Source organism: Nuphar pumila, chromosome 7, assembly GCF_984573655.1.
Source record: "Nuphar pumila chromosome 7, dmNupPumi1.hap1.1, whole genome shotgun sequence".
Classification (NCBI taxonomy): Eukaryota; Viridiplantae; Streptophyta; class Magnoliopsida; order Nymphaeales; family Nymphaeaceae; genus Nuphar; species Nuphar pumila.
The window spans coordinates 6747625-6869520 of NC_143255.1; the positions used below are offsets into that span (position 1 = coordinate 6747625).

Genomic DNA, 121896 nt, shown 5'->3' on the forward strand with positions numbered 1-121896 from the left:
ACCAAATGGGTAGGTGAGAAAGCAAAAGTGATAGAACCTTGGGGATATAAGATTTGGTATACAGGAATAAATAGGAATAGGAATGGAGTAGGGATTGTTATGAGTCGTCAGTTTATAGATAATGTAGTTGAGGTCCGTAGAAAGGGTGATAGAATTTTACTTATTAAATTAGTATTAGGTACAAATATTATTAATATTATTAGTGTTTATGCACCTCAAGTAGGTTTAGATGATTCCATTAAGCATCAATTTTGGGAAGATTTAGATGGAGTAGTACAAGGGATATCTTATGGAGAAAAGCTTTTCATCGGCGGTGACCTTAATGGACATGTAGGCATTAGTAGGGATGGATTTGAGAGTATCCATGGAGGCTATGGTATAGGAGAAAGAAATGAAAGTGGAGAAAGGATTTTAGATTTTTGTTTGTCCTATGATATGATCTTAGCAAACACTTGGTTTAGGAAGAGGGAGTCTCACCTAGTAACATTTAAAAGTGGGGTTAATACGAGTCAGATAGATTTTTTTCTACTTAGAAAGAGAGATAGGGGTTGTTGCATCGATTATAAGGTTATACCGGGAGAAAGTGTAGCTACACAACATAGAGTCTTAATTTTAGATCTTAGAATTAGACAATGCCGCAAAAGGGATAGACATAGGATAGATCCTAGAATTAAGTGGTGGGCACTAAAAGGAGCTAAACAAGGAATGTTTGTAGAGCAGGTAGTTAAGGAAGCTGATTGGTGTCTCGAGGAGGATTCAGAATCAATGTGGAATAAGATAGCGGGTGGCATGAGAAAAGTGGCTAAGGAGGTATTGGGTGAGTCTAAAGGCTGTGCACCACTAGGTAAGGATACATCATGGTGGAACGAGGATGTCAAATTAGCTATTAAGGTTAAAAAAGAGTGTTATAGAAATCTAAGTAAGAGTCGTGATAATGAGAATTTGGAGAAGTATATGATAGCAAAGAAGGAAGCTAAAAAAGTAGTTCGAAACGCGATGGCTAAGGTATATAAGGAGGTTTATGACAAGTTGGATACCAAAGAAAGCGAGAAGGATATTTATAGGCTTGCAAAGATGAGAGATAGGAAATCGAGAGATTTGGGTATGATTAGATGTATCAAAGATGAAACGCAAAGGGTTTTAGTCAAAGATGAGGAGATTAAGGAGAGATGTAAAGATTATTTTGATAAGCTATTTAATGATAGTCATGCTCAAGATCTTGGAGACTTCTCCATTCCTTTTCATGAGATAAATCGTGACTTCATGCGCAAGATTCAAAAGAAAGAAATTGCAGAGGCTTTGAAGAAAATGAAATCAAGAAGGGTAGTTGGCCCAGATGGTATACCTATCGAGGCTTGAAAATGCTTGGGAGAGAAAGGTTTAGAATGGTTGACAAATCTTTTTAACTTGATTTGGCGAACAAATAAGATGCCTAATGAGTGGAGGAAGAGTACTTTGGTGCCTTTATATAAGAATAAGGGTGATATACAAGATTGCATAAACTATCATGGTATAAAACTCATGAGTCATACTATGAAACTTTGGGAGAGGGTGATTGAGTCTAGATTGAGGAAGGTTGTCATGATATCGAAGAATCAATTTGGTTTTATGCCTGGAAGATCAACTATGGAAGCTATACATCTTCTTAGATAACTTATTGAAAGATATAGAGAGAGGAACAAAGATTTGCATATGGTTTTTATTGATTTAGAGAAGGCATACGATAGAGTACCTAGGAACGTTCTCTGGTGGACAATGATGAAGAAAGGTGTTTCTCTCAAGTACATTTGTATAATTAAAGATATGTATGAAGGAGTAGTAACCAATGTCCGCACTTGTGGAGGGGTGACAACCAATTTTTCGATAACGGTTGGGTTACATCAAGGATCTGCTTTAAGCCCTTTCCTATTTGCGATAGTGATGGATGAGCTTACGAGATCAATTCAAGAAAATGTACTGTGGTGTATGTTGTTTGTTGATGATATTGTTTTGATTGATGAGTCTAGAGCTGGGGTTAATGCTAAGTTAGAACTATGGAGACAGACATTGGAAGCTAGAGGTTTTAAGTTGAGTAAGAGTAAGACTAAATATATGGAATGTCGGTTTAGTAAGCAACGAAGTAGTGATGGGAGTGTAATGAAGCTTGGTGAGCAAGAAATATCGGTGAATGATTATTTCAAATATTTGGGATCCATCATTCAAAAGTATGAAGAAATTGATGGAGATGTAAATCATAGGATAAAGGTTGGGTGGATGAAATGGAAAAGTGCAACTGGAGTGTTGTGCGATCGTAGAATGCCATTGCGGTTGAAGGGAAAGTTTTATAGGACGACTATTAGACCCGCTTTACTATATGGTACAAAATGTTGGGCTGCCAAGAGACATCATATTCAAAAAATGAGTGTAGCTGAGATGCGGATGCTTAGATGGATGTGTGGAAATACAATAAAAGATAAGATTCGGAACAAGGAGATACGTAAGAAGGTAGGTGTTGCACCCATTGAAAATAAGATGCGAGAGAATCGTTTACGGTGGTTTGGACATATTCGGCGAAGGCCTAATGATGCTCCAATTAGAAGGTTGGAGAAATGGAAAATATATTAGTTAAAAGAGGTCGGGGTAGGCCTAGGAAGACTTGGATGGAGATGATAGGAAAGGATATGAATGCTTTGAACCTCACCGAGGACATGGCATTGGATAGAAATGATTGGAGGAAAAGGATTCATGTGGAAGACCCAAAATGAATTTCTTTTTGGTTCATATCGCTGACCCCAATTGTTTTGGGATGAAGGCGTAGTTGTTGTTGTTGTTGTTGTACTTAGAGATGCTGATGAGCCACTTTAGAATGGTTGCGAGAGTCACTCTATCTTATTTGCAGTTCTTCAACTACTGAATTTGAAGTCCAAGTATAATTACTATTTCTTTTAGAACATTGTGCGCATCAGAAGTCGTAGTATCCGAGGTAAAGAATCTCGAGTATTCTGTCGTCACTACTATTTGTCAGCTAGAGAAGATATTTCTGCCAGCATTTTTTGATGTTATGGAACATTTGATCATACATTTTTCATATGAACTAAGGGTTGGTGGTCCTATGTAATATCGATGGATGTACCCATTTAAAAGGTATATTTTTTCTTATATTTTTCTCTTCAATGACAAATATTTCAAATTTGAGATGTATATTTTTTGACAGATGCATGTTTGACCTCAAAAAAAAAGTTTGGAGTAAAGCAAGAGTAGAAGGCTCTATTTGTGAGGCATACACTTTAGAAGAGATTTCAATTTTCTCATCTATGTACTTTGAACCTCGTATTCCAACATGTTACACATGCCCACCTCGTAACTATGATGGAGAACAATTTACTGTAGTTGACAAACTGTCGATATTTCAACCACTTGGTCATGCATTTGGTAGTTGCCGATCAAGACTCTTGGCAGATCGAGAGCAAGACGCAGCACAAATCTATATTCTTTTTAATTGCTCAGCGATCGACCTATACATCGAGTAAGTACATGTAGACGCAACATAAATCTAAATCCTTTCATGTTCTATATGTGCATACATGGTTCGGTAATATAAGTATTTGTTAAGTGCAGACGATTTGATCTGAAGTTGCGAAGAGAAGTTTTACATCTCACTGATGTAGAAGTGAAAAAAGAACGTAAAATTAAGTTTGTGGAGTGGTTGAAAGAGTTGGTAAGGATGATGACATAAATTGTCTACGTTTAAACAACACTAAGTTACTTAATTGGTTGTGATCAAAATCATTGTTTATGTTTGTAGGTTCGTCGTAGTGATGTTAAAGATCAAGGAATATGTGATTTACAAAATGGTCCGACCAAAGTTGTGTAATGTTACAACGGGTACATTGTAAATGGTTATCGATTCCATACAAAAGACTAAGGTATAAATAAATCAACTATGAATTGTGGCATGTGTGTCAAGGGTAGCAGCTACGGTGAAAATGAACATGATTACTACGGTATTATAGAGAAAATAATGGAGTTAACTTACTTAGGCATAAATAATAGGGTAACTTTATTCAAGTGCCATTGGTTTGATCTAACTGCAACAAGAGTTGACAAAGCCTCAGACATTGTGGAGGTGAATCATAAATCAAGGTTTGGAACATATGAACCATTCATATTAGCCTCGCAAGCTCAACAAGTTTACTATACTTCATATTCGAGTATAAAGAAGTTAGGTAGAAATGAATGGTGGGCAATTTGCAAGGTGAAGTTCAAACTATGCTTTGAGTATGATCAGTTACAGGAAGACAAGGTAACTGAGGAGAGTGAGTACTATCAATCAGATAATATTTATGACTTCTCTTATGGTCACGATGTCGTGCATGATATGCATGTCATATCTCTATTGGTCGATGGAACATTCATGGAAGAATGTGATCCAAATGATATACCAAGTGGATGGAAAAATATTGAAGAAAAAGAAAATGAAGAAGAGGAGGAGGAAGAAAAGTATGAAAGTCAAACAAGTGATGAGGAAGAATTCTTGAGCTAGTGAGCAAAATCTTGTAATACAAACCTCTATTGAATGTATTGTAATGTGTTTGAATGATTTGAATGTATTACAATACTTGATGTGAATGATTTGAATTATTTGAATGTATTGAAATGTATTACAATGATGTGAATGATTTGAAGGTATTTCAATGTTTGAATGTTATACAAAATCATTTTTTATTCTTTGATTATGTATCTTTGATATGTATCGAGTTATGATTTGAATGTATTGTAACGTGTTTGAATGATTTGAATGTATCGTAATACTTGATGTGAATGATTTCAAATTATTTGAATGTATTGCATGACATTTTTTATTTGTTAGAATATGGTTCGTGGAGATTACAGTGGTCGTTCATCCAGTGTTAGCCAGTCTGAGCCTTCATCTTCATGGGCTGCTTTGATAGGTATATTATTTAACTAATCGTATACTTGATTAGTTTAAATGCGTATTCTGAGAATTTCTAACGCATTTTTCTACAAATGATGTTTCACCCATACATAACCCACCTACACCAGTTGTTCATACAAGTCACAAGCCAACGCAAGATATAGGGTCTTCTTAGTTTGATACAAGAAGACTCATTCAAATAGTGTATATCGATAATCGACCGTAAGTAGTTCATTTTCACTTATTACTTATCTTATAAATAATGTATATTGATAGTTAATGTGTACCAATTCATGTGCAGCACGAGGTTCGAGCCACAAGAAGTAATACAAGATATTAGGAATTCACTACTTCAACATCTACCAGGACCAGTTGCTCAATGAAAAGAGTACCCAAAGGAGGTGTTGGACAGATTGTAGTCCTCATTCATGGTATACAATTGTTTCTTATAGTTAATGTGTTTCATATTTAATTTTTTGTTATAGTCATGTCTACTAACTTTATGAAAATATTTATAGGCTTTTAATCGCTTCGCGACTACGATGGAGAAACATGATACAAGAAAGGTGTGGCAGAAGGTAGTTGTCAATCGATTTGCAGACATGCTGCACAATATGAAGACTGCAACAAGAAAAATACCTGGCGGGATAAATGATCCACTGCAATGGAAGGGCCATGAACCTCCTACTATCAGGTCAGATGTTTGGGATGCAATGTGCGACAAGTGGGCGGGGCATAAATTTTAAAACCGCTCAACGAAGGCTGCACAAAACCGCCCAAAAATGCCTAATGCCCATCTACACACAAGTGGATCTAGGACTTTTCGAAGCCACCTGAAGAAAATGGTAACTCATCAATATATATATATATTGTCAGTTTCTTAAGTATTATTGCAAACTTGTTAAATAATTATTTTATCATTTAACTTCGCAGAAAGCAGAAAAAGGAAGCATTGTGCCATATAAGGATGTGTTTGTTGAAACACATAAATGTAAGACCACGGGAGAGTTTATATCAGAGAAGGCGAGAACGACAACGGTATGCATTTATTGTATTAATAATTATTGCAATATACAAGTTATCATAAACATCATAATTCTTAATTATTATGTCATACTGTGATCATTACTTTGTATGAGTCATATGAGCAACAGATGGTAGAGCGATATGGCGATGACTTCACTCAGCATCTACCTTTTTATCCTGCAGCATGGGTGACTGCAATAGGTGAACCCAAAAAGGGTCATGTGTTCGGGTTTGGGAGTAATATGAACACCTCACCAGTCGTTGCTTTCTCGAGTCATGGCTCATAGAGTTCTCTCGTTAGCATCAGTTCCAAGCATCCGACTAACCCGCTTAATTTTTGGGATGGTGTACGCCAGCTCGTTAAGGACACAATGAGTGACTACTTACATAAAGCAATTTCCGACGTTGTCCGTAATGAGTTGAGCAGTTTTTTTCAGAACAGGGGAACTTCATCTGCAGGTGAATTTCAGTATGAAAGTTTCATGTTATGTATTGTATGTCGTTAGATTTCATGTTACTTTGATTGCCTTAACTTAGGTGCATTGCATATAATTTATTTCAGTATATTTTGTTTATCAATACTAACCTTTCTTTTCTCGTGTAGGTTTCTGGCGCTAATCAGCGTAGTGGAGCTGAAGACGCAGATCGAGACAATGAAGAAGAGGATGCACAGAATCTTGACGATGATTAGATTCATGTGTTGCATTTGTTGTACCTTCTTTTTGTTTAAAAAATTTAAATGTTCAATTGCAAATAATTAGAACTTGCAAATTTTATAGTGGATCGATTAATTGTTTTAGTTTCCTTTTATATGTGTTTTGATGTGTACTTTGTATTTTATTTACAGGAAATATAAATTGTACAGGAATTACAAATTGTATTGCGAGAATTTTTTTCTCAATATTTATGTTTTAAACATTTTTTTTCTTTTTTGCGACGGATTAGCTATAAAAAATCTATCGCTATTTGGTACTGCCATGCAATTTAGCGCTGGATTAGGGACGGATTTAATTCCTCGCTATTTACTAGCTGATCAATGTTTTTGCGATGGATCTTAGTTTGTCACTGAGTTCATCGCTATATTAGCGATGGCATTAGCGACATATATTAATCTGTCGCAAAACAAAAATCTTAGTATAGTAACAACAACTTTGCGATGGATCTTGTCATTCGCTAAGTCATCGCAAATTAGCGATGGAACGGGCAACAAATAGTTTTCGTCGCTACTTAGCGACTATAATTTTGCGATAAAAGCTATCTATCGTTACTTCGATGCTAATCCATCGCTAAACATTTTAGCGACAGATTAACATTGGATTAGCGACGGAGTAGGGTCGTCGCTAATTCACTAATTTCTTGTAGTGTTAATAATTCTAGAAGACTTTTAGAAACTTGTACATACTCAGTAATTCTAGAAGAGTCTTAGAAACTTGTACGTACTTAATAATTCTAGAAGACTCTTAGAAACTTGTACATACTCAATAATTCTAGAAACATTTGTTCAAGTTTAATTTATTCCCAACAATGTCTCTTCTAAATTAAACTTGCTCCTTACGCCCAGATTTTCTGCGTTTCTCTTGAAAACTTGTCCACTTAGTGGCTTTGTGAAAATATCTATCATCTGATCTTTCGTTCTGCAGTACTCTACATGAACATCACCTTAATTCACAAGTTCCCTCAAAAAATGATACTGAATCCGAATGTGTTTCGTCCTTCTATGAAGAATTGGATCTTTCGTAACTGAGATAGTTGAGTTGTTGGCTTATTTTGTTTCTGCTTCAAACTCTCCAAAATTCCACGCAACCAGATTAACTGACAACCTACAAAAGATGCAATAATATATTCTACTTCCGTAGTAGAAAGTGCAATAATTGGTTGTTTCTTTGAGCTCCACAAAATTGCTCCACTTTTAAGATTAAATACATAACTTGAAGTACTTCTGCTATCATCAACACTCCCTACTAAGTCACTATCAGTATAACCAATAAGGTTGACTGCAACATTAGTTTCATAATGAATTCCATAATCGATAGTTCCTTTCACATATCTTAGAATTCTTTTTGCAGCTTCCCAATGATTTGAGGCTTCTCCATGAATCTACTCACCAAACTGACAACATACATAATGTCAAGCCTTGTGGATGTGAGATACATTTGATTTCCAACCAAACTTCTGAACATAGTGAAATTGACAAGTTTTCCTTCATCTTCTTTAGATAGCTTCAAACCAAAAATGCATGGAGTCGAAACTGAATTAGCATTCTCCATCTTGAACTTCTTCAAGATCACTTTTGCATAGCTCTCCTGCGAAATAAAAATTCCTTTCTTGGTTTGATAAACTTCAATACCAAGAAAATGATGCAATTCACCCAAATCTATCATCTCAAACTCTGCCATCATTGAGTTCTTGAACTCATTCAACATCTGCATATCATTCCTTGTGAAAATTAGATCATCAACATAAAGACTTACGACAATGAGTCTTCCTTCCGAATTGCCTTTGATGTAGAGAGTATGCTCATACGGACATTTCTGAAATCCACACTTTTCAAAATATGAATTGATGTGGTTGTACCATGCTCTGGGTGATTGCTTCATCCCGTACAAAGCTTTCTTCAACTTATATACTTTCTTCTCTTCTCCTTTCTTAACAAACCCAGGTGGTTGGTCAATATAGACTTCTTCATTAAGAACACCATTCAAGAACGCAGATTTCACGTTCATTTGAAAAAACTTCCAATTATTTTGAGCAGCAAGAGAAATAATTAAACGAACAATCTCAAATCTTGAAACAGTAGCAAATACCTATGTAAAATCTTCTCCTTCTTTTTGCTTGTACCCTTTTGCTACCAACCTTGCCTTGTGCTTGTTGATAGAGCCATCTGAATTCATTTTTGTCTTGTACACCCACTTTACTCAAATAGAACTTTTATGTTGTGGTAAATTTGTAAGCTCCCATGTATCATTGTTTTCAATTGAACCAATTTCTTCTTTCATGGCTCTCCTTCATTTTTCTTCTCGACATGCATCATCAAAAGAAATTAGATCTTCACCTGCAAAGAAGGCAAAAAAATATGGCATCATTCTGGACTAACTTCTTCTGTGACGTCATATAATTCTTGGACGCTTCTCATTTTTCTTATAGGGCTGCTCGATGAAGAACTTAGGGAAGCAGGAGAATTTCCTGCTTGGGCACCATTTTCATTATTTTCAAATGCTGGACCATTCTCTTCTTCTTCAATCTCAAAAGGAAAGATAGGCAAATTTTCCTTTTCTGCCTCCAAGTCTTCGAATATAGAATTTTCATCAAATCTAACATCTCGACTGATCACAATCTTCTTTGTCACCGGGTTGTACAACTTGTAAGTCTTGCTTCTTTCGTTATAGCCTATGAAAATACACTTCTTTGATTTATCATCCAAATTGTTTCTCATAGCATCTGGAACATGAGCATAAACCACGCTCTCGAATACCTTAAGATGGTGAACACTAGGATTTGAACAATACCATGCTTCATGTGGTGTGCAATTTTTCAAGCTTCTTGTTGGTGATCTGTTAATAAGATAAACTGCACAAGAAATAACTTTTGCCCAAAATATTCTTGACAAGTTTTTCTTCTTAAGAATGCATCTAGCCATTTCCATAATTGTTTGATTCTTTCTTTCACACACACCATTTTGTTGTGGTGTATGTCGGACCGTCATTTCATGTTGAATACCATTGTCCTTGCAATATTTTTCAAACTCATTTGAAAAATATTCATCTTAGCGGTCAGTCTGCAAAGTATTGATTTTCAGCCTAGTAAATGTTTCAACTTCCGCCCTGAAGTCTTTGAATTTCTGAAAAGCTTCAGATTTTTCTTTGACATAATACACCCAAACTTTTCGTGAGTAATCATCTATGAAAGAGATAAAGTAACGATTACCTCCCAAAGATATCACCGTCATCAGACCATGAAGATTTGAATAAATAAGCTCCAAAGGTCTTGTTACACGCCATGATGATTGAGGAGGAAATGAATTTTTGTGTTGCTTTCCGAGTTGGCATTCTTCACAAACTTCATCAAGATGATTAATTTGAGGCAAGCCTTTGACCATCATCTTCTTTGAGAGAAGATTCAAATTTTCATAATTCAAGTGTCCATATCTATCATGCCATAGCTTAGAAACTTTATTATCAGTACTAGTAAAACACGACATATTTTTATTTTGAAGAGTGAGTGAAAAAAGATTATTTGAAGTAACTTCAACCCTTGCAACAACTTGCTTTTTCTTTGACAAGTAGCAAGCCATGTCATGGAAATGAATGTCGTATCCCTTCTTTAAAAGATGTCCCACACTGAGCAAATTATTTTTCAAACAAGATATAAAATAAATTTCAGACATTTTCTCCATTTTTCTTGATTTTGTTTTGAACTCTATTTCACCAACACCACTAATGTTGTAAGCCTTTACATCTCCTACTTTAACTTCACCATAATTAGTTTCAAACAACTTAGAAAATAAATTTTTGTTACCTGTCATATGCTTGCTAGCAACACTGTCTATGTACCAGACCTCATCAAGATCTCCACCATGAGACACAAGCAACAAAGTTTCATGATTTTGCTCTTGGTTTTTGTTTTCATACACCAAACGAACATCATGCCTTTTTTTCCTCCTTGTACTAGCATTCACTTGCCATATGACCAGGTTTATGGCAATTATAGCATTCAAAATAGCTACAGCCTCTCTCTCTTTGATTTTCACGACCTCTTCCTCTTTACGAGCTTTTAAAATTTTGATTTTGATTCAAGTCATTCTCCTTGCTTGAATAATTGCCTCTTCCATGAACATATGAGCATCTTCCTCTAAAGCTTTTACTTCGTTCACGACCACGTCCTCGACCTCTTTGATTTTTAAAATTCTCTTTCTCATTTAGAGACAATTTCAACTGGAGTGCTTGATCCAAAACTAATTCTTTCTTTCTTTTGATTAGCCTTTCTTCATGAGCTTGCAAAGAGCCCGTAAGTTCATCGATGGTCATGATATTCAAGTCTTTTGATTCTTCAATGGCTACCACAATGTAGTCAAATTTTGAATCCAAAGAACGAAGAATTTTCTCAATGACACGAACATCATCCATAGTTTCACCATTTCTTTTTAATTGGTTAACTATAGACAATACTCATGAACAATAATCAGAAACTGATTCCGACTCTGTTTTATGCAAACCTTTAAACTCACTTCAAAGAGTTTGCAAACAGACCTTTTTTACCTTTTCGTCTCCTTTAAATGAACTTTTCAAAATCTTCCATGCTTGCTTTGAGGAAGTAGCACACGCAATCTTCTCAAAAGTGACTTCATTTGAGGTTACTCCTTGGTAGATTACCATAAGAGCTCTCTTATCTTTCTTTCTCGACCCTTTTAGACTCTCTCTTTGAGCCTGTGATATTTCTTCTTCATTTTCAACTTTAATATAGCCTTTTTTTACTATCTCCCACAATTCTTGAGATCCAATAATAGTTTTTATTTAGATACTCCAATTGCCGTAATTTTCTTTAGCTAATTGAGGGACAAAAGAAAGGGGAATAGAGTTGTTCATTTTAATCGAACAAAGCTCTGATACCAATTTGAAGAGAATAAAGAGAAAAGTGGAGAACGATGATGGAGAATGACTGCTAATACTTTTACTAAAAAAGGCTCTTCACACCTTGATACATACAATGACTCTTAGACTAGGCTTTTATAGCATTAGTAAGACCTTTCTAGATGCATTAAGACTCCAAAAGACTCTTAGAAACTTGTACATACTCAATAACTCTAGAAGAATCTTAGAAAATTGTACCTACTTAATAATTCTAGAAGACTCTTATAAACTTGTACATACTCAATAATTCTAGAAGACTCTTAGAAACTTGTACATACTCAATAATTCTAGAAAACTCTTAGAAACTTGTACATACTCAATAATTCTAGAAACATTTGTTCAAGTTTAATTTATTCCTAACATTATTTTTATTCTTGCCATGAAATGACGGTTCGAGAAAATGACAAAAATGTCCTCCATTCAAAAAAAGGGAAACAATGGTTTAAAAAAAAGACAAAAATATCCTCCATCCAAAAAGTCAAGGATGATGTTGACACTTAAAAGTCTAAACAACGAAACGAACCTGAAGCGCTCTCTCTTTCTTTTCTGTTTGAACTTTTTGTTGTCATCTTCTTCTTCTTTCTTTTCCACGAAACACTGTAAAACCCTCTCGCTCTCTCTCTCTAGAGAAGAAATTAAGGGAGGCAAAGAGTCGACAATCTGATGGTGATCGTCATCCTCTTTCTGCTAGTAGTGGTCGGAATGTTGCCCACGTCCAGCAGGCAACCGACTGCGGTGGCCTCTCTGCTGCCTTCGAGGGACACCTACAACAGAATCTTCCTCCAGTACACCTATAACGAAGTCTTTCAAAGTACAATCCATCTACCCCCAACGTCGACAATTCTTATGATCAGGGCTATGCCATCCAGGCCACCCAGACGTTACACAACACAGGCGTTGGGAATGGCACGTTCCTCTCTGGCTTCCCCATCATAGACCTCAAGACTGCCATCAGAATGGCTGGCAACTACAACTTGATCACGACAAAGATCGTGCTCAAAGGGGTGGTGCTCGACATTACAATTTCTAAAAATCGCGTAGCGCAAAAAAATGGCAAATCGCAAAATCGAGTAGCGATTTATGAAAATTGCATAGCGAAAAAAATAAATAAATAGCAAATCGCTATATTGAGTAGCGATTTACGAAAATTGCGTAGCGAAAAAAATGGAAAATCGCTAAATCGAGTAGCAATTTATGAAAATCACGTAGCAAAAAAAATTTAGAAAATTGCTAAATTGAGTAGCGATTTACGAAAATCGCGTAGCGAAAAAAAATAGAAATCATGGGAAAGGGTGTTATGAAAACCTTGAGCAAGAAACAACCGAAGAAAACATATGAGCGCCATGATCAAACAAAACACTTTATTGCTCTTTTTTTACAGTTATAAGAGGGAAAGAAAAGAAAGAATTTATACAGCGGGACCTGCGTCGGGGGGGGGGGGGGGGGAGGAGAGCTCCCTGACCCCCCCTCCTATAAGGGCAAAAACTCTGAATCAGGCTCCACAACTCATCAAGCTGAACTATGCTACAATCAGTGTGCAGGTCAGTTGGTGCTTGATGGAGCAATGTAGGATCGTCTGCTGGATGTGCACAGCGGCAGAAAAAGAAGGGAGAGAGAGATGGTTGATGTTCATGGCCTTCTTCAGGGGGGATTTCTTTCTCGGATAATCCTGCAGTGCAGGGGCTGGGTCTTAAATAACCATCTTCGGGGTAATTAAGTCTTTGCAATCGCTCCTTTTCTAGAATTGTCATTTTTATGGCACCCATGAAGAAAAGGGTACTTAAGTCTTTGCAACCACACCAGACTCTGATGCTAACTGATGCTGACAAACATGGGGATAGGAGTTGCATGTGCTTACATACATGGCGCACATTGGGACCCCCAAACATGAGATGTAGCTAACGACCGTCTTCAGAGCGGGGGGGCATATAACCTGCTTCACTTTATTAGGCATAGGGGTTGTTTAGTGATTCTCTTTTGCATAACTCACCATAACCCAGAGTTACTCTTACGAGGGGTGTTAGTGGATGACTGGATCCCGACTAGTGTGGATCTTGTTTAGTCAAGATTTGGTTACAAAGAAGGAAGTCCAATTAACGATCTGGATCCATGAGACCCGATTATTAAATGGGTTGGGTATGGTTTATGAAATTTTATACCAATCTTGGGTCCAACCCAAGTTATATTAAGATCCACAAATTTTCAAGGTAAAAAGTTAAAACATATTATTTTACCAGGTGTAGACCAGGTTTTGGTTTATGTAATTCTTATTGGATCCAGGAAATTCGGTCAGACCCAAATCTAGATTCAATACCCACATCACTTGCACAAAAAGAAAAATGCTAATTAGCGACAAAAAATTGCAACAGATTTTTTTCGTCGCGAATTTGTGACAGATTAGCTAGAGAAAACTATTTGTCGCTAACATTTGAATGATTTGTGGAATTAGCGACGAAAAAAATTCTGTCATGAATCCATCGCTAATTAGCAACAGATTAGTGATGAAAAAACTTTCATCGCTAATTTGTCGATACTTAGCGACGAATTAGCGACAATAATTTTTCATCTCTAATTCTCAATACAAGAAAAACATTTTAGTGATGAAATTAACGAGGGAATTTTTTTGTCGCTAATCCATTGCTCATTAGTGACAGATTAAGGATGGAAAAATCCCTCGTTAATTTTGTCGCTAATTTTTGATTTAAACTGACTCATCTAGAGCGCAAAATTTTCCCTCTCTCCCTTTGCAAAATTTAAACCGACCACTCCGTTGCTCGATTTAAACCGACTTCTTCGTAGAGGGCGATGAAGTTCGAACGACTTCTTCGTGGAGGGCGCAAAGCAGTTCGTTGCGGTCGGGTTGACGCCATTGCCGACGAGGTCATTGACGCTGTAGAGGTTTCCTCAACTGTCGTTGGTGAAGCATATCAAGGCATCCCTGGCCAAGTGCCAGGGGAAAGGAAAGCAGAAGTGGAAGGGCTGATACCGGAGGACGGTGACGAGGCAAAGCGGTCGCTGGACAAAAGTTTCACGGTGAAGTACGATCCGGACAAGCGGGGAACCAGGTCGGGAGAGCACGCCGGAGAGTGCACCGGTTCTGTGCAGAAGACCCCGCAGTGGTGAGCCGGGCCGCTCGGGTCTAAGACCCTGTGCAATGCCTATGGGTGCGGTACAAGTCCGGCCTATTGCTGCCAGAATACTGCCAGACAGGAGCAATTTTTTTTTTAAATTTAAAGACAGATTAGAGACAGATAATGTCTATCGCAAAATTAAATTTAGCAACGGACTAGCGACAGATCATGTCCATCGCTAATCTGTTGCAAATTAGAGACGAAAGTAGCGATAGAGAAGTTTTGTCGCTAATTAGCGACCAAAATTTGTGATGGACACTATCCATCGCTAATCCGTCGTCAATCCGTCGCTAAACAATTTAGCGATGGATATCGTCAGACACTAATCCACGGTTTTCTTGTAGTGTTGGTTGGATCCCGTCTTGGATCAACCCATTTTAGCAGGAGTCTGACCCGTTGACACCCGTTACTCTAAATAACTAACTAAGAGACTACATCTGAAATTGAAGACCTGAAACGTGCCATACCTTCTAAAGGCGCAAAACTGGCCCAATTGGCTTGCCCAAGGGTTGACACCAGAAGCATTTCAATAATTATTTAACAGATTTAGAAAAGGATGAGACCTAAGCCCTCTTTTCAAAATAGTTGTGACCCCAATTAAATATGAACTAAAGAGTAGGAGAAATTTTTCATTTTTTTTACCCAAAATGCCACGTTAGCATGCAATACGAGCTCTTTGAGTACAAGTACTTTACACAAAAATACTCAAGGCACACAACACAAAAATTGCAATTCATGCAGTAATTTTTTGTGTAAAACACAAACACAAAATCATTATACGCACAACAATTTTTTGTGTTTTGTGTGGCCCGAGTACTTTGTAATTCTGTGTAAAACACAGTAGGGTTATTTGCTGTCAAAACCATGTGTCACGGTAGATATAATAGGGCATTATTTTCTACATAGCAACCTGATAATAATTGTTCTCTGAGAGGTTTTTATGTTCCTGACTATGCATAATACATTCAAATACTATATCTGCAAACAATCGTTTATTATGCTCAAATTGATAACAGTTGTATATTGTAGATAAAAGCTTTAAATATATTTTATTCATGAAAAATTAAAATGCGGTTTACATTGACGACAAATTACATAATTATACAAACAATGTTCCAGTCTTGCATCCTCGATGTTGAGATTCTGATCTTCTAGCTTTGTTTAGTGGCTGCAACCTTCATCAGCAACACAACCTAAAAGCTAAGCAAATTATCAATTCAACCAACTTCAACCAATTTTTGGAGATGCCTGCACCACGACCTTTGGATTCACATCCTGCAAATCACAACAATGCACAACAGCTGCAACAGGATCATCAATTCCCAAAGCATGTTTTTTTTTTTTTAAGAAATAAGATTCCATTCATTACATATTGGATGGAAAACATTACAGCAGCAAGTGATGAGATATCACTTGCTGTTACAGAGAAATACAGAACAAAACCAGACACAGGCCTAATTCTTTCAATCCAGTTGCTGCAGGAATACGGAAAAACTGCAGCAGAAAACTAAAGGCACAAACACAGTCCCCTCTGATCAAAGCAAATGTTGATGACATTCCAACTGCATTAAGAAAAAGGAATAACCAATTACTGTTCAGGACAGACTGGAGCCTCTCATAAATTTGCCCCCTAAGAATAGAAAAACGGAAGATTCTGCAACTCGTTGGTACAGCAAACACAGGTTTGCATGATGAACCCTGTGCCAGCATGCCGAACTGCAGTAGCCATGGAACTCTGAAAATGCGATCATACAGCTTCGTTGTCCTTGAAGGTTGCAACGTGTTGTTTTCTGTAATTTGAAGAAGACAAAGCAACAACACAGAATCTTTTACAGGAAAGGAAGTAGCCGAGCTGTGAGCATGGAAGAATGGTACATGAACACTATAGTCACGAACGCACCTAGATACACACTCGATATCCATCCCTAGTGCTACACACCCCATCACGCACACCAAGACACACCCAACACAAGGTGACGTGCATTAACTGCTCCTGCCAGACAAGCGGAGCCCCTGTTGGTACCAGTCTGCTTGTTATTTGGGTGGATTCAGGTGCAAGCGGATGGGTCTGATATCAAACCACAGTCATACCGATATTGTTCTATTTTTATTTTCTTCCATGAGGAATGAGCAAACCACCCCAGGATCAGAGACGTAGTAGCGTTCTCTATGCCTGACATACATACGGTTGCTGTCCAGATGGATCAAAGTCATCTTAGATCCTGGACGCGCATCTTGGTGCCTGGTATTCTAACAGGTTATTCTAATCTGGACCAGGTTAGATGGAATGTAATGCAACTAAGTGCAATCCAATCCAATGAATGCCTGAGTTGGCCTTGGCCAAAACTATGTTATTTCCCAGTCAATTGCTTGTTGGTTGAATTGGCCCTAGCTGGTCAAAGAGTTGGCAGCAGCGAACGCAACTTGACTAGACTATACACGCTTCCCAGCTTTGTTAATTCAACTTCCAATACGTTTCCATATAATTGTAAAGCCCATTGAGTTTGAAGATAAAAAGTCTGGCAACCAACCAACTCAAAGATGCTTGATGAAACAATGTGAGAGGCCACATTTATCTCAATCTTGAACATTGATTCTGACGAGAGAGAGAAATCCCAGCAAGTTGTTACCTAACCTCTATTAGTTTTACACACTTTGACTGCTGTGGATAAGGCTACACGTTTAGTATTGCTATAGGACTCACTCTTTCAGGCCAACCTGCTTTTCTTATGAAAAAAGCTTAGTTGGTGAGAATAATTCATAGTCAACTCAAAAACTGGTGGTCTTGGTTCATCCCAGCATGCAGTTTTACGTATACATGTACATTCGGTCCACAGTCGATCGATCCCTTTGCCTATAAATATCGACTGGAGCAATGCATGCCAATCATTCATCTACCTATTGCATCATAAGAGTTTTTACCCTCTAATTCCTTTAGCTTTCTTATTCACAAGAGCTTGTTGCGACCATGACACGCTTCTTTTCTTTCCTTTTTGTCATAGCAGCAGCAACAACCCTTGTAGCTGCTGCTTATCCTTCTTCTCACACCGGTTGGGTTCACATCCCAAATGTTGAGAAGGATCACCACGTTCAAGAAGTGGGTGCGTTCGCCGTGAAAAGGTACAACGAACAGAACCATGGTTACCTCCAGTTCTTACATGTGGTGGACGGACAAGTACTGGATCGCGGAACTCAACACTACACCTACCATTTGATCATCAAGGCTCTTGTTTCCCATCAGGTGAAATTCTACAAGAGCGAAGTCCTGCAAGATCTGTCAGCACCTGGCCAGCCTTCTGTCCTCAACTTTGGTTACTTTGTGCCCCTCTAGGCATAAAGATTGGCATCTAAGATCTTACATAAGTTCTTTGAACAAATAATGCGTTGTACCATCGCATGCCAGATTGAAGTGGTTATCTAATAAGGCAGTTGTCAGACCTAGAAAGAATGTTCATGCACTATGTCCCATAAAAGAGACTATTATTTATGGTTTGTTATGATTCTGCAATAAAAGTTTTATTTTCTGAATAGATGAGCCTCTCTGAATTAAGCACAATCTCATTCCAAGTTTGTTAATGTATTGTCAGTAATCTATATACGGACACCTATTTCACCACCGCGTAGCAATTTCTGAAAAAATATGAGACCCTTCTAGAAGGCGTGGAATTGCATGGATGAACTGCATGAAAGCAAGCAGACCTGATACGCACACAATTTTCATTAAGAGACCCACCTTTTTTTGCATACCATCTTCACAAAGAATTATGTTTTGAAAAGACATAAGGGATGTTTAGTGATTCTCTTCTGCATAACTCACCATAACCCAGAGTTACTCTAACCAGGGGTGTCAGTGGACGACTGGATCCCAGTGTTACTGGTCTGAATCTTGTTGGGTCAGGAGTTGGTCACAAAGAAGGGAGTCCAATTAACTATCCAGATCTGGCCATGAGACCCGCTTATTAAATGGATTGGGTATGGTATATGAAATTTTATACCAATCTTGGGTCCAACCCAAGTTATATTAAGATCCACAAATTTTCAAGGTAAAAAGTTAAAACATATTATTTTACCGGGTGTGGACCAGGTTTTGGTTTATGTAATTCTTATTGGATCCAGGAAATTCAGTCAGACCCAAATCCAGATTCAATTCACACATCACTTGGTTGGATCCCGTCTTGGATCTACCCATTTTAGCAAGAGTCCGACCCGTTGACACCCATAACTCTAAATAACTAACTAAGAGACTACATCTGAAATTGAAGACCTGAAATGTGTCATACCTTATAAAGGCGCAAAACTGGCCCAATTATTTAACAGATTTAGAAAAGGATGAGACCTAAGCCCTCTTTTCAAAATAGTTGTGACCCCAATTAAATATGAACTAAAAAGTAGGAGAAATTTTTCATTTTTTTTACCCAAAATGCCACGTTAGCATGCAATACGAGCTCTTTGAGTACAATTACTTTACACAAAAATACTCAAGGCACACAACACAAAAATTGCAATTCATGCAGTGATTTTTTGTGTAAAACACAAACACAAAATCATTATACGCACAACAATTTTTTGTGTTTTGTGTGGCCCGAGTACTTTGCAATTCTGTGTAAAACACAGTAGGGTCACGGTAGATATAATAGGCATTATTTTCTACATAGCAGCCTGTTAATAATTGTTTCGCAGAGGTTTTTAGGTTCCTGACTATGCATAATACATTCAAATACTATATCTGCAAATAATCGTTTATTATGCTCAAATTGATAACAGTTGTATATTGTAGATAAAAGCTTTAAATATATTTTATTCATGAAAAATTAAAATGTGGTTTACATTGACGACAAAATACATAATTATACAAACAGTGTTCCAGTCTTGCATCCTCGATGTTGAGATTCTGGTCTTCTAGCTTTGTTTAGTGGTTGTAACCTTGATCAGCAACACAACCCAAAAGCTAAGCAAATTATCATTTCAACCAATTTTTGGAGATTTCTGCACCAAAACCTTTGGATTCACATCCTGCAAATCACAACAATGCACAACAGCTGCAACAGGATCATCAATTCCCAAAGCAAGTTTTTTTTTTTTAAGAAATAAGATTTCATTCATAACATATTGGATAGAAAACATTACAGCAACAAGTGATGGGATATCACTTGCTGTTACAGAGGAATACAGAACAAAACCAGACACAGGCCTAATTCTTTCAATCCAGCTGCTGCAGGAATACGGAAAAACTGCAGCAGAAAACTAGAGGCACAAACACAGTCCCCTCTGATCAAAGCAAATGTTGATGACATTCCAACTGCATTAAGAAAAAGAAACAACCAATTACTGTTCCGGACAGAGTGGAGCCTCTCATAAATTTGCCCCCCTAAGAATAGAAAAACGGAAGATTCTGCAACTCGTTGCTACAGCAAACACAGGTTTGCAAGAAGAACCCTGTGCCAGCATGCCGAACTGCAGTATCCATGGAACTCTGAAAATGCGATCATACTGCATCGCTATCCTTGAAGGTTGCAACGTGTTGTTTTCTGTAATTTGAAGAAGACAAAGCAACAACAACACACAGAAGCTTTTACAGGAGAGGAAGTAGCCGAGCTGTGAGCATGGAAGAATGGTACATGCACACTATAGTCACGAACACACCTAGATACACACTCGATATCCATCCCTAGTGCCGCACACCCCATCACGCACACCCACGCACACACACACACACACACACAATGAAATAAGATAGTCATTCCTCAAGAGCTCCCATCATTGCTCAAAGAAACCGACGAACTCCAGCTAGAGGCAACCCAGACTAGTAGAACTCACTGACAACAGAAATCAGCAATAGAAGAAAATCAGCTTCTGCGCTGCACTACAGATGGTTGTGCATAAATTACAAAGGAACAGAAGAGCCACATCAAGTCTCAAATCACTGCCCTGCAATTGCCAATCCAATCCAAAGATTGGCCTTTTCATTTGCTGCGAGAAGAGAAAGAAGAACAAAGGACAAAACAGTAGTTACTCGAACAGCCAACTGGAGCAAGATATAGAAAAAAATAAAAAGCTTAAAAAGGACATGCTAAATATAGAGGCTTAGCTCACACCGAACTCCCCATCCTATATCTCTCTATGCTTTTAGTATGCCTCATTTTCTCATCATCTCCCTTTATATATATATATATATATATATATATATATATATATATATATATATATATATATATATATATATATATATATATATATATATATATATATATATATATATATATATATAAAAGAAAGGGAACCTTTAAAGCAAATGATGGGATTAATTGATTGATTGATTGATTAACATATATATATATATTTACCATTATGTTAATCTTCTTGTCTTCTCAAAAAATAATTAAGTGTGAAATAATATTACCTAATTCGAAAATAGAACTGGTTATTGAAATACTCTTATTTACTTATTTAATTTTTGTGGCATTGTTGTGTAGCTGGTAAATGAGCCACATTTCTCTCAGTGCATGTTCAACTTCGACTACAAGGTATACCTCTACCAAGTGCTTTTGTTGCTATATCTTAACTTTTTATTAATATACAAGTGGATAATATTTTGCTGTATTTTTACATTTACTTGAGTATTTATGATTTTGAGCATCATGTTTTTAATAGTTGTCATATGTACTAACATGTTGTTTTATTTTTTTATGACAGAAAAGCTTAGAGAAATAGGATTAATTGATTGATTGATTGATTAATTCATTATGTAGTTATTTCATTGGGTAAGCGATGAGAGAGATTCCAGCCAATCCTATCAATGTTTAGGCAACTTGAGCTTCTATTTATGTTAAGGAATGTTAAAAGCAATCATATACTTTTATTTGACAGTTTAATTATAATTGTTTGAATTCTTATTGTTTAAGTGATTCCATTTGCATTATTGTTGTTTGAATTTTGTTGAATATAATGTTTGAGTATTTCTATTTGCATTATTATTGTTTACATTTTGTTGAATGTAATGTTTGAATATACATGCGCGTGCACACACACACATTGAAATAAGATAGTCATTCCTCACGAGCTCCCATCATTGCTCAAAAAACCGACAAAGTCCAGCTAGAGGCAACCAAAACTAGTGGAATTTACTGACAACAGAAATCCGCAATATAAGAAAATCAACTTTTGTGGTGCACTACAGATGGCTGTGCAAAAATTACAAAGGAACAAAAGAGCCACATCAAGTCTCAAATCACTGTCCTGCAATTGCCAATCCAATCCAAAGATTGGTCTTGCCATTTGCTGCGAGAAGAGAAAGAAGAACAAAGGACAAAACAGTTGCGACTAGAACAGCCAACTGGAGCAAGATATAGAAAAAAATAAAAAGCTTAGAAAGGACATGCTAAATATAGAGGCGTAGCTCACACCGAACCCCCATCCTATATGTCTCTATGGTTTTAGTATGCCCCATTTTCTCATCGTCGCTCTTTATATGTATATATATATATATATATATATATATATATATATATATATACATATATATAAGAAAGGGGAACCTTTAAAGCAAACGAAGGTAAAAAAAATCTACAACTATATATATATATATATATATATATATATATATATATATATATATATATATATATATATATATATATATATATATAGGTAAGGGAAACCTTTCAAGCAAAAGAAGGTCCAAAATCTACAACTATATATATATATATATATATATATATATATATATATATATATATATATATATATATATATAGTAATGGGCCTGTGCTAAATGAAATATGCTAAATCAAATGTGCTTTTATATTTATATTTACCATTATATATATTAAACTGCTTGTCTTTTCAAAAAATAATTAAGTGTGAAATAATATTACCTAATTTGAAAATAGAACTGGTTTTTTGAAATACTCTTATTTAATTTTTGTGGCATTGTTGTGTAACTGGTAAATGAGCCACATTTCTCTCAGTGCATGTTCAACTTCGACTACAAGGTATGCCTCTACCAAGTGCTTTTGTTGCCATATCTTAATTTTTTATTAATATACAAGTGAATAATATTTTGGTGTATTTTTACATTTACTTGAGTGTTTATGATTTTGAGCATCATGTTTTTAATAGTTGTCATATGTACTAACATGTGAAGTAGGATTAATTGATTGATTGATTAATTCACTATTGAGTTATTTCATTGGGTCAGTGATGAGAGAGATTCCAACCAATCATATCAATGATTAGGCAACTTGAACTTCTATTTCTGTTAAGTTAAAGGCTATCATATACTTTTATTTGACTGTGTAATTATAATTGTTTGAATTCTTATTGTTTAAGTGATTCCATTTGCATTGTTATTGTTTGAATTTTGTTGAATATAATGTTTATTTGCATTGTTATTGTTTGAATTTTGTTGAATTTAATGTTTGAGTGATTGTTATTGTTTGAGTGATTGTTTTTGCATTGTTATTGTTGAATTTTGTTGCATTATTATTATTTCAATTGAAAATTTTGTAAATAAAAAATAATTTAAAACTAATATAAAAATTTATTTTTGTAGGTTTAAGGCCTATAACAACGATATTCCTATGTCATTATTATAAATCTTAAACTAGTCATAACCTATAACGGCAACTATGAGCTCGCCATTATGTGTTATCACGATGACATTCTTGTGTCGTCATTATAGATCTTAAACCCGTCATAACCTATAACGACGACTATGAGGTCCCCATTATATCATATAATGCCGATTTCATGCTTGTCGTTATAGGGTATAACAAAATTTAATTCTCGTTGTTATCTCTTATAATGGCGACTATGAAGTCGTTGTTAAGGGCTAGTCCCCATTATAGGGTCATCACTCTTATAGGCTAAGTCACAACTATTGGGATGTATCCTTTAATGATTGCCTATAATTATGATGGTTTTTACTCAATAGAGGCCAAAACTAGATGGCCACTTTTTGTCACCGTTATAAGCCTATAATGACGACAAAGAGAGCAATAGCCGCACCTTTCATCGCCCCTATTGACCCTCATCCTTGTAGTGTATGGTCATTGTGATGGCAACATAAAACTCCGAGGCTAAAACCCCTCTCTGGAGGCCTAAGCATAATACAACAGATCCGGTGACGGAGACTGAGTACAATTTATGTACTTAGAAAAGAATGAGACCTAAGCCCTCTTTTCAAAATAGTTGTGACCCCTATTAAACATGAACGAAAAAGTAGGTGAAATTTTTCATTTTTTGACCCAAAATGCCACTTTATCATGCAGAACCTAGATCCGATAACGTCTACCGATTTAGAAATAATATCCTTTTTGTATTATGTCTACCGATGGAGAATATCCAATAACGTTATTTTTTTGAAACACTGGGTATATTTTTCTGGATATAAAGCTACGTTTAGGCAATTCCTACCCATATATACCAATATAAGTAAGATTACAAGTGTGATGATGAAGGAAACCAGCAAAGAGGTTTCTCCTTCAAAAACCACATTTCGACATAGGTTTGGGACCCCTGCGTCACTCTTCGGATATCAAGCTTAGGCCCATCCGACACTTTAAGAAAGTAAGCATGTGGGCCCCAACAGAGAAAGGCTCATAATTTGTTATTGTTTTTTTATTTACCACAAAAGATGCCCAACAGAAAGGCTCATAATGCCTGAGTTGGCCTTGGGCAAAACTATGATTTTTACAGTTGTATTTGAATTGGTCCTGCTATGAATAGTATGAACCCAAGATGGGTCTTGGTTTTGAAAAATTAGTCAATATCATAGGGTTGGCCGTGGGCACATCTTGACTAGGGGTGTCAAACCTGCTAAAACGGGTGGTTCCAAACCTGGATTTGACAAAGTGATGTAAGTACCAGATCCAGATTCGGGTCAGACCAGATTTTTTGTGAGAAAAATGATACTCTGATCCGATAAGAACTACATAACCAGACCTAGTTCCATACCTAGTAAAATAATAGTTTTTTAATTTTTTTACACTGAACAATTGCTGATCTAAATCAAAACTCAGGTCAGACCCTGGTTTGGTATAAAATTGCATAAACCATACCCGACCTATTTAATAATCGGACCTCATGACTAGGGCTCGTAAAAGAGTAAAATGAACCAAACACGATGTGTTTGGGCTTGGCTTGTTTACCAGTGGATTGACCTCGTGGCCTGGCTCGTGTTCATGTTTAGCAAGGCCAAGCTCGAGATCAGCTTGTCCTTAAATGAGATGAGTCGAACACAAGCTGGCTCATGTAAAAATATTTTATATTATTTATACATGAAATATACTTTGTTTATGTGTTACACTTTAAATACATATAACTTTTTTATATATTCCCCTTAATAGTTCATATTTCTTTATACATACTTTCATCCATTTTATTTATATATATTTTGTGCATTCTTCTTTATATATATATATATATATATATATATATATATATATATATATATATATATATATATATATATATATATATATATACACATACGAGCTCTCCCGAGCTGAGCTGAGCCGAACCCCTTGTGTTCAGGCTTGACTCATTTATGCTAAATGAGCTTTTTGTGACCTGCAGAGCGGCTCAAGAGAACTTGAGGCCCTAGGCATATTTCATTGGAGGCCCATATTTTTTTTTCATTGAAATATAAACGTTATATTTTTTTTTTCATTTGAGGCGCTAAGCGGTGGCCTCAAATCTCAAAGAGGCCAGCCGGTCCTGGTGGCTCCAACTACACGAACGAGTTCATAATGACTTATGAGCTGCTCGGTTCGTTTCCCAACCCTACTCATGACTCCAACCCGGATAGTTGATTGGACTCTCCTCTTTGTATCCAAATCCTGACTGATCTAAAGGATCCGGAATGGTCATACCCAATCCATTGGCACCCCTAATCTTGACTGGCCCATACACGCTTCCCAGCTAATTTGTTAATTCAACTTCTAGATCTCTCCATCAGTTCTACACACTCTGACGCGTGCGGATAAGTCTACAGAATGAAAAGTTGGAGCATGGTGGCTCCTTTTTAATATGGTTATAGGACTCATTCCGGCAGGCCAGCCTCGTTTTTTCTTTTGAAAAAAGCATATATAGTTGGTGAAAATTATGCATAGTCAACTCAATAACTTGTAGCCTGGAGCCATCGATCCCAGCACTCAGTTTTATGTATACATGTCCACAATCCCTTTGCCTATAAATATCATGATTGCATGCAAGCCAATCAACCATTCGCCCTCTGCTTCTCAAGAGCATTTCCCTCTCTTTCCAGTACCTTGCTTTTTCACAAGAGCTTCTAATTACAACCATGGCACGCTTCCTTTCTTTTCTTTTTGTCATAGCAGCAGCAACAACCCTTGTAGCTGCTGCTTATCCTTCTTCCCACCACGGTTGGGTTCACATCCCAAATATTGAGAAGGACCACCACGTTCAAGAAGTGGGTGCGTTCGCGGTGAAAAGGTATAACGAACAGAACCACGGTTACCTCGAGTTCTTACAAGTGGTGGACGGACAAGTACTGGACCGCGGAACTCAACACTACACCTACCATTTGATCATCAAGGTTCTTGTTTCCCATCAGGTGAAATTCTACAAGAGCGAAGTCCTGCAAGATCTGTCGGCACCTGGCCAGCCTCCTGTCCTCAACTTTGGTTACTTTGTGCCCCTCTAGACATAAAGATTGGCGTCTAAGATCTTACATAAGTTCTTCGAACAAATAATGTGATGTAGTAACGCATACCAGATAGAAGTGGTTATCTAATAAGGTAGTAGCCAGACCTATAAAAAATGCCATGTGCTTCAATTCTCTGTACCATGAAGGAGATATTATGTTCCGTCGTTGTTGTTATGATTCTGCAATAAAGGATTTATATTTTCTATTAACTAAGCATCTTTTCACTAAGCACAATCTCTTTCCAACTTTGTTAATGTATGGTCAGCCGACCACTCTTTCCAACTTTGTTATGTTCTGAAAAGGCATCTGCAATTTTATTAGGCAATAGTGACAGTTTAGTAATTTTATTTTGCAAAACTCACGGTTAACCCGAGTTAATCTAACAAACTAAGGTTAGTTTTTATTTGACAGATTTGGCAAAAGGTCCGGCCCTAGAAGGTCTTAAAAAAATATGAGACCCTTTTCAAAATTTGAAGCAAAGAATATATAGTATTCTTGATGGAATTTTTTCTAAACCCAAAATGCCGTGTTAGCATTTGTTTGATGACGCGTTCAAGATTGGATGGAACGGCTTGACAAAACACAAGTTCTGTCTGTTTTGTAACCATTGTAAGCCATCCAAAGTTTGGTGGCTTGTTCGAGAAAGTTGTGTTCGTTATCCAACAATTGGTGGCCCAGCTACGCATACACTATGAACACATAGATAACTCCAACACACCGGAGAGGGTTACACAGCCAGATGCGACCGAGAGAGATAGAGAGAGAGAGAGAAAGAACGAGTGAAAAGGGTTGGGACTGACCCAGTTTTTTTTAAATGTGTCTTTTTTTCTGACGCACATTTTATTTGCTCAAGAAAAAACCATTTTTTTCTGGCGTACATTTTATGTGTGCCAGAAAAAAACAATTTCTTATTGAGTTAGAAAAAATTACTTTTACTAGTGCAGCTTTTGGATGCTTCAAAAAAAGTTTATTATATTGGCACAGTACATATAGCGCCAGTATAACAAACATTTTCCCTGGTACTACGTAAAATAGCGCCGGTGAGAATGCTCTTTTACTGGCGTGCAAAGGGAGACATGCCTGTAAAAGAGATTTTTCTTGCAGTGGAATGTACATTTGGACCTGATTCCTAGAACAATTTGGCAGATTCAGACAAAAATCTGACCCAAGGAACAGATAAAAACACGAGCTCATATTACAAAACATGAAATGGATCTGTTTGATCCAGATTCAAATATAGATCGAATGGAAAATGCTGATGTCATTCTGAAAAGTCCAATCCAAATTTACATCTGTATCTTATTTTCTGGATCCAACTTTGATCCATTTACACCCTCATGTTTAATGCTGTCAATGGGTTGGTTTGTGAAATGTACAAACTCATCTTGAACTATAATATCAGGATCCAGGCATAAAAACACTGACCCAAATATTCTTTGGGTGAATCCAAACCCGGCCCAATAACATGTGGATTCGGTGTGACACAAGGTTGTTAAATGCGATGAGGCGAAGCGAGGCGTTGAGCATGTTATGAAGCAAGGCGTAAGCCTCGAGGCGTTGAAGAGTAAGCTTCATGATCAAAATAATAAAATATATAATATTAATAAAATAGCACTGGTAAATGGTTTTTTAATATAAATATACATATATGAGTTTGTTATATACATATATGAGTTTGTTTGATGGTTGATTTAGTAAATATGAGGTTTTTGAAGGACTTGAAAAATAAATAGCTCCCAATTTTTTTAAATTATAACCTTGAATTTGTTTCCATCAAAAACAGCCTAAACAAAAAAAAAAACTTAGTGATGCATATAAATATTTTTTTCTTGGACATATCAAATGCATACATGCAATAGAACTATCGTGAAACTATAGTTTTTCAGCAATGCACTTTTGCGCACATCTCTTACTTATATACAGGTGTATGTAAATTTAAGTTAGTTATACTAATGCAAGATTTTTAGTGGTTTACCACCACGCAATTAATCGGGAGCTATTAATGCTATTGAAACTTGCATCAAACATTTAGCTGAAATCATCCAAACAGTGTTATATTTGAAATTATTTTAGATAATTATGTATTCAAAGCAATTCCAGAACGCTTCAGGTACTGAGGGTGCGCCTCGCCTGTGAGGCGCACGCTTCAAGTACTGAGGCGTACGCCTCTCACAACACTGGTGTGACATATGAGATGGCAGCTGCACACTCAACTTGACTAGACTATACAAACATCCCACCTCTGTTAATTCAACTTCTAATACGTTTCCATATAATTGTAAAGCCGAGTTTGACGATGAAAAAGTGTGGCAGCCAACCCACTCAAAGATGCTTCGTGAAACAATGTGAGAGGGCACATTTATCCCAATTTTTAACATTGATTCTGACGAGAGAGAGAGAGAGAGAGAGATTACCTAATCTCTATTAATTTTACACAATTTGACTGTCGTGGATAAGGCTACACATTTAGTATTGCTATAGGACTCACTCTGGCACGCCAACCTGCATTTTTTATGAAAAAACGTAGTAGGTGAGAATTATGCATGGTCAAACTCAAAAACTAGTGGCCTCGGTCCATCCCAGCATGCAGTTTTACGTATACATGTACATTCGGTCCACAATCGATCGATCCCTTCGCCTATAAATATTCACTGGAGCAATTCCTGCCAATCATCCATCTACCTACTGCATCATAAGAGTTTTTACCCTCTCATTCCTTTTGCTTTCTTCTTCACAAGAGCTTGTTGTGACCATAGCACACACCTTTTCTTTCCTTTTCGTCATAGCGGCAGCAACAGCCCTTGTAGCCGCTGCTTATCCTTCTTCCCACCACGGTTGGGTTCACATCCCAAAAGTTGAGAAGGACCACCACGTTCAAGAAGTGGGTGCGTTCGCCGTGAAAAGGTATAACGAACAGAACCATGGCTACCTCGAGTTCTTACAAGTGGTGGATGGACAAGTACTGGATCGCGGAACTCAACACTACACCTACCATTTGATCATCGAGGCTCTTGTTTCCCATCAAGTGAAATTCTACAAGAGCCAAGTCCTGCAAGATCTGTCAGCACCTGGCCAGCCTCCTGTCCTCAACTTTGGTTACTTTGTGCCCCTTTAGACATCAAGATTGGCGTCTAAGATCTTACATAAGTTCTTTGAATAAATAATGTGATGTAGTAACGCATACCAGATAGAAGTGGTTATCTAATAAGGTAGTAGCCAGACCTATAAAGAATGCCATGTGCTTCAATTCTCTGTACCATGAAGGAAATATTATGTTTCGTCGCTGTTGTTATGATTCTGCAATAAAGGATTTATTTTTTCTATTAACTAAGCATCTTTTCACTAAGCACAATCTCTTTCCAACTTTGTTAATGTATGGTCAGCCGACCACTCTTTCCAACTTTGTTATGTTCTGAAAAGACATTTCCAATTTTATTAGGCAATAGTGATAGTTTAGTAATTTTATTTTGCATAACTCACGGCTAACCTGAGTTAATCTAATAAACTAAGGTTAGTTTCTATTTGACAGATTTGGCAAAAATCGGGCCCTAGAAGGTCTAAAAAAAATATGAGGCCCTTTTCAAAATATGAAGCAAAAAATATAGAGGATTCTTGATGGAATTTTTTCTGAACCTAAATTGCCATGTTAGCATTTGGAGACGAGAACCAAAGGGCTTGTTTGATGACGCATCCAAAATTGGATGGAATGAAGTAACAAAACAGACAAAACACAGGTTATGTCTCTATTATAATAATTATACTTCATCCAAAGTTTGGTGCTTGTTCATTAAAGTTGTGTTCCTTAAGTCAAACGCTTGGTGACCCGGCTTTGCAGACATCATGGACACACATAGATAATGGGTGGGATAACTTCGTTTTGGATCATACAACTCGATCCACCCAGCCATACATAGTGTTTTAACATGTTTATTATAGATTTTAGCCACGATATAGATCTTAGAAGATTTAAAAACTAAAAAATGTTTAAAATTTGAATAATTTGAGAAAAATAAGAATTGATATTTTTTTAGATATAAATGCTTTAATCAATGTCATATTACATCTAATTATGAAAGATTGTCATACAAATATCAAACCCTAAAATTTATAAAAATCAAATTATCATGACCAATTAAATCATAAAAACCTTAAAATACATGAAAATAAATCATAAATATACCAAAAAAACCATGAACTATAAGAAAAATAAACCATAATATTAAATAAAAAATTCTAATAAAAAAATAAAAAATAGCCCTAATCAAATACAAGAAAAACCTTAAACAAATTAATTTTAAAAGGCCTTAATTAAAAAAGTTTGATTCAAAGCCCTAATCAAAGAAAAAATGTGTAATCAAATCAAAGAAAACTCTAATCAAATTAACTATAAAAAACCATAATTTAACAAAAAAAATGATTAAAAGTCCTAATAAAAAAAATGATAGATAAATTTGTACAAAAAACACTAAATCTGATTTTCAAAAAACACTAAAACCTAATTTTTGTGCTCAATATTCGAGACCTATTGAAAGAGATGATCAAGCATAGTGATTTGTCAGACTAAAACAGAATATAATCAACCAAACCCCCCAAAAAATAACATAAAAGAGCAAAAATTAACTAAAATGGGATCAATAAAGCAAAAGAAACAACTGAATAAAAAAAAATTAATTGATGGTGTGGATGGATTAGAGAGACATGCCGACATGAATCTCCCCATGGATATCTCCACGAAGAACGAAGAGAGAGAGAGAGAGAGAGAGAGCTTACCACTAGCCTTATCACGGGACGTCGGTGTCCTCGTTGGCCGCTGATGTACTCTCTGCCGGAGGGAGGATCGTTGGGGTCGGGTGAGAGAAACAACGAGAGAGTGTCGGGGGTGAGAGAGGCAGTGAGAGAGTGTCGGGGGTGAGGTAGAGTGTCAGGGTTAACATATTTTTTATTTTTTTATTTTTGCTTTTTTTTTGTTCTCCCGTCCCTATTCTTTTCGTAAAAGGGAGTGACGATGTTTAGCCCTCACAAAGGACGCAACGTGAGGCATTCTGTGCATCTTTCAAATTGATTTAATGTCAAAATGTAAATATTTTATCATCAAATTTTAGTTAAATATCAACCTTAGATTTGTTCACCTCTTTAAAATACACATTTGAGCATAAAAATATCTTACTTAAATACATGTTTTTATTGATTAAACAATTATAAGCACACCTAACAGTACAAATAGAATAAAAGTATAATTGAAAGTATGCTTTTTGGAAGGTCCTAAAGAGACCTAATGAAAAGGAACCAGACCATCCAAACTATATATAAATATAAATAATATAAAAATATTATAAAAAAAATTGTTACATTAATATTAGGATGGAAATGTGATAATAAGTGGTATTTCATAAATATAGTTGTTTTTTTTATAGCCAAGCTGAGGAATAGCCCCAGTGGAATTAGACGGCTGGTCAGCCTTGATTTTTTTTAAAAAAAGGTTGTGTTTGTGATAATTAACAATAGTCAACTAAAAAACTTGCAGCCTTGAGACATCGCGGCAAGCAGTTTTACGTGTACACATTGATCGACTCCACAATCCCCTTTTGCCTATAAATATCATCTTTTGCAATGCATGTCAATCATCCATTCACCTTTTGCTCCACAATAGTTTTTCCCCCTCTTTCCATTAACTTGATTCTTCAAAAGAGCTCCTTACTACCATGGCACACTTCATTCCTTTCCTTTCCTTTTGGTTATAGCGGCAGCATCAGCCCTTGTAGTCGTTGCTTATCCTTCCTACTTTGGTTAGATTATGATGCAAATCAAAAAAAAAAAATCTATTCGCAAATAAATATTATGTTATCAACTACTCTTATAAATTTAGGTTACGAAAGCAAACCTAATGAAAAATCAAGAAAATAATACATAAATTAAATATAATAATAATCAATCATCCAACTCATCAACTCCCTGTCTCATTTATAAATAGCTGAGACTTCCTAATTCTAATTCAAGTAAATTACCTACCCTGATAATCCTCTTAAGAGATGTTAGACTCTCCAAAATTTTTGAAGAAGGTGGCTTGGATGAAAGCGCGGAAGGTAGATCCGGATTTTCAATGGATGGGAATTACAATTTGAGCCTGAAGGATTCAACAGGATCAAACCTAAGATTCTTGGATCGTGAAACCTATGGTACATGTGTCAGGAATGCCGAACCCTGCTGGACATGGTAGAGAAAAGGTCTGAGGTTTTTTGTGGTTGCGGATTGGGAAAAACAAGAGAAACAAAGTTAAACTGCTGAATCGAGTAGGTGCGGTTTGGCCCTAATAAGTGTTTCAAGTGCAGTTTTGGTTAAGAACTAAAAGGACCTGGTCCAGGGGTTCTAAGGTCACCTAAAAATGTTTGTAAGGGTCTACGATACGTTTTAAACACTGAAAAAGGCTACTGACAATCTTGGGTTATCGGATTATGATATTCAAGTATTTTGGGTACCTGACAAGATATAGTTTTGGGTTTCAAGATCTAGGAACCCAACAAAAGCTATTCTAAAGCCAAGAAAGGGTTTGTTTCCCTGATATATTGAGTGGGAGGGCCTCAATGCAACTTACGGGGTTTGCAATCGACCACTCTATACACTTCAAGTGGTTGCCTTGCTCTATGCTTGCATGCCGTTGTCGAACAAGTTTGGCTTGTGTCTATTTAGTAATCTTTTGAGTTTGTTTTGCATGCTTACAAATTTCTTTCAGATTATCAATATTAAAGGGTGGATTCTTCATGTTGACAAGTTTGCTCTATGAGGTTTCTCGTGGTTGCAGATTGAGCAAAATAGGAGAAACATGGTTAAACCGCTAAATCATGCATATAGGTGCCGTTTGACCCTAGTAAGTATTTCAGGTGCAGTTTTGATCCAGAATTAAAAGGACCTGGTATAGGAGTTCTAGGGTCACCTACAAACGTGTGTAAGGGTCTGGACATGTTCTAAACACTGAGAAAGGCTGCTAATGGTCAAGGGTTATTGAATAAGAGAATTCAAATATTTTGGTTACCCGACAAGATGCGGTTTTTTGTTTTAAGATCTAGGAAGTCAACGAAAACTATTCTAACGCTAAGAAAGGATTTTAGAGGTACCTTGGAGATCTGTAGTAGACTAAGATGAAGTTTACCACAATATGAAACTCGAACACATAATTTGCAACATGGAGACACCACTCAGCTCATCAAAATAGCAAAAATGCACGGTCAAGAACACTAGGAGAGCTCAAGCTCATTAAGAGGGGTGATCGTTCAACCCTTCGAGGTTTGGTTTGCTGATAACTAGAGAAGTAGAGATATAAATGATAAATAGAGAAGAGAGAGAAGGAGACTGCTAGAGAGGAAGAGAGAGGGAGACAGCTAGAAAGAGAGGTTCTGAGAACTTTAATTCAATTAATCAATAATTAATAAAGCTCCCTTAAACTACCTTAAGTAGAGAGAGTTGAGATTGAGAACTAATTACACTAATCTTCATTTAATTAGAAAAGCTAAGAAACCAACTAAGCTAGGACTCCTACTTAACTAAGGATCTCACACTATTTATCCAAATCAATTAAAGACACTTAAAAGAAATTAACTAATTAACTTCTAGAATGGGGGTCATCCCCAAGGACTCTCTTGTATTCACTTCCTGCTCATGTGGGCCCCTCTGCTAATTGGCGTACCTCCTGATAATGCATGTGATCAGCTCCTTCTCTTCCTTCTAGGACTTTGAACAATTAACTTTTTCTTAATTAGAGAAGCTATATCAACTGACATGTCATCAACCTGTGACCCACACAATGTTGGTCGACCCTCATATGGCTCTAGAGGTGGCGTTTTGGTCCTGGAGCTTGGATATGCACCTTCTTCTAAATTTTGGGTCATAACAAAAGATAAACTTTTCATAATCTAATAAAATCTTGATATTGAATCTAATACATAAATTTAATATGCATTACAACTGACCCAAAATGCAAAATGATTCAAACACAAAAAACTCAAATAATAAAAATCCAAAATATGAATCGGATCCAAATGGATCCTTATGAACCTAAGGATTTTGCTCTGCTCTTGCATCATTCTTCTCGGGTTAGAGAAGACTTGCCCTCAAGTTTGGTTCTCGTTTATGTCTCTTCTAATTCTGCTCTACCTATGGGCCCACAATATGAAAATGGATATCATTGTTGGTCCTCAAACTAAGTAGCCTGAATTGTTTTGGTATGTGCTGGAAGCCCAAAATATTCTTCCTGAACCATCTTTAGTCACATAGATCTAATACTGATATGGATTGGATGGCTCTAGGGATGATTTGATCCAATATAAAGAAGTCTATGAACAAATGATTTGGACCTATTGCTTTATCTCATGCTCCACATGTTGTTGTTGATGCGATCTAAAAAGGTTTAGGGCGTGGGACAAGTTTTTTTATTCCAGAACTAGATGACCCAAGTTTTGGATCAAAAAATAAGGTGATGGCAAGGTCCAAACGGGGAGAGAACTGGGCTCTGGATCCAAAAAATAAAAAAAACTTGGTCCATTAAAGAATAAACTAGCCACCGACCTACTCAAACCATTTCCTTGAGGGCAATCTTCACTCAGTAGAAGCTTTGTCTTTTGGGCACACTTCTAACTGATGACTTGCATCAAATGGGCTTGCAAGAAATTTAACTCTTCCCATTACCAATTTTATGTTGAATGACACCTTAGAGTGCCAAGGAAGCTTGTGGTTTTGTCCTTGTAACATTCATCGGTTGTTGTCCAGTTGGCTGATAAAATGTATATATGTCCTTTCCATTTCTTCTATATTAGCTTGTTGTCTTTTTTACTTTTTATATTATATTTTTGGTGGTGTTTATATATAATGAGTCATATTGTTGCTTTGTGTGAAGCGATGTTCAATTGCTTGAGTGTCCGCTATGAATTTGCAGTAGTGAAAGTCTTGGAATTAACAACTACCACCTTTAGTAGGTTGTAGTTTCCAAATCTAGTTTTGAGAACAAATACAAAAGAGAGGTTGTCTCACCTCATTTCTTATTTCTATAAAGTACCTTCTCAACACCACCCTCCCAAGTAATCACCATTGTAGTAGTTTGACCAAATTCAAACCCAAATCATTGACTCCCATCTCAAGAACCAGCTCCCAAACAGAGCCATAGGCTTGTCATGTTGGTGGACACTGCAGACAATGTTGCTTGATCTGCACCAATGTGGATGTTGCATGTTGCTTGGTTTGTAGATTGTATGTCTTTGTTTTCTTTTTAGTTTTCAAGGTAACAATTGGAATTCTTCATTCTCTAATTCATACATTTGCTCGGCTTAGGAGTTGTATTTGTTTTATGAGAACTACTGAAGTCATTTTAGATCTACATCTGTAATGCCTTGCCAAAAATTAAGGGTTTTTTTTTAAATACAATGAGAAACTTTTTTTAAGCAATTCAAAACTATTCCCAAACTCGAGCACATCACAAAATTATAATCAAACCATTACAATTCAAACAGCATAAACTAATTTCATTTATTTCATAAATAAAATTTCAGAGTTTGTAGACAAAAACCAAAAAGAATAGAAGAGTACAGTCCAGTTCATCCCAGCAGCCCCCATGTGCATCGGCATCTGACCACCTATTCCCATGGAGTTGAAAAGTATAAAGAAATGGAGCATAAGATACATCATGTCTCAGTATAATTTTGCAAACCTTTACTAAGTCTCAAAAAATGAAAAACAACAAAAGAGATAGTAGTTACAGTTTAACCTTCGTAACCTTTAAATCATCATATGATGATGTAAGCATACAATATGCACACACCTTTATGCGTACATAAGAAAATCATTTATGCATGCCTTCATGCATATTTCAAACATACAATACATGCATAACTTTATGCATATATAAGCATACAATTTATGCACAATTTTGCATAAATAAACATAAAGCTTACGCATACCTTTATGCGTAAATACTCATACAACATATGCACACCTTTACGCATAAATAAATATATAATTCATGCATACTTTTATGCGCATATGTAATTCAAACATATAACTATATGTACCTGTACTTGCGCATCCAATATGTGCATAGGTCATTTGAGCATATACTTACGCTCACATACAAATCATGCATACAATTATAAAGTTATTTCACTCAAGCCTACCATGAGGCTCACAAGCAATTCATGCATACAATTATTCATATATTTCATTCAAATATACAATCAGCTCGCAAGCAGTTTATGCATATAATTCGTTTAGGCATATAATCATGCTCAACAGCTCATGCATATACTTATGCACATATGCCATGACTTACTTCATGCATGAATATTTTCCTATTATTCATTTTTTTTTTTTGCATCATGTGTCATGCTTGAAATCATCTCACATTAATTTCATTTTATTAGCCTGAGGCACCACTCTTGGTCTACTATGGGTAGTCAGGCCTCTTAGGGGTGTTCATTCAGACTTTTTTTTTTTGACATTTTAACCCCTAGAGAACAATAGACATGCACTAGGGTATGGGACATGTCACCACGTCATCCCACAAATTGGTACATTGTAGTGCACTACTAAGGCATGTCGTGGTAGCTCTATCTTAGCCACATGTATCAGAGTATAAAATCCCTTAGACTGTTGTGATAGAGGAAAAGGGTTCACATTTGACCCTGACAAGGTTGCGTCAGTCCACGCTCACAAATTCTTACGAGGTCGATGCAGCACAGGTTCACATTTGACCCACTTGGTTGACCTCAATAGTATAAGTCAATATCACTCTGAATCTTTTAGGCGTGACAATTAAGTGCAACTTTTCTTATCTTTCAAGAACTTTTTTTCAATGCATGTTATTTCGCAAAGTAAACATAAATGCTATGCATTATATCAAATCAGATGTACTCGGGTCAATACCCATAAATTTCATGTCATTTTATCATGCATTACATTTGCCAAAATTACAAATTAAATCATGATTAATAAAATTTATCATAGCAAGCAATAACTTGGGTCAATACCCATAAATTTATGTCATTCATTGTGCAGCATGCATCATATCACACTTTCCATAAATACATAATTTATAACATAAATGATAGAATTTCAACATACAAATGAACACTTAGGTTTATACACATCAAATCATGCTTATGCAACATGTACCTTATGCATAACACATATTTGCATACTTGTAAGATTTTAAAACATGATTAACAAAGTTTCAATACACAAAACAAATATTTGGGTCAATACCCAAGACAAATCATATCTTTCAAACATGCAAAACATTTATAACCCCATCATTTTTCACATTCGCAAATGTCACACAAATCATAAAGTTTCACATACAAAACCATTGTAATGGTCAATACCCATTACGTTCATGCAATTCCAACACATATCACATGTGTCACAATGTATTTGTCATTCTGACAAATATCCAACATGAATAGCAAGACTTTGCCTTCGAAGAAATTATTTAGGGTCAAGACCCTTCAATTTCACAACAAGCAATCACACAAAACTTTCACAGATATAACATTCACCCATTTTTGCACAACTTTCTCTAATCATATATCTTTTAATATGTGCAACATACTATATGCAGTTAATTTATAATGCATGTGTTTATACATTTTATTTCATTTCATACATCATCTCACACATTATATATAATTATTCAATATCATTCCACTCATATCTCTTTTCCCATATAAGCTCCAAGATAAATCGAGAGCTATAAGTTACTTAATGATGCAACCCTGACCATTGACACATACACTAAACTAGTGTACATACATCATACTGTCGACATACGTTAATAATGAGTACGACATATCCACATACCTGCATTTCATGTTTTCCAATCATTCATTCAACAACCATAAACATATATCACATCCGTTCATATGCATGCCAGTTGCATACACACACATCGCATCACACAAGCATTCACATGTATGCCTCAGTTGTATACGGACCCATTATATCACACAAGAATTTGTACGATAGCATAATTTCATATGCATGTATCACATATTAACATTCATTTATTTATAAACCAACCTAATTGCATGTACTTCGTGAATATCATCATTCACTTAATTCATTTCAATAATATGAAGCCTTATCAATGGTGACACTTCAACCGAACTAAGTACTAGAGAACCCACCTGAGGGCAAGCATGAGGGTATATTAGTCTACTAGGACCTAGTTCATAAAAGAAACAAACCATAGACAAGAACTCGACTCCAGAAAATAAGTGAAACGAAAATATACACCCCGGGCACACACACACACACAAACATATTTCTTATATGTATGTCGTAATTGTATATGTATGCATCATATCAAACACAATCATGCATATGCCTCAATTTTATACGCTCACTTAAGACCTATTTAAGAGTTGCACCTTTCCCTGCAGCTGATGAACAATTAAATATAGGTTTTATCTTTTATTGTTTAAAGTTCAACCTGTGAAACACGCATTTCTAATGGTCAATTCTCCAATTTTAAAGTATTGTCCGCCAATCTCAACTCTTATTAGTTTAATAAAATATTTAAGTATTCTTACGAACCCAAAAAGGATATTTTTCAGGTTCTAAAAATATCGCCAGACATTAAGGTAGGGCATGTGTAATTAGAAATTTGGTAAGGATTTGAGAATTATACTTCTATAGACACATACTCTATTCGGAGATTTCATGAACTTTCTCAATCTCAGCACGCTCACTAGTAGAGGATCGTCAAAGCAAGGGGGCGTGATAGTGAAAATGGGACGGCTACGGCGTGGGTCACGCGACAATGGTAACAGAGGTGACTGCATTATGGGTGATGCGATAGTCATGCAGGTCACACGATAGCGACAATGGCTCACATTTTATTGTTCAACTTCATTCATGTTGTGCAACCATTTTTCCTTTTTGGTGAGTTCTATCGCATGGACAATCACATCCATGTCATCATTTTCATTTTTTTTGTAAGAGTACCATGTTACCTATATAATAAAGTTTTATTCATTAATAAGTATATTGCATTATTTATAAAATTAAGAACCCCTTGTTTTACGTATACTCACATGAGCTTCAGTTAGCATTCACAACTTCACACACCAAAGTGCCCTTCCTAGAGTACGACCCTTCCTTCTTTCATCATTTTTCTCCTCCTCTTTCTCTTTGTTTTTGTTTTCTCTCTTACGTGACTTGCTCTACATTTCCTTACATAGAAACCCATGCATTGGGTCATGTCTAAGGGTCCTTTCAATGGATATGTAGTCTCATATACAAACCTACAAAGTGAACAAGTTGGGCTACACAAATTACATCATGGATCATAAATTCATGCTTTTATATAAATCAAATCAAAACCTCCAATATAACTAGTATGACAACTACATATTTTCTAACATGCTTCACCAAAGTCAAACTTGCATATAGGTGTACAAATAAAGTTGCCCTCATGCAAAGTCATCAACACAATCCAAGTGTTGCATAAGTTGCACATAAGATGCATTGACCATTTTTTCACCAATGTCGATGTACTCATATATGCCAAATAAATATAGTAGGAATGCCCTCAACTCCCAATCTAATTGATGACTACTCTTCCCACCCACACAAGGCAAATTCCCCTTTATTCTTTTTTATTTGCTACTTTTATATGTCCTTTTCAACCATGATAGCTTTAGCCCATCACATTAAATGCATCAATGCTTGCTACCAATAAAACTTCACATTAATACTTAAAGTTTTCAAACTCTCACCATGGAAATTTAATCTTGTGATGTGTGTGACGTCTTTCAAGGTGATGGTCGCTCAAATCTGAAGAACTAAAAATTGTTTATGGAAGTATTCCAAAATTAGATCATGAAATCTATAAGACTATGACCAATAATCCATGTCACAACCTTCAAGAATCATCGGGAGTGCATTTGTTCTAGTCGGTCCTTTTGCTCTTCCAATAGTGTTATAAACCACTGGTGTGTTTGAAACTAATAGAATCAATATGTCAAACATTATGGATCTTCTACTATTTTTGGTTGCGGATTTTGCAATGATAATAGAATTTGCCTAAAATCAGTCACATGACATAATTTAATCATTAAATATAACATTAAAATTGATTCATTTTAATTTTACTAGTTACAACTGCACACATCAACAAATAATTGTTTCACTACTGCATACATATTAATCATTGAATACATGATCATGGTTCTCTTACAAACATGCTTCACACACACTTACATATCACAATTTAATCATTGAATATAATATTAAATTTATTTATTTTAGCTTATTAGTTACAACTATACACAACAACAAATAATTCATCTATTATTGCATACAAATCAATCATTGAATACATGATAATGAATTATAATATATAACTGACTTTCTTACAAATATGTTTCACACTCACATATCATAATTTAATAATTGAATATCATAAAACTTTATTTATTTTAATTTATTAGTTATATCTGCATACAATAACAAATAAATGATTCACTATTTCATACACATCTACAAATTTAGAAAATATCTACCTACGAGCACAAGACCTAGCATGCACTTCTTCCTCCATGGGATGCTCTTTTCCCTCCCCCCTTCTCCACCCTCTTATCATTGTCATCATTCACCTCAATTTGGCCATCCTCCCTCTCCACCCTCTCCTCCACCTCAGCCTCCTCCCTTTGTTGATGTTCCTACTCTGCCTTCTCACCACCTACACTATCACTTTCTACCTCAGCATTGGCCTTCTCTATTCTACACCCTCTTCCATCTCATCCTTGGCCTCCTCCCTTTGATGGGGTTCTTCTTCCACCTTATTAACCCTCACAGTATCCACTCTCTCCCTCTCCATCTCATCATTTTCACTGCAAGTGATTATGTCTCCTGCTTCCTCTAGTTAGGTTTGTGTTAGCAATGATTGAAAAATCTAAATTTATGGGCTCCTTGCATTTCTTACCCACTTACTGCTCACTAACATCCCCCTCTTTAGAAGCTTCTTAGATGAGAGACATGATATGGACAAAAACACATCAACCTTTTATTTTGCAAGATTTTTTGTTATATAAGTCTTTTTTAGTGTGGTCTAAGACTTCTTATCTGCTCAAAAAAATCTTAACCTCATCTTACTAATGCTGCATTTCTTGTGAATTATATTGAAAACCCATGCTCTTGGCCACAGACCAGGTTCCCTATCTATCCACTTATCAAGTTTTTTCTGTATATCATAGTATGAACCATCAAACAATGGGTATTGTTTATGAAAAACAATATTCTAAAGAGAAAAACTTTAGTATATTACACAAGGTTTATGGTAGATAGAGTGATTTCAATCAGCCTATTTGTAGCATATTTTCATGATGAACCATTAGGTGTTTGTGCCTCCATGACACTTTATTCACTCGACATCTTTATAATACAAGATGAATAATTTTCTATACAACCAAATTCGAAAATAGAGGTAAACAGGTGGGCAAAGGTCAAGACTCACATAAAAATGAATTACAAAAAAAATGAAATAGCCTATTAAAATGCAAAAATAACTTGAGAATCATGTCATCTCTCGTCATCTTTATAATATAAGATAAACAACCAAATTCAATGAGAGAGGCATACCAAATTAAGAAAAAAAGTGGGCAAAAGTGACTATTCAATATGCAAAAATAACTTGAGAACCATACCAATGTTCCATGAAATAATTGATTCATGCTACTATTTCAAAAAATAACTCATTCAATTGTTATAGGGAGTGAAACTTATGCTTACCAGAAAATCTTTTTGTTGATGATGTGACGAACGCTAAAAAATTTATCAATGTGCTGCCACACGACAAAAATTAGGAAAGATTAGCAACAGCTTGCCAAAGAAGCAAGTTGGGGACCACAAAACCCTCGCTAAGAAACCCTAATGTTATGCGAAAATGGTCCTCAAATGTGAAGCAAAGCTTTTATACATACAAATAGTCGCATTTAATGTGTGTACAAAAGTTTGCAAATATTTTGCACAAAGGTCAATAAATTCGCAGAAACTTCATGAAAATATTCATGAATTGCATGTTAAATATATGAATATTCGATATGTTCACAACTGAGGTCAGAAGTTTCATACGTAAGGAGGATCTCATGAGTCATGTGTGTGAACATTAGGAGGACATTCACAAATGTATGGTGAAATCAGAAGTAGAAAACATGTGAAGGTAAGAATATTTGTGAATATAAGACTTTTGAAAATGTCTAACTTTTACAAATATCTGACTTTTGAAGTCGTACATCCAGACTTTATGTGATTTTAGTTAAAGGATGTTTGCATGGTATTTGTGCCAAGGTTGTGACTTTCACAAATGCGTGATGTGAACCTACAATCAGAAAACATACAAAGATAAAGGCATTCATAACACATATTTGCGAATGTCAGACATACATTTATAGGCATACGTCCATACTTTATGCGAGTTTTTAGCTAAAGGAGGTTCACATGCTATTCACACGAGGTTGTGACATTCGCAAATGTGTGATGCAAACCTGTAATAAGAAAACCTGCTAAGGCAAGGATATTCATAATACATATTGGTGAATGTCAGTCACGCATTTGTGGATGTACGTCTACACTTTGTGTGAATTTTTAGTTAAAAGGCATGGTATCTATGCGATGGTCATGACGTTCGCAAATGTGTGACGCAAACCTGCTAAGCTCGGATAAAAAAATATGTGAAGGTAAGAACATTCACAATTGACATTTGTGAAGGTCGATCATACATTTGTAGATGTACATCCTAACTTTAAGCGAGTTTTTAGTTAAAAGAGGTTCACATGATGTCTATACAAATATCAAGACTACCGCAAATATATGGAGTGAACATGCTCAACTCAAACTTTTAAATTTTAGAAGGTTCGCATCGGGTTTGCAAATCTCAAAAGATATGAGTATTTCATATGCAAATCTCCCGTATTGGAATTCAAGTTAGCATGTTCTCAAATACTTTATGCAAATTTCATTAAGTCAAGTAAATGTCCATGCAAATCTCTTTTTTTATTGAGATGTTGCAATCTTCTCCTTTTTATTGAGATGTTGCAATCTTCTCCTTTTTATTGAGATGTTACAACCTTCGAATGACGTACATATCTATCTCGCAAACATCAACATATTCACTTGTGTGAAGGGCAAAACTTTCTTAAAAAAGTTGAGCATCAGAACTTTGAGCATGGGAGGATTTCGGCAAATTGTGAGGCATTTCCGAAATCACATCATTTTACAAGAACAAGATGATCATTTTTTGTACAATTTAATATATAGGCAACTTATTGTTTACCACACATCATATATTGGCTATATATAGCATATATAGTTAATTTATCTAAAATTTAATTATTATTAAAATATACATAAAAATTAGTAAATTTGAAGCACTAAATTATTTTCATTAGCTGAACCATCAGTTAATCTTTACAATAATGTAAACAACGAACGTGCATATACAAACCCATGTAAATTTAGATGAAGGCCAAAAACTGCAAAAGTATGCTTGTTAGAAGTCAATTTTCACTGTAGCAAATTGTCAAGTGAAACAGAATGAAAAAATAAAACTACCAAATTATTGGAATACAAAAAAAAACTCAGATTATACCATGAATAAAGGAATTTTAGACTTTAACATAATGGAATGGCATGAGAAAAATTGAACAAAAAATAAGAAGATAAATAGAGTGCAACATGCAATGATTTGCACATAATTAGGTAGATTAGAACTTCGACCTTGGCAAACCCACAAAGTGAAAGGAAAAACAAGAAAGAAAGATAACAGAGCAAAAAAAAATACCTTTTATAAAAATGGGTGACAAAATATCAATAAATTGAGGAACCATGAACTCTCTCAAATGAATACCTTAAAAATCAGCTTCTTCCTAAACCCACATCATTTTGGAAGATAAAATCTGGGAAAAGAACAAAAGAAAGGAAAATATCGTGGTTTCGTGATACCTATAATTTTGGCTGTGTTTTTTGAGAAATGTATAGGTTTTGAAGCAAACGGAGATATGTGGCTATATACAGCCTATAATGTTACCATGGTGGTGAGTATCCTGGTTCTATTCTGACCTAATTTGACTCGTATAATCCTCTGTAAGTTTGTCTGTTTCATTCCCATAGAAGGAAAGGCTCTTTCATGGGAAAGGGTGTGAGTTTATAATGCTTCTGTCTGCATGACTTTCTTATGAAAATCCTTTCTCATGAGGGAGGTATGAATCGATTTAATTCATTCGAGAAAAGGGAAAAGCTAGGGCCAACACTTGCCAGAATGCAGTTTTCCCGTTCTATTGTTGTGGTGTTTGTTTGGTCAATGGTGAGAAAAGTTCAGGCTTTCCTACTAACATGACATTTCCCATGAAAAGGCTCTGAAGTAAACGGGCTCTATACCTTTTGCCAGCTTACGTCAGCCCTTTAAAACCAGTTTTTAACCGCTCTTAGGGCTGTTTGCTACAAGGGGCCTTCCTACATGGACACTAAGACACGTGATGTGGGTACGATCTGCGAGTTGGAGAAGTTTTCAAAAATAAGACACAACAATATGGAATTTTTATTTTTTAATAAAAACTATTTTTTGATATTTTAATAGTAAAAATTCATTTTTATTAAAAATATTAAAATGCTATTGAAATAATAGTTGTACATTGTCCACACCATCTTGTCCAAGCGTGATAGTTCATGTCACCAGGGACTTGCACCCAAAATGGCGGTCTCCCACTGACATGGTCTGCAGGAAAACATTTCCCAAAGAGGGCGATGAAAGGATTTTCCCATGAAAAACCTGTAGGGCAGGGGAAAATGTGAGTCGCATGTAGCCCTTATGCGTGCACAGCCCTTAACAGGTATTTAGTTCAAGTATGGCCTCCAACATCATTTTCCTTGTTTCTTATCCAATTGTACAGTGACACTATAATGACAACTATTGATGATATTTTGGTCATCATTTTAAATGGCCCAAATATTGCAACATGATACAATAATTTATACCAAGGTATGATGGTTTTATTGCTACGTTCGTCATTATATCAGTTATTTAACTAAAAATTGATGCTTCTTATTTTTTATTTTAGCTTTATTTTTTCTTGTAATATATTTTTTAATTTTTTACTTCATTTATTTTTGCCTGATAAGAACAGGAGAAAAATGAACATTTTTATTTTCCTATGAGAATTTGAATTGTTCTTACTTCACTGTTAAAGTTTAGGAAGAAAAGATTATGAAGGAGGAGTTATCTATAGAGTTGTTAAACACATTGTATAGTTTTGATAGGGTTAACATTAACTATAGTTACTGTTAAAACCCTAGCATAGCTAGGGGTGGCAAAACCTGACACGACCCGCCAACCCGCCTCTTAGGCGGGTTCGGGTTGGGCTTAAGCCAACCCGTTTAATAAACGGGTCGACCCGCCTAACCCGTTTATTAAATGGGTCGGGTTCGGATTGGGGGTATGCCAACCCGGCTGACCCGTTTAATAAACGGGTTAGGTGGGCGGGTCAACCCGACCCGCCAACCCTCCAACCCGTCTGCCAACCCGCCAACCTGACAACCTGACCCGCCAACCTGACACGCGAACCTGAGAACCCGTTTACCCGAACCAACCCATTTATTAAATGAGTTGGCGGGTCGTGTCGGGTTACCCGTTTATTAAACGGTCGGGGTTCGTGTTTGCCACAACCGACCCGTTTAATAAACGGTTTAATAAACGGGTCGGGTTCGGGTTGAGGTATGCTGACCCGCCAACCCAGGGTTCGGGTTGAGGTATGCTGACCCGCCAACCCATCGGGTCGACCCGCCAACCCGACACTATTGCCACCCCTAAGCATAGCTATCGAGAGGAAGAATGACCAATACTTTTCACCCCTGGTATCCATTGATAGAAGGGTCACTTTTTATTTTTTGAAGATAGAAGGGGGGGAGGGGGTGAATTTTTGTATAGAGGTCTGCCTAACCCCAACTTGCCTATAAAAAAAAAACTTTCATGACAATAAGGATCTCTTGACACATCCCATTAATGACAAGCGAAACTACTGCAAACAAAATGATGTTAGAATGGTATAGCTAGATGGTTAGGTTGCATTATCATAACCAATCCTTCAACTTACTTATAATAATTAAAATAAAGGTCAAACAAAATATTAATCTTTTTTTGACCTTTGATTGGAAACGCGTAGGATGGGTCCCACAAACCCTGAACAAAAGGGAAGAGGACTTCATGAATCGACATGTTGCTATACACAAATGATATGTTGACACTTAGGTTGGTGATAGAAGCTGCTTTGAGAAAAAGCTTGCCATGAAAGAAAGTTGCTCTATTATTTGCCTTTCCCCTAAAGCCTCCAAAATAATGCAAATATAAAAAGTGTAGCACAAATAAAAAAGCACAAAAGCATTGTGATTGATAATTGAACTGCTGAAACCCAATGGCCATCACCCACAAGTCATTCCAAAGAATCCCCTAAATAAAGGTAATTTAATATGGATGGGTGACACATGCATTGTTAATAACTATTCAATCTTTGAAGTTGCTGCTAGTTTTAAGTCAAATCATGAAAATATAGCAGTTTAATTTGAATTTTGAAAATGATGTTGAAGAAAAGGGTAACCAAAGTTTAGCACATTCGATTCATTCGTGGGCCTATATTTTGTAGGAAATTACATTTGGGAACTAACCTTATGCTTCTAAACACAAAAATGGAGTTCAAGTTTCTGAATTTCATGATAGAACCTCTGTTTTTTTAGAAACTGCCAAACAAGGACCTATGTTAACCATTAATCCATTATCCATTAACTCATGGAGATAGGGGTGGGCAACGCCCTGCAGCCTGATGGGCCAAGCCGACCTGGCCCGCCATGGGGTCCGATTTGGGCCATGATTTTAGGCTCGAGCCCGTTAGGTACTTGGCCGAAACCCAGACCGTTATATATGTGGGCCGAACTCGGGCCAGCCTGCTGGCTACCGGGCCGACCTGATGGGCTTGAATTATTTATTAAATTTTTTTAATAATATAAAAAATTAAAAAATTAACTATTACATAGTAACTTGGATAACTATTATTATTTACCTAATTAATTGCATGAAAACGTGTTATTTATTAATTATTACTATTTACCTAATTAGTTGCACTAATTAGGAATTAGTGGCATGAGAACTTGTTAATTAACCTATAATTTCAATCAATCATTTATGCATTTTAAGATTGGACCAGGTCGGGCCAGACTCGGCCCGCTTCACATTGGCGGCTGGGCTAGACCCGACCCACTTTACATTGCCTGCCAGGCCGTGGACTGGGCCAGCCCGTCCCAATGCCCACCCCTGCATGGGATAAATTGAATCAAATCTAAAATAGTACCCTTCTCTTACCTATGAAAATAAAAATATTTCAACTCTAAAGGGCAACATGAAAAACTAAAAAAAGTTACATTCTCCAAGATGAGGGAGTTAGCATGAGGTCTACTAAGGTGATATTCCATGTGGTAAGCAGGGTCATATGCCAAGCTGAAGTCCTAGGTTCTAATCCCTCAGCCACATGGGGCTTAAGAGATATCTGGTAGAGGTCTGCCTAACCCCAGCTTGCCTTTAAAAAAAAAAACAAAAATTAACGTGAGGTCTTTATTTAGTAGTTTATAGGAAACTTGCAGCCCACATTAGGGGTGGGCAACGGGCCAGGCGGCCCGATGGGCCAAGCCAATCCGGCCCACCATGGGCCAGGATTTTAGGCCCGGGCCCGTTACGAACTGGGCTGAAACCCGGCGCAGTCCATTAGCGGAATGGCCTGATGAGCCTGAGTTATAAAAAATAAAAACTAAAATTAATTTTTTTATTTAAACTAGAAATCACATAGTAACTTCGGTACATGGAAACTTAATTACTTTTAATAAACTAATTAATTATACTAATTTTAGGAAAAAAGATAATTAATTGCACCAAATCACATTAATTGTACACAGTTGGCTAGAATTGTTTTGTATAAGAATCATCTTATTTTAGCCTGCCCAGACCGGCCTGGACCCGGCCCGCTTCACATTGGCTCATTGGGCCAATGGGCCGGGCTGTGGGCCTCTCTTCAAACCCGAGCCTGGCCCGATAGTAAATGGGCCGGGCCGATGCCCACCCCTAGCCCACATTAGAAAAAAAAAAAAGGAGGTCATTTTTTGAAATTAGTGTTCAAAGGTTGGACCCTGAATTGAAACTTCCTTGTTTTTTTCTCCAATAGCTTTTTCACATAATACTGGTTGATGGGATTTTATATTCACCTTAACATAGAGAACTGACAACCAGCGAATCTTTTGGATCGATGGTGCTAGCCGAAGACCCGGAATTATTGGATTGACTAATGATACTAACTAAGGACATCATCAGCTGGTCAGATTTGGTTCGGATATAAGAATTTACTTTAATTCGACGTAATTGGATTTGAATTCTAGTCAATTTGGATAAAGTCGCTACATTTTTACTTGTTTGGATTCGGATGTTAGTCAGATTCAACTTCAGATTTGGATCTAGAACACTAAAGCTGAATCTGACCCGTTTAGCTAATCAAGCCTGGAATACTCTATTGAATCCAACTAAATGGTAATCGTATATATGAACCTAACACAATCCGACGACCTCCCTAATGGTGATATAATAGTCAATTGCATCTCATGCTGACAATTATGCAAAGATTAGGGCATTCTGAGGATTAATCAAAATGTGAAGATATTTATGAAAAGACTAAAGTTTTGGTTACATAGCTTGGGGCACCAAGTAGGGGTGGCAATTTCTGACACGACCCGCCAACCCGACCCCCGCCAACCCGCCTCTTAGGCGGGTTCGGGTTGGGCTTAAGCCAACCCGTTTAATAAACGGGTCGACCCGTGTAACCTGTTTATTAAACAGGTCGGGTTCGGGTTGGGGGTATGCCAACCCGCCAACCCGGCTGACCCGTTTAATAAACGGGTTAGGCGGGTGGGTCAACCCGCCAACCCGACCCGTCAACCCGACCCGCCAACCTGCCTACCTGCCAACCCGATCCGTCAACCCGCCAACCCGACCCGCCAACCTGAAAACCCGCGAACCCGACCCAACCCATTTATTAAATGGGTTGGCGGGTCGTGTCGGGTTACCCGTTTATTAAACGGGTCGGGTTCGTGTTTTCCACAGCCTACCCATTTAATAAACGGGTCGTATTCGGGTTGAGGTATGCTGACCCGCCAACCCGACCCGATTGCCACCCTTGGCACCAAGTATTCTTTCAAGTCTTAAATTTTGCAATAAGTTAATGAATCAAGACATCATTATATTATCTGGTTTGTCCATAAATTAAGGCTCTACTTGGGAGCTGAGTGTTTGAAGGAGTTTATGCATTTTGGAAAGTGAAAGTTATCCACCCGGCTCGGCCAAGAGTTGGGGGGGAAGGTGCTGATCCCTTCGTCTCAGGTTCAACTCCCATTGGATGTGCAGGTGCCTTTCACTGTTGGGCTCAGTCAGGGTTTGGGTGTCTGTGACTCCACCTGAAGATTACCTGCTTCGGCAGAGAACTTCATCATAAAAATAAAAAAAGAAAGAGGTGAAAGCTATCAATTCCCGAAATTTACAACTGTCCGTCTAGATTGTGGCAGTTACCAAATCCAGTTTTGAGTGCAAATACTAGGGGTGTCAACCGGTCGGGTTTACCTAGACCCAACCAGGACCAAACCCTATAAGGTCTGGGTATGGTGATAAATAAGAAGACTCGATTGTGATACAGGTCCGGACTTGAAGGTCCCATTAATACATGGATATGGGTATAGTTTGTGAAATTTTATGCCAGATCTGGGCCTGACCCGAGTTCTGATTAAGACCCACAAATTTTAATGTAAAAATAATAAAAAATATTATTTAACCGGGTATGGCCCAAGTCTCGTTCATGTAGTTCTTATCAGGTCTGGGTATGGTTTCTTTTATAGTAGACCCATGTCCGGACTTGATACCATACCTGAAAATCTGGTCCAAGTTTGGTTTCACCTGCATCCAAACCAAACCAAACCCGACCGGTTGACACCCCTACAAATGAGAGATCGGCTCACCAGCTTTCTCCTCCCAAATAACCATCACCTCAGTATTTTGATTAAATTTAAACCCAAATCCTCAACCCCAAATTTTGTTCGCCTAACCAAATAAACTATCAGTTTACTTTTATCTAAAAAAAATCAATTAGTTTTTTCATTTATTAAAATTTTCTAATTACCTAAAATTTGCTAAAAGCATTCTCTTACTAGCGACAATTTTCCCAAAAATGAATGAAGCTTTCATTACCATGATCACCTACAAAGCAATCCTCTTTGTGTGTGTTACTACTTTAATGATATTAGGGAGTCCAGTTTTTTATACTTTCATTAAAAACATGAGTTCTGAAATATTCTTTTCAGAATAATTGAGACTGTATATATCCAATAAAAGATGGATCTCTAAGTGATGTTTTTCTTAAATTTTATTCATGCAATAAAAGGTTGCACAGAAAAAATGCAGAGGGACATCAAAATCTTCACAATCAAGGAAGTGATTTTGGGTGCTCTTCAATTCAAAAATTGCTTTCAATGTCCCATTGTTCTTTGGCTTGTTCCTTTGACCTACACTTTTTAATGGAACAGCCTAACTATATAGGAACCCTAACATAACTTTGAAAATGCATCTCACTAAAAGGGTGCAAGGGAACCTTTGTCCTCATTATAGTATTTAAACGGGTCTGAGTCGGGTCCAATCTTGTCAGATATATGTAACATAATCTGATTCAAACTTACATTCAGACTCGGATCAATTAAGCCTGTACCAAACCCAGCCTGGATTAGAGAATATACCTAATAGATCTGACATGTGCATATAATGAGAGTTTAGATCTTGTGGGACTTTAAGTCAAACCTAGATTCAGATTCAGACTCACATATCAGAATACTATAAGTGAATCCAAGTTCAATTGGCATTGGGATCTAGTTTTGCTTATGGAATTTGATTAAATTGACTTAGTTTCAAATAGATATCCAACCCGAACCCAAGCAGCTTACATCCCTAGTTCTCAAGCTGCACCCAACCTAAATCCTGGACCAATAAGAAAATAGATCATGGACCCGTAGAAGAAAATATATGGTGTACCACCATAGAAGCATCCCTTATAAGAAATTAAATGGTGGTTATGTACAATAGATGTAACCCACAAATGGTAGATGTAACCATATAGATGTTTGTAGCATGGTTTATTTAATACGATAAAGGGTTTCATCAGGTTTGACAGGTCACAAGATTTCATTTCCTGTGAAAAATCAACGGCTCACAATTCATGACAATAAAGGAGGTGTAGAAATGATATAAAACATCATATTTCAGTCAACTTTAAAGCATGAACATAGTAAAAAAGAGCATGTTAAACATTTGAAGCTTAGATTTATGAAAATCAAGCGTGTACCACCGTAGAAGCACCCTTTAAAAAAATGACCGAATAGAATTTGAAGTCACGTGACAGTCTGCCCAAGTCATGTGACGATTTTCCCTAATGACATAGCCAAGTACATGATTCTGCTCCTGCAACGACAGAGAAAAGATTTATAAAACCATTCACATTTCCCAAAGAAGTTACTTTTGCAGTAGCTAGAAAATACTGATTTTTGTCCTGGAGGTCAATCATTATAAACAGCTCATTTGTGACTGTAAATGAGAACTTTTACCTCCTGACCAGAAAGGAAAATGAAGTCTTGATTTCTTTGGACCTGGGGACAACCTTGAGTAAACAAGTCCTGCCAGCTGCTTGCAGTTACCTGTAAATGGAGAAAACTTCTATTCAAATCTGCACTTTTTATTTCTTTAATTTAAAAAAAAAACTATCTTTTGTGCAACTTGAAACCAACTTGACTTTTGGATCTTCTTGCAGGCCATATGTGTCTCCTCATTGTCAAAAAACTAGAGCTGTGTTATTTTTATAAGAAGTTGGACACCACAACATGTACTTTTCAATAAAAAATTTTATACCCAGAGAAAACAGCATCTCTTTCTTTCTTCTCTTTTTTTTTCTTTTCTAATTAGGGCTTTGAATTGAGCACCAGAGATTTGATTAGGGCTTTGAATAAAAAAAAATTTGATTAGCGCTTTGAATCAAATTGTTTTAATTATGAGTTTTTATATTTAGTTTGATTAGAGTTTCTTATTGATTTGATTAAAAAAAATCCTTTGATTAGGGCTTTTTTTCTTTGATGTTTATTAATTAGGGATTTGAATCAAATATCTTTAATTAGCTCTTTTGATATCTAATTTGATTAGGGTTTTTTTCATTTTAATTATGATTTTTTCTTTGAATTTTTATTAAGGCTTTTGATATTTAATTTGATTAGGATTATTTTTCTTTGATTTTTTATATGAATCAAATTTTTTTAATTATGGATTACAACAACAACAACAACTACGCCTTCATCCCAAAACAATTGGGTTTGGCGATATTTGATTAGGGTTGTTTTCTTTGACTAAGGTTTGAATTAAGGTTTTTTATATTTAATTTTATAGTTTATTTATGGTTTCTTTGATTTTATAGTTTTTTTTCTTGTAGTTTAGGATTTTTTGGTTTATTTATGATTTATTTTATTGTTTTTTAGGGTTTTATGATTTATTTATGGTTTGTTATTTGTATATAAAAATATGAATTCTTTTTTTTCTCAATTTGTCTAAAATTTAAATAATTTTTGGCACTTGAATCCATTTTGAGATCCATATTATGGGTTAAATTTCATAATTTTTTATAAAACTTCCATAATTACATCCAAAGCCACCCAACTTATCTTCTATTTTAAAAAGCACCTTAGTATTTGGTTTATTGCAGTCAACTGCCCACTTTGTTTGAATGACAAGAAAATTTTCATTTAAGGGCCAACCTTTCCCTAATTTCAAATATAACCACACGATTTTGAAATTTCAAATGTGGCCGAAACTTTTCTTGAAAACTGTCAGATGAGGGCCTGCTTTTATTGTTGTCCTTTAACTCAGGTTAAATGATAAGTCAAATTACAATAGTGGCCTTCACCATTAAGAGTTCAAACGGTTTACTTTTGTTTTTATGCACTTTTCATTTTTTTCAAGGATAGTACAAGAAACGAAAAAAGATTTACGTTTTCCAATACATGGATGTTGACATTAGGTCCCTGTTTTGACTGTCTACAAGAAAAGTTCGGTCCATATTTAAATTTTCAAAAATGTGTTGCGGATATTTGGAATTAAGGATAAAACTTTGACCCTTAAATAAATTTTTCCCAAAATGATATCGTGGTCCCTTTTGTTCAGAACAATTCATCTTGGTCTGTCGTTAAACAAGTTGACAAGTAGTGGCGTTTCACTCACATTGTTTAACTAAACAAAAGTCGATTGAATATTTTTAAGATCAAGTATGTGTTTGAAACATAAATTATAAAAGCAGAAGGCTAATACATTTATAAAAAATGTTAGGAAGGTTTTGTAAATATTTGATATATATCAATGGCTGTTCATAAATCTCTCTTTTTTTTTTCATCCAATGCCTTTCCTTTCATTTCACCCTTTGGACGTGAAGGGATCATTGCATGATTGCAATGTGCCGCTGAACCTGATCACCATCCATCTGCTGTTGGGCCTTACTCTGACATGTACAACAGAAGAAGATGGAGGATCATCAGGTGCAGCGACACATTGCATTTGTGCAATGTGATTGCACCTCATCCTGGCTTTTAAATGATCCTCTTTGGCCCACCTTCCCGTCAGGGCCCTTCTCTCTAGGCACAGTCGCTGGCAATGTTAATTAAGATATCATATTTTTATGCTCTCCTGAGTCATTCTTCTTCCTTCTCCATGTGCTCTCTCTCTCTCTCTCTCAGCCACTACACTACGATAGAAAAAATATGGAAGGAACAACACCATCTGCCCATCTTTCTTCAGTCATTTTGTTGTTTAAAACAGCCCTGGCTCACATGCTTCCTCTCCCCATCTGGACTTAAAAGTAACAAAAAAAAAGACCACTGTTACCGCACCTTTCCTTTAATGTGAGAATTAAACTGCCACATCTCTCTCTTAAAAAGTTAAAAGTAACAAAACAAAAAAGAAAGACCACCTATTACCACACCATCCCTTTGTTTAATGTGAGAATTAAACTGCCCCCTCTCTCTATCTATCTATCTCTCAAGTTAGAAAATAAAAACACAGACGAGATAAGGAAACAAACCACATCTTTAATTCCATCACCCCATACACGTCCCACCTCACATGCTCCCTTCAAACAATCAGAAAAGACACTCTCATCTTGTATGAAGTCTCTCTCTCTCTCTCTTGAGCTAGCTGTTTCTTGGATCCAGATACCGTGGGTCTAAAATATATAATGAGAACATGGGTTTCCCCGCCTGGTTCTTCTCAACCTCATCCACCATCTAATGCCCGTAAATCCATGGAAGAGAAGCATGCCCCCCCATCACCTCTGTTCCTTCTCTTCTTTTTTCTTTCAGTAACAGAATTCATGGTCATCCAGGCACTGAACCCAGAGGGACAGACACTTCTAGCATGGAAGCGCAGTCTAAATGGATCAACTGAAAGCCTCAGTGATTGGAATCCTGATGATGTCAACCCCTGCAAATGGTATGGCATCCTCTGCAATGCCAATGGAGATGTGGTCGAGGTGAGTCTGAGGTCTCTCCCTCTTGATGGTCCTTTGCCTTCTGGTTTCTCAGCCTTGACATCTCTCCAAATTTTGGTTCTTTCTGGCACCAACCTCACTGGTTCAATCCCAAGAGAGTTTGGTGACTACTCTCAGTTGATATTTCTTGACCTCAGCAACAATGGTATCAATGGTGCAATCCCACCTGAGATTTGTAGGCTCACAAGGCTAGAAAAACTCTACCTGAATTCAAATTTCTTAGAAGGACCCATCCCTGCAGATATTGGTAACCTCACTAGCCTTTCATGGTTGGTTCTCTATGACAACCAACTGAATGGTGAGCTGCCTTCTAGCATAGGAAACTTGAAGAATTTGATGGTATTCAGAGGAGGTGGGAATGCAAATCTCCAAGGCCCATTGCCTGAAGAGATTGGAAATTGTACCAAGCTCACCATTTTGGGATTGGCTGAGACCAGCATCACTGGTCCCCTGCCTACAACACTTGGCCAACTCAAGAAGCTTCAAAGTCTTGCCATATATACAGCGATGTTGTCAGGTCCAATACCCAAAGAGTTGGCGTCCTGTAGTGAATTGGAGAGCATATATCTCTATGGAAATTCACTGTCTGGTTCAATTCCTAAGGAGTTGGGGAGGCTCCCCAACCTTCAAAACCTCCTTTTGTGGCAGAATAGCTTTGTGGGTACCATCCCCCCTGAAATTGGCAACTGCTCTTCATTGGTTGTTATTGATTTTTCAATGAATGCTCTAACAGGAAGCATCCCTCAAAGTTTTGGAAATTTGAGGAATCTAGAAGAGCTACTTTTGAGTGTCAATCAGATCTCTGGTACTATCCCCTCAAACCTGGTTAATTGCATCGTTCTGACCCATATTGAGATTGATAACAATCAGATTACAGGTCAGATACCTCCAGAGTTAGGAACGTTGAAGAATCTAACTTTGCTTTATTTATGGAAAAACAAACTTGAGGGTAGTATTCCTTCAACACTTGCTGATTGTGAAAGTTTAGAGGCACTTGATCTATCTCAGAATAGCATTGTTGGGTCCATCCCAAAGCAGATATTTGCATTGACAAACCTGACAAAGTTGCTTCTCCTGTCCAATGATCTCTCTGGTCCGATCCCGCCAGAAATTGGTAATTGTACATCACTTGTTCGATTCAGAGCAAGCGGCAACAGGCTCTCTGGACCCATCCCGGCTGAGATGGGAAACTTGACGAAATTGAATTTTCTTGATTTGGGTCAGAACCAATTAATTGGATCGATTCCTCCAGAAATCTCTTCCTGCACAAGCCTTCAATTCCTCGACCTTCATTCGAACAGCCTCACTGGAAACATACCTGAAAGTATAGGCCAATTGGTCGGTCTGCAAGTTATAGATATATCAGGGAACTGTCTCACTGGAGATCTGAATTCGGTACTCGGTTCACTGACCTCTTTGAGCAAACTCATGCTTGGAAACAACAATTTCTCAAGCATGATCCCTGCCAAACTAGGCCAATGTACTAAATTGCAGCTCTTGGATCTTAGTAGCAACAGATTCAGTGGAGAGATTCCACCTGAACTGGGAACACTCCCATCTCTAGAGATCTCATTGAATCTAAGCAAGAACTTTCTCAGAGGCCGAATCCCACGAGAATTCTCTGGCCTTGTCAAGCTTGGAACTCTGGATCTATCATACAACATGCTCACTGGAGATCTCTCTGTGCTCTCAACTCTTCAAAATCTCGTTACACTTAACATGAGCTTCAACAACTTTTCCGGTTCCTTACCAGACACACCTTTCTTCAAGAAGCTCCCGTTAAGTGACCTGACTGGAAATTCAGCACTGTGTGTATCTGGTGACTCATGCACCCACATCTCTTCAGCAGCAAGACCGGGTAAACTAAAATTGGCAATGAGTCTCTTGCTCGGCGCAGCTGCCATGTTACTACTACTAGCAGCATACATACTGATAAAGGTCCGTGCAGGTGTACCCCATGACACCGAGGACCCTGAGATCGCTCCGCCATGGAGCATAACACTTTTTCAGAAGCTGGATGTGTCAATGGACGAAATACTACAGAGTCTCACACCTGCAAACATCATTGGAAGAGGGTGTTCTGGAGTGGTTTACAGAGCATCAGTTGGTGGCAACAGCATAGCAGTAAAGAGGCTATGGCCCAGCAAGAGATGCAGTGAATTGGCCTTTGCCTCTGAGACAAATACATTGGGTTCCATAAGACACAAGAACATAGTGAGACTCCTGGGCTACTGTAGTAACAGAAGTTCAAAGCTTCTGTTGTATGACTACATGCCCAATGGCAGTTTGGCTTCACTGCTGCACAATGAGAATGGCAAAGGTGTGGTGGTAGAATGGGAGATGAGGTACAACATCTTGTTGGGTGCAGCACAAGGGCTGGCCTATTTGCAACATGACTGCATACCAGCCATACTCCATAGAGATGTGAAGTCTAACAATATTCTTTTAGGTCCCAGATATGAGCCTTATTTGGCTGACTTTGGGCTTGCCAAGTTACTGAATGATGATGATATGGGCTACTCTAGATCATCTCCACATCTTGCTGGCTCATATGGGTACATTGCTCCTGGTAAGACAATGAACCTCTCTTCAATTGTGTAATTATTTTGCAGACATTTTTGATAGATTCGAGTGTATAGGTGAGCCTATATGCTAACAGTTTACAGCATTGTTCATGTCCGAAACCAGTGGAATTGGCACCATCTTGAAGGGTGCCATTTCCTTTATCAATATCCAGCATTGCCTTGGCAGGAAAGTATCATGTTTTTATTTTTATGCGATGCCCTTTGTAGCAGCAATGGGGTCAATTTTAGACCTTGTTTGATCCAGAAAATCCATTCTTTTGATTGTGTATCATTCCAGCTCCATTGTCTGGAAACGAGTATGGACACACTGGCCGTGATGGCTGGCTCCTCAACCAGTTTCTAGCCAATGCAACACCGGAATGATGCCAGAAATACTCAAGTGTATCACAGGGCTATGGTACTCGGTGTATGAAAACATTTTCTGATCATTTTCTCATTGAAATATGCATGTGGATTTAGTGATACAAACCCATCCACTTGAAAATTTTCTGGTTGGAGTTATAATTCAATTTAAGTTGTGGAGGCTTATTCACTACATTACTACATCCATTCTTTTAGATTTTTTTTAGGTGATTAATCAGTAAAATTTACACCTCTCTCTCTCCTTTGAGCTAGCTGTGTTTTGCTGCTTAAGCTTAATTTATTAAGTTATTTGGCCAGTGGTTGATGCAAATTGAAGTTTCTTAAATGACCTGGTCTTTTGCAATCATATCGCAGAGTATGCATCCATGTTACGCATTACAGAGAAGAGTGATGTCTACAGCTTTGGAGTAGTCATACTAGAGGTCCTGACGGGGAAACACCCACTTGACCCAGCCTTCCCAGAGGGCCAACATTTGGTTCAGTGGGTGAAGGACCACCTGAGAAACAAGCGTGATGCCATTGAGATATTGGATCCTAAGCTCCGAGGCAGGCCGGACTCGCAGATCCAAGAGATGTTGCAAGCACTTGGCATATCGTTGCTATGCGTTAATAACAATGCTGATGACCGGCCTACCATGAAAGATGCAGCGGCACTGCTCAAGGAGATCCACCATGACTTCCCAGCCGATGCCCGTAAACTTGACGCATATGAGCAATCTCATAATCTTACACCAAAGTACACTGAATCAAGTTGGCTTCATCTACCTCCAGGATCCTCACATTGTCAATTCACATACTCTTCCTCTGCTTCTACTAAGATAAACCTCCACTAAGCAGGGAGAAGATAGAGATTTTCAGCATTATCACCATTCAAGCGATCAACGACAGCCAGCTGGGGCTGTTGATGTCTTGATGATGATGTCATGCAGACAGTCAATGTGTTCCCCACAGTTTGCACAATGAACAGTGGCCAAAGATCACGGTGTTAAGGAAAGGACATGTAAATAAAGGATGAGAAGCCCACATCCATGTGAAGGGGAGGGATTGTTGGGATAGTCATGGATGCATTATTGGGGACGTTTGAAGGCGATGATGGTCTCTGCACCACATGAGTGCACGTGATACATCAGGATGGCAACTGTGGGAAGTGATGGAAGCCGTCAGGTTGCATGAATCCACCTCACTAGGATGGGTCAGACTAGTCTTCATCAACTAAAAAGTTGTAAGACAGGATTTCTCATGATTTCTTTTGGTGGTGCCCATCAAAAGGGGTTCAATTATATAGCCCAGATGCGTTTGGTGCCTCTCTCTCTCTCTCTCTCTCTCTCTCTCTCTCTCTCTCTCTCTCTCTCTCTCTCTATATATATATATATATATATATATATATATATATATATATATATGTTGGTAATTTGTGTAATGAAGAAAGCAAAAAAGAAAAATGTAAACTTGGTGGTGCTCTGTGTGAGAGTGATCAAGGAGTATCGATCCAGTCCTTGACGTAGGATGGGTTCCATCCTACACTCAATCCTTAACAGTCCAATCAACAGCTAGGATCGGTCCACATGTTCACTTGGATGTAGACTAATCGTAGCCTTCCAGATGCTTCAGCTGGATGGCTATGATCGAGATAGGATGAAACCAATCTTATGTCAAAGGACTGGATCCTTTTTGGTGATGGAGCCGAAAGGTATGGTTTCTGGCTTTTATGAATAGTGACCACAAATAATTACTAATTTTTCTATGGCCTATTTAAGTCCAATAGGAACCAGTGATTCGTGACAGAGTAAACCTATCAGAGAGGTTGTGCCAATGTTACTTCGGTTGAATGAGTTGTAAACCAAGAGACTGGAAATCAATTTCTCTGCTGTTAAAACACTCTCATTAGCAGCATTGAAAATGTTGGCAAATGAAGTAGACTGTAATGCAATTAACGTCAGGGAAATGGTAGAAAGATAGTCTGATTGAACCTTTTCCAATAACCCTATCCCTCATCCTGGCCAACCTATACATTATAATTTGCAATTTTTTCAGAGATCCAGACCAAGGCAACGATGCAGGCGAGCTATGCCATATAAACATCGTTAAAAGGACAACTAGCATGCCTTCTTGCACAACTATACAAGGGGACACGACATGGGAGTAAGTTGGAGTGTCCTTGTGGCATAATTGGTGTTTTTCCTTGTTGACAACACTCATTTCTATCAATAAGTTGGTACTATTGTCTCAATAACATCGTTTACGCATTTAGTGGATCATTCAATGCAACCATGTATACTGAAATTACAGATAAATCGGGATGTCATATTGTACTCTTAATGCAATATCCCTATTTGACGCTGTACAAATGGGTGCATCCAAAAAAACCTCCAATACAAAAAGTTCAGAAAAGTTAAAATCTATAAATTTTCATAGTTAACTTTGTGCAGTGCCTTGTATACATCTTAGGTGGGAGAATAGTTCTGTTATGGAAAGAAAGTACCTCTAATTTGAAAAAGTTGCCGAAAATAATAGTACTATATGGCTAATTTGATGTACAACATATTGGTTCATTTTCATAGGATATGACAAAGTTTTTATGCTGGCTGTCACAGGCCTACCGCAACCCTCCTCCTTTATCCGGGCTTGGGACCGGCAGTGTATAACTACACAGGCGGAGTTTATGGCTAATTTGATGTGATTCCCTAAAAATCCTATTGTTTTCGATATTCTTCCGATGTTCAAAATCGCAAATATTTGTCAGTGTTAGGACATTTTTATCCCTCGCAACTGCGAATTTAAGCATTTTTACAATAAAATTATATTGCCCAACGAATATGTCCAACACCCACTTAAATCTGGAATCATAGGTTTTTTATGTGAATTTAGACATCACGAACGAACTCGCATAAATTTATTTTCAAAATCTTGGTGAAACTGAAACCACCAAAATCACAAATATCACACTCTTTTGCATATAATAAACATTTTTGCATAAAAATATTTGCAAAATCTTGTAGAAACTGAAACCACCAAAATCATAAATATCATACAATTTTGCATATAATAAATATTTTTGCATAAAAATATTTGCGAAACATCTCTCATAAATAACATACTTTCGCATATGTCTTGAAAATTCATAAATTTATGTGTGAAACTTTACTTAAAGGGAACTTACAAAATCACAAATATGCTACTTACACATTTGCGAAATTTTTATTATATACGATTTTTCTTAATAGTTGCAATTTTGTCGAATCATATATATATATATATATTCATTTTTGTTTTAAGGTTTTTTCTTCTCGTTTGTGTCTGCAAAGAAGTTCTTTGTAGAACCCTTGTGGCGATTACGACATTTCGAGAAGGTTGTGGTATCATCCTTGTGATCGACTTCCCTATTTTAGGAGGTTGTGGTATCATTCTTGGGATCGACTCTCGTTTAGGGTTTACTATGTTTACAATGTTTTCATAGAAATATATATTATTGTAGATGATTTATGATTGTTTGTTTATCCTTTAATTAATATTTGTTGTTCTTGTGTTGGTGTAATGATGTTAGGGTTCACTTGGCTCAAGCATTAAAAAGGCTAAAGTACACTATTGTGGTTGCTGTAGTCAGTCAATGATAGTATCTTAAAAGGCTAAGGTACACTACCGTAAGTCTGATTACATTAACTAAAAATCTATAGTAGTCTCCAAAAATATTACCTTTAAGAAATGTGTGGCTTTGATATCTTGTAAAACCGGCTATACAACTTTGACCATCTGATATAATTATTCTCCAAATAACCAAGAAATATGGATAGATGTTGAGGATGATGATGTAGAATCGATCTTATTTAGTAGTGATGTTTACTTGAAAGTATGCAAAGTTACTAAATCAATAGTTAATTAGTGGAATGATGTGAATTTCGTGAAAAATGTGCATCTATCTCAGACACCATCTATCAATTTGAGTTCTTCGCCAATTATCCAAGTATCCCAAACAATGAACAATATTAATGTTTTACATGATGAACGGATCACTGCAAAGGATCTAGAACCACATAGACAAACTAGTGCCAGTAATCTTTATTGAAGTAATCTGAATGATATGCAGCCTTCTCGAGCATATGAACAATATTTAGTAGCGATCATGTTGACAATGCAGAATCAGATGATATCGATGATGATGAGTAAAACATGTCGATAAAAAAGGGTGAAAGTGATGAAAGTGATGCACCAATGACATTGGTGAATATGAATCCTTGGTCCTTGTTTAATGGGTTCTCATACAATGAAAAGTAATTGAAAATTATTGAAGCGACGACATCTGATTTGTATGAGCAATTGTGTAATGAAAGACTTAATGATTGTGAACAATTCCAATAGTTATCAATACACGCAAACGATCGAGAAATTGTTTTGAGTAAAAGGTTTAATGATCTCTAGTATTATCAAGAGTTTTTGAAAGATCATGTGATCAGGAATAACTATAAAGCAAAATTCTTAAAGAGCTGCAATAACAAAGTCATTATTGTATGCATGAGGAAGAACACGCATATAACAGTTGATTGTTACTGAAAGATTCACTGAACAAAAGTATATGAAACAAGTTTTTTTCAAGTGAAGAAGTATGATAGCAAGCATACATGTGGTGGATCACTGGGCAACCTTGTAGTGGAGAACGTGTCTTCCAAGTGGATTTCAAGTATTATTTACAAACGCATGCACGATAACTCAAAAATAACTCTAAGAAAATCATGAATGACATCAGTCGCGAGGAAGGTGTAGAGGTTACTTACAAACAAACATGCCATAGACGAGAACACACTAAGGCTGAATTATATGGTTCATTCAAACAGTCCTTCAAGATGCTTCCCCCTTATTTGGATCATCTGATGAATGCTAACCGAGGATCGCTAGGGTATATTAAGATCGATCAAAAAGATCAATTTAAGTACATATTCTTATTTTTTAGCCAAGCATTGATGGATTTTTGAAAGGATATCTCTCGTTCTTATGGTAGATGACATATTCCTAAAAGAAAGATATGTAGATATATTGTTGTCAGTTCATAGTATTAATCCTTATAGTGAGATATTTTTGGTAATATTTGCACTCGTTGATAAGGAGTCCAAAGATTCATGGTTATGGTTTTTAGAAGTATTAATGCATAAATTCATACACTTCGATGAGTTTAGAAAGAGGGGAGTATTAACAGTTATCTCAAATAGACATTCATGTTTAAATAATAGTGTCCCTCAAACATGGCCTACATGTTATGTTGGATTTTGCATGAAGTATTTGATGAAGAACTTTTCAAATAAATTTGGTTCACCACTCAATGCACTTTGGTGAAGTGCAACTCGAGTAGCCATAAAACAACAATATAATTATTTTCTTGACAAAGTTAAGGAACAAAGTACATACGCATACAATTATATTGCCACTGACGTGCATCCAAAATATTGGTCTAACAGTCACTTTCAAGCAAAAATATATATTGCTTAACATCTAATATAGCAGAGAGATTCGATTTATAGATGCTCACCATACATGATAAGCTCTTAATTCCACTTATTGAAAAACTTCATCTCTTGCTGATGAAACTTTTTAAGAAAAGAATGATTGCGGGGCAGCATATGATAGGCGTTGTGGTGTTGAAGGTCAAAGAAAAGCTAAAGAAACTGAAAAAAAGGTACAACAAATATGTGTGCATGTAGTACATTGCCTCCAACAACAGTACAAAGCCCGCAATCGATCTCACGATTACAATGTTGATATTCAGAGGCACTTATGCTCTCGAGAAGAGTGGCAGGTGTGAACACCCTAAAATTTTCAAAATCTTTTAAAAATCCCTTTTTCGCCCCTGACTCCAGTTGTTTGGGTAATTGAGTCAATTTTAAATGTAAATTCCATTTTATTTTTAAAGTTTTACTGAAATTAAATCCATTTCATATATCTGACTTAATTTCGTATCCGGATCCAGATAAAAGATCCAAATTTGAGCTTCGTTATCCAATTTTAAATCAAATTATCCAATTTTACCAAAATAACTTTCGTAAAGCTCAGACAGTTTGTCTGGTATCCGTTTGGATCCATCGCGTTATAATCCTCAATTCGGGGTTTAAAACTCGAATATTTTCTCAAAACCTGGGTCCAAACCCATTTTCTGAAGAAATTTTCCTAAAATAGCCTTGAATTCTCAGAAAAACACTCCTTTGTAAATATTTCTCAAAAACACAAAAAAATTAGTTTAAAATCTTTGTTTTTTCATAAATTTTAGGGCTTTATTTCAAAAAAACCAAAAAAAATATAAAAAAGGAAGAAAAGAACAAAAAAATAAAAAAATAGAAAAGATAAAAATAGTTTTGAGAATATACTTTTTCCAAAAAACCCCTTTTGAAAATTGTTTTTATAGAGAACCACTTTTTTAGAAAATTCGTGAAAGGAGCCCTTTTTTTACAAAATCTTGAAAGTAAAAGGGGGGCCCATCGAAAAATCCTTTTTAGGGTTTTCTCGATAGAAAACCCTACGCAAGAGAAGAGATGGCGAGGACAGCGCCTCTCTCCCTCTCCTTCTCTCGCATCTCGGCCTTCCGGAAACTCCCTCCTTCACGAAGCTTCCACCAAACCACCCATCGCGCAACCAACCCTCAGATCACCTTCCATCACGCCTTCTCTTTCCTCCTTCATCCATCCCCCAACCGAATCCCTCTCGAACTCTCCTCTTCCTCTTTAAAAGGGGATCACGCAGGAGAAGCACCCCATCCATCTTCTACCCTTTCACGCTTCTTCTCCTTTCTCTCGATCACCCGTTCTCACCCCTCATGTGCTCTTCACATCTTCCTCAGATCTTCTTTTTCCTTTCCTGTTAATTTCTCCTGAAGCCTCTCATCTGATAGACCGGAAGATTTCTCAGTTCCAATAAAAACAGTCAGAGGTAAGTAGCCCATCTTTTCCTTTTCTTTCACATTGATTATTTTTGTTATTAATTTGTCGTATTTCAGTTTTTCTTCCCCTTTAATCTTGATTTTGTTTATAGAAACTTTTACATTACCATTCAGATTTTTTGTTGTTTTTCAAAATTTTTTTTATTACCAAAATGCATTGAAGGTGGGATCGACCTGCATATAGCAGGATCGACCCACCCTATGCGACATCAATGGAATGATCATTCCAACAAATTTTTTTTTAAGTTTCTTTGATCCTTTGATCGAACATTTGTTTATACTTCATCTTCCCATTTTGTTCTCATTATCTGTTGACATATAATTTCCCATTCATATTTCTTTTCTTTCCTTTTTTTTCCTTTGATTTTCGGTTTGCATTTCTTTCTTTTTTCTTTTTTTTTTCTTTCTCTGTTGTTTTTTATTTTAGTGTGATTTTCCTTTTCTTACTTCAATCGTTATGTAGCTGATCCTCAATTCCTTTTTGCTAATCCATTATTGCTTTGGTTTGCATTCTTTATTACGACATGCTTGCATCGGTTCATTAGATTGCTTTTCTTTTATTTCTTTACTATGATTTATGTCTTTCTTGTCTTGTAATTTCATTTGATATAACTTACCACTTTGTCAAGCTTATCTCATTGGTGTAATGATCTCCCATTGACCCTACATATTACCCTTGTTCATTAGGTATGTTTGCATCATGAAGTCCCCATGCTTCAGTATCACGCAAGTTTGTTTGTTTTTTTTTTTTTAGAGCTCACCGTATCTCCCTCTCCCCTTCTTGGTGGTGATCTCTGCACTACTCAAGACTGGTAGCACTGTGGCTGGGGTCAAGCTTCAATAGGTGTCTCGGTTTTTGCTTAATTAGCAATGTCTTTTGGGTTCTTCACTCAATCCTCACACCCTCTTCATTAACACTACGTTAGTGGTTCATTTACTTCCTTTGCACAATATTCACAAATGCCATTACATTCCATAGCAACGAGCCGTATCCATTAGGTTCCTCTTCCATTATCAGTTAGATGGATTTCTGATCCTCATTGTATTTTGATTTTCATATTTGATATTTCTTCCTTTCATTTTTGTTTTGTTCCATTATCCATTCTCCATAAGCTACTAAATTCTATCGTCTGCAGTCATATTTCTCTTACTTTATGTCTGTTTCATCAACTAACTTTGGTTATTAGTCTTGTTGTTATATTTCTTCTCATTTAGATATGATTCTTTCATTCTTGCTTTGTCCATCTCCTCATTTTTGTTGATTACAGGTCATAAGAGCATTCGGAATCTGTTTAATTTTGCTTGTGTTTTCATAAAACGTAGCCCCTTTTGCCTCTTACACCCTCAATACTGTCAAAATTTTGAGTACCTAAGCCCAATATAGGCCTCTTGTGATACACCTGTAACCTATCGGTTGATATGCTAGCAGCATATCACCCAAACTCCATTAGCAACACAAGGTTCAATGGTCGTGTGTCACCAAGTGCTAAGGACAACCAATTTCGCAGTTCTCCTTTTCACATAATAAGTGTGTGGTGACCTATCTCAGCGCAATAAAAAGAAAAGAAAAGAAGAAGGGGAAAATTTTATCAGTATATCGTGTGCATGGGACAGTAGGTGAATCTTTTATTCACGAATCAAGATATAAACCCGAAGTCTCATTATTGGGGGACGTCCAGAAGCCCTCAACCACTTTGATCGTGATGCAGTTATAACAATTGTCCTGAAAGTTCTTATTTGCAGGTATATTTTGGATTCCTCAAAAAAAAAGGGGGGGTTATTGGTCTGTTCTGATGAGGAAAATCTTTCTTGTGTTAATATTTTATGCATCCCTGGGCCCAATAGTTGGGAAAGTATTTGTTGTTCAGCCTTCAGCATAATATTTACTGGTTTGAAAAGAGGCTCAGCTCTCTGAAAAGTTCTGAAGAGGTAAGAAGAACCTTGCTATCTTTTTATTTCATATGCATTGAATGACCATTAAAATAATTGCATTCCACATTTTTTTTTAGTATCTTCATATACATCCACCTCTTGCATTTCACCTGCTGGTTACCCGCACAATCATTGTAGTAGCATTACTCACCTCTACTCATCCCTACTACGTCAGGACCCCTTTTTGCAGATTTTTTTTTTATTGATTATGTTGATTCTCTTTATTTTCTAAGATTATAATTGTTTTGTTGACTTACTTCATGATTTGAATTCTTACACATGTGCCTATAGTCATCTCTGTAGTTATAATAAATTTTCTGTTTATATCTGCCTTCGTTGCTTTCTATTTTTCCTGCTATTAATTGCCCCCTTTGCTTTATCATATATATATCAGTTGCCAAGGATGTGTCTGTTAACTAAATTCTGGATGTCTACGTTGGTGTTGCATTGCAAAACCCCCATTAACACCAGCTCCGCTCCTATAAATATTGTTGTTACCATCTTTGATCACTATTTCTTTGTACATCTATATTGTTGCATCTACCGCAGCTCCTATGTGTCACTGTCTAACCCCATGCACAAACCCATTGTATTGGCCCACTTGTTGTAGCTTCATCCTATACCCTCACTTATGCACTTGCATTCCTGCAAAACGCATTGTTCACAATGCTCTTCACGCACCAAATGCTGTCATAAGTGCAGAATACATCATCTCACTGCTGCCACCTTCACTCATCCACCTGTTATACCATTGTCATTCCCAGCTGTACTTTTTCTCCAATACCATCAATTCACCTCTTCATCATAACAAATAATTTCTCTTTCACAATCAATCTCATGTAATTAAGCCTAAGGATAACATTAAAATAGCATCTAAAATACACAGGCTTACAACAATGCTTGTTGTGGCCTTCACCTTAGCATTTATAGTCGTAACAAGCATTGCTATGGCCCTCGGTTGCCTGTAGCAGTGCCTAGACTCGTTGTGGTTATTCTTTTAGGGTATCTACAACATCGCTCAGCATTGTTGTGATTCTCATATATACACAGCCGCGCCAATACTGACATGGCTTCCATTTTGGCGCCTTTAGTAGTGTTTAAATCTGTTGTGACCCTCCTGTGTATGCAATAGTGTCAAAACACTAAAACCAATGGTCACCACTTACTGCACTGATATCCCACCACTACCCACGGTTGATTTTTGGCACGCCTTCATATTTGATATCTTCACCATACATATCCATCATTGTGCCATGGCATTTAGAAATTTTCTGTGCATTTCCTCACTAGGCTAAAGCATCATATAGCTGCATTTTTTTTTTACTAAATTCGTGCATTTGGACCTCTCATATCTATTTCTAATTTGGCATGAGAATGGTGATTTGCATATGCATTTCTCTAATGGAGTAGGTAGACTTATGCAATGGTATTTTGGTATGACATCTTCCATTTACCTTGTGCTAACTTTTTTTTTCTTTAGAAAGTTGATGGAAAATGTTATTTCTCTTGATTAGATTAAGAAAATTTGTAAAAAATCCAAGTTGTAATAGTCGGATGCTAATGAGAAGATTACATTCCTATCTTAGATAGAATGAATGAGCATTGTAAATATCATGAATTGCTTGTTTTCATGCATTTTTTTTGCCTTTATCTCTTAAATTTTCACAAATGGGAATACGAATGGCACGTGCACCATTTCGCAAGAGGTAAATTAATTCTAAGTTGATGATTTACATCAATGGCCATAGTCAAGATGTAAACAAAACTTAGGATTTTTATCTTTTATGAAATAACACCGGATCCACACTGGATCCGTTTTCAAAATTCATCATATTTTTCTTAAATATTTTCTTTTTTTATCAAAATTTAACTTAAAATTAACTCAAAATATATACCAATGGCCATAGTCAAGGTATACTGAGAGTTAATTTTATTTTAAATTCTATAAAAGCACCAAATATAATTTATTCTTCTCTTTGAATTTAAATATAGATTATTATATAATACATTCAATGACCATAGTCAGGGATGTATTATATCTTCAATCTTGTTTTAATTCATTTAAAGAATGGAATTGTTTTTCAAAATCCAATTTCAAGGTTCTTTAACTTCATTCATCATTTAGGATAGAACAACATCACATTTTCAAAATTCTTTTTCATAAAAAAATCCAAGTGATTTCCTTCAGATATCTTCTTCACTTCCCAAATCAATTTTCAACTCTTGTAAATTCAAATATCATTTTCAAATTCTAAATTCGAAGTCCAACTTGACTTTGAAATTTGTTTGTACATCCAAAATTCAAATTCAAATTCATTTTTTATTTAAAACTCCAATCAAATTCAAAGTTCAATTTTATTCTGAGATTCTTGATTCATCTTCTAAATTCCAAAATTCAAGTTTTCAAATTTAAAGTCCAATTTGACTTTGAAATTCATTTATATGTTCAGAGTTCAAAATCTCAAATCAAAATTCCAAGTCCAAAGATAGATCCTAATCTCAACTTGGATCCAGATTTCCAAGTATAAATCTTCATTCTTTGGATCTCAGATCATAGATCCAAAATTCATTCTAGGATCTCGAACCTGATTCTATTCTAGATCTCATACTTCAGATCCAGAATCCAATTCTCACTTTTGGATCTCAGACTTTAGATTCGATTCTATTTTAGGATCCAGAATTCAACTCCCATCATTAGATCTCAGGCTTCAAATCCACAATCCATTTAGGATCAAGAATTCAACTTTCATTTTGGATCTCAGACTTCAGATCCAAATCCATTTTTAGGATCCAGAATCCAATTCCACTTTGGATCTCAGACTTCAAAATCCAATTCCATTTTCAGATCTTATCTGAACTTCTTAAATTCATTTCTATTTGGATTTCTCAAAATTCATCCTGATTTCAAATCTTAAATTCAATTCCATTTTCAAATTTTATCTCTTCTCCTAAATCTAAGTTCAAAGTCCATCTTCTAAACTTTGAAAATCTCCTTTCTTTCCCTTTTATCTCAGTTTTAAATCATTCTCTTTCCAAAATCAAGATTTATTTTTCCAAGCTCTGATTATTCCAAAAACTTAGAACTCCTTTGATCTATCTCAATTTCTAAGTTAGAATTTATCATTCGAAAACCATTTCTTCACTCCATTATCAAAATCATCTCAGAAATACTTGGAAATTTTCAAAAACATCTTTCAAAAGAGCATACATCCTTGCATTGCACAAGCATGATTCTTTGTGCATTTAGAGTTAGAATAATTTCTTAGATAATATTTAGGCAAAGCAAAAAGCATAAATTTGATCCTTGGTTCAATTACCCCTGTAAAGGCGCCAGGAACGGTCGAACCTCGTACCGACGAGCGAATCCCATTTCTCTAATTTTTCCCGCAATATTTTCAAAACGGAGGCGAGTAATTTTCAAAATATTTTCAAATCAAGGTCAAGTGAGACCCCGCAAAAGAGTTCCTCTTCTCTTCTTTCTTTTCTTTTCTCTTCTCTCTTCTTTTCTGTCTTTTATTTTTCTCCCCTCAAAAAGGAGGAAAATAGAGGTTAGAAAGGAAAAAGAGAAGGAAGAGAGAGAAACCACAAGAGAGGAAAAATTTTGCGATGATCACAGCAGGTTAGTGGGATTTCTTATGAACATGTGATCACATGCATTTTATATGAGAGCAACCTACTAGAGGATTACTACAATAAGTAGTTCAAAGTTAAATTGTATCGAGCTGCATATAATCAATATTCATTCTTCCTAATAGCGGATAATATGGCACACAATGCTCTACCTACTTGTATAGTTGTTTATCTACCAAATGTGGTTTACAAAGCAGGGCGACCTAAGGTTAATAGACAAAGAACAAAACACAATAATGTTGTGACATACAAGTGCAGTATATGTGGTAAGGTTGGCCACAACAGGCGACACCATGAATAACAGTATGTATATATATCCAGTGTTTAATGAATTGCTTCTTTGTGTGCATATCTAGTGTTTTTTAATTAATTGCTTCTTTGTGTGCATATTCAGTGTTTTTAATTAATTGCTTCTTTATGTGCATATCTAGTGTTTTTTAATTAATTGCTTTTTATGTGTATATCTAGTAGTTTTTAATTAGTTGTTTCTTTATGTATATATTTAGATAGTTCAAGATATATGGCCATATATGTTCTTATAAAAGAAAGTAATTCAAAGAGCCTCGAGTTTCAAAGAGCAAAGAACAACCGGTCGTACATAAGGTATAAGCAATATCATGAATCATGTGTGTATATTTGATATTAATCATATATAATTTATTTTATTGTTAAGAACAGGTTAATGAGAAAGAAAAAAACTATAGAAGAGAGCACCCTAGAGCCGAAAGAGTATGTGTTTGGCAAAGAAACTCTCTTGGCAAGTGGCGTAAGTGTTAGTCTTGCATGTTAATTTGTTTGCTTTTTTGTTACATTTGCACATAATTTTGTTTGTTTGTTACCACACTTGATTTATTATATAGCATCTAGCAAGATTTGTAGAAAGAATCCAAGTGGCTCACAACGAGGATAGAAAAAGAGACAACTTGCCGAAGACCCTTTACCTTATCCCGTATTTCTCTATGATTATAAAAATGATGGTTATATTGTTTTACTACCAATTAATATAAACTAATTGGTAAACCTTTTGCATTCATAGTAAATGGTTGCAACTAAAGGGCAAAAAGGTGGGGCAACTGACTGCTTGGAGAGAAACGACTTGCCGTATCATTTTTTTATATTAAAAAGGTATGTTTTTATATAACTTTGCATACTTACAAATAATTTTTTATGTACACAATGACGTTACACTAGATTTATGTTGTAGTTTTTAATTTCTTTCAATTGGGGCAACGAGTAGTGGGGTCTTTGGAAAATGAACATGAAGGAAAAGGACTTCAAGCATTACAATTTCACGCTAAACACATATTTAGTAGATAAAAACCTCAAACAAATAGTATAATAACATAACTTACTCAATAATGTACTCATTTTTTTATATATGTTTGTTATCTTTTTTTTTGTATATTTGTTATCTCTTTTTTGTGCATATGTATTGCACGGTTTTTTTTAGCACAATTTGGGTTTGACTGTTATAAAGATTGGACGACACATATGATCGAGGGTATTCCTCAACAAGAAAATGAGTAATTACTTTATATTTGTTTTTTAATTTATTTCGTACATGTGCATATTTTTCACTTAGTATTTTCTTATTTTATAGGTATGATTGTGGTATATTTGTCATACAGTATATGCAATACTTGGGCAAAAACTAGATATTGAACTTCATGCATATATGTATTTATATGACAGTTGTTTACCACTTTAAGATTTTTGTTGTAGTTAGTTGTTTACTAATAAAAGGTTATTTTCAGCAAGATGTCACAGATATAAAGAATTGTATGATAAAGTGGGGACATCGGTTAGAAAGGTGTCAGAAGAGTTTGTCTGGCTAACTGAGTTGTGGACAATTATGCACCTTTGTAATAGATCAAGTTAAACTTATATTTGTAATTGGATGGATCAAGTTAAACTTTATAATTGAATAAATCAAGTTAAACTTTGACTACAACTTTGTAATGAAGCCCATGTATTTAATGTAACTTTGTAATTGTTAAAATTTAAGTTATCTAATTTTGTGCAAACCAACATTATTTAGTTTTATGTTAATCATATTGTCCGTTTTTTGCAATTGTTAATGGATAAACAGTTTTACAAAACCGTCTAATTTTTGCCGATCAGTAGAATTTTCACAAATATATTTCATGAGATTTCAGAACATATATGCAAACAAGTATGATATGCGCAAATAAGTTGAAAATAGTTATTGAAAGTAATAGCCGAAAGAGAAGTATGTTATGGGCCACTTGTAATATCGCGTATTTTCGCACTTAGTCATTTTATGATCTTTCAAAAATTTGGCTAAGTATAGAAGAAAATTCATTTGGACCTCGTTATTAGATCGATGTTTTTTAGTCTGAGCCTAGCCCAAGTCTCATCGACAAGGTCGAGACGAGCCAATTGAATTGTAAGAAAGAGTTTTATTTTCGACCTTTAAATTTGAGCAAAATTTGGGCTATTTTTTAAAAAAAATCAGAATTTGATATTTGTGTAATATGTCGTTGGATGTGTCTCGAAATGTCGAGCACAACTGTATGTTACTTTTTCGAATTTGAGTTCCGATTAGCCCAAAAATCGCATTTTTAAAGAAAAGGAGTAATTTATCAAACTAGATCCGGAGTTGGATCGAATTGGATTCAATGCTTATGATCCAAATTAATATAGATTTGGACCTTATCCAAGACCCATATTAATTTGGATTTGATCCAGATCATAATTCAATTTTGTTTTGGATTTGGATTTGGATTTTGGATCTGAATCCAGATTCAAATATGTGTCCAATGAAAATCTAGCTTTAAATTCAGTTTAAAGCTTTAAACTAAAGTTAGATGGAGTTAAGAAGACCCCTAAAGTAATTAAACTATTTTTGAAATTTTAAAACTATTTAATTAATTGTTAAATTATTAATAATTAAATAGTTTTTATCAATTTCAAATTTTTATTATATGAGTGATTTTGGACTTCTTAAAAGAGTCATTGTACATGCCTAGAAGGCTAAAGAAAATTTTAGAAAGACTTTTAAAGAAATTGGAAACTTCGAAAAAAATAAAAAATAAGAGAGTTTTAAGAATTTTGGAAAAGAGAATGTGAGAGTCCTCAAAAGAGAAAACTCTCCTTCTCCAGCCCATCTAGAGAGGGTTGGAGATGGGGGGGGGCATCACCCCCCCCCCCCTCCTCTTGGTTATTTAAGTTCAAAAAAAAATAAAGGAAAGAAAAAGAGAAAGAAAGAAAGAAGGAAATGAAAAAGGAGAAAAAGAGAGGGAGAAGGAGGAAGAAGAGGAGGTGGAGGTCTACTTCAGCCCTCCACCCATGTTTTTCAACCTCCACCTTTATTTTTTCTTCATTGTTTATTCAAAGTATGGGTTTCCTCTCTTGAATCAACTGAGAAATTGATATATATGGATTTTCATGCAATAATTTGATGGAAATCCATGGAAAAAGTGTTTATATTTATGTTTTCGCAAAAATACATGGAGAATGCATGAATCTTTCTCCGTGGTTGTATTCTTGATTATTTTCGTTCTTTTATGAAATAAAATTATGTACATACTAAAACAGATTTTTTATTGGTAGTAGATGTGCTTATTTAGAGGTCTCTTTTGGTGGATATTGATTTCCATGGATGTAATTTTTGTTCTTTTCATTGTTTCAAAAATAAAAATTTTGTACATGTTTGTTCTATGTTAAAACATAATTATATTCATGGTAGCGATAGCTTGAGATATGTTTCTTTCACACTAATGAATGGTACATGATATGTAACGTTTGATGTAAGCATGCTAAGAATGAATACATTTCATGAAAGCATGCTAAGTTTGAATGCAGATGGTTATACATCATGCTCATGTGTATGTATATCTACATAGGAATGCATATTGGATACATAGTGCTGCATGTTTAAGTCATAATCTGTCCAAGTCTGTCGTGACTCCATACATGTTTTTATCTTCTAACTGTGATGTTCATTTAAGGGAAAGCGAAGAGCACAAGAGGCTCAAGCTTGACTTGATAAATGCTTAGCTTGAGCTTTGCTCATATCAACTGAGCCTGAGCACATGAGGTTTGTTATATTAAAGCGGTTGATCTCAAGCTTGAGCTTAGGTTCATTTAGAGATCGATAGGCATATTGTTCATTTTATTTTTGTCGTTGAACATGCTTGATCTGAGTGGAGTTAGGGCTAAATACCGAGCATGTAATTTCAATCCCTGTTGAGAGACCATAAGCCATATCTAATTTCTTAGGGCAATGACCTATAAAGAAAATAAATTTTTGGTTAGTCTGCAGTCTGGCCAACTCAAGCCAGACTGAGACTCAAGATCGCAGGATTTGCCAGACTGAATGGGCAGCAGGCTATCCACACAAAAAAATATGCATGCTTGTTATATGTTTGATTTATGTGATATCATATTTGAGAAACCTGTGTATACATGATTATTAATTCATGTTATTGTAAGGTGTATCATTAATGTTGTGTACATCGATTTGTCCTAATATGATCTAAAATTGTGTGTATAAATATGACTATCATTTCGTGTTGCTGTGAGATATTTTGGTATATCGTTGTCTCAGTTATGTGAGATGTGAATCTAATGTTTCAACATACATTTATGTGCAATGAGTTGTGACTGCATTCATTCGAAAAAAGTATATGTATATTTCCTTAATTAGGAACACGATAGTGGCAAGCTGCAGGCCCGACAACATTGCAATTTCATTTTTTACTGGCCCATCATAACTTGGCAAGCTTGCACAGGTGCAGCCTATGTAGGGTTGCTGCTAATATGTTCTGTAAAAAAATACATTTTTATTTCCATGGTGCTGGCCTAGTTTACAAAAATAGATGGATATAGTTTATGTTCATGTTGTGGCTTGCTTGGGGTTTCGAAACATACTATGAATGAAAGAGTTTCATGTGCCTAAATTGATGTGTCATTATTGAGCATTATGCCATATGCAGCTTGTTTTAAGTACATGTGCGTACAAAAAATGATATATATTCTGCAAATGTATAAATGTTCACATTTTTAAATTGGGCTCTCATGAAGAAATCATATATGTGAATGGTTACATATAAGCACATGCACATGAATATTGTGAACATATGCATATAAATGTTTTAACTCGTGCGCATTGTTATTCGACATATATGAGTGTACATCTTAAAAGTATGTCGATATCATTGCACTTATATCATGATTGTTATGGTTTTTGCATATGATGCATCGATGATCAATGGATCGTCAAGGGCCGGTGAGCCCTGAGCTTGGATTGCTCCTTTACTTATTTTTATGCAACGCAAAAATCATATTTTGATATTTTTTCCTCTATATTGCATTGTTCTGCATTTTCCACTGACCGGGATCCCATGATGAGCCTCACATTTGAAAAAAAAAATTGTGATATTAATTTGGCATGCTGAATTGCAAATTAATGAAACAACTATTAATAATAACTTAAAGAAATAGAACAATGTAATGTATATTCTGAGATGTCTCATCAGGAGTATGAGACTCTTGGAGTTGTGGTTTTAGAAAAAACTGAAAAGATACAAAAACTTTGTGCATTGTTGTTGCCCCTGAACTTGATATTGAGGTTCTTCCTCCTGGCCACGATTTTAGAGAGTTTCTATTACTTTGCATGGGGGTAGTGTGCAGACGCAGTTGTTGTTTTGGTATACCAAAAAAAGTGGCACTTGTAGATGGGTGGCCCCTGGTGTCCTGACATTAGATGGTGGTTTAATGTTCCAAAGGTTGTTTTGGTTGATGACTAAGTTTGGAATCCAGTAATAAAATATAATTTATGTGCTAAGTTACCCTAAAAACCTTACTTAACCTCAAAAATTTTTACATGTCTTGAGTATCCACGGGTAATGATAATAATAAAAAGTGAAACTTAAATGTGTGTGCATCCTAATAGAAACATGCATATGAAAGAAGACTTGATTAAAAATAATAAATTATTCATGTACATTGAATTCATGCATTTTTCTGTTATGCATTAGATCATGCATATTTACTTGCTTTTTTACTATCCTAAATGGTTAATTGCAGGATATTGCATCTTGTCACATGATGAATATTCGTATTACTTACTTGATATTGTGCAAATATTCTAGTCGTATCTCTTTAAATTATTGTATGAATCTCATTTGTACTCATTATGCTTATTTGCTTCATTAGAGGTACTTGTGCTCAGAATCTTGGTTCTAACACCCATAATTTTCCTATATCTTGTAGCCCCTGGCGCCCAGTGATGAGACCCGTCTCTGGGAGAGCTATAAGTGCATCACAACTACTGGACATATCATTTGGGGACAACGCGCCCCTACTCCTGCACTACTCTTTTGCTTACTCTGATTTCTTTTACTTTGCACTTGTCTCAGACTATTTGATTTTGAATTAATAAAGTTGATTCAATTTGAGTTTGGTTTAAAAGATGGTGTGTAAGATCTCCTATGGTTTTGTAGATGTGAAATAGAATTGTAAAAGTCGTGGTTTCTAAGAAACTTTTTGCAATTGATTTTAAAAAAAAGATTTCTGCACTTTTTCAAGGGTATGAGTTAGGGTCGTTACACCACTGGTTGGGAAGAAAAGACAAAAAGTCCTATATTATGCAAAAATAAGTAGGTTTGAGACCACAACAGGTTTTCATATGATTAAAAAAATTTATAAAAAATAAGAAATATTACATATTTGTCATAGTTTCGCAAATATTTAAGTATGATATTTGCAATATCTTAAGATTCACAAATAACTTCATATGAGAGTGTGCAATATATGCAAAAACATAAAATATTTGCGAAATTAGTGGTAAGTGTTTCGCATATAAATTTATGTGATTTCAAGAATTATAGGACAAAAATAATCTACCTACAAAATTAGTGGTAAGTGAAGTTTCACAAATATATTTATGTGAAATATGAAACATATGCAAAAGAGTAATATTTGTGATTTTGGTGGTTTCAATTTTACCAAGATTTCACAAATAAATATATACGAGTTTGTGAGGTCTAAATTCGCATAAAAAAAACTTGTGATTCTAGATTTGAGTATTGAACATATTCAATGGGTGGTACAATTTTATCGCAAAAATGCCTAAATTCGCAATTGTGAAAGGTAAAAGTGTCCTACCAATGTCTGATATTTGCGATTTTGGACATAGAGAGAATATCAAAAATTATAGATTTTTTAGAAAATCGCATCAAATTACCCATACAGAAGGATCATTTTTCAAAAAAGTTGTGCACATTACTTTAAGAATTGAGCAACTACAAAATAAAATAAAATAAAAGACTGGTTAGCATGAAATTGTTAAGTATGAGAATTTGGGACAACCATGGCCTAAATCACAGAGGTAATGTAATTTCATTTTCTTCCAAAAAAAATCAGAGAAGTAATGTTGCAAGTTTCGCATTAGGGGGAGATTTCACCTTTTTTTCTTAAGGTAATTAATATAATTTAATGAATTGATAGCTTGTTGTCATAACAAAGCAAATTGACTGAAGAAATACATCAATATTTTATCTAAATGATTAAGACTAACTAATATCATTTGATGTATTGTGCCAGTAACATTATTGAACAGGAGATCCCAGTAAATATGTTCTCACGGATCATATGTACAACTGAGCCTTACTGTGGCTTCCATACACTGGCCGAGTAGAAGCACTACATCTTAGTGGCCAGAAACTTCAACCAAAATGCACTTTCCTCCCATAAGTCAACCCTTGTCAGATACATTTACACTGCAAAACTGGTGCAACCACGGCACCACCGGCCCACAAATCTTCTGCATTGCAAAATGTTCTTGCCACTTGTAACCACCGTTCCAAGGATAGCTGCTTAACGTAGAGACCTTTTCAATTGATTAACGTACCGTGGGGACTATCTCATTGACATGTACAAACCATACCTATAAATAAACAAAATTTCATGAAACCCATGAATGAGATCATGGTATTTCAACAACTAAGAAAAAGAAAGTACAAAAGAACAACACTCAAGGCCACACAATTTATGATGCCGCAGATCCATGCATTACATAAAGCCACATGCAAGAAAAGAGAGAGAGAGAGAGAGATGAAACTCGATACCACTGTCCTACACCAACAAGCAAAAAGAGAAAGGTAGAGATGAGATACTAGGTGCCAAAGTAAAGCAACTTTCCGTTTCATGTTAGCAAAGGATGAGTGTGCAATGAAAAATTTCAATGGATTGGTTGAGAAAAATCAGGGCTCTCAAATACGAGAGGATTCCTGAGAGCAACCTCGGAGGAAGAAGAAAATAGGTAAACAATAAAGACTATTAGGTAAGTTTTTGTTTCAACTATAGTGCATGGGCTTTACTACATTTTGAGTTAGTTGTACAAATTAAATCCATAGTAGGATAATGTTTTTTTAAAGTTTTCTACCAATTATAAATATGTAAGAGTATGTTCGTCTCTTGAGCTTTCCTCAGAGAATCTCAACAATGTTTCACAAGTTGGATCTAGATGTTCATATATAAACATTAAGGTCTGTTAGCAAAGGCATACAATGCATGCATGTATTAATATAATAAACTAAATCAAATCACAAGCACACACAATTAAGGGCTGTTAGAAACGTAATTATTGAATATAGAAGCAGATCCTTCTTTCGAAATTATAGAGAAATATAGAAAATGTGGTTAGAAATCCATAATAAAGTCAACCATAATGACTGAATTAACTATATCTATCCATGGTAGAAAAAGATTAGTGAGTAGGCTATGTTTGAAAAACATTTATTAAACTCTCTTTTTCCAATTGCAACTTATTGACTTTTGCCAGAAGAATTATTATGACAAGAAGAAACTGTTGAACACGTACATTCTTTGTTGTTCAAAAATGTTATATACAAGAATGAACCATACATTTGTTTGTTACATTTTACATTCCTATGCAATTTAGGATTGAACAAGACCACTTTCAATGATATAAAGGGAAGCCACCTTCTCAATGGAACAAATACGTCAAAATAGTTTCAGAGAACTCACAACTGGCTGATCTAAGAGAGCAGTTGAGATCCACTATCTGCATGAACAGCAGCCCTCGTCATTTGCACATCACGGACATAGTGAGTTCTGGCTTTTGCATATGGAGCTTCCTTTGCTGTAAAAGTCGCCATACGTGAGACTTATTTACCAAAAGATTCCATGCACAAGAAAAAGATGAACTTCTTCCTCGAAATCCCACCTCATGTTTTCTATGAGGCTGTTCTTTCTTTAATATTAGAAACTTAAAAATCCTTTTAACATTATTTTGTGAAAAAAATGAAGGAAAAATAAAGCCAATGCATGTATCAAGAAAACAAGAATTTGGTTTACCTGCAAGCTTTTTTGCTCTAAGAATGTTTTGCCGTCTCTTCCACATGCACAGGGAACAGAGAAGAATGAGAAGAAATGAAAATATGGCCCCGATCGTGATGCCTATTTTTGCAGAGGTAGAAAGATGAGGCCCACATGCAGGCAGTCCAGGTATACCACAGAGGCCTGCATTGTCCGTAAAACTGCACATGGACACAGTTTCTTAAAAACCCTGACTTAATGTTGAAATGATGACAGGAAAGAATCTATACAGAACGTGACAAGTAGCTGGATCCAGAAAGGTTGAAAGGGATGAATTGGACATTGATGCAATGCATTGTAGAAGGCAGAGAATAAATTTGATTGTAGTAAAGAACTAACATATGACAGAAGCATGAATACATTAAAAGAAAATTCTTCTGAAACATTAGACGTAAATAACAACTTACTTGAAGCTAGCTCTGTGGAGAGGCCTCCCACCAAGTGCTGATGGGACTTTTCCAGATAATAAGTTGCCATTAAGATTCCTACAAATTAAGGTGCCCATCTCAAACATACAATTTCACTCTGTGACACAAAATGAAAAAATATCTAGTTTACACTGATCAATACTCACAGTGTTTGTAATGAAGTTAATTGTCCAAGGCTTTCTGGAATGGTGCCATTAAGCATGTTATATGATAGGTCTCTGTTCATATCCACATTTACACACAGAAAACATTTCGGTCACCACAGTTTCATTGATGCATTACTGAAAAGATAAAAATACTGAAGACTACATATGCAGCAAGAGACATTCAGTCGTTTCAGCAGAAAAGGGAAGCTTCAGAATCACACAGATTTACATTATTTGAAAGGCTGGAATTGTCAAATCATTTGTACATTATGTACATCGAGGTTAAAATGTATAAAAGTCAATCAGAGTTGGAAATCTGTAGCCTGAACTGGACTTGCTCTTTTTGATAGGTAAGCTGGGAAGGACAACCACTGCAGGATTCAAGTCTGAGACCCCTTAGTTATGATAGTGTGACATGACCATCCAGCTTCTCATTCGACCCTTGAACTGGACATGCTCTTATAAAGAACATATTTGAGTAGCATGCTCCCAACAATTCATTTGAAATTTAGCATAGCCTAAGTGGATTTCATAAATGAAATGCTGAAATATTATAACAAATACTCTGTGCACATTATAGTTCCACGTAACTCTCATGATATGCATTCAAAAGAATTATATTTACATAGGTATTTCATGGGTTGTAAGAGCCTAAGACGTGTTTACCTTGTTTTAAGAGCAATGGAAATTCTAAAACTGAGGTAGCACATATTCCAACTCTAACTATCAAACTGAGATAGCGCATATAACTTTCTTTTTTCTTTGAACACCCTAACTCCATCATCACTTTCCCCATTGTGCTGATAGAGAGGTGTGACAAGGTTCTAAAAACTACTGCACTCCTCTCCATATAAGCCCCACTCAGAGCTTCTTGTTGAATCTCCTCTCAAAACAAAAAGAGCTTCTTATTGAATGTTTTTCCATAGTAGTTTTCACTATAAAAAAAGATCCTTTCATATGATATTTAATTCAAATAATCTAAGACATGTCTACTTTTCGTTTTTATTTGATAAGAGAACAACATTGTCATGCATATAATTGACTTAATACCTTGATATCAGAAAACTATGATAAAAAATTAGTTTGTGCCCCAGGTTGAGCATCCAGACTATCTTGTAAGCTAATATATACAGCTAAGTTAGAAACTTTCACTAATTTTTAAATGCAATGGCCATTACATGCTACAATTGGAAATCATTACAAAATGAGCACACTTGTCCTAGTTGTTTTTTGGTGTAGCACCTTGCCAACAGGAACATGAATTTAACGCTGAAAAACATGGTTGCTCATAGAATACATTCAGCTTGCAGAACTAATTCTCTTCAAGGGAAAAAAATCACTTACAAGGTTACCAAACTAGTAATTGTCCCAACTGAGGGGGGAATACCACCATGAATACTATTTCCACTCAAGTTTCTGCACAAAAGAGAAAACCAATAATTTACAATTGCAGTAGAAAGATAACAATTCAATGGATTGTGGAAGATACAAATGCTCAGATGTAAGAAGCCAATTCTAAAAGTTTAACATAAATACAGTATATAATGAATGGCTGAATAGATGGAATGAGGTTGATGAGAGAGAGAGATGAAAGCCTAACATAGAAACCATACATAGTCTGCAGATGTTTAAGCATGGAAAAGGCATCTGGCAAGTAGCCCCTCAAACCTTGGTTGTCAAGGCCTCTGCACGTACAAAACAAAAATAACACATGTAACTACATGCTCAACAGAAATAATTCTAAAGAGAATATAATGAAATCATTGAAGAAACATTAAAAAATATGGGCACTCTTTGGGTACAACATATTTAAAATGTTTAGCAAATAAGGATATTTCATGACTTCACAGACCAACAGCTTGTTAAAGAATTCTAGAAAAAAGATTGAAATGGTTATTGTGAAGAAGAATTTAGATAGTATAATCATAATAGCCATTGTGCATCTCAAAGTATAGCTAATATCTGTCATTTAGCCTTGCAAAATAATAAAATGCCTATTGTTGTGACAAACAATGCATGAAACCACTAAGGCATTTGATGTCCACAAATGAACCTGGACAGTAACTCCCATTTATATATACCAGGCATGGAGGAGGCTTGCACGCCAAGGCTGGATATAACTTAAGACTCAGCTTCTCTAGCAATGGCAATCATGAGCCTTTGCTTGGACAGATGGCTTACATGGAAGGGTCCACTAGTTAGAAAGATCCACTTAAGACCACCCGTGGTTGACAATCAGGGCATTTCAACATTGCTTTTCATGTTGCAGGTTGTGTTACCAGATCCTTGAATTTTTTTTATTAATTTCCATTCATTTTATTAGGAGTTTCAGGACCTGAAGTGGGGAAAGATCTGGAGACATAGTGGTGATAGGGATGGCTCATATGCTTTGGCAATCCACATGCCAGGGTGCAGAAAAGTACTGAGTAACTTTTCTTGGTGAGTATTCCATTCTGAATTCTTAAGATGGACAATTTGATGTCCAAACAAATGAGAAGTCCTTTGGGATTGAGAGCCAAACCTTCCATAAGATCGATCCCCCTTTCCATTTATATGTATCCAATTCCATGGCCGATTGCTCATTGAAGATTTTTAACAGCCTTGACCATGGGTTGTCTTCCACATACATCGCCCATTGCCATTTCGCCATAACAGCTTCATTAAACATAGTCAGATCTTTTATTCCCAGGACTCCAAGCTCCCTTGGCAATCTAACCAAATCCCAAGGAAAAAGGCTGGCACCCTTTAGGTTTTTACAGCCTCTCCTAATGAAATCCCTCATGATCTTTGTGATTCTCTTTGCCATTTTCTTAGGAATTTTGAAAATGGCAAGGATGCAAGAGGAGATTGAATCAAGGATGTTGCTAGATAGAGAAATCCTCGCCAGCAAAGACAAGTACCCTGCCTTCCATGATAACCATCTTGCAGCCATCTAATCTTTAACTTTCCTTCATAAATTATCCATGCCTCCTTTGACAACAATGGACATACCAAGACAGGGATCAACAGCTCCTCGCATTGAATGAGAAGACCACTCATTTATCTTTATTGATGGATCCAACCTGATATAGCAGCAAACGCCTTTAGAATAGGCCAGGAACAACCAATTTGAGCAACATATGCCAAACCAAATATGAGAACATTATCAGCATATTGTAGAAGATTAGTGGCCTAGGGACTTGAACTGGCATTGATAAAATGAACCCCTCGTCTGTGGCCTTCTTGAAGAGTGCAACAACACTGTAGTGGCAATAGACAGCTCTGTCGCAAATAACTGGCTGTTAGAAACCTGACCCTTAGGAAGGGACGGTTTCTATAAATCCGGCATCAGAAAGGCTCAGGTGTAGGGAAAAGCCGGGAAAAAAAGAAATCAATTCTCGATCTGGCTAGGCTCTACGTTAGATAGGGCTAACAGCAGGGTGAAGGGAGAATATTGATCCCTCTGGGTGAGCTGCTGTTGAGGAAGACATGGAAAAAAAGGGAAAAAAAGCATTCCCTCTAGGGTTAAGGCTAAAAAACAGGGAGAACAAAAAATGAATTAATTCACTAATTTCATTCTTAATTAATCAAGAGTAATAACACTTATTTATAGAGTCTACCAAAGAGTCCTAGAAGAAATAAAAGACCAAAATAAGAATCCAAATACGAAAGGATGTCCTCCAGTCCCTCTCAGACTGGGTCTCTTGGGCGGATCTCGATCCAGAATGGCTTCTCGAGGTTGGATCTAGGACGGTTTGTAGCAATCCACCATCCAGTTGTCTGATGTATTGTGTTCTCCCAATATAAAAAAAAATGGGTTCTGTTTCGAAACTTGTCGATGATAGCAATTCATATGTTGAATTTACTCCATTTTCTGTGTATGTTAAGGACCTTTAAACAAGAAAGACGTTCGCTGAAGGAAAAAGGCCTGGCAACATGTATGTCTTCAGAGAAGATCCCTTAGTTGCACGAGCTACTTTGGATAGTCACTTGAAGCTTGAGTCCTTTGTGTGTGTCTTCAGTATTTCAAAGTTTGGTCCGTCAAATGTTTGGCATAGTAGGTTAGGTAATTGTAGTAGAGTTTTTATTGAAAAATTAATCTCAAATAAATTGTTGCCTAAATTTGTCCTGGGTGAAGGGTCTTGGGATAGTTTGTTTCCTAGTTGTTAAGACTATAAGAGTCATGTTATGCCATTCAATTCATATAATAAGCAGGCTTTGAGACCTTTTGACATTATTTATTCTGATCTACGGAGACCATCTCCACTTTTCTCTGTTAAAATATATGTAATTATACATATATATATATATATATATATATATATATATATATATATATATATATATGTGTGTGTGTGTCTATAAAAATATATATATGTATAATACCCGATAGGGGTATTATCATCTTTTTACATAGTTGTTTTAGCAAACAACTATTTTCTTTTAGTTTCATTTTTTATTTTTATTTTTATTTTTTTATTTTTTATTTTGTCTCAAAATCCAACCCAAAAAGGGGCCTCACATAAAGTCGTTGGGGGATCCCAACGACTCTATGGGAGCCCCCTTTTGGCTCTCCTTTTGAGATCTCTTTTGGGGTGTATAAATAGGGGTGAACCCCTTTGTATTCTTCATGCTTGAGAGCTCTTTCTTTCAATAAAGAGTATTCTTTTTTAGTTTGTGCCTTTCTCAAGGCTTGTTTATGTTGTCCCATAGTGGACTTAGCTATTATCTCTCTTGTGTATTGGACCATTTAGCATTCTTTATTTTTCCGCATACTTCGTTACACTCTCTTTTTCTGGTAGTCAATATTATGTTTCGTTTATTGATGACTACTCTCGTTACTTTTGGATATTTTTCTTGAAGCACAAATCTGAATTTTTTGGTGTTTAAGAATTTTTGTGCCTATTTTCGTACTCAATTTTCATTAAATATTCTAAATTTTCACTGTGGTGGTGGTGGTGAATACTCGTCAAAAGAATTTATTGTATTTTTACAGAATAATGGAATTAGTCGAAGAGTTTCATGCTTGTGGGCACCTCAACAAAATGGTATTGCTAAAAGGAAGCATCGTTGTATTGTGGAGAGTGCAATGTCCATGAGTCATGAAAGTAAAATTCCCATAAAACTATGGATTGAGGCATTTCATACAGTTGTTTATATTATAAACAGATTGCCCATGAAACTTTTGCAGAATAATTCTCCCTATTTTATGTTGTTCGGAAAGCATCCTAATTACGATGAGTTGAGGACTTTTGGTTGTGTATGTTATGTTCATGTGGACAGCCAGTTGAGAAACAAATTTCAGGATAAAGCCCATGTTTGTCGTTTTGTTGGATATGGTGATGATTACAAAGGCTATAAAGCTATAGGTGCTATGATCCCAAGTCAGGAAAGATTAAAATATCTAGAAATATTGTATTTGATGAGTGCAATTTTTCTAATGATCAGTTCAGTCAGCATGTTTTGCAGGATAGGAGCAATGTCAAAGTATATTAGCCCTGGCTAGATGGCAACCTATTTACACCGATGAACAACAACGTGCAACAGCCAAATCATAATTTTGATCAAGTTCATGACGTTAGAGATCATATCAAGTAGATTCAAAGAAGGATGTGTTTATACAAGACGCAATGAAAACCATCAACAGCCAATCCTACAAGAACAACATCAATCGTTAGATCGAGAGAGTCAACTCAAACCAATAAGAAGATCAAGCAGGGTGAGACATCAAAATTGAAAGATAGGTAAGTTATGAAAATTTCAGCATTGATTTTCGATGTTTCCTCACTCAGATTGGGAAGCAGCAAAAACCCAAAATATTTTAGCATGCAGTCAAATAGGTAGATAGAAGCCATGAATAAAGAAATGCAGGCCTTGCATGAGTGTCAGATTTGGGAGATAGTGAAAAGACCATACGATAAAAATGTAGTTGGGTCGAAATGAGTGTACAAAATAAAATACAGACCCGATGGCACCATCGAGAGATACAAAGCTAGACTAGTAGCGAAAGGGTTCACCCAGAAGTACAGGCATGAATGATGAAACCATCAGCCCTGTCATTAAGATAAGAAATATTCAGATCATTCTTTATCTAGCAGCTGATTACAGGTGAAAACTAAGACAATTCGATGTGGGAAATGTATCTTAAGGAAGAGGTTTATATAGAGCAGCTACCGGGATATAGTAAGGATGATCCAAAGGCTTATGTTTGCAGGTTAAAAATAGTCGTTTATAGGTTAAAGCAATCTTCGAGATCTTGATTTGAGAGTTTCTATATTGCAATTCAAGGTTATGGTTTTACTCGGTCCCCATTGGATCATTTACTCTTTATTTACAAAGGTAACAATCTTATTACTGTGTTACTCATTTATGTTGATAGAATTGTTACCGGTAGTTGTAATGAACATGAAGAAGTAAAGAGATTCTTAAATAAAAAGTTCAAGATGAAAGATCTTGGTCTGTTGAGATATTTTCTTGGAATAGAGGTAGATCGGCAGGATGATTCTCTTATTCTAACTTACCACAAATACATGATGGATCCCTTAAGTAACATGGGCATGAAGGATTGTAAACCGGCTGCAACTCCAGTTCCCATTCATCAGAGATTGGGAGCAAATGAAGGAGAACTATACCATGACCCCACACAATTTAAAAGCATATTTGGAATGCTACATTATCTTACGTTTACTCAGATATTGTTTTCGCCGTGAAACAGGTCTCTCAATTCATGTATTAGCATAGATCGCCATACATGGAGGATGTGAAGAGAATTCTAATATATTTAAAGGGGACTGTTGGAGATGGTTTGCTTTAAAAAAAATGGCAACACATGAAGATATGATGATGGTCACGGCTTATTCAGATGCTGATTGGGCAGGTGATCCTGATGAGAGAAGGTCTTCTTTTGGATATTGTGTTTTTCTTGGAAGAAATTTGGTCTCATGGAATAGTAGGAAACAGAAAGTTGTTGCAACGTCCAATACAGAGGCAGAATATCGTTCCATGGCTGCAGTCACTGTTGAAATGACTTGGACCAGACACATATTGTATGATTTGGGAGAAATTATTCCCAAAAGTGGAGGATCAAGAGATAGAGACCATATATGTGCGGACTGAAGAACAAGTTGATTTATTCACGAAAAGCCTCACGAAGAATAAATTTTGGTACTTAAGAAACAAGTTGTTTGTGGTTGATAACCATGTACAACTTGAGGGAGGCTATTAACGTGAGGTCCAGATTCACGCATGAGGGTCCAAATCCAAATCATGTCAGATCCAGATCACCCAACGTGCATCTTGTGTTCACGTCTAATGTGATTGTTGTGTTTTCTTAAATGCCGCTAATTAATCTTTTTGTGTTTTATGTAAATGAGGGTATTTTAGTCATGATGTATCTTAATTGTAAAGTTAATATATAGTTACAAGAGAAACATGATTTTCCCATATTGGGAATCATGTGTGTTCAGCCCAAAACCCTATTGTCCTCTTTTCTAAAACTCTATTGTCCTCTTTTCTCTCTGCAAAGAATTCAGAAACCCTAAATCTAACAGGATGGACTCCAGAATGATAGTTTATGTAATGAGATTAGAGGCTGATTTTGATTCCGTATTTCCTGTTCTAATAAAATTAAATCTATAAAGGTAATTGCTTTCTAATAATAGAAGACAATGCATGAAGTATGATCAATGAAAATACATTTATAAGCACAATAGAGTGTCATATTTTTTACAAATTGCATCAAAATGGCCCAGTAATAAGGACAAGCACATATCTGCTTCAGGTTATCCATGATTTATGTTTTGCAATAAATGTTGCCAAAACTAGCAGCCAAGTCAATCTTACCATTGCCTGTTAAGACGATAGGATCACCTTCAATATTCTTAAAGGAAAATCATCTCTTCAACTTCTATATCCTTAAATTCATTTCATATGCCTCCCCATGTTTGTGCCTTGACCTTTGTTCACCTTCACAGTCTTAATCATGATAGTGTTAACCCACTTCCACCAGATGCATCTTCATGGTGTACTTTCCAACTCAAAAAAGACAAAGTGCTCCCAAGCCTAAAAAAATGGTTCCACAAGTGTTCCATTCTTTGAAGGAAACCTTTACATAGAGACAATAGGGAAGTAAATAGTGAAGACTCTCTCACTCATTCATCATCTTGAGGTATGCTCTATTAAGGACCAGGTGACACTTAAGAGCATGAAATAAAAAGTAAAAGGAAAAAAGAAAAAGGATGAGACTTCAAGATTCATGCACAGGGTGAGGTAATGACAAATCCTAAAACCATCATGCCAGAAGATGCATCATATTAGTCAAGATACTATGATGTTAAGGTCTTCATGCACAAGGTAATAACTCCTATGATCTTAACCTTTCTATGCATTGCAAAGAGGAGAACCCTGGCATATTTCAGGTTGTTCATGTTATACAGTTTGCCATTGCTTGTCAAAGACTAATGAGGCCTTTATTGCAAGTGGTGAATACCTCACACACACAAGCCAAAAAAAATATTTGACATGGAAGAGTAAGATGGAGATTTTGGGAAATGGAATATGGGATGGAAAGTATCCCCTAGGGAAGAAATTAGGTAGGTGTAAAGGGGGTATGCACCAAGGAAAACAGCATCATGTGTTGTGGGATGCAAACAGCTTACTAGGTCAGGGATCACTAGTCACTAAGTACTGGGGGCACCAAATGCACTAGGGGAAGGATCACCCTCAGATGTGTACATGTGTCTGTGTGCTGTTTGGTTATCATCCAGGCTGGAATTTAGTTTTTTTTTATGAAACCTTAACTCATAAATCATAATATATATATATAATATTCATATATATTTTTCTGTATGTAAACTGAAATACCTCTCAGGGTTATTTTGGTTATTTCGCAGGTGTAATAGGGTTGGCCTAGTAGGGGCTGCTTTGTAATTTTGTTTTTAGCATTTTATATTTTTATGTTTTTGGAGCCATTAGGGATAGCCCAACTAGTCGTTGTGCTAGCCCCAATGGCTATATTTCTAGCCATTGGGGCTAGTCCAGCGACTAGTTGGACTAGCCCTTTGTGGCCTCCTTTGTCTATTTAAAGGGGGCTATTCCCCTTTGTTTTGAAATGCTTCTCTAAGCATTTTATGAATCAATACCATCTTATATTTTTTATGTTTTTGCTCTCTAAAGGTGCTTGTGTGTGGTTTCTGTATTGTGAGATTGTATTAGGTCCATAAGTGACCCTTTTGTTTATGCTTGTGTATCTCTTTTTGAGATTGTAATTAACCCAGAAGTGGTCTCTTTGTGTTTGTGCATTCTTGTAGCTCTTAAAGGCAACCTTTGTATTATTTTTGGTTTTATTACAAGAGAGAGAGAAATGTGTACGTTTCAGACCATTTATCTCCCAAACCATCCCAAACTCCTTTAAAAAACATACTTGCATGAGTTTTTTACTTAATCCAAACCCGTAGATGTGATCTCCATGCTTTATTTAGTAGAAAACATGTATTAGTTTAAAACTTTAAACATTTATTATGTTTAGATGTGTTTTAAACTCAACAAAGAAATCAACGGTACATCTATGTCACATAGTTGTAGGTGCGGGTGTGGTGATGCGGTACTTTAAAAAAACTTGGGTGTGAGGGTGCGGGAGGGTATATATATATATATATATATATATAGAGAGAGAGAGAGAGAGAAAAAGAGTTTGGGTCTAGATCAAATATGGATCTAGATTCAAACCCAAACCCCTCTTTCTCTCTCTTATTAACTCCACCCCACTACCCTTTTTGTAACCCCCACATCTCTCTCTCTCTCTCTTTTTCTCTGTAACCCCACCCCACCGCCTCTCTCTCTCTCTCTCTCTCTCTCTCTCTCTCTCTCTCTCTCTCTCTCTCTCTGCGAGTAAGAGAAGAAGGTACATCTCTCTCTCTCGTTGTTCCTCCTCTTTTTCTTACTTCTCTCTCTGTCTCTCGCTTCTTCTTCTCCTCCTCCTCCCTGCCTTTCACCGACAAAAAAAATGAATTTTTTTTAACAAAAATAACCCCGAGTGCGGGTTGACCACACCTAGGGGTTTTTGACCGCACCTGCTGTGGCACCCGCACCCACATCGCTTCGATGCGGGTATGATGGCCTATTAGCCGAGTCCCTGCGACAGCGGTACATATTACACCAAAAACTTGATTAACTAAAAATCAAGAATTCTTGTTAAATTGATTTGATCCAAAGCACGGTTTTTAGTAAATAAGTAATAATAAATGGATCTACAAGTTTGGATGAAGCGAAAAACTCGTGCAACTATGTTTTTAAAGGAGTCTATGAGATAAATGGTCTAGAACCTACACATTACTATATATGGGTATATATGGGTTTATATTTAATACAATCGATTACAGGTACAATCTAGTTAGAATCTCACGATGCAAATTGATTTGACTCAATCTAACCTCATAGATGTGTTTAGCATGCTTGATTTAGTGGGAGACGACCTTGGATCATGCTTTTTCGATGAAAAAATATTTCTTGAGTCGGGAAAAATTGGTGCATTTATAATTATTGATTTTTGCATCACTGGAAAAACCTGTATACAAGTCGGATTCCGGAGATTCAAAAGACGGTTCCTACGAAAAACATGTAGACCACATCCATGGGGTCGATTGGACCAAAAAAAAATGAAAGTTGCTAGGTCGTTCAAAAATACAAATGATTGTAGCAACTTTTAACCCTATTTGTCATGAATCAAAACTCAGGTAGAGAAACTAGCAACATGGTATGTGCGCTTAAAGCTTAATGAAGAAATACAAAGACAGTTTCTAAAGGATGTATTTATGCATAAAATGATTGCTAAGAAACATTTACACCAACCACCAAACTAATTTGTCCAGAGTAGCAGTCTCACTTGTCACTGACAGGACTTTCTCTTACAGATCATTAAGATCTCTATGAAATGTCAGATAATCAAACATCAAAAGCATATATGTTAAGTTCTATTTTGATATATTGAAGTGAATATAAGGTGTCAACCTACATACTGTCAATACAAAATATCTAGACCCTTTTGTTGTTTTCAAAAGAGTTCATTAGCTAGCTGTAAATTGAGGCAATCCTAGGGATATATAACAAAAGCTTAGATGCAACTTTTCCATCTTAACTTCAGGAAAATAGAAATATATTAAGTACATCAATTACTAATATATAGAGTAGCATTCAGAATCATTTCTTTGGAGATCATGTGGCCATGGCATGCTCATGGTATATTTAACACATTCTCTTGCCACCGAAACAGAATTTCAGGTGTCAGTTGCAAATTTGCAAATGCATAATGGCTTTTGTTAAGAAATAAAAACAGCACTAAACAAAAAATAGCAGGTAGAGTGCAGAATACAAAATGGGGAATAAGAAAAACGAGATAAGTTATAAACATAAATGATCATTTTTGTAAATTCAATTGACATGAAATTCATCTCTTCAAAAATCAACACATAGGTTCAGTGAGTACAGTCCATCAATGACCCAAGAGCCATCATTGCGGTTGAATTGGCAATCTACTCCACTCCAAGGATGCTGCTGAGGCACACATGGATCTCCATTCCACCCAAAACGAGGAGGCAGGCCCAATGCATTTTTCAATGTTTGCAGTGCCTCAACTACACAGTGCAATTTTACTAATCATATTAGAAACCATGTTGAAGCATTGTAGTCAATAAGGCATTCTTCCAGAAGTTCAATAGGAAAAAAAAAACAGCCCAAGGATCATACAATGATGAAATGACATTATCAATTTAGATACCCATATAGCATGCTGGAAAACATTACACAAGCTATAACCTCTATATCATGTGCCACCTACAAGGGGAATCGCCCCCAAAGTTGTTTGCTGCAAAACGCTGCAGTGAACCAGGTTGTGGACCTGTACCTCATTCTCACTGGCCACAGATCAATATCCAAAAACCATCTTAATTAGAGGGTGTTGGATGGTGGGACATAACTGTTAAGTTGTATATATATATATATATATTGTTCATATTGTACATATATACATATATATATATATAAATATATACATATATATATGTATATATATTTTATTTATAATGATGTAATAGGTAAATAACCGTTAAGGATATTTTGGTCATTTTAATCCTTGTAATAGGTTGTGCCCATTAGGGGCACATTAGTACTTTTACTTTATTATTTTCTTTTTGTCCTTTTCTGGTTTTATAGGGACTATTTTGTCAAATACCAAATAGAGTTGTTGGGTTCTTTTTTGACTAGTCAACATAGAGTTGACTAGTCAATAGAGTTGTTGGAACAGTCCAAAAGCTCTATTGAGGTCTCATTCTCTCTTGTATGTGTATAAATAGGGGCTTTTATCCTCTTTCATTTCCTAATGCTTCTCTTAAGCATTCATGCTCAATAAGATGAATATTTTTTATATTTTTGTGTTTTTCTCTTCTTTGATGTCTTAAATGCACTTAGTGCTTATGTAGTGCCTTTGTGCTCTTGTATTGTCCCTTAGTTGGACTTGTGTACGCGCATGTGCACTTTGTGTTTATGATCTTTCAAGCTCTTAGAGGCCCTCGTTTTGTATTTTTGCATATTTCATTACGATAACAATCTGCCAGATTATGGTGTTGCAAAACGCATGGGACCACGGTGTCCATCAAACATAGGACAAAAACGTTACTGCCAAAATGGGATGCAAACATCGCTTGCAGCCCATTTTCGCAGGACAAATTCGTCTTGGATGCGTTGTCTTGGATGAATTCACTTGGACATCAAACACCCCTTTAGCAGACTAACTTTTCCAAGGCACCCAAGTTTATGCCCTGTTTGAAGAAACAGTTTTGACCTTCGACTACCGTGACATACAACAAATTCAAATGAATATATGTGTAATAGTCCTACTGAAAATGTCCAATCAAAACATATTACATGCAAGTGAAAGCAACAGGAGGAGAATTGCACTCAATTATGTAGTCTTCATGTTCATTAAGTCCCTCAAAATTTATGCATTAACATAAGGACCAAAAAAGTTTACTCTATCTCTCCCTTCTTAATCACCTTCACCAATAAAACTCATGAATTAGCCATTGTTCCACACACACACACACACACACACATATATATGTATATATATATATATATACTGGAGAGTAGGTGCCTACCATGAGCAAACGAGGGGTTTTCGCAAAGATGACCCCGCAAAAGTCTTCGGAACCAAGTCATAGGGATTCGACCAACTAGGTGCCGCACCCGCGTCGATGCAACGCGGGTGCACGTGCGGGTGAAACACCTGGTGCGGTCAACCCGACCCTGGGTGCGGTCAATGCACCCAGGGTCATAAATGTCCAACGTTTGGACTTAAAAAAAAAAAGAAGCCCGATAAAAAGGGTTGAGATGAGGATTAGGGAAAAAAAATGCCCTAATCCTTTCGACCTCGACTGACGACCCGACACTGGTGACGACTAGTCTCCCTACCCTGATGCCAGCGACGACCTTGAGCGACACCGGCTGGTACACATTCTCTCTCTCTCTCTCATTCTCTCCTTCAATCTCTCTCATTTAGATGATGCAAAATCTGTATTTTTAATTGATGCAAAACTTATATTTTAGATTGATGAAAAATATGTAATTTTAGGTGTTGAAAAATCTGGTTTTATTTATAGATGTTCACGTTAGGTTTTAAAGCAACGAGAATCAGATTTTTTTTACAGAGGTTCACGTCGTTAGGTTTTAAAGCAACGAGAATTAGATTTTTTTTTCCAGAGGTTCACGTTGGATTTTAGGGGGAAAAAACTTTGTTTGACAGATGCTCACAATAGGGTTCAAATTCAATAAAAAAAAACTGTTTGATAGGGATTGGAATGGGTTTTAGGATTCATGCAAAAATTCTATATTCCATGTTTACCTATATGTTGTTCGTTATTTTACTGTGCAAAGGTGCAATTTAATTGTTTCTTTGTATTGTGCACGTATGCATTGCTCCTGCAAATCTGGATATATTGTGTGTTGGGATTTTCAGGCATATCAGTAGGTTGCTTGCTTGTTTTTTTTTTATGTTAGCTATGTATATCTGCTGTTATGCAAACCTGTATGTGTAGAGGTATATGTGTTTCCTCTAAAAAGCTTATGTACCTGCATCATTGTTGTTGCATATTTACATACAATTTTTATGATGTATGTGTTTTAATGAAGAGGTACGTGTGTTTTCTTTTTGTTGTCCACATGTATATGTGTTTTGGATGATGCCATATACATGCAGTTTTTAGTACCTATGTACATACGATTTTGGTAACACTTGTACATGCAATTTTTATTTAAGAACCCTTTCGGTATTTATTTATACGTACTACTACTATATTTTTTAAAACTTATTGTATATGTTATTGACCTTGCACTCAATATTTTTAATCTTGATCGTGTGCATAATTGATTTTAATATAACATTTTTTTTTGTTTTCAGGACAAAAATGTCGAATAAAGGGAAAGGACTTGCGTCATCCTCATCCCCACATGTGAGTTTTGCTGCTAGTGTTGTTGGTAGTTGTAGTGAGAGTGTTGATTCAAGTTCTTTAGCTGCAACATGTGATGATGGGAGAAGGCACTATGGGCACATGTAGATAAGCTTGCAAAAAACTGGAGGAGATAGTAGAAACAAGAGATTTTAATGCAAGCTCTGTTAAAGAGATTTTGTTGGGTCTTACATAAGAGTTAAGGCTCATTTATTGAAGATACCAGGATATAGCATTTCAAGATGCAAAAGAGTTGATGAGGCAATGCGAAAACAATACAAGAAAATACAAGAAGAATATGAAAAGATGAATATAATGTGTGATTCTTGTGCAATTAGTGTGTCATTTGTAAGCCACCAAGAAGATGCTAAAAAAAAAAAAGTGAATGTAGAAGATAGAGGAAGAGGAACGATAGCAGCATTCAATACATATGGAAGGGAGAAGATGAATAGAAAAGTAGGGAGGTATTTTTATTCTAGTTCACTTCCATTTAATGCAGCTAAAAATCCTTATTGGAAAGATTTAGTTACTTCTTTGGCAAATTGTAACTTGAGTGGCTATGTACCTCCAAGCTCAGAAAAACTATGAACCACACTTCTTGCAAAAGAGAGGGCAAATATTGAGAGATTGCTAGAGATTAAAAAATATTCATGAGAGCAAAATGAAGTTTTCATTGTTTCTGATGGGTGAACAGATATTCAAAGGCGTCCACTAATCAATTTCATTGCTTATTCGCTTAGTGACTCAATATTCTTGAAAGCAGTTGATGCATCTGAGGAATATAAAAATGTTGAATATTTGAAGGGGTTGTTTATAGAAGTAATAAATGGAGTGGGTGATTAGAAAATAATACAAATCATCACAGACAACGCTCCAGTTTGTAAAAATGCAGTATTGAGTTTGGAAATAGAGTATCCTCATATTTTTTAGACTCTCTGTGTAGCACACAACTTGAATTTGGCCCTCAAGAGCATCTGCAACACGAAAGAAGAAGAAAATTCACCAGCATATGCTTTATGTTCATGGATTGAGGAATTAGAAAAAAATATCAAAAGCATTAAGAATTTTGTTGTCAACTATCATCATGCTAATGCTATATTTAATAGGCATTCTAACATGAAATTGTTGAAGGTCATTGAAACACATTTTGCGTCCATCATTGTGATTGTGAAGAGTATTAAGAAAATAAAGAATGCTTTGGTTAGCATGGTGACTGATAAAAATTGGACATTCCATCGTCTTGATGATGATGTCAAGGCTTAAGAAATTAAGAAATTCATTATTGATGATGAGTTTTGAGACATAGTCGTATATTTTCTTCAATTTATGGAACCTACTTGGAAAATGTTGAGAGAAGTTGATAAGGATGAGCTCAAGCTTCACAAAGTTTATGAAACGTGGGATAATATAATTGAAAAAATACAAGTTGTAGTTTTCAAGCATGAAGAAAAAAATCCTGCATTGGATTATTAAGAATTTTTTAACCATATTCATTCAGTTTTAGTCAGAAGATGGGATAAAAACAAGACTCATTTGCATTGCATGGCACATTCTCTTAATCCAAAATATTATGCAAAAAAATGGCAGAAAGATGGTATTGATCGTGTCCCTCTAAATTTAGACTCAGAGCTATCAGGGCATAGAAATATGTGTATGACAAGACTTTATCCAGAATCATATATTCTAAATCAAGTCACATAAGAGTTTGAAAATTTTGAATCTTCGAGATTATATGAACAGGCATTACTCGCGAGAGAGGAGGATAATATAAATCATATTACATGGTGGTCAACATTTGGATCAGAAACACCTCTTCTCCAACGACTTGCATTGAGATTGCTATCTCAACCTACTAGTCCATCCTTTTGTGAAAGAAATTGGAGCACATATTTTCAAATCTACAATACAAAGAGAAACAAACTCACCAACAAGCGTGCATAGGATTTAGTATACGTTCATTCAAATCTTCAACTACTTTCGCGAACCAATGATGAATACAGGTATTAATTTGCTCTCTTAGTTATTTGACTATTTCTTAGTTTTTTCATTTAAATATACTTGTATTTAATATTTTCAAATTGTTTACAATTTTTAATAATGCAAACAAGGATCATCCAAATTTTGGGATGTAAACCCAGAAGAGTATGACTTAGAAAAATAGCAAGATTTCAACATTACAAACATGGATTTATCTGAGCTCGATTTTCCTTCTTATGATGCATTTGATGATGAAGCATAAAAATATTAGGATTCATTACCTCATCGTCATATACATTGTGTAGGATATACTTTTGGTATGTAATTATACATTTTTTGCTTCTTTTGTTAGTATATTATATAATTTACTTCTTTTCTGCTTTACTTATTTGATTGTTTCTATAATATATTTAGGTTAATTTAATTGTGGTGTTAGTTTTTATGATGTAGAATAGAATTGTAGATTGTTAATTTGATTTATTGCATTCATGATGATGAATTGATTTGATGATATTATGATAATTGTTTTTTATTTCATTAGTGTTACTGTTGTTATTTATTAACTGTTAAAACTTAAAAATTATATATATATATATAATTTTTTATATTTTTGTCGCACCCCCGCACCCAAGTTTTTTGAAAGTGTTGCACCTGTACCCGCACACATGTGACATAGCTTCGGAATCAGCATAGTTGATTTGTTAGAAAATGACACTTGGATCATGTTTTTGATGAAGAAACATGAACTTTTAAGCTTGAGTATTTACAAAAATTTTAGACCATCCATTTTCAAACCTTATAAAAAACCTACCACATGTCAGAATTAGACAATCCAAGAGTCCACTCATATAAAATCAAGCATGTAGAACATATCTGTACGGTCAGATTTGAAAAAAACATGAAAAAGCCCTTCAAAAGCCCAGTATGCTGGAGGTAGGTACGGACAGAAGTAGGCAGCTATCTGTGTGTGTGTGTGTGTTTGTGATGTAAAAAAGCTTCTTCCTCACATATCACTATAACTATTTCAGTCACAATAATTATAATTTAGATTATAACTGATAAACCTGTCTTAGATGCACAGTTTGCCTAATCATAATAATTCCATCATCAATGTCCTGTCGTAACTTAAGATAAGCCATCTCACATATGTAGAACCACAATATATAGTATCAAATAGTAATTTTGTAGGCATGTATCTTGTCCTAATAACTTCTTAAATTACTTGCTAATCAGCTTCCAGCATGGGGTTTTAACCTGGAGCTCAATGTCTCAACCATGATGTCTTGCCACAAAAGCAAGATTATTTGATTGCACTCATTGTCTTAGCCCTGCTTATGCCTGAAATAACAAAGAGCTAAATTCCCATTCAACATGATAGAGTGACCAACAAGGTTGTCACAAAACAGCCACAACTTGAGGCATGTTGTTGCTCACATATGAAAATGATTTGGTCAAGAATCAATCACCGAATTATGGGCTCATGATTCACATCAACATTAAAGAACTTCCATGATTCCAGCTAAATTCTAGGAACAAAGGTTGACAATAATTCAATTTAACAGATTTGTTAGAGAACCTAAAAGCATGAAACTCAAAATATTAACCAATATCATATTAAAAAGTGTAAATAGCAGTGGCGTAAGAGATAGTCTTCCCAGCCTTTTTTTTGCTGGAGGTAGTGCCACCTGTTATCCTGTTCCCTTTCAAGGTCTATGCATGCTCAAAATTCTATTGTAAATTAGCCTAACAGATGAAACTATTTTAAATTCATGACTAAGAAGCCCGTAAGTTTGTCTATTTTTCAGAGCTACATGACTAGAATAATTTAAAGATTTCCACTAACATTAGACTTCAATCATGCAGGACAGAATTAGAATGAAAGCATCCTTAAGCAAGTTTGTGTAATATTAGTCAAACAATAAATTCCTAATTTAAGCTTTCTTTTTCCATATACTATTGATGATTTTGGTTTGATTTTATCACGGTATTTTGTTGTACATAGAACTTTGCGCTGTTTACCATTCCAAAGAAAAATACATTCATAACTAAAGAAGATGCAATCCACATAGCGTGCATAGTCTATAAGCACAACTTCAATTAGTCGAATATCACCATTTTAGGCTGCACTAGATACAAAGAGAAAAAAATCTTATATCTACTCCCTGCCCCTGAAGTGAAGAGAAAATCCTAAGAATGTTCATGATATGTGATTGAAAAGTTCAAGAAAGAAACAAAAAAGACTATAAAAAATGAATCTTTTAGGTGAATGTCTGCAAGTATGTTGTGTGTGTTGATCAAGCGTGTTTGGAGAGAGAGAGAGAGAGACCTTCAACTAAAGAAGTTCTGAACTCCATTGGAATAACTTCAAAGATCTCAATGGCATTGATGATGGAGTGGCTTCCATTCATGGGGTGCAGAGTTATGGTCAAGGTCCTCCCATTCACTGCAACAGTCTTGTTAAGCACAATTGCCGTGTAACTAGCCCCAGTAAGATTAACAATGTCAACACTCCTGAAAGCAATATCACCATTTATCAATATGTCAAACACCCTCGATCCAGCACCCTGAATTCTTGGATCGATCTCTGCAAAGTGCAGCCAGATTGAGTAGTTTTTGTTAGGCTCCACCTCCATGCTGAACGTTAAATCAGGTTCACTGTCAGTGCTGACAATTGCATACTGATATAACTTTTCAGGATAGAAATTTGGTGAAACAGAGACCATCTTTATTGCATTTTCAGTTGATATTGCTGTGTCAGGATTTGTTCTGAAACTTTTAATAGCTTCCCAGTATCGATCACCACCCCAATGATCTCCATTTAAATCTTCATCGAATGCTGGCTTTCCTGTACCACAAGCCAGTCTCCTTGCTGTTCTAAGGATTGACCTACCACTCCATTGTTGCCCCAAAAAGTAAGCATTATTATCAACTTGAAGAATCTCAATAGAAAGGACGGCAGGATCACCATGACCAGTACTGTGGAAACAAGATGATACAGAATTATCTGAGATAGATACCAATCCCTCAACAAATGACTGAATATCGATGTTACTCCAGCCAGGTTTCATAGAATATATTTGTGTTCCTTCAATGGAAATATCAAAAAGAGGCTCGTTGTTCAATTTGGGTTCAACAACCAAGGCAAAAAAGAGCCTCACTGAGTACAGTCCATTGGGCACATTATGAATATTATAACAATTCTCAGGACCATCAGAAAGAGTAAAATAACGGAGTGTATTAAGTCTGGGGCTGATGAAGCTTGAAAGTGTTGCATTGCCAGGTCTCCCACCAGTATAACCAAAATCTCTGTACCAAAGTGTATTGGTAAGAGCAGTATTAACATTCTGACGAGCACCACAGCTTATGCGTAACGCAAATGGATCTGGTAACAGAAAACAAAATCAGCCAAACTGTGGCAACCACAAAAAGTTTTATGGAGAAAAGAAGCCATTACAACAGAAGTTCATGGAAAAGAGAACCAATTGCTACAAAAAGGAGAGTTGGAGGTTATATATATATATATATATATATATATCGAGAGAGAATGAATATTATCCTGCCCTTTTTCCTTAGGTCACCCTTAGGACCCTCCAAAACTCATAATTGTAGATGTTTTATGCTCGATATGAACCATTGGATGTGCTTATCATTGTTTACTCAATAGAGAACATGTATTTGATTAAGCATCTTTATGCTCAACAGTTAACATTGTACTAAAATTTCATGACAAAATGTTTACATTTTTACATCAAATCAATTTGAAACTGTCACATGGATACTGATGCGGGGGCGCGATACAATATGGTTTCGCTTGGTACAATTCGATAATGTTCAATAATTAGGACATGGGGACACAACTGTACACACACATACATGTATGTACGAGTGTGTGTGTGTATGTATAAAACAACAATTCTAAATCACTATAATTAGGAACATCAAATAATGAAAGTAAATTGAAATTGAAATGTAATGTAATTGATGACAAATTTTAAAAGAAAAAGAATTCAAGTGAATATGAAATAAGTAAATAAGATTATAAAAGAAAATAAATAAAGTTAATGACACAATGTTGAACGTGTGAAACTGGTTTGACTGTGCCCATGAAGTGTCATGCCGTGTCCATGAAATGTCCTAGTGTCGTATCGTGTGGATACGGGATATGCATGCTAAGTGAAGTGTCCATGTGACATAGATTTGCAAGAAAGCTTGTTTATTAATAAAAAAAGTAATGATGAACACATCTAATGATTCAGACTGAGCATAAAACACCTAAAACTATCATTTTTGGAGGGTCCTAACGGTGAGCTAATGAAAAAGAGAGCAGGATAATCCCCCATTATATATATATATATATATATATATATATATATATATATATATATATATATATATATATATATATATATATATATATAAATGGTCTGAGGCCAACTTGGCATGGATCGGTACTTCTAGAATTGCAGCTTTGAAAGGGAGGATGTATCACTGTTTTAAGTTTTTAACATTTTCTGCTTCATTGCACCTCATCATTCTTGTAACATTCAAATTAGTTTAGAGTGATTTGTTTTGTTCTCAAAAGCCAAAAAAGAGAAAGGTTTTAGGATATTTTTAGAATGAGTAGAAGTAGCCACTGTCTTCTCATGTATTTTATGGTCACCCACTGAAATACAGGAAAAGAGCAAGAGCTTTCTTATCATATCCTAATGTTTAGATATCACTGACGTGATTTGCAGCCAAGAGGCAAACTGTTGACGCTAGCAGCATCACTGTGAAGATGAAAATGCCAACATCCTCACCATGCTAATAATGAGGATAAGGATTCTTCATTCTCCCAGTACTACCTCACTGCAGCCTAGAAGAAGTCACATGGCTTAGTGCCACTGGGCAGTAGAGTTTCTGGCAGTTCTGTGTAATTGTATCCATAAGTGTCCACAAAATTCAGTAGAGTTTCTGGCAGTTCTGCCACCATGCTAGTAATGAGGATAGAGATTCTTCATTCTCCCAGTACTACCTCACTGCAGCCTAGATGATGTGACATGGCTTAGTGCCAGTGGGCAGTAGAGTTTTTGGCAGTTCTGTGTAATTGTATCCATAAGTGTCCACAAAATTCAGGAGTAGAGTTTCTGGAAGTTCTGTGTAATTGTATCCATAAGTGTCCACAAAATTTGTGTTTCAGAAAAGATAATGGCATTTCAATATTCAGAAGGCACAAGTTTAATTTTCAAAAGCAGATAAAAATACAGTGCAAAAACATCAGCTACTGTGATCAACAGCATAGAAAAGCTCCATTGTCAATCCATCTAATAGCATGATATACCACAAAGGAGAATCATGGGAAGCATATTACAAATATTAATGGACAATTGCTTAAAACTGAACAAGTTTCAAGCGTAAATCAAGCCAAAATTCCAAGTATGAGCTACATTATGTTTAAGTAATATGCACCCCCCATTTGGATGTTTCTATAAATAGCTTATTTTTATTTATCTTGTTTATGTTTTATAAACAATTTTATGTGTGTTTGAATGTCTCACTTTTATTTATGTGTTATAAATTTAAGTTCAAAATAAATAAAAACTCCTCCCATTTTGAAAATATGGAGGGGGTTGTTTCTCTTTTCTGCTTTCATTTATTTGAGTTCCTTTTAGCCTCCACCACCACTGCCCCACCTCTACCACCACCACATGGCCTCACCTTTACCACCAGCACCAGAACCCCATCCACAGTTTCACCACTACTACCATCTTCTACACCATGCCTCTGCTGTCACCATCCACCTCTGCCACAAGCACTATGGCATTACCTCCACCACCACAACCACCTTTCTCTACTATGCCACGATCACGACTGGCTCACCTCTACCATCACCACCACCTTTTGCACCATGCCACCACCATCAATGCTTCTCTCTACCATCATCACTACCATGGTGTTGACTAGGGGTGGCCATTGGGCTGGGTACCCAATGGGCTCTCAGGTACCCAACCCGAATGATGTCAGGCTCGGCCAGAATGATATCTCAAGTCATTCTTCTGGTTGGCTAATAGACTCTAGGGCTTCATGCCATATGACACCTCATGAGTCTGTCCTAGCCAATTGTAAACCCTGCGTGGTATCTTTCACTACAGATGGTTATTCTATATTTGTCTCCAAATTAGGTTCAATTACTTGTGATGCTTATCCTGGCAATAAATTCAATCTCTCGCAAGTTTACCATGTTCCAACCCTTGCTACAAATCTTATTGTTGTGGGTCAAATTACCAAACTTAATTGTAATGTTATCTTCTTTCCTATTGGTTGCATTGTGCAGGATTAGTTGTCAAGAAAGGAGATTGGGATTGGCCAAAAAAAAGGAGATTTATACTACCTGGACTGGATTGATATGCAGAAGGAAGTTGGAACTGGAAATGGAGATTCAGTTCTAGATGAGTTTGTTTTGTGGCACCAGAGACTGAGGCATATTTTCACCTCTAGGTTGCAAAGTTTAATGTCCTCAAAAACTTTTAGAAAATCCAAGTTAGTTGTATCAAATCATGTTAAAGATTATGTGAGTTGTAGATTGGCTAAGAGTCATGCCATGTCCTTCAAGTCTAGTGATAGAAAATCAGAGAGTCATGATATAGAACATTCAGATATATGGGGTCCTTCTCTAGTTATGTCAAAAGGAGGATCATCCTATTTTATAACTTTCATAGATGATTGTATAAGATTAATATGGATATACTTTATAAAAAATAAAAGTGATCTTTTTAAAAAATTTAAGAGCTTTTGTGACATGGTTGAGAATCAATTTGCAGCTAAGATTAAAACTCTTTGAATCGACTCTGGTGGTGAATATATTAGTTATATGTTTGAAAGGTTCCTGCAAGAGAAATGTGTGGTTCATCAAAAATCTTGTCCCTATACTCCCGAGCAAAATGGTGTAGTTGAGAGGAAAAACGGACATATCTTGGAGATGCAGTTGAAGAAGAAGTACCTAAAGTGTTCTTTTTGAAGAAGTACCCAAAGTGTTTTGAGCAGATGCAATTATCATATGCCTTCTGGAATACTTAACGGCATATCCCCCTTTCAAAAATTGTATGGAAAAGATCCAAACTATGATGTGTTGAAGGTGTTTTGTTGTGTATGTTTTGTCTTGTTAGCTAACAGATACAGAGATAAATTATCTCATAAGGTTGTCAAGTGTTGCCTTTTTGGTTTCACTGATGGCCAAAAATGATACAAGTGTTATGATCCTATTGGAAGGAAAGTGTGGTTATCTCGGCATATTGTTTTTCATGAGAATGTGCTATATTTTAATTAGTATGGAGAAACGACAATAAATGAGATTGACTTGTCCTTTTCGGTTTCAATAGGGGATGGAAAGTCAAGGGGAGAAAAGAGAGAAAGTCATGTCTAGAGAAAATAGGTTTGATCAAACCTACTCAAGGCAACATAAAAATGCGATTGGAATTCCACTTCTAGATCAAGTGGAAGAGCAGGGAAATAAAGAGGCCAATCTTGATCATATTCCTGCATCAGCCGATCCAAAACAACAACAAAACTTAGAGTTGTCATTTTTTCTTCCACTTCGTCCCAGGTACGTAAAAGTTATAGACCTTCTATGCTTCTGTCTCGTTTTGTATCCTATGAGTCTTTTGATTCTCATTATCGTATATTTTTAGCCTTAATCCATTTCTATGTTGAGCCTGAGTCATATGCAGAGGCAAGAGGAAAGGAGTGGCAAAGATCTATGGTTGATGAAATGAATGCACTTGAAAGAATGCAGGCATGAAAACTAGTAAAACCTCCTCTAAAGAAAAATATTATTGGTAGCAAATGGGTGTACAAGGTAAAGACAAAGGCAGATGGATCGATGGAGAGGTATAAAGCCAGGTTGGTAGCTAAAGGATCCAGTCAAAGTTTGGTAATTAATTTTGCTAAAACTTTTTCTCTTGTGGCTCATATGACCACAATTGGTACACTACTAGCATTAGTTGCCACACAGTAGTGGCATCTTTGGCAGTTAGATGTCAAGAATGCATTCTTAAATGAGGATTTACAAGAGGAAGTATATATGAAACTACCACAAAGATACTCAAATCCAAAAGGTTGAGTTTGCAGACTTCGCAGAGCTCTATGTGGACTCAAACAAACACCTCCAGCTTGGTTTGAGAAGTTCAGTTCAACAGTGAGATCACTTGGTTTTGAGTAGAGTCACCATATTCTGCTTTGTTTGTGTCTCCCTCTACTCTTGGAAAATGTATATTACTTTTTTATGTAGATAATATGATTCTCAGAGGAGATGACATAAAGAAGATTGAAGATACCAAAAATAAACTGGTCGAGATGAAAGATTTAGGGCATTTAAAGTATTTTCTTGGGCTTGAGATAGCTTACTCTCCAAGGGGACGGTACTTGTCTCAACATAAATATGCTACAAATTTGGTTGTGAAAGAAAGATTAGATGATGACTCAAAAGAAGTAAATTCTCCCATAGAGGCAAATTTGAAGATGAGGGCCACTAATGGTGTTGAGCTAGAGGATCCTGCAGTATACTGGCAATTAGTTGGGAGTCTTATATATTTGACTATATCTAGACCAAATATAACTCATGCAGTTCATGTAGTCAATCAATTTATGAGCCCCCAGATCAGTTCACTTGGCAGTTGTACTCAGAATCATCTGGTATATCAGAGATTCTATGCATTATAGTATGTTTTTCTTATCTTCATCAGGCACAAAGTTGAGAGCTTTTTGTGATGTTGATTTTGGAGGTTCTAGTAGAGATAAACTTTCCAATACAGGGATTTGTATTTTCCTTTGAAGCTCTTTTATTTCGTGGAAGAGCAAGAAGCAGTAGAGGGTTGCTTTGTCTACTGCAGAAGCAGAATACAGAGCTATGGCTCAAGTTGTGGCTGAGATTATTTGGATACGATGGCTATTAAATGAATTAGGAATTTCATATGAAAAGAAAACTCAATTATATTGTGACAATATGAATGCTATTCATATTGCCAAGAATCCAAAGTTTCATGAGCGCACCAAGCACATTGAAATAGACTGCCATATACAAGAAGGGCTTACGAAGATGGGATTATAGCTTTGGAGCGTGTCAGCTTAAAGAATCATATTGCAGATGTGTTTACGAAAAGTCTTTCTCCCTTACACTTTAGTTCTTTCCAGTGTTGTGAAAAGCGTTGAGGCATAGTGAGGCGCTCCACCAAAAACCGAAGCGAGGCGTAAAGCGTAAGCCTCAAAAAAAAATTGAAAACTTTAAAAAAAATTAAAAAAATATCTAAAAGTACAAATAAATAAAGAAATGCTTTATTGATGAAATAACAACCAATAAGAAATAGAAAATCTCAAATAAGTACTAAAAAATATGAGATTAACATATAAAAGTAACTAAAAACTGATTACATAACTGAAAAATATATGAGATTAACCAACAAAAGTTAAAATATACTAAGAAACTAATTATATAATTGAAATAACTGAAAAATATATGAGATTAACCTACAAAAGTTAAAATATATGAGATTATTCTAAAAAATATGAGATCAACATATAAAAGTAACTAAAAAACTGATTACATAACTGAAAAATATATGAGATTAACCAACAAAAGTTAAAATATACTAAGAAACTGATTACATAACTGAAATAACTGAAAATTATACGAGATTAACCTACAAAAGTAAAAATATATGAGATTATTCTAAAAAAAGATATTTCACTTGGATTCTTGAAATATCTTTTCCATATGCATGACATATCATTTTCTCAAGCATAGGCTTGTTTCTTTGATGGTTTATGTCTTTCTAATGTATATGTTAGTTCATACTATAGGCCATTGAGATGCATGTCTCTATGATGGTTTATATCTTTCTGATTTCAGTTCTGACTCTTGTTTTATTGTTTGATTTTACCCACTGCACAATGCTAATTAATAATTGTGCTAGACCTGGATATTTGTAATCACATGGCAACTAATCTCCTAAGTTCAGAAAAGAATTTTGTTTGGAATCCTCTTAAGGCATGAAAGAAAGTCATATCCACTTGAGACAAAATATAGTGCAAAAAAAGAATGCTACAAGTGGGAGCGAGAGTATACCCATAGACAGAATAGACCATTCAGTTCCTGCAGGCTCTGTTTTCTTTCTATGCAGTTCCTTCTTTGTATAGATAGTTGGAAATCCTATGAATTGTTTTGCCAATTTAAGTAATTGTGTATTCTTGTTGATTATGTCTCAGAAATCTTGTTGTACAAAAAAAAAAATTGTGCCTTGAGGCACATAGGGTCGCGCCTCAAGGCTCGTTTTTTATAACGCTGGTTCTTTCCTTTCCAAACTTGGAATGATTCCTTTATATCCAAGTTTGAAGGGAAATATTGAAAGTCTATGTATCTATGTAATATAATGTTTTACATTTCTGTGTAATATCTCTTTATTAGGTCTTATTGTACATGTCCTATTAAAAGGGGATATTTTAGACTTTTTACATTTTCCCTTTGTTGTACACTTAAGGGGGACACCCTCACACGATATTGCATAGTGAAGGAAACATTGTTTCTTCTCTCCATTTGAGCTCTTTGTAAACCCTAGCTCCTTTCCCTCTCTATTCTCATAAACTTCAACAGGGCATAGGTCATATTCTGTGTCAGACTTTAATGGGGTTAAAATAAAAAATAAAAAGAGGGGGAAACAATGTGGACTTGTGGAGCCCTGGTTTGAATGTCAAAAAAAAAAGACCAAAGGTTTCCAGATGGTCTAACATGACACGAGTCATGATTAACATGACAAAAGGCAAAGCCACATCTCTTCCCTCTTCCCTTCTTGAGATTTGAGATATTGCTCTCTCTCTCTCTCTCTCTCTCTCTCTCTCTCTCTCTCTCTCTCTCTCTCTCTCTCTCTGTAGCCTACTCGGTTTTATCGAGCTATTCGGGTTTTCCAAGCTTATATGTTGGTCAAACACATCCACAAGGAAGCCAAACCGATTAGCGTCAGGCCAGGCCTGACCCAATAACAATCAGGTCAGTCTTTCGGTGGCCATCTCGTTCAGTCAGACCTTTACGGGCCCATTATCGGGCTGGCCCAGCTCAGCCCGACCCAATGGCCAACCCTGGTCTTGCCTCCACCACCCCCATCCCCACTTTCACCACTACCACAACTTTCTATACCATGCAACCACTGCCACCACCTCCATCTCCACTTTCACCACCTTTTCCAATGCCGCACCATCCCCACCCTCATTTATGTTTTGCTCATAAATAGCTTTGCATCCAAAAAATAAATTTTCTGTTTTTATTCAGCTTGTGAACTTGACTTTTATTTATTGTATACAAACAATAAATAAAAATAAATCCAAAAAGAGTAGCAAACAGATGATACTGATCTAAGAAACATGCAGTGATCAATTAAATTATGCACCAAAAGCATACACAGAGTACCAAACAAAACTGTGTAGTACATTGACATGTATGAGCACAACAGATTAAGCAGCATAAATGACTACATATAGTCAACCAATAGAAATGGACACAACTTCAACACTATAATGAAAGAGTGCATTTTGGGGGTTCCATTCATAAATTCAGAGCTGTATGTGAGATTGTGAGGCCTGATCTAGGGCTATCAACATAGAATGAGACTTTGCATTTAGTATCTTGTCAACATCAAACAATGGAAAATTAAATCCCTCTAGGGAGAGTAAATAATCATACAAGCATAAGCTAAATCACCTCAACTCCCATTATACCAGATGTGATGGTTTTTCAGCATGACATTCCATAGTGTCACTCTCCCCTCCCTCCTCCACCATCCCCACCCCTTTGCTTGGAAAGCACATATGTGTGTTTGTATCTACCAGTTGGATGTGCCCACTGGTGGATCTACCATTGAACCATCCATATTTCTTGAGTGGAGTTTTATGTATCCTACACATAATACATCAGTGGTCTACTAAAACCAAACATTGTGTTATCTATAGAAATTTTGATATGGTATCACTGTGTGTGTTGCTCTTGATTATGCATTTATACGTATTTCCCTTGACTATTTTTAAGGACAAAGTGTGGTTCACAATGTGTATTCCAATTAATGACAGATGAACTGACATAATTCAATTTGGCAGCGAATTTCATCTGTGAAAAGATCCAGCTATGATTAATCAAATTTTGGTCAGAAATCTGATGTGAACTGATGCATATGTTGGGCATGATGCATTCTTGTCATTCATTGTACTCGAGTCTGGTTTGCTTTTGCTACTCCTAAACATACATGATGAATATAAAGTCCATATCATACACTTTTTTTTATAGTTATATCCATTCTGTTCTGAAGTTCCAGTGTGGTTCTCCGAGGAGGAATCAAAACCAAGAGGCATATGCACCATCAAATCGTCTCTTGACTCGGTGATGCATGCCAGTGGCATTGCTTTTCTTGGAATAACTATTTGAAATCCTTGCATCATTCAAACCTCCGCATTTCAATTATCCCAACTACAACGCAACAGGATCCCTTCCCTCATGACGCAGCAAATTGCTCAACCTGTAAAATGTATCAAACTGGGCAATAACCCAAAATGTACTTCGGTCATTGCCTTGAATGCCGGAAAGAAATTCTTAGAGTACTGACAAGATTTTTTCAGGAAATACTAAACGTCCCAACATGCACATTCTGCTAATTTCTTACCCTTCCGTTGAGACCAATCCTGGTCGCAAACACTCACAAATTTTCCATGCAGCATTCTCCAAGGAAATACAGAACCCCCATAACCCCCATGTTCCAAAATCAACCAAAGACTAAGAAATTTGGCATTCAACACTATAAACAACACACAACAAACTTACTTCAAACCAATAAGGAGAACACCGATCAATGGAAAGGACGCAATATACACAATTTCTATTCACCAAAGGTGAAACCATCTCTCCTTAGAGCCCACTGTCCACTAATGAACGTAATACTACAAAAATGCAAAAAAAAAAAAGAGACATTTTCTCCAAAATACCGACTACCCATGTTCCAAAATCAATCAAAGGACTCAAAAATTCGGCATGCAACAAACTTAGTTCAATCGGATGTGGGGAACACCCATGGGTTGAAATCAACACAGAATTCTTTTGCGCATAAAAATGATGCCATATGTTCCTACAAAAATTGATGGTAGTGCCCACTGATGAAGGTAATGAAAATCAATACAAAACTGGTTTCACTGACACCATCTCTTCCAACAAAATTTGATGGTACTGCCCACAAATGAAGGTTATGCTACAAGATGCACAAAAACAGAGACCCAGATAGAGAGTACCGCAAAACAAACAAAAAAATATAAATAACAAAAGAATCCAACATCAAAATATGCAGGAAAAAAAACATAACCAGCCTTGGCAACTCACCTTTGGGTGCATCAGAAGCAACTCTGAGGGCTGCCCATGCGGGGAGCAGCAAGAAGACTATTCTTAGCATGGATTCTCTCGTATTTGGAGCTCTTGTTCCTAGACCTGTGAGGAAGAAGGGATTGTGAAATGAGAACTGGGAAGCCTTTTTTTCTTTCTTTTCTAGTATTTTTGCATTTTGGGGTGGCTAAAAGACAGCCAAAAGGCCTAGAAAAAGGTTTTAATTGTGAGTTAGAGTTGGCGTTAGTTTGGGGTCATTGACATGGTTGATTGAATGATTCCTTTTCACTTTAAGTAAAAATGGTGATTGAGTGTTGAAGGTGTGAAAAGGAAAGAAGTCAATCATCATGGAGGGCCAGAACTTGTCCTTAGCAAATATATATGCGCAATTAGGGGGATGAATAGAGAGACGTAATGATTTGTTGACTACAGTCCAGAGTGCCCTCCCTATAGTCCCCGCCACTACCCATCTGGCTGTCTACCTCGAATCAGTAATCCGTTGTGGGTAATCTGTTGTGGGTATCCAGTACTCAGATCTCGTTTTGGAGGAAAATCTCGGCTAGGAAAAAAACTCCCAATATTTGTTAAATTTTGTTGTGGTATCCAGAAACGGGTAATGTTGCAAATCCCGTTCTTGGGAAAAATTTAGTAAGGAAAAATCTTTGCCATATTTGGAATACAAAGAAATCTTTTGGCAACGTCATTGACATCATCGACAACCAGGTCACTCAATGGGCTTACCTCCCTGCAAGGTAAACTTCAGGTTGAAGATACAACCACCAAGCCTTATGTTTCCCCACCTTGATAAATCAACGGTAGCCCCATGCTAAAGACAAAGAAATCTTTAAAGGACTTAAAGAATTCTTAGCTTTTTTCAATAAATCTGGCTTGTAGATATGATGAACATGGTATGTTTGTGAGGATCAATATTTGCATTGCCCGATTTCAAAATGTCAGTGTATTTTTCTGGTAATTTAAAAAAAATCGGCTCTATATTTTGAAAAGTTTTCAACTCATAACAAGATATTTTTTAGCCAAAAGCATAATTCAAGAGTTTATTTCTAACAAATTGACTTTGTCGAGCACATGGTGTCATTTGCCACAAAGTCAAAGCCGGGTGCACTCCACGGTGGGCAGGAGGAACCTCAAGGGTTTTACCAACAGGATCCCAGCCAATGTGCAGAAGTTGAATGAATGGGGTTCCTTGGCCTAGCTAAGAAAAGCCAATGAATTCTCAACTAGATTGTACATTCAAATGATTGGAGCAAATATGTTCCTCGTGAAAACATAGAAAGATATAAAAGTACTAATAATATAAAAATATTAAAAAAAAAAAGTATTTTTATCACAATAAGACATGATACTTTTTAAAATAGGTAAAATTATAAATATCATGCTCCTCCATTCAAAAGCTTAGCTCATCTGGTAGGGGCAACTTGTGAATCTCACAAAATTGATAGGAGATCATAAGTTCAAAGCCCAAGGGTGGCATACTTTGCTGCAAGGTCAAAACTAAGTGTACTCCCGGGTGGTTAGAGAGTACGTCAAGGGGTTTACCAACTGAAGGCCAGTCAATATGTGGTTTGTGACGAAGGAATTTTTTCTTTAAATTATCCATTATATATATATATAATATATTATGCTTCATTTGGTATTATATCAATTTTTTTAGAATGTCGCAATAAAATCATAGTACTTTTTGAAAAATCATGGTACTTTTTGAAAATGTCAGCAATATTTATGGCATAGGTGTGGAGCCCCTTAGATTGTGAGGTTGTTCTTTCGGTGGAAGTCTTAATTATTTGGGATGGTTACGTGGGGGAGGTGGTTGATTTCACAGTTACCCTTTTTTAAAAGAGGGTGGAGTCGAACACGCCGTGATTTCAGCCCGGGCGAGTTGTCTGAGGCCAATGCAAGTCAACCGAGTATTGGCCTTCATGACTTGAGAGAGTGGATCCCAAATGACTAGTGGGTACAAAATGAGACGGCTGGCTTAGTTGGTGAACAATACGTTGACTCTCTCTCTCTCTCTCTCTCTCTCTCTCTCTCTCTCTCTCTCTCTCTCTCTCTCTCAATTTAAAACCCCCACCCCCAACAAAATCCAAAATATGAAGATTGGATTTGAGTTCGGACAGTGAGATCTCTTAACGGATCCAAATATAAATAGTTATATACACATATTCACCTATGAGATCAAATTTTACAGGTAATCAGTTCTGTTTTAAAAGGATTTGGTTCTTGGATTCTAGTACGAAGAACTAATAGGACCAGAGGCAGAGCCACATTGGGGCTAGGGTGGTCACGTGCCCACCATGACCCGAAAATTTTCAATAAGGGTTTTGGATCAGGGTAGGAAGTGCCCACCCTGACCCGCCTGGGTGGGTAGCTGGTGTCCACCCTGACTCTATGTAAGGTCGGGTGGCTAAAGCCGGTTCCAATTTCCAACTACGGATTGTGACAGCGTTGGATTATGAAAAAAGGTAATGCGTTTTTTTCAACTGTGGGTCCCATTGGTTACCTCGTCGACAAGATGTAGTCCTCCTAAACCGTCTTGCTTTCTCGAACTTGCTCTTACCACGACCAACATCATTTTTTAAAAGAATTTACATGTAACCCCCTCGACCTACATTTTTACATGAACCCCCTTATGCTTAAGCTATTTACATTAGAAAGAACCAACGTTATCAGTATCGGTGCGTATCAGCCGAAATTCGATACGCTGCAAGCCCGAATCAGTTATTTTTTAATTAATATAAAAAACACCAAAAAAGTATTTTTAAATATTATTTTCAAATTACCAATGGGGGCTTCGCTTGTGCGGCAGGAGCAGTTAGTTCACGTTACCTTGTGTTGCAAGTTCGAATCCCTATGGTATAGTTGTATAACTGGTAGGGGTTGGCCAAACCCCAGCTTTCTCCGTTGAAAAAAAAATTATTATTTTCAAATTATTTTAATAGTTTTGACACTTGTCACATTATGATTGATACATAATATTTTATTATTATTTTTGAGACGATACAGAGCAATTCAATTGAGTTTCGCTATTGGCTAATACAGCTGAAACGATTCAGTGGGTTTCCCATTGATTTTTCCTCAAAACAGAGGGATAAGCATGCATGAATGTTACATTGTGTTGCTTTTTATTTAACTAGATAAATAAGTGTATCGAACACACCCTACAGCCACGTTAGAGGGAGGGTGGGCACGTGCCCACCCTAACCCACTGAAATCCCTTAAAAGGGTTGTGGGTTCTGACAGGGATGCACACTGGTTCTCAACCCAAAGGGAGTCGACCCCACTTTGGTTATGCATTTCCACAATCTATCCCTCCCTCCCTCCCTTGATTTTGCGCCCCCCCCCCCCCCCCCCCCCTCTCCAGCGCCAACCGTCTACTCTACCTCCGGCCATCTGCCCTTGCTAGGGTTTTGTATGTGTGTTTTCTTTTTAATTAGCATTATGCATGAATAATGACTGCTTGTTTTGTTGTTAGAATATTAAAGCTTTTATTTGTTCTTTTTCAATTAATAAAAATCTATGATTCTTTTTTAGTATTTTGAGTATTGATTTGTTTTTTTTTAATTACATGATTATATAATTAAGGTTTTAGGGTTTTTTATCTAGTATTTTTTAATTATCTTTAAGCATGATTTCATTAATAAATATTTGATTTTGGTTATCAAACCCTTGAATCTTTGATTTTTATTAGGATATATGTCTTCTATTTTGGTTTTTCAAATGACAAATATTTAATTAGGGCTTTATTTTGTTTCAATTAACATATCTATAATATGATGTTTGTTAGGTTTTAAGTTTTTTACTTGCTTTTTTTAGAATGAAGTAAATCTTTAGCTTATGGTTTGAAGGTGTGCGTGTGTGTGTGTGTTTAATTATCATTAGGCATGAATTCATGGATATTATGTTGCTTGAGTTTGGTTAGAATATTAAGAGATTTGTTTATTTATTAATCATAATTACATAATTTATAATATTTGTAGGAATTAGGGTTTTTTATTTTTAAATGACATAAATATTTAGTTATGGTTTAAGGGTTTTTTGTGTTTTTTTCAATTATCATTAATATTCATATTGCACGATGTGATTTTGGTTAGAATATTAGTGCTTTTTTATTACTTAGCATAGATTCATAATTTGTGTTCTTAGCAGTGATTAGTTTTGATTTGTTTTTTAGAATGATATAAACGTGTAGTTTATAGTTTGAAGGTTTTTTATGTTTTTTTCTAATTATCAATCAACTTGAATCCATGAATATTGTGATTTGATTTTTGTTATCATATTAGGGTTTTTCTATCTAGCATAAATGAACGAAAACAACAATTACCTTGCTTTCTTTTGTTGCTGAGCAAAATCAGCTTACCCTAATGTGGAAAAAGAGAAGATAGTACTAATCCTAAGTCATTTTTCTGACTGATTGAATTGATGCTTAGAAATGCTATAAAGCACAAACGAACATCCGACCATCAAGTGTGGTCTACTAAAAGAGACTACAGGGCGTGTCTATTCATTGTGGTGATACTACATTCATTCGAAATAGGAGCATATGAGTAAGAATGAGAAGGTGCATTACTTAACTTCTATAGGCGATGAACTCCACTACAAAAGAGAGAGTTTCTTTATTTTCTTAATTGGTTGGCTTATAGGTATAGGTGTTCATTCACTTGTCTTTCATCGTGATAAGAGAAGCCTTGCAGGGGAGTGGGAAACTAAGTTACGGATAAGAAACTGAAAAATTGAAAAATAACATGAAAAACAGGGTTTTGATTTGTTTTTTTGAAATATATTTTTAGTATTTTTTCTTAAAAAAATTATATTATTAGTAGTTATTATTTTTAGTTTATATTCATATTTGTACCCACCCTAGGTTAGAATCCTAGCTCCGCCACTGAATACAACATTTAGATTATTAGTATGAAATGAGTTCATTGTAGCTAAGATGCATGTTCATTTGCCAAGTGGCTAGCTCTTGCTTGAACAAAGTGCTGCGTGAAAGATGAAAGAGTTGACCTCCGCATCCCAAGCAATTACTTTAACCTCATAAATGCGTTTTCCATTTATTTGAAAATAGCGTTTTGGATTGAATTGTTTGGACATAAAAGCATGATTTTTTAACCACATCTGATCCCATGGATGTGGGTTTCAGAGGAAAAAATTGGCTGCCCTTGTGGGTTTCAGGATCCCTAGCTGAAATTTATAGGAAGAGGTTGTTTGGACCACATCTGATCCCATGGATGTATTCAGTATGGTCAAAATACTATAAATAAACTTTTGAATTATATTTGTTAACATAAAAATGTGAATTTTTGATGATTGAAAATTCAAGTCATTGTACACGGTTGATTTTTTAACCATTAGAAAATCTGAAATATACTTCAGAAAAACATGCACCAGTTTCTATTAAACCAAACATGTAGATCATATCAGGAATGTTAGAACATTTCACTATGAATTTGTCAGTCAAGAACAATCGTTTGTTAGCAATTGGATTCGGTAGTTCCGCTTTGATGTGGTGGCCCTTCTTGAGACCAAGATGCAAGAAGTGAACTTGCAATTCTGCAATTAGATATGAAGGGGGTGTGAGTTCTAGTTCAAACCTTCGGTTGAAATATCGGGAGGTATCCTGATTCTAAAGAAGAAGCCTTGGGCAGTGACCATAGTGTCCATAGGTCAATATACAATCACTATCAAGGTAGATGCAGCTATGAAGGAATCACCAATGCTCCGCTCCCAATGACCTCTGCTCGAAAGCGATCCTTTTGGGACGGGCTCCTGTCCATCTTCACCAACTGCACCCTGCCATGGATCATTGCCGGAGACTTCAATTGTATCCTCTCACGCGAAGACTGTAAATCAGGTGGCATTCATTTCTGCGGCTGCTGGACTCAGGTCGTTTCTTGGCAATCCCACCTTGCCAACCTCCTGCTTGGAGGTGAACGCTTTTCATGGTCGAATAAGCGGCTACACGGAAAGTGGCATTGTATTCACACTAAAGCATGGAATTGACAGCTCCCATCCCAGCTACTAGTTTCGAAACAGGGCCAAAGATATCGCAATTCTCCCACTTGGAACAACGGGATAATGAACTCTCCTCTCTTTCCAGTTCGCTGACTGACACTCCAGATGATCAACTCGCTGCGCAGCTCTCTGCCAAAATCAACGACCTTATTGCACTCATCAAAGAGTGGTATCTTCAGGACGAGATCTGATGGCGCCAAAAATCTCTTATCTCTTGGTTCAATGAGGGAGACAACAACTGCAAATGTTCACCTTGTGGCATCTGAAAGAAGTCAATACGTTCTCCTTTATCAGAATTGGAGATTAGACCTTCGATGAGTTACAACTTATCAATGTCATCTCCGATTATTTCAGTTCATGGTTTCAGCAGCGGCCGCTTCAAGGGGATTCGATCTCTCCCTCTATTCTCCTAAAGCTCCTGTAAGATAACTGTGTTTACTTTCAAAGCCCCTTCACCCTCCACGAGATCCACGATGTTGTTTGGAGCCTCTCCCATCTCAAACGCCCAAGTGAGGATGACTTTCTCGTTGATTTTTTAAAGTGGTTTTGGAAAACTACTTGCTCTGACCTGCTGCAATTCTTTAGGGAGTTTCACAGGAACTACCGCCTGCTTAGGGTGCTAAACAGATCTCTTTTGATCCTCGTCCCCAAGCATTAGAGTGCGAAGTCTATTTTAGACTTCTGCCTGATATCCATGCTCACGGCAGTTTACAAGATTGTGGCTAAGGTGTTTGCTACGCGTTAGAAGGGTGTCATTCACAAGGTCATTAGCTACTCTCAGTAGGACCTCATCTCGAGTAAACGAATCCATTCATGTGCAGCTTTTGTTAATGAAATCATCCACAACTTCTCCAAAAGTGGCGACCCGTACTTCGTACGTTCTTAAAGTTGATTTCTCTAAGGGGTTTGATTCGGTCTCTTGGGGCCTCCTCACTACCATGAGAAGTATGGGATTTGGTGAGAGATGGTTGCGATGGATTGAGACCTTGGAGAAGTTCTGGTGTCCAATGCTTCTGGCAAGTTCTTTACTCTCCGATGAGGCCTTCGTCAAGGCTATCCTTTGACGCCTTTGTTATTCAACGTTACTGAGGAAGTACTGGCTTCTTTGTTTCGCTCAACTGTTCACCATGATTTTATCACACCTTTTATGCGCCATGGCTCTTTGATTTTACTGTTACAGTATGCTACCTTATTATTATTTTCGGTCATGTCATCTTGAAATGTGTCGCCGCATCTCTAGCCTAACAATTAAGGAGCCAAGTATCTAACTTTTCACTTTCATCGAGGCCCGTGCTAAAATTATGCTTCAAAAGTACAAAGTGGATTGAATACAAATAAAATGAGAATAAAAATAAAAATAAAACACATCAAATATGCATGATACGGCAAAAGGCTTACATTCATAAAAAAAAAATTTTACACCCTTTCTTTTTAATTTATTCAATCCTTCAATTGACATATTTATACAATTACATAATCTAGATAAATAACATTTATCTCTAATTAATATGAGAAATAATCAAGATGAAATAAAGATAAATTGAAAAGTGATAATTTTGGAAATTGCAACGGTCCCGCGAGATAAACGATGATCTTAAAAACTGGTATCTGTGATTGAAAATATTCTTTCATAATATAATAGATTTTAACACACTCTTTCAAATTAAAGTGTGAACGAAGAGAACTCTCAACTTAGAAATATAAAAATATATACTATAATTGATAGAGATCTAATAATGATGACGCAACAATGAAGTATCAGACAAACTACAATCTAAACCAAAATCGTTAGAAGATGCATAGTGTGAAGATTGTAGTATGAATTGGTCGATGAAAAGAATATTGAAGACTTAAAGTTGAGAAAGATACCAATTGTCACGTGCTAAATTCCAAGGCCCAACTTTTCGTGCTTACAAGCCAAGGAATGCCCGTGTGGCACTAGGCCTCACTGCCTAGTCAACCTCACAACACATGTTTTCTCACACAAAATTCTTTTATACAACGGAACTTTAATTTAATGAATATTTCTTTCAAAAAATTTGTTTGATCACAGTCGTCGAGCATCCGATAGCTACGTACATGCATGGTCGTCCCATACTGGTTAGCACATTCAACCAAAAGACCAAATGTATTTTGTCGCTCCCACAGGCAAGTGCTCATTGTCACAGAGGCTAAAATGTGTTTTCATGACATTGCCGACTTAACCAACATCCAACACAAGTCATGAGGAGCATGATGTGTCCTTTAGCCTTTACCGACACGTGCCAAGACTTTGAATATCATTATGAATCATCATTCCTTGGTTACGCCCATCCAAAGCAAACACATGAATGACTTAGCCTCACATGCCATGGAGCATATCACGACTCCATGGACACGACCCCAACATAACCTCACTACCAAAGAGACAAGGCCTTTTGACCCCCAACCTGAACACCAGATTGCATGTTATAGCAAAAAATACCACCTAGACTCGTTCGTCAATACTGTGCATGCACTCGCACGACCCCGTGCCACCATGGATCGCACCGTTACACCAAGGGCTGCCTCCCCGCGCACCCAAGGTCATTGTCCACATCTCATGAGAGATTTGCACTATGCACAGGCACCCCCACGTACTCAGAGTGTTGCCCATGTGATATAGGGGACCTCCTGTTCTAGTCATGTTCTGATATCATGTTGAAAAATAAAATAAAGATTGAACACAAATAAAATCAAAATATATAAAAATAAATAAGTAAAACACACTAAATATATGTGGTGCGGTCAAAGGCCTACATCCATGAGAAAAAATCTCATCTTTTTTTTATTTATTCAATCTCTCAAGTTACATATTTACATGAGTATATATCCAGATAAATAATCTTTATTTGCAACTAATTAATATGAAAAATAATCAAGATGAGATAAATATGAGTGATTAATAGGTGATAATATTGAAAACTGCAACTGCCCTTGGAAATGAACGATGATCTTAAAATCTATCATATGTGATTAAGAGTATTTCATATTGTTACATATTCCAGCATTGTCGTTACATAAATCTTTGATGCCAATTTAACATACTGCCATCTACCTATCTTGATCTCCCCCCTGCATCCCTCTCGGGTACGTGCGCTCCTTTGGAAGCCAATGGTGCACATAATTAGAAAGATGTTGTAGTCATGGCATGCACTTTATCTAGTAGGTCGTGTTGTCAAGCTCAGGTTGTCATCCATTCCAGTTTATTTTATGTCCATCTTCCGAATGCCCTCCACCATTGAAAAAGAATTCTGTAAGATCATGAGGCAATTCTTATGGGGTGGGACATGCGTCTTTAAGAAAATGACCCTAGGCAACTGGCAGACAGTGGCATCTCCTTTGGAAAAGGGCTGCTTGGGTGTCCATTCACTAAGTTTACAAAACGAGGCCCTTCTCGTGCGGTGGCTTTGGATCATTTTGCAACCCCATTCACGACTCTACACTCACCTGGTTTCTTAGAGCCAAATGCAACTATCGGGGCAACGTTCTTGACTTGTCACCGCCTCGCCGGAGCTTGTTGTCGGCGACTTAGGCTTCTTGGTGCAAGGGCTGGCATTTATTTCAGCGAGCATATTGGCCTTAGTGATGTAGGCGAGATCTCCAGGCACTGTTCTAACGATGACAATTTCTCAACGTCCGTCTCTTAATTATTTTTCCTTGCTCCATCAGAAATAGGGATGGCAATGGACCGCGGCCGGGCGGGGGACAGGGTTTCCACCCCCGCCCCGTCTCAAGATTAGAACCTCCATTCCTGCATGGGGATGGATTTTAACCTCCACCCCTGCCTCCATCCCCGGTTCAAACGGGGATGAGGCGGGGCAGGCGGCGTTTCCCAGTAGTTTATTGCCATCCTTTAGAAGGACTGGGGATGGGGCGGGGTGGGGCTAGCTAGGCGGGGATCGGGGCGGGGCGGGGAAAAGTGTAAGTCCATCCCCGAACGGGGATGGATTTTAACCTTCATCCCCGCCTCCATCCCCATTTTATACTCTTCATACCCGGTCCAAACGGGGGGAGGCGGGGCGGGGTCCCGCTTTCCCCTGGTCCACTGCCATCCCTAATCAGAAATGTCTATTCTCCCTAAGAGGTGTATTTGGGCTTTGTCAACGGGGTTTGATTTGGACACAGGTGAAACCAGACCTGACCTTGATTTTTGGGTATGGTATCGTGACCAGACCCGAGTTTAATCAGACCCACCATAAAAAAACCACATCCGGATCCCATAAAAATTAACTACATGAACCAAACCTGGCCCATGCCCGGTAAAATAATACTTTTTTTATCATTTTTACATTGGAAAATTGTGGGTCTTAATTGGATCTCAGATTTCACAAACTATACCTGGATCCTTGCATTAATTGGACCTCGGTCTTAATTAGGTCTTCTTATTTATCACCATTGACCTTATAAGGTTTGGTACGGGTTGGGTCTTGGTAAACCCTACTCGTTGACACCCCTACCTAGAGCTAAATGGTTTGCCTGACTTCTCTTATGCGTCGCGCCCCCGACTCTTCTAAATATTTAGAAAAAGAGGCATCATGTTGGCAAATCAATGCTACTTGTGTCTTGCCCAAACTAAGAGCAGCATAGACATCTAGAAAGAAGAGGGGATGCTGTTTCCATGAGATTCCGTAGCATCATTTTTACTGTTGTCCTTTGTGGTGCAAGATTCCATGTCCTATTTTGGGTTTTTATGAGCATGAGATGTCTTAGAGCCACAGAGGTCCACAATGTACCTTGCACCAACCCGTGACTTAGGGCCATCTGACCTTAAAATACACCAAACCTCCCTATTATGTCTATTTTTGGTGGGCTATGTTTCTGTTATTAATGGAGAGTCCCACAAAAATGAAAGGGTCTTCCATCTTTTAAAGCCTTGTGGTCCAGATGAATGGCTCATGTGAACTACATGAGCTACCCCATGCAATCAATTCTCGTGTTTAAAGGAGGGCTCTTTTGGGATCAGGTGCCAAGCTCTTTCATTTTCCCTTTTCATTCATGTGGGGATGATTTTTTGAATTCAGAAGTCATAAGCTTTTTATCCAAATGAAAGCTCTCTTAATTGCTTTAACGCTGAAAGGGGCAGACAAAGTCCAGTTAATTGTAAAGAATGCAAGGCCCACGAGGGTCCTGCCCTCCTGGTTATGAATGACTGTGGTTTGTTACTTGACATGGAATGACCATGATTCGAACCTAACAAGACGTATCCCTGCTCCCAGGTTGAAGGTGGGTACTAGGGATGGCAGTGGACTGGGAGAAATCGGCCCCCCACCCTGCTTCGCCCCATTTGGATCGAGGATGGAGGACATGAAATGGGGATGGAGGCGGGGATATGGAGGTTAAAATCAAAACCCATGTGGGGATGGACTTACACTTTTTCCGTCCCCATCTTCAATTCCCGCCCCATCCCCGATCCTTCTTTAGGGATGACATTGGTCAGAAGGGAAATGGGACCCCACCCCGCCTTGCCCCGTTTGAACCGGGGATGGAGGACATGAAAAAGGGATGAAGGCAGGGATGGACGTTAAAATCAAAACTCATGCAGGGATGGAGGCGGGGCTGGATTTTGAGACGGGGCAGAGGTGGAGACCT

At 36.4% G+C, this 121896-nt stretch overlaps 2 protein-coding genes across 3 annotated transcripts; one reads left to right on the top strand and one right to left on the bottom strand.

The window, feature by feature from the left end:
• Positions 1–54803: 54803 nt before the first annotated feature.
• Positions 54804–58830, top strand: LOC149831009 (uncharacterized). The gene is made up of 2 exons (XM_090012910.1): positions 54804–57618; positions 58352–58830. The coding sequence occupies exons 1-2, from the start codon at positions 54804–54806 to the stop codon at positions 58828–58830; spliced, it is 3294 nt and encodes a 1097-aa protein (XP_089869036.1).
• A 19167-nt stretch (positions 58831–77997) lies between these two features.
• LOC149831010 (receptor-like protein 4) lies at positions 77998–110414 on the bottom strand. 2 transcript variants are annotated; one of them, XM_090011954.1, is made up of 10 exons: positions 110257–110414; positions 99199–100254; positions 91880–92027; positions 82032–82103; positions 81763–81834; positions 80419–80490; positions 80252–80329; positions 79824–80005; positions 79494–79608; positions 77998–78390 (listed from the first exon to the last, which is right to left on the bottom strand). In XM_090011954.1, exons 1-9 carry the CDS (start codon positions 110324–110326, stop codon positions 79505–79507), a joined length of 1854 nt encoding a protein of 617 aa, XP_089868080.1. In that variant the 5' UTR covers positions 110327–110414; the 3' UTR covers positions 77998–78390; positions 79494–79504. The 2 variants fall into 2 exon arrangements, with proteins under 2 accessions (XP_089868080.1, XP_089868079.1); XM_090011953.1 differs by lacking the exon at positions 77998–78390 and having other exon boundaries at positions 79315–79608.
• Positions 110415–121896: the final 11482 nt, after the last annotated feature.

Bases quoted from the DNA above. Each gene is read 5' to 3' on its own strand.
- LOC149831009 (XM_090012910.1), top strand. From the start codon at position 54,804: ATGGAAGAGAAGCATGCCCCCCCATCACCTCTGTTCCTTCTCTTCTTT. The intron at 57,619-58,351 runs GTAAGACAATGA...ATCATATCGCAG, and splicing joins ATATGGGTACATTGCTCCTG to AGTATGCATCCATGTTACGC.
- LOC149831010 (XM_090011954.1), bottom strand. From the start codon at position 110,326: ATGCTAAGAATAGTCTTCTTGCTGCTCCCCGCATGGGCAGCCCTCAGA. The intron at 80,330-80,418 runs GTGAGTATTGAT...CTTAATTTGTAG, and splicing joins TTAACTTCATTACAAACACT to GAATCTTAATGGCAACTTAT. The intron at 80,006-80,251 runs GTAAGTTGTTAT...GTCCATGTGCAG, and splicing joins CTCCACAGAGCTAGCTTCAA to TTTTACGGACAATGCAGGCC.